Source organism: Amblyraja radiata, chromosome 18, assembly GCF_010909765.2.
Source record: "Amblyraja radiata isolate CabotCenter1 chromosome 18, sAmbRad1.1.pri, whole genome shotgun sequence".
NCBI lineage: Eukaryota > Metazoa > Chordata > Chondrichthyes > Rajiformes > Rajidae > Amblyraja > Amblyraja radiata.
Window position 1 is genome coordinate 40,893,127 of NC_045973.1, and position 143,492 is coordinate 41,036,618.

At 44.9% G+C, this 143,492-nt stretch overlaps 1 protein-coding gene and 1 long non-coding RNA gene across 4 annotated transcripts in view; both read right to left on the minus strand.

The window, feature by feature from the left end:
* Positions 1-30,750: 30,750 nt before the first annotated feature.
* cfap92 (cilia and flagella associated protein 92 (putative)) lies at positions 30,751-121,640 on the minus strand. 3 transcript variants are annotated; one of them, XM_033037214.1, is made up of 11 exons: positions 121,057-121,638; positions 100,904-101,088; positions 82,860-83,806; positions 79,514-79,516; positions 77,828-78,022; positions 74,122-74,395; positions 72,717-72,878; positions 60,728-60,940; positions 38,750-38,894; positions 35,098-35,264; positions 30,751-31,650 (listed from the first exon to the last, which is right to left on the minus strand). In XM_033037214.1, exons 2-11 carry the CDS (start codon positions 101,000-101,002, stop codon positions 31,627-31,629), a joined length of 2,229 nt encoding a protein of 742 aa, XP_032893105.1. In that variant the 5' UTR covers positions 101,003-101,088; positions 121,057-121,638; the 3' UTR covers positions 30,751-31,626. The 3 variants fall into 3 exon arrangements, with proteins under 3 accessions (XP_032893105.1, XP_032893106.1, XP_032893107.1); XM_033037215.1 differs by having other exon boundaries at positions 30,751-31,663; XM_033037216.1 differs by lacking the exons at positions 30,751-31,650; positions 38,750-38,894 and having other exon boundaries at positions 35,148-35,264; positions 121,057-121,640.
* Positions 121,641-136,686: 15,046 nt separating this feature from the next.
* The window catches only part of LOC116983437, a 7,660-nt gene continuing 854 nt past the window's right edge, over positions 136,687-143,492 (minus strand). Inside the window, exons 2-3 of the long non-coding RNA XR_004414689.1 lie at positions 140,148-140,149; positions 136,687-136,697 (exon numbers count right to left, since the gene is read on the minus strand). This is a non-coding gene — a long non-coding RNA (uncharacterized LOC116983437). The remainder of the gene's footprint in view (positions 136,698-140,147; positions 140,150-143,492) is intronic.

The following is a 143,492-nucleotide window of genomic DNA, read 5'->3' on the forward strand; positions in this document are numbered from 1 at the left end:
AGGATAGGTGTAGTTTTGGGCATTTGCCCCATATTGTGAAGGGTATGCACATGAACCCTTCAGCAAATTTAAATTTCTGACTCGACCTCAGCAGCAAATTCTTTTAAAAGTGTAATGTTGCAATGAAGCACAGTCAAGGTGAACTAAAATGTAGTACTTCATTTTCAAATAACATCCATGAAAAGTTAATCAACCATTTGGTTACCGAGTTTCAACTCCGTCTAGTCAAAGCTTACCCCCTAACTTTAAAACAGGTGGAAGAACAGCTGTTATTAATCAGGCATTATCCTTAAACATTAGTGGAACTAGTGTCTCTTAGATGACTGTCATTCATAGGAAATGGAATAATTCAGGGAGTCAGGTAGTAAGTGGAAAGTGCAGTGGTGCTGCAAGTATTGCAAATGTGACACAGCTCCTGTAAACTGAGTTAATTTCTAACCTTCAGTACTGTTTGCATAAAGTTGCAAGTTCTCCCTGTGACCATGTGTGTTTCTCTAGAGTGCATTGATTTCCTCCCACATCCAAAAGATGTGTTGCTTGTTAGTTAACTATTTATTGAAAATTGCCCGTTGTGTAGGTGGGTAGTTGGAGAATCCGAGTGGATATTAATAAAATAATAGTCTACAATGAAATTAGTTGGGCTGTGTAGGGGAGGAATGGTGGGGTGGGGATGGGGGGGGAGAAAAAGAGGAGAGAGAGGGCGCGAGGAGGGGAGAGGGGGGAGAGGAGAGGGGAGGAGAGGGGGGCGAGGAAAGGGGGGAGTGGAGAGGGGGGGAGGAGAGGGGGGGAGGAGAGGAGAAGGGGGAGAGGAGAGGGGGTAGAGGAGAGGGGGGGGAGAGGAGAGGGGGAGGAGAGAGGAAGAGGAGAGGGAGGAAGAGGAGAGGGGAGGAAGAGGAGAGGGGAGGAAGAGGAGGGGGGGGGGAAGAAAGGGGGGGGAGAACCTAAAAAGCATTTTAGAACCAAAAAAGACACATTCTGCAAGCATTGTAGAACCAAAAGAGACAATTTTTGCAAACATTTTAGAACCAATAAACACTTTTTGCAAACATTTTAGAACCAATAGACACATTCTGCAAGCGTTTTAGAACCACTAAGGACACTCACATTTGAGTTGACATGTGTTCAGTGTTATTCACAGCTCAGAGAAACGTGACCCTCTGCCTTCCTCCAGCTTGCAGACACTGATTGAGGCACACCACTTCCTGGGGAGAGGGTGGAGAATCAATTTTAGACATTTTTCATCTTTTTCTGCAGATCACATCAATGAAGGGGGAAAGTCTATCCTGGCCTGGATCTCACAGGGAGCCAATGAAGGGAGGGAGAAAAATACTGGGGTGAGGTTTAACACTTGCAGGGGGCTTATTTACTGATGGGCTGAAGGGACTCCTCCTGGGCTAGTACAGGCCTGATGGGTCGAAGGGACTTTCAAAAAAAAAAAAATCTGTGAAATCTCAGTGAAAGGCACTTTTTCTGGACTTTTCCTGGCCTGCACGGGCCTTTTGGGCCAAATTGCTCCCCCTGTGCTAATACAGGCAGTTTGGGCCAAAGGGACTGGTTTCTCGGCTAATAGGGGCCTTGTGGGCCGAAATTAGTGGTTTCAGGCAGGCCAAACAACTTTTCATTTCCATTTCAATTTCAAGCACAGGGCAGGCCAAACAGCTCATTGCATTTTCATTTCCATTTCCATTGTAGTTTCAAGTCAAGTCAAGTTTATTCATCACATACACATACGAGATGTGCAGTGAAATGAAAAGTGGCAATGCTCGCGGACTTTGTGCAAAAAGACAAACAAACAAACAACCAAACAAACTACAAACAGAATCACATATTCTTTTACATACTAAATATTGTGGGCAGAAGGAAAAAAGTTCAGTAAAGTTAGTCCCTGGTGAGATAGGAGTTTACAGTCCGAATGGCCTCTGGGAAGAAACTCCTTCTCAACCTCTCCATTCTCACAGCATGGCAACGGGGGCGTTTGCCTGACCGTAGCAGCTGGAACAGTCCATTGCAGGGGTGATTTTATTGGGCAGGCCAAACAGCTCATTGCATTTTCATTTAATTTCCATTTCCATTGCAGTTTCAAGCACTGGGCAGGCCAAACAGCTCATTGCATTTTCATTTCATTTCCATTTCATTTCCATTGCCATTGCAGTTTCAAGCACAGGGCAGGCCAAACAGCTCATTGCATTTTCATTTCATTTCTATTGCCATTGCAGTTTCAAGCACAGGGCAAGCCAAACAACTAATTTCATTTTCATTAAGGGCTAACAAATCATTTATTGCAAGTACATTGCAGACTCACAGTTCAGTTGATTCAGCTTAGAATGAGAGTAGTGGCTTCTCCCTCGCGAACTTGCAGAGTGACTGAGTCACATCCAGGCATCCGGGGTTTTATAGTTCCGCCGGAAGGGGCATTACCTTCATCGCGCTGATTGACATGTGAGAGGATCTCAAGGTATTTTAAACACTCATAACTTTTTTATTTTTCATCGATGGGAAAAATTCTCGAAGCCTGCTCAGCGGAGGAGGACAGTGAGTAAGATGGCAAAAAATCATAGCGATATATGGAAGCGTTTTTTCTAAAATCAATATAAAGCGCAGACAGGAAGTGGTCAATATGACACTTTTCATTATATAGATAGATATCATCCAGCGATCATTAGAGCCTGGTCACCAGGGAAAGGAAAAGCAAGTTTGAATTTTCAGCATAAATGTTAAATAATGAATGCTGGTGAACTTGAGAAAGCTGAATAGTTCCTGCAAGAGAATTAAAATCACAAAATTGCTATGTGGCTGACTAGGACTACTAACATTACCTGGCTGATGTTCCAGGATAAATATAAAGTGGGAATTAACATTACTTTCCATACCCCATATTTCATTTACATCTTACTGAGCCTCAGCTTTCAAAATATAACTGACAGTAGCACACATGGTGATACAGTAATATTGAATGGTCCTCCTTTAGGAATTTGAGCACAGAATGTAGGCTGATCGCCTGATCATCCAACATAGAACTAAAGAATTGCTTGACATTGATTCTTTTAGAGAAAATCAATATTCCTCGAGACCTGCTGTGAATTGTACCTTTTAAAATGACTTTCTTCATTTCACTAGAGCGATGTAAAATTTGCGGTTTTGGTTGTAACATTACATTTTGGTATTTGACATTCACACAAATATAAGATTCAATCCTTTATGACCATTTTGATCACAAAATTCTTCATCACCCTCCATCAACCCAACAATATTCCATCTAAAATGTTGAGAATGGTGCCTAATCCAACCACTGGCAACAGGAATTCATTCTTCATGTTTGTCTTGCTTTATAAAGCTTGTCATTAATCTGGGTGGCCAAATATCAGACTCTCTCAATAGAGGGATTTATATGATCTATGGTCACAGGTACACGATAATTTTCAATACCACCCTCAGATTACCCTTTTCTCATGAGAACAGTTCTCACTTTTCATTTGTCTCGTCTTTCACAAGGCAATATCTAAAGTGTGTAATGATTATATTATTGGACGAACATGCAGATATTTGCAATATTATTCCACTGTTTCAAATCCCTCATCGTGGCAGTTTAGGAATTTAATTGGGAAAGGAATTTAGTAATGGCTACCTTGAAACTACAAGCCTATTATTAAAAACCTAGGTGGTTTATTAACATAAAGAAGGAATGCTGTCCTTGCCCTGCCTATGTGGCTGCAGTTCGACCTATGTAGTTTACTTAGTTTTAGAGATACAGCGGGGAAACAAGTCCTTTGGCCCACCGAGTCCACGCTGACCAGCGACACCACATATTAACACTATTCTACACACACTAGGGACAATTTACATTTATAGAAAGCCAATTAACCTACAAACCTGTACGTCTTTGGAGGGAAACCGAAGATCTCGGAGAAAACCCACACGGGGAGAACATACAAACTCTGTACGGACATCATCCGTAGTCGGGATCGAACCTGGGACTCTGGCGCCAAAATCTAACTCCCTCTAATCCAACCACTGGCTACAGGAATTCATTCTTCATGGTTGTCAGGAGCAGGGAGGTTCTACTGCAGTTGTCCAGGGTCTTGGTGAGACCACACCTGGAGTATTGCGTACAGTTTTGGTCTCCTAATCTGAGGAAGGACATTCTTGCCATAGAGGGAGTACAGAGAAGGTTCACCAGACTGATTCCTGGGATGTCAGGATTTTCATATGAAGAAAGACTGGATAGACTCGGCTTGTACTCGCTAGAATTTAGAAGATTGAGGGGGGATCTTATAGAAACTTACAAAATTCTTAAGGGGTTGGACAGGCTAGATGCAGGAAGATTGTTCCCGATGTTGGGGAAGTCCAGAACAAGGGGTCACAGTTTAAGGATAAAGGGGAAATCTTTTAGGACTGAGATGAGAAAAACATTTTTTATACAGAGAGTGGTGAATCTCTGGAATTCTCTGCCACAGAATGTAGTTGAGGCCAGTTCATTGGCTATATTTAAGAGGGAGTTAGATGTGGCCCTTGTGGCTAAAGGGATCAGGGGGTAGGGAGAGAAAGCAGGTACAGGATACTGAGTTGGATGATCAGCCATGATCATATTGAATGGCGGTGCAGGCTCGAAGGGCCGAATGGCCTACTCCTGCACCTATTTTCTATGTTTCTAAAAGCGCTGTAAGGCAGCGACTTTACCGCTGCACCATCATGCCGCCTACTCTTAACTGTGTCCTCAGTTACAATAGTGATCTGTATTATTCCTTCTTTATTTCCTCAGCATCTTTGCTGCAGTGTAGAGCTTCAAACATGAATTCACCACCATCGTACCTTTAATGTTTTCATAAAGTTTAGCTTCCTGTTAGTTTTAAGGAATACTAGTCCAAGTGCAGACCCGTTGGGTCTGTTTCCCCAACGCGCGTTTGCGGGGGGGGGGGGGCTGCGGCATCACACTCACACTAACCACCCCCCAAACTCACAGGTGGTAGGAAGAGTGAGGAGGGGGAGGAGGAAGGGGAAGGAGAGAGGGGAAGGAGGAGGGAGAGGGGGAAGAGTGTGGAGGGAGGGGGAGAGTGGTAGGGGGGCGGGGGAAGAGTGGGATAGGAGGGGGAGAGGGGTAGGGGGAGAGAGGAGGAATAGTGGTGAGGGAGGGGGGAGGATAAGAGCGCGGAAGAGGGGAAGAGGGGTAGGGGGAGTGGTGGAAGAGGCAGAGATGGGTAGGGCAGGAGGGGGAGGAGAGGGAGAAGAGATGGGAGGGGAGGAGAGAGGGGAAGGGGAGGGAGTTGTGGGGGACGGAGGGGAGGAGGGAGATGGGGTAGGGGAGATAGGGGGAAGAGTGTGGAGGGAGGGGGAAGAGTGGGGAGGGAGAAAGGGGATGGGGAGAGAGGGATGGGGTGAGAGGAGGAGGGGATGAGAGGGAGAGGGGTGGGGAGAGTGAGATGGAGAGGGGGAGGAGAGAGGGTGGGGGAGGGTGACAGAGGTGTGGGGGAGGGGGGGGGTGATGGGGTAGGTGAGGGAGGGGAGGAGGGAGATGTGGTAGGGGAGGGAGGGGGAAGAGTGTGGAGGGAGGGGGAGAGGGGTGGGAGAGAGACGGGAAAGAGTGGGGAGAGGGGGAGAGGGGGAGGGGAGAAAAGTGGAAGTGGGGAGGTAGAGGGGTAGAGGGAGTGGTGGAAGAGGGTCAGAGGGGTAGGGGGGTGGGGGGAGAGAGGGGAGGGAGGGGGAAGGGAGGGGGAGAGGGAGGGGTGGGGAGGGAGAGGGGTGGGGTAAGAGGGAAAGAAGTGGAGGAGTGGGGAGGGAGGGGTAGGGGAAGTGGTGGAAGAGGGACAGAGGGGTAGGGAGAACGGGGTGGGGGAAAGGGAAGGGAGTGGGGTAGAGGGAAGGGGGGTGGGAGGAGGAGGGGGAGGAGTGGGAGAGGGGGGAGAGGAGGGAGAGGGAGAGGGAGAGGGAGAGGGGGAGGAGAGAGGGGTGGGGGAGGGGAGGAGAGAGGGGAGGGGGAGAGAGATGTGGGGAAGAGGGGAGGGAGGCGAGGAGGGAGATGGGGTACGGGGTAGAGGGGGAAGAGTGGATGGAGGGTGAAGAGTGGGGAGGAGGAAGACGTGGGGGAGAGAAGGGGGAGAGGGAAGAGGGGTGGGGGGGGAGGGAAAGGGGTGGGAGGAGGAGGGGGAGGCGAGGTAGAGGGGTGAGGAGGGAGATGGAGAAGGGGAGGAGAGAGGGATGGGGGAGAGAGGGGAAATAGTGGGGAGGGAGAGTGGAAGGGGGAGGGGTAGGGACAGTCCATCTGTTCCCCATTCCCTATCACCCCCAATCCTCTTTCTCCATTCCCACACACGTGATGACGCGCTTCGACACAGGCTGCGGGGGTGGGGGGGGGGGGGGGGGGGGAGGAGTTGGGGCTGGGGCTGGTGCAAAGACATATGTAAATGGATCCATTCCGATTGGACATCTGTGAGCATTGATTCAGATTCAGATTCAGATTCAATTTTAATTGTCATTGTCAGTGTACAGTACAGAGACAACAAAATGCATTTAGCATCTCCCTGGAAGAGCGACATAGCAAATGATTTGAATAAATAATAATAAGTGTCCGGGGGGGAGGGGGTGATTGGCAGTCACCGAGGTACGTTGTTGAGTAGAGTGACAGCCGCCGGGAAGAAGCTGTTCCTGGACCTGCTGGTTCAGCAACGGAGAGACCTGTAGCGCCTCCCGGATGGTAGGAGGGTAAACAGTCCATGGTTGGGGTGAGAGCAGTCCTTGGCGATGCTGAGCGCGCTCCGCAGACAACGCTTGCTTTGGACAGACTCAATGGAAGGGAGCGAGGAACCGGTGATGCGTTGGGCAATTTTCACCACCCTCTGCAATGCCTTCCGGTCGGAGACAGAGCAGTTGCCATACCATACTGTGATGCAGTTGGTAAGGATGCTCTCGATGGTGCAGCGGTAGAAGTTCACCAGGATTTGAGGAGACAGATGGACCTTCTTCAGTCTCCTCAGGAAGAAGAGACGCTGGTGAGCCTTCTTGATCAGAGTTGAGGTATTGTGGGTCCAAGAGAGGTCATCGGAGATGTTGACTCCCAGGAACCTGAAGCTAGAAACACGTTCCACCTCCGTCCCGTTAATGTGGATGGGGGTGTGCGTGCCGCCCCTAGACTTCCTGAAGTCTACAATGAGCTCCTTGGTCTTCTTGGAGTTAAGGGCCAGGTTGTTGTCAGCGCACCATACTGCTAAGTGCTGGACCTCCTCCCTGTAGGCCGACTCATCGTTGTTGCTGATGAGGCCAATCACTGTTGTATCATCTGCATACTTGATGATGGTGTTAGTACCATGTACAGGTGTGCAGTCATAGGTGAAGAGGGAGTAGAGGAGGGGGCTCAGCACACAGCCCTGTGGAACGCCGGTGTTCAAGGTGAGGGTTGAAGAGGTGTGCTTGTCTAACCTAACAGACTGGGGTCTGTCGGTTAGAAAGTCCAGTATCCAGTTGCAGAGGGAGGGGTCGATGCCCAGGTTACCGAGTTTGGTGATCAGTTTTGATGGTATGATGGTGTTGAATGCTGAGCTGTAATCGATGAACAGCATTCTTACGTAAGTGTCTGTTGTCGAGGTGGGAGAGGGCGGAGTGAAGTGCCGTTGAGATGGCATCCTCTGTACTCCTGTTCTTGCGGTAGGCAATCTGATAGGGATCCAGTGTGGGGGGTAGGCAGCTTTTGAGGTGTGCCAATTGGGCATTGTGACATCTACATTCTATGGCTGAGGGCTGGTTTTTTTTGAAATTTTTGGGGCGTTGGGTGGAGAAGGATTTTATTAAAAATGTGTACATAAACACAACGAAATTTAATCAGGAGTGGATACTTGGAATGAAAAGTGAAATCTCTACCGAAATGGAAAAAATCTCGGCGATTCTGCGTCTGGTGTTGGCGTAGCAACGAATTATAGGCTGGCAGCCACAAGTCAGGCAAACAAACAAACAAACAAACAAACACACGCACGCACGCACGCACACACGCACACACGCACACACACACACGCACACACACACACACACACACACACACACACACAAGAATGGTGCAATAGAGAGCGGAAGGGGGTGGGGGGAGATGAGGGTGAAGAGGAGTGGGAGAGAGGGTGAGGAGGGAGAGGGGTGGGAGGGAAGGAGGGATAGGGGTGAGGAGAGAGGGAGATGGAGAGAGGGGGAAAGGGGAGGATGAGAGTGGGGTGAGGGAGGGGAGAGAGGGGTGGGGGAAGGGGAGAGAGGGAGGAGGGAGGGGAAGGAGAAGGGGAAGGGGAGAGAGGGGGAAGAGTGTGGAGGGAGGGGGAGAGTGGTAAGGGGCGGGGGAAGAGTGGGATGGGAGGGGAAGAGGGGTAGGGGGAAAGGGGAAATAGTGGTGAGGGTGAGGGGAGGGTAAGAGTGCGGAAGAGGCAGAGATGGGTAGGGGGAGAGGTGGGGGAGAGAGGGGGGAGAGAGGGTTGGGGTGGGAGGGGAGGAGGGAGAGGGGAGAGAGGGGGGAAAGAGAGGATAATTTGATGGGTGAGGGGGAGAGATGTGTGGTGGAGGGGGGGAGGGAGGCGAGGAGGGAGATGGGGTAGAAGAGGGAGGGAGAAGAGTGTGGAGGGAGGGGTAGAGGGGAGAGAGGGGAAATAGTGGGGAGGGAGAGTGGGAGAGGGAGGGGGGAGAGAAGTGGAAGAGTGGGGAGGGAGGGAGGGGGAGGGGTGGGGGGAGTGGTGGAAGAAGGACAGAGGGTTAGGTGAAGGGGTGGGGGAGAGAGGGGTGGGCGAGGGAGAGGGGTGGAGTAAGGGGAGAGTGGTGGAAGAGGGACAGAGGGGTAGGGGGAAGAGGAGAGAGGGAGGGGAGGATGGAGGGGAGGGAGGAGGGAGAGGGGGAAGAGTGTGGAGGGAGGGGGAGAGGGGTAGGTGAGAGAGAGAGGGAAGAGTGTGGAGGGAGGGGTAGAGCGGAGAGGGGGTAGAGTGGGGAGGGAGAGGGAAGGGAGGGGGGAGAGAGAGGGGTGGGGCAAGGGGAGAGAGGGAGGAGGGAAGTGAAGGAGGAGGGAGAGGGGAAGAGTGTGCAGGGAGGGGGAGAGTGGTAGGGGGCGGGGGAATAGTTGGATGGGAGGGGGGGTGGGGGGAGAGAGGGGAAAGAGTGGTGAGGGAGGGAGGGGGAGAGGGGTAGCGGGAGTGGTGGAAGAGGGACAGAGGGGTAGGGAAGGGATGGGGGAGAGAGGGAAGGGAGGGGGAGAGAGGGAAGGGAGGGGGAGAGAGAGAGGTGGGGGAGGGAGAGGGGTGGGGTAAGGGGGAGAGAAGTGGAAGAGTGGCGAGGGAGGAGTAGGGGGAGTGGTGGAAGAGGGACGGGGTAGGGGGAAGGGGGCAAGGGGAGAGAGGGAAGGGGGTGCGATAGAGAGGGAAGGGGGGTGGGGGAGAGAGGGATTGGGTGGGAGGAGGAGGGGGAGGAGAGGGGAAGGGATGAAGAGAGGGAGATGGAGATGGAGAGGGGGAGGAGAGAGGGGTGGGGGAGGGGAGGAGAGAGGGTAGGGGAGGTGTGATAAGGGGTAGAGGGGGAAGAGTGTGGAAGGAGGGGAAGAATGGAGAGAGGGAAGGGGGTGGGGGGAGGGGTGGATGAGAGGGAGAGGGGGAGGAGAGAGGGGTGGGGACAGGAGGAGAGGGATGGGGAGGGGGATAGATGTGTGGGGGAGGGGGGAGGGAAGGGAGGAGGGAGATGGGGTAGGAGAGGGAGGGAAAGAGTGTGGAGGGAGGGGGAGAGGGGTGGGGGAAGGGGGTGGGGGAGAGAGGAATGGGGGTGGGAGGAGGAGAAGGAGAGGGGTGAGGAGGGGAGAGGGGTGAGGAGAGGGATGGGGCAGGGGGAGAGAGGGATGGGGAAGGGGGAGAGAGGTGTGAGGGAGGGGGGAGGGATGGGATAGTGGAGGGAGGGGTAAGAGTGTGGAGGGAGGGGGAGAGAGGGGAAATAGTGGGGAGGGAGAGGGGGAGGGGTAGGGACAGTCCATCTGTTCCCCATTCCCTTTCACCCCCAATCCTCTTACTCTATTCCCACACACGTGATGACGCGCTTCGACACAGGCTCCGGGAGTGGGGGGAGGGGCTGGGGCTGGTGCAAAGGCATATGTAAATTGATCCATTCCGATTGGACATGTGTGAGCATTGGGCATTGTGACATCACGCGATGGAACGTTCACCAACATTCTATGGGTGAGAAGCCGGCTTTCTTTTGAAATTTGGGGGGGGGGGGGGGGGGGTGAAGGATTTTATTTAAAAATGTGTACATAAACACGACGAAATTTAATCAGGAGTGGATACTTGGAATGAAATGTGAAATCTCTACCGAAATGGAAAAAATCTCGGCGATTCTGCATCTGGTGTCGGCGTAGCAACGAATCAAAGGCAGAAAGCCAGCTGGCAGGCAGGCGGCAGCCACAGAGTTTTAAATATAGATAGATAGACTATTATATAAAACTCTGATAGATAGATAGATAGATAGATAGATAGATAGATAGATAGATAGATAGATAGACAGACAGACAGACAGACAGACAGACAGACAGACAGACAGACAGACAGACAGACAGACAGACAGACAGACAGACAGACAGACAGACAGACAGATAGATAGATAGATAGATAGATAGATAGAGATAAGATAGATAGATATGATGAGCTGAAGTGCTGAATGTAATGTCTTGGGAACATATCTGACTGACACTTGGCTCCTTAACCTTAGCTTGCCCAATTCTGTAACAGGTCACTGATTGTCCACTTCTGTGCCAATTTTGATTGACATCAGTCAACAGCCCATCTTCAACATTGGCTTGATAAACACATGGATACTCTGGATCACGTAGCAGAGGAGATTAACTTGGCATCATATTTCACACAGACATTGTGAGCGGATGAGCCGGTTTCTGTGCTGTACTGTTCAAACTGTTCTATGTGCCATGACTTAAGTGTGAAACAAGGTCCATGCAAGACAGTGATTCCCAATGCACATTACTTACCTGTAATGTAGGACTTGGAAATCAATCTAACATTATCTATTTTACTTTCTGCCTCTATTTACAAACGACAGGTACCCATGTGATTTTTGTTAACCAACTACATAGCCCTGTGTTTCTGGATTTCTTTTAGAATTGTACCACCTTGTTTAATTTTCATTTCCTTAATTTGCCTTAGAAATGCTATTCTGCATGAGTGTTACTGGACAAGATCAAGAGGAGAATTGCCAGTTTGAAACCTAATCTAAAATCATAGTAAGTCAGAGAGCTGGTTTAGTTTAAGAATTAATGACAAGGAAGATGAGGATTTCAAAATAATGATTTGATTAAATGCTAATTAACTAAGTTAGAGCGAATAGTCATGAAATATAAGTATAAATATAAGTATAATTAGTTAGTTATGATCAATATAGGAAGAATTTCACCCACCTAAACTATATATTTGATCTGACTTTTAATTTTGTTTTGCATAAGTCTGTCATAGAATAATGTGTAGCTCCCTCTACAGACTATAGTAGAAGAACTGATGGTGAAATATTCTTATTAATTTTTATGCCATGACAGCAGTTATTTCGAGAGCAGGTCGCTCTATCAGCATTGGCCTTCACAATCATGACCATACTACTTTCGAAACACTTCCAGAGACAACAGATTATGTGATAGCTGTTGTTTCAAGAAGCAATTTGTGATATAAACAAATGCTACATTTGAATGACATTTATTCCGGTAATCAACACAGAGAGACGGGGAAAGCATTGCTCAGTGTCACAAGATGCGTCACGTTTCTGAGGGTTGCAACTATGGGGCTGAGTTGGACAATCAAATCAGGGATCAAGTTGTATAAAGTTGCAAATCAAATGACTTAAGATGCAAGTTGTTGGAGAAAGGTGACATGCTAACATTAGAGGAAACATTGAAAATTGCCTGTTCATTTGAAACCATAGAAACCCAGTTTCAGACCATGAGATTGGATGGAGGAAGCCAAGTTGACAAGATGACATTCACTGGCACTCAGGACATGAACATGGTATGGGTCATTCCAAAGCTGAAGATGACTGAATGTTTTAGATGTGGAGATTTTGGGCATTTTGCTGAGGATTCATGTTGCCCTGCCTCATGCAGGACATTTAGGAGTTGTTGGAACTAAACAAAATTTCCGTACAAAGGTATGGTGCACAGGTATGTAAAAAGATGTGGAGCGACATGTGAGGTCATGCCATGGATGTCATATGGTGAGCAGACCCGATCCTCCTGAGCCAATATGAAGCACATTGTTACCGACAGGTCCATGGGAGGAAGTTGCTATAGATTTTCTAGACCCACTTCCATCAGGAGAGTCAATACTAGTTGTAATTGATTACTTAAGCAGATATTATGAGTATAATAATAATAATAATACATTTTATTTATGGGCGCCTTTCAAGAGTCTCAAGGACACCTTACAAAAATTGAGTATGTGATAATGAAGTCTACAACGTCATAGTGATCCGGTGTCGGCCCAACTCGCCCACACCAGCCAACATGTCCCAGCTACACTAGTCCCACTTGCCTGCGCTTGGTTCATATCCCTTCAAACCTGTCCTATACATGTACCTCTCTAATTGTTTCTTAAACAATGGGATAGTCCCAGCCTCAACTACCTCCTCTAGCAACTTGCTCCATACACCCTTCACCCTTTGTTACCACTTGGATTCCTATTACATCTTTTCCCCTTCACCTTGAATCTACAGTGCCCTCCATAATGTTTGGGACAAAGACCCATTGTTTATTTATTTGCCTCTGTACTCCACAATTTGAGATTTGTAATAGAAAAAAATCACATGTGGTCAAAGTGCACATTGTCAGATTTTAATAAAATCCATTTTTATACATTTTGGTTTCACCATGTAGAAATTACAGCAGTGTTTCAACATAGTCCCCCCATTTCAGGGCACCATAATGTTTGGGACACAGCAATGTCATGTACATGAAAGCAGTCATGTTTAGTATTTTGTTGCATATCCTTTGCACGCAATGACTGCTTGAAGTCTTCGATTCATGGACATCACCAGTTGCTGGGTGTCTTCTCTGGATGCTCTGCCAGGCCTGTATTGCAGCCATTTTTAGCTTATGCTTGTTTTGGGGGCTAGTCCCCTTCAGTTTTCTCTTCAGCATATAAAAGGCATGCTCAATTGGGTTCAGATTGGGTGATTGACTTGGCCACTCAATAATTTACCATTTTGTAGCTTTGAAAAACTCTTTTGTTGCTTTCGCAGTATGTTTGGGGTCATTGTTACCATCAGGGGCACCGCACGATTGGCAGCCCCGCCAACAGCCTGTCTACTTTTTCATCTTTTTAAAATTTTTTAGTGAGTGTTAAAAGTCTGTGTAAATATTTTCCGGTTTGTTTTACGTGGGGGGAGGGGGAAGGGGTCGGGGGAAACTTTATTTCCGTCTCTTACCTTGCCGGAGTTGCGATTAATTTTCATATCGCATTCTCTGGTCACTCTGTGACCTACCATCGATGGAGCTGGAGGCCTCCTCGGACTGAACTTGGGCCCCACCACGGGACGTAGACTTCACATCGGGGTCGATCCCTTGCCTGCGATCGCTCCAATCGAGGCCTGCGGACTGTACATCGGGAGCTTGCAGTCTCGAGAGTGGCCGTGGATGTCGGGTGCTCCAATATCGCGGAAGGTTCGACCTGCCCCGACGCGGGGTTCGATCGTCCGGCACAGGGGAGCTGACATCCCCCTGATGAAGGAGCTGATCGCCTTGATGCGGAGGGCCCGCCGCCGTCTACGGGAGTCAAAATCTTCCCGTCAACGGGGGGCTCGAGGCGTCCGACTGCGGGAGAGGAAAGGGAAGAGATTGAACTTTTTTTCGCCTTCCATCACAGTGAGGAATGTAGAGGTGTCACTGTGATGGATGTTTATGTTAAAATGTGTTTTGTGTGTTCCGTTGTTTTTTATTTGTATGACTGACTTGACAAATGAAATTCCTCGTATGTTGCAAAACATACTTGGCTAATAAAGTATTATTGTGATTGTGATTGTTTTGCTGTAGAATGAACTGCCGGCCAATGAGTTTTGAGGCATTTGTTTGAACTTGAGCAGATAGGATGTGTCTATACACTTCAGAATTCATTATGCTACTACCATCAGCAATTGTATCATCAATGAAGATAAGTGAGCCAGTACCTTAAGCAACCATGCATGCCCAGGCCATAACACCCCCACCACTGTGTTTCACAGATGAGGTGGTATGCTTTGTATCATGGGCAGTTCCTTCTCTCCTCCATACTTTGCCCTTGCCATCACTCTGATATAAGTTCATCTTCATCTCATCTGTCCACAAGACCTTTTACAGAACTGTGGTTGCTCTTTTAAGTACTTCTTGGCAAACTGTAACCGGGCTATCTTATTTTTGCAGCTAACCAGTGGTTTGCATCCTGTGCAGCCTCTGTATTTCTGTTCATGAAGTCTTCTGCAGACAGTGGTCATTGACAAATCCACACCTGACTCCTGAAGAGTGTTTCTGATCTGTCGGACAGGTGTTTGGGGAATTTTCTGTATTCTGTATATCTGTGTAGCTCCCTCTACAGGCTATAGTAGAAGAACTGATGGTGAAATATTCTTATTAATTTTTATGCCATGACAGCAGTTATTTCGAGAGCTAGTCGCTCTATCAGCATTGGCCTTCACAATCATGACCATACTACCTAGGCAATTAAAATGACTCCCATTAAATCTGCAGCAAATCTAAATCTAAATTATTTTGCACTACCGAAGTCATGAAACCAAAATACTGTTTTTATTAACGACATTAAATATTTAAAGTAATGATATAGAAGTTTAAATTAACAACTGTGTTCAATGAAAATAACAGAGGCAATAAATTGTAAGTGCTGCTGCAAGAAATTATTCTTTTGCCCAGTAGTTGATAGACAAACCTAATTTACATTGATGATATAATTCACTTTGTCTCCTGTGTGTGTGGTGAAACAAATATGATTAGGAAGGGCGGCGCGACTCACCCGTTGCAGCGGCCCCTACAGCCTGTCTGTCTTTTTTTATTTTTTGTCTAGTTAAATGTAGTGTTGGTGTTTTTTTAATACTAGTTTTAAATGTGTATATGTGGGGGGCGGGGGGGGAAGGGGGAAACCGTTTAAAATCTCTTCCCTGTCCGGGAGACCCGACCTTTTCCCTGTCGGGTCTCCGTTGTCGTTGGGGCCTAGCATCGTGGAGTGGCCTCCAACCTGAACGACCCGGGGGCTCGGGAGACTGCGGAGCTGCGGACTACTCACCATCGTGGGGCTGGCCGGCCTCGGAGCGTGGGGAGCGGTGGTGACTCGCTGCTGCGACTCGACTCCTGGGGCTCAGAGGCTCCAGCGCCGCAGCCGCAGGTCCGGTGGACTGGGACATCGGGAGCTCGCGGGTCCGGGTGGAGAGACCGCTTCCCGGAGCTCCCGCAACGCGACTTCTCCAGCCCGTGTCGCGGGGTTGGAACGACCCGGAGCGGGGTCGTACATCGCCCAGCACGGCTTCATGGCCGTGGGACATTCCAGCGCCCGCCGGGGGCTCCAACTTTGTGACATTTAGACCGGGAGCGGGGCCGTAAATCGCCCGGCATGGCCTAAAATGGCCGTGGGACTTATCAACGCCCGCCTGGGGCTTGGACATCGGGAGAGACATGGTGAACAGGGGAGAGAAAAGACTTTGCCTTCCATCACAGTGGGTCCACTGTGATGGATGTTTGTGTGAATTAAATTGTGTGTATGTCTAGGAAATTGTCTTTGTTTGTATGGCTGTGGAAACAGAATTTCGTTTGAGCCTCACTGAGGCACAAATGACAATAAATTGTATTGTATTGTATTGTATTGTATTATTGCATAGAACAAAAAACAAAAGGCTGGACAACCTCGGCACAGGGTTGTCATAGATGCTGTCTGACCCACTGAGTTCTACCAGCACTTTGACTTGATCAGGACCAGCTCCTGCAGTTTCTTATTGATCCATGATTATTTTCGGTGAGTTTTTGTTCTATGATGTATTTTTTAAGCGGCTTATCTCACAATGTATATATTTCCATACTTCTAATGAAAAGGGAATTGTAATTATTTCTGCCAAAGGTCATGAATCACAAAACACTGAATGGCTATTGAAAGAAAAATTAAATGAACACTAAAATAAAATTGTTAATTATGTTCAGTTTCCTTAAAGCATGTTTATTACATTCAGATCAAGGCGAGGATTTGACATTGACGATGAGGATGAACTAGTAATTGTCTACTTCAACTTTTGAAGCAAATATGGTGTTAAACAAAGCAGCTGAAGTTTGAATTAATTCAACTCGAATGGGGAGGCGTGTGTTGTGAGTGCAAAGGTTGTAGGAGTGGCTAGAGGAATTTGATCGCCACGCAGAGCTTAGGTCTGCTTGGTGAAGGAGCAACACCAGTGCAGCTCACACGACGGAGACTATTGTTATTGTACAGTGCTGGAGCTTCCGTTCGGAAGAATTTCGAAACACTTCCAGAGACAGCAGATTATGTGATAGCTGTTGTTTCAAGAAGCAATTTGTGGTATAAACAAATGCTACATTTGAATGACATTTATTCCGGTAATCAACACAGAGAGACGGGGAAAGCATTGCTCAGTGTCACAAGATGCGTCACGTTTCTGAGGGTTGCAACTATGGGGCTGGGTTGGACAATCAAATCAGGGATCAAGTTGTATAAAGTTGCAAATCAAATGACTTAAGATGCAAGTTGTTGGAGAAAGGTGACATGCTAACATTAGAGGAAACATTGAAATTGCCTGTTCATTTGAAACCATAGAAACCCAGTTTCAGACCATGAGATTGGATGGAGGAAGCCAAGTTGACAAGATGACATTCACTGGCACTCAGGACATGAACATGGTATGGGTCATTCCAAAGCTGAAGATGACTGAATGTTTTAGATGTGGAGATTTTGGGCATTTTGCTGAGGATTCATGTTGCCCTGCCTCATGCAGGACATTTAGGAGTTGTTGGAACTAAACAAAATTTCCGTACAAAGGTATGGTGCACAGGTATGTAAAAAGATGTGGAGCGACATGTGAGGTCATGCCATGGATGTCATATGGTGAGCAGACCCGATCCTCCTGAGCCAATATGAAGCACATTGTTACCGACAGGTCCATGGGAGGAAGTTGCTATAGATTTTCTAGACCCACTTCCATCAGGAGAGTCAATGCTAGTTGTAATTGATTACTTTAGCAGATATTATGAGTATGTGATAATGAAGTCTACAACGTCATAGTGATCCGGTGTCGGCCCAACTCGCCCACACCAGCCAACATGTCCCAGCTACACTAGTCCCACTTGCCTGCGCTTGGTTCATATCCCTTCAAACCTGTCCTATCCATGTACCTGTCTAATTGTTTCTTAAACAATGGGATAGTCCCAGCCTCAACTACCTCCTCTAGCAGCTTGCTCCATACACCCTTCACCCTTTGTTACCACTTGGATTCCTATTACATCTTTTCCCCTTCACCTTGAATCTACAGTGCCCTCCATAATGTTTGGGACAAAGACCCATTGCTTATTTATTTGCATCTGTACTCCACAATTTGAGATTTGTAATAGAAAAAATCACATGTGGTTGAAGTGCACATTGTCAGATTTTAATAAAATCCATTTTTATACATTTTGGTTTCACCATGTAGAAATTACAGCAGTGTTTCAACATAGTCCCCCCATTTCAGGGGAACCATAATGTTTGGGACACAGCAATGTCATGTAAATGAAAGCAGTCATGTTTAGTATTTTGTTGCATATCCTTTGCACGCAATGACTGCTTGAAGTCTGCGATTCATGGACATCACCAGTTGCTGGGTGTCTTCTCTGGATGCTCTGCCAGGCCTGTATTGCAGCCATTTTTAGCTTATGCTTGTTTTGGGGGCCAGTCCCCTTCAGTTTTCTCTTCAGCATATAAAAGGCATGCTCAATTGGGTTCAGATTGGGTGATTGACTTGGCCACTCAAGAATTGACCATTTTGTAGCTTTGAAAAACTCCTTTGTTGCTTTCGCAGTATGTTTGGGGTCATTGTTACCATCAGGGGCACCGCACGATTGGCAGCCCCGCCAACAGCCTGTCTACTTTTTCATCTTTTTTAAAATTTTTAGTGAGTGTTAAAAGTCTGTGTAAATATTTTCCGGTTTGTTTTACGTGGGGGGAGGGGGAAGGGGTCGGGGGAAACTTTATTTCCGTCTCTTACCTTGCCGGAGTTGCGATTAATTTTCGTATCGCATTCTCTGGTCACTCTGTGACCTACCATCGATGGAGCTGGAAGCCTCCTCGGACTGACATTGGGCCCCACCACGGGACGTAGACTTCACATCGGGGTCGATCCCTTGCCTGCGATCGCTCCAATCGAGGCCTGCGGACTGTACATCGGGAGCTTGCAGTCTCGAGGGAGGCCGTGGATGTCGGGTGCTCCAATATCGCGGAAGGTTCGACCTGCCCCGACGCGGGGTTCGATTGTCCGGCGCAGGGGAGCTGACATCCCCCTGATGAAGGAGCTGATCGCCTTGATGCGGAGGGCCCGCTGCCGTCTACGGGAGTCAAAATCTTCCCGTCATGGGAAAGAGGGAAGAGATTGAACTTTTTTTCGCCTTCCATCACAGTGAGGAATGTAGAGGTGTCACTGTGATGGATGTTTATATTAAAATGTGTTTTGTGTGTTTCGTTGTTTTTTATTTGTATGACTGACTTGACAAATGAAATTCCTCGTATGTTGCAAAACATACTTGGCTAATAAAGTATTATTGTGATTGTGATTGTTTTGCTGTAGAATGAACTGCCAGCCAATGAGTTTTGAGGCATTTGTTTGAACTTGAGCAGATAGGATGTGTCTATACACTTCAGAATTCATTATGCTACTACCATCAGCAGTTGTATCATCAATGAAGATAAGTGAGCCAGTACCTTCAGCAACCATGCATGTCCAGGCCATAACACCCCCACCACTGTGTTTCACAGATGAGGTGGTATGCTTTGTATCATGGGCAGTTCCTTCTCTCCTCCATACTTTGCCCTTGCTATCACTCTGATATAAGTTCATCTTCATCTCATCTGTCCACAAGACCTTTTTTCCAGAACTGTGGTTGCTCTTTTAAGTACTTCTTGGCAAACTGTAACCGGGCTATCCTATTTTTGCGGCTAACCAGTGGTTTGCATCTTGCAGTGCAGCCTCTGTATTTCTGTTCATGAAGTCTTCTGCAGACAGTGGTCATTGACAAATCCACACCTGACTCCTGAAGAGTGTTTCTGATCTGTCGGACAGGTGTTTGGGGAATTTTCTGTATTATAGAGAGAATTCTTCTGTCATCAGCTGTGGAGGTCTTCCTTGGCCTGCTAGTCCCTTTGTGATTAGTAGGCTCACCAGTGCTCTCTTTCTTCTTAATGAAGTTGCAAACAGTTGATTTTGATAAGCCTAAGGTTTGGCTGATGTCTCTAACAGTTTTATTCTTGTTTCTCGATCTCATAATGGCTTCTTTGACTTTCTTTGGTCCTCATGTTGGTAAACAGCAATAAAAGGTGATGGAAAGACTGGAGGAAAGACTAGGTGCTGAGAGCTCTCTTATACCTGCATGAAGGAGGCAATTAAACACACCTGAGCAATTACAAACACCTGTGAAGCCATGTGTCCCAAACATTATGAAACCAAAATGTATAAAAATGCCCTTTAATAAAATCTGACAATGTGCACTTTAACCACATGTGATTTTTTTCTATTACAAATCTCAAATTGTGGAGCACAGAGGGAAATGAATAAATGATGTGTCTTTATCCCAAACATTATGGAGGGCACTGTATGTCCTCTGGTCCTCGATTCCCCTACTCTGGGCAAAAGACTGTGCATCCACCCGATCTATTCTTCTCATGATTTTGCACACCTCTATAAGATCTCCCCTCATCCTCCTGCACTCCATGGAATAGAGACCCAGCCTACGCAACTTCTCCCTATAGCTCACACCCTCTAGTCCTGGCAACATCCTCGTAAATCTTTTCTGAACCCTTTCAAGCTTGGCAACATCTTTCCTATAACATGGTGCCCAAAACTAAACGTAATATTCTAAATGCGGCCTCACCAATGTCTTATACAACTGCAACCTGACCTCCCAACTTCTATACTCAATACTCTGACTGATGAAGGCCAAAGTGCGAAAAGCCTTTATGACTACCTTATCTACCTGCGACTCGACCTTCAGGGAACCATGCACCTGCACTCCTAGATCCCTCTGCTCTACAACACTACCCAGAGGGCAACCATTTACAATCACAATCACAATCACAATAATACTTTATTCAACATTTTGCAACATACGAGGAATTTCATTTGCCAAATCAGTCATACAAATAAAAAACAACGGAACACACAAAATACATTTTAAAATAAACATCCACCACAGTGCATCCTCCACATTCCTCACTGTGATGGAAGGCTTAAAAAAAGTTCAAATCCCTTCCCTTCTTTGCTCTCACGTGGTCGTGGACCTCGAGCCCTCCGTTGACGGGACGACCTTGACTCCCGTAGCCAGCGGCGTTTGGACCCTCCACATCGGGGCGATCAACTCCTGCATTGGGGGGATGTCAGCTCCCCTGCGCCGGCGAATGAACCCTGCATCGGGGCTGGTCGAGCCTCTGCATCGTTGGAGCTCCTGACTCGGCCTCTCCCAAGACCACGTGCTCTTGATGGTAAGTCCGCAGGCCGTGGTTGGAGCAATCCCAGCCAAAGGATCAGCTCCGATGTTAAGTCCACGCCCCGCGGAGGGGCTCAAGTCAGTCCGAGGAGGCCTCCAACTCCATCGATGGTAGGCCACAGAGTGACCGGAGATACGATCCGGAAATTAATCACATCTCGGGCAAGGTAAGAAACTGAAAAAAAAGTTTCCCCCGACCCCTCCCCCTCCCCCCACATAAAACAAATAAGAGAACATTTACACAAACTTTTAACACACATTAAAAAATTTAAAACGATGAAAAAACACACTGACTTGGTGGGGCTGCCAATCGTGCGGCTCCCCTGGTGGTTCAGGACTGAGTACGTCCTGCCCTTGTTCGACGTCCGAAATGCAATAAATCGCACTATTCTCTATTAAATTCCATCAACCATTCCTCCGCCCACCTGGCCAATCCATTCAGATCTTGCAAAATCATTCGCAACCATCTTCACTATCTGCAAAACCACTGACTTTTGTATCATCGGAAATGACTGTAGCAGTTTTGATGGAAATCTTCAAGTCACAGTTTACCGGTGACATTATATTCAGACAATGGGCCTCAGTTCATTTCTCAGTTTACTGACTACATGACGAACACAGGTGTGTACCACCACAAAGTTACACCAAAGTGTCCGCAAGCTAATGGAGAAGTGGAACGTCAGAACCAATCTCTAGAGAAGAGGATGAGAATTGCTCAAGCAGAAGGCAAAGATTGGAAGGAGATGCTCTTATCAAATGCTCAGCATATAGAGCTACACCACTCAACACAACAGGTAAGTCTGGCAGAATTGTTGTTTTGAAGGAAATTCTGGACCAAGATACTATGACATGGGAAATGATCAAGAAGTGGGAGATCATGATGCAGAAAAGAAAATGGCATCAAAGCATTATGCAGACAGGAGATGAGATGTCAAACCATCAGGTGTGATGCCAGGAGACGAGGTGCTAGTGAGGAGAGAAATGGACATACACTTCATTTTACAACCATGCACAGTGGTGTCCAGACAAGGAAATAAGGAACGGTCCAATCGACAGAAGGAGTCAAATATGATAGAAACACAACGTATGTGAAAAGTATCACCGTTGTGATAGTCCAGGGACACTGCAACATGAAGTTGAGACTGTGGGGCATCAGACTCAAGGCTATTAAATTGTGGAGCCAAGAATGCACGAGTCTATGCGAAACAAGAATCGAGTTGATGAACTGATGGAACAGGACTAACATCAGAATCCAGTACTAGTGCAGACATAGGCAGTGGTCAGACCAAAACGTCAGAGAAGACCACTAAGGAGATACGAGGACTATGAGATGTATTGACATGTAGAAATGATGCATAATCAATGTAATGAATGCCATATCCGGAATGGTGTTGCAATGTTCAGTTTACAATGTGATGCTGCGGATATCCTTTTTGTTTGAGAAGGAATGTCATGGTAACTGATGTCATATTTAAATGTATCATGTGTTACTATGATTCAGAAAGCTCAGAGGACACATGGAGCCGGGATGGAAAGGAATGGCGGATGAATAAAACAAAACGTTTATGTTCAATGCCCTTGTTTATTACATTCGGATCAAGGCAACAGAAGGCCAAAACATTGAGTATTTTTAAGGTGGAAATTGATAGGTTCATAATTAGTAGGAGCATCAAAGGTTATGGGAGAAGGCAGGAGAATGGAATTGAGAGGGAAATATAGATCAGCCATTAGTGAATGGTGGAGTAGGTATGATGGGTTGAATGGCCAAATTATGCTCCTATATCTTATGGTCACCTGCCTGCAGGAGGTGGAAAACAACTCTAGGCTAGCTATTCTATTTTTCTCTTACCTTGTTAATGTCTCTCCAAATGGGATGATGTAGAGATTACAATAAAGGTACCTCGGTTAGTTGGCTTTTAGGCTTCCCTCCCTTTCGGTTAGTTGGCTTTTCAGCTTAGTTTCCGTTCGGTTATTTGGCTTCCACTTCTTTGCTTCAGCTTCTCGTCCTTCAACGCCACGTCCGCACACGACAATAAAAACAATGCAACAAAATGTCCTCCCTCTCCCAACATAGTTGCATCATTTTGCTTGTGTCGGCCAATAGCTCAAAACCATCAGCTCGGTTTCATATCATTATTTCCAATGTTTTCCTTGCTGCCATATGAGATAGGATTCAAGATCTTCACCATTTTTGGAAGAAATTATTTGTGCCTTCTCTGACATTTATCCCAATGAACAGCAGTAATCCAACAGTTTTTTTTTTTGTGGATTGATTGATTCCTTCACAATACTATATCACTGATTGATCTAGATGGTTTATCTTGTGGGTCGCATAACTAATTTGTCAGAGATTTGTCACAGATAATAGCTCCAGGCTTGTAAACGAGCAGTGGATTGCTTTTCTGAATTCAACTTACAGAAAACAGTTCTACACATCTAAGAGTATACATTTAAATAATCACATGCCACTCGTCTCACTTACAGTTTTAAAAATATTATTCATTTCAAAGCTCGAGGCCAGACAAATTGCTGAATTTCGTATATATGTAGAATTGCGTAACTTAATTACGTTTCTAGAATGATGTCTGCTGAATAGAATAAAATTGCTATCTTCATTAATTATTCAACCCACGCGGTCACAGGGAAAACGTACAAACTCCGTACACACAGCACCCACTGACCTGTTCCATCATAATACATTTTACATCAGCATCATATTTGTAAAGGTCCCATAACCTGACTGCTGTTAGACAAAGCTCCCAGGTTTAATATATTTAGATGAACTGTCTGCAGGCTTCAATTTGGACTTGTGTCATGATTCTAAAACAAACAATGGAAAATCAGTTTGAAGAGAAGCGTAGACCAGGTTCCAGAATGTGAATGGAAGCAAGCAGATGGGGAACTGATCTGTTATACCACAAACCTTGCAGCACCAGCCACCTTTGACGCTAAGGATTCCAAGTGCCTCATGGTCACTTTGTGCCAAAGCCACTAATTTACTACAACATTTCAACATTGGATATTTTCCAAATTGAAATTGTCAGATTTACTCCACAGGTCAATGTTCCTGATCAGTAAACAATGTGCTTGATAGTGCAGGGAACCAGAAAGAGGTGGCCCAGCAACTGCATGTTGAGGGGATGGGACCCAACGGATCCCACTTGGTCTAGTATATTATTTAAAATCTGGATATGAATATTGGAGGTATGATTAATATGTTCACAGATGACATAGAAATTGCTGTGAGGTGAGTAGTCTTTGACTACAGACCAACATTGATAAAATCGGCTGAGTTGTGATAGGTAGAATTTAATTCTTAAAAATGTGATTTGTTGCAATTTGGGGAGGACTATAATAAGGCAAGAAATGGCACAATGAATGATAGGACTGTGGGAAGTATATAGGAACCTTGATGTACGGATCCCTGAAGGTTGCAGAGAAAGTAGCACATGGGATACTTGCCTTCACTAGTTGTGAGAAGAGATGGGAAAGGTTGGGTTTGTTTTGTATGGAGCAAAGAAAGCTGAAAGGGATCTGATCGAGGTATACAAAACTATGAAGGGAATAAATAGGCTAGAGATAAACCATTCCCCTTAGCATGGGTATCGATAACAAGAGAGTATAATAATAATAATAATAAATTTTATTTATGGGCGCCTTTCAAGAGTCTCAAGGTGTAGAGGATGTGAGGAATATTTTTTTTCAACCAAAGAGTTGTCAATATCTATAACACACAGTTGGAGGGGCCTGTGAAGGCAGATACTCCTGGACTGTGAGCCCAGTGTAATGTCTCACAAATAAAAGTGGTGATTATATGCTGCAAGAATCTTTGCTCTGTGACATAGGACGTTGGGTAAAACAGATTTTAACTTAGGATTTAAAGAGCAATTTGGTGGAAATCTGAAATGAAAACAAAATGGTGGAAATATTCAACAGGCAGGCAACATCTGTGGAAATATTTCACGTCAATGACCCTTCATTAAAACTGAAATCATTTATTGACGAAAGGCCACTGACCTCAAAAATTAACCCTGTCTCTCTGCACAAGTGCCACCTGACCTGCTGAGTATGCCAACATTATCCATTTACCAAGCTCACGGAAATGGGTTTCTGTGCATCCCTCTGCAACTGGATGCTCGACTTCCACATCAACAGACCACAATCTGTATAAATTGGTGACAACTCTTCCTCCTTGATAACCATCAGTGCAGGAGCACCATAGAAAAATGTGAAGATTATGTACCGTATATCAAAGAAAACTCTCTTGAACTTCTACAGGTGTACAATGGAGAGCACATTGACTGGTTACATCAAGGCCTGGTTTGGTAACAAAAGAAGATTGTAAAAAGTAGTGAACTCTGCCCACATCCCCACCATCAAAGGAAACTACAGAAGTCGCTGCCAAAAAAAGGGAGCCATCATCGTCAAAGATCCACACCACCCAGGCCACACTCTCATGTGATATAGAAGCATGAAAACTGCAACGTCCAGGTTCAGGAACAGCTTCTTCCCTACAACCATCAGGCTATTAAACACTACAAATAAGCTCCAGCTACATAGAGTTGGGGCATTGTTACTTACTTTGCACTATCATTGTTTGTTTTGTTAATTTTTTTAAATATATTATCTCTTTTGTGGTTTACTGTGGTGTTCACTGGAATTTAGAAGGGTGAGAGGGGATCTTATAGAAACATATAATTCTTAAAGGATGGGGCAGGAAAAATGATCCCGATGTTGGAGGAGTCCACAACCAGGGGTCACAGTTTAAGAATAAGAGGTAGGACTGAGATGAGGAAAAAAAATTTGCGTTGGGGCCATCCCTCAAACTGGAGCCTGAATTGAATATAAAATCCAAGATTCATTTAAAGAAAATGCATTAAATCTGGTGAATTGATGCTAACACAAATTTGAGGTATTAAGCTGTAGAAAAATGATATAATCATAACAGGATTTTACTTGAATTTAAAGATGACAGCATCAGACTATTATGAATGGGACTGGTCTAAATGTCACTTTCTTCAAAAATGATTTAAATGTTTTCAGTAACATTTAAGGAACACAAGGATATAGTTTCAGAATTATTATTAACCTAATTTAAAATGGCTATTTTAATTTTAGTATTTGCATAATTGTGTATTTTTTCCATGTATGAGCATGAGTTAATGCATTTTTCAGGAGCTGAAGAGGAGACAGACAGACTACATCTGTTTCCTCTTTGGTTTGACATGATTTTCTGAACTGTTTCCCAGATGTTCTCTTTCTATCATCAGATTTTACTTGCCAACACCTTTTGCTCTGAGGCCTATTTCCAGAATGATTACCTTTTGATGAAGCTACAGAAAAGTACGAATTTTCAAGAGTAGTAAATGCTACTAAAGGGCCTGTTCCATTTAGGTGATTTTTCAACGGACTTCCAGCGACTATCAAGTTGCCGGCAGTCGCCTGAAAGACCGGCATTTGGAACGGCGACTGCCAGAGTGGAACACACACACACACACACATCGCTTCCTTCACCAGCCCGTTATGCAGGCCGGGGGCAGGGCAAGCAGGGGGAGCACTGTATTAAAAATTCACGCAGTGCAAAGCCAAGGTGAAACAGACACACACTGCGATGAACAGGAAGGTTGGCGCTGTAAAAAGACGGCTACAGCACAGTGTACGGCAAGTCCTTTAAAAGACGGTGGGGAGAGAAGGGTGGAGACAACCTTTAAGAAGCCAGAGGTACACGGCTGTGAAGCTCGGCTAACATTAACATTACCAGTCGGTTATCCTTGGTTCTGAAAACTACTGCTTACCTTTTTTTCCCAATGAGCCAATGAAATTCACCGGTCAGTACCGGCTACAACCTACGAGAACCTCCAAGAACATTCGACCTCCTGGCAACCCACTAGGACCTCCTGGTGACCCACCTACGGCTCGAGACGTCTCGCTACTCTCCATGGCGGCTTCATTCTAGTCGCCGTTAATTTTTGAACATGTTGAAAAATTCACAGCGACCATAATGAGGCCGCGACTAGTTCCCGGAATGCGGGAACTCCTCACGACCATGAAGGCGACTCCCTAGCAACCACCCGCGAACATGTGGCAACTGCATAGTCTCCTGCAGTTGGACAAAAAGTCGCCTAAGTGGGACAGACCCATAAGGAGCGCATAAATCAGATCTTGAACCCCAACCATGGACTGTTTACCCTCCTACCATCCGGGAGGCGCTACAGCAGGTCCAGGAACAGCTTCTTCCCTGCGGCTGTCACACTACTCAACAATGTACCTCGGCGACTGCCAATCACCCCCCCCCCCTGACGCTCCTCCCACAGGAAAAACACTATGTCTGTATACATGTAAATACATTTATTTATTGAAATCATATTCTATGTCGCTCTTCCAGGGAGATGCTAACTGCATTTCGTTGTCTCTGTACTGTACAATGTACTGTACTGTACAATGACAATTAAAGTTGAATCTGAATCTGAATCTGAACGGTTTAGTTGAAATTAAAAATGGTGCTGTCTGTACCAATATACTTTGGAATGGACAGTTTACTAAAGGGCATCTTTTTCATAACAGGATTTTTCTTGAATTCAAAGACGACTGCATCAGACTGTCGTAGAACTGATCTCAATTTAATTTATTTCACTTCCTTCAAAAATGATTCCGATCTTTTCAGTAACATTTAAGGAACATAAGGATATAGTTTCGGAACTATTAATAATCACATCTGAAATGGCTATTGGAGTTAATTTTAATATTTACTAGACTAAGTGGGACCCGTTATGCCCCAGTCACACGGGAGGGGGGGTGTGGGGGAGGTGGGGTTGTGGGGAGGGGGTTGTGGGGGGCGGGGGAGGGGGGGTGTGGGGGAGGGGGCATATGGGGGAGGGGGTGTGGGGGAGGGGTGTGTGTGTGGGGAGGTGGAGGAGGGTGTGGGGGAGAGGGGTGGGGGTAGTGTGGGGGAGGGAGAGTGGTGTGGGAGGGGGGAGAGGGAGGGGTGTGTGGGCGGGAGGTGGTGGCTGTGGGGGGGGGGGGGGGGGTTGTGGTCGCACTCTGCTCACCCCGCACCTTCAGCTTTTGGCCTCACTCAGAGACTCCCGGTCGGCTACGGCTGCACTCCCCGGTTCCACTCAGCGGCTCCCGGCTCGTCGTGCTAATTGCCTCAGAAACAGCACGCTGCTCACTCCGCACAACACACTCTGCGCACTCCGCTCATTCAGCTTTATTCTCCTCGCCACTGGTGGTTGACAGCAGGTGCTGGAAGGGGCGGTTTAAACCTTCATGACTCATTCCCCAACACAATATTCCACCACTAACCTGTTCCCCCAACACAACCCGTTCCCCCAAAGCAATGTTCCACCACTCTGGGGAGGGGGTGTGGGGGAGGGGGGGTGTGGGGGGGATGTGGTGGAGGGGGGTGTGTGGGAGGGGGCTGGTGTGGGGTAGGGGGTGTGGGTTGTGGGGGAGGGGGGTGGTGAGGGTGAAGGTGGGTGGGGGTGTGTGGGGGAGGGGGAACCGTCAATACCTTCATAACTTTTGTACTATTTCACCGATCGGAACAAAACTTATTTGACTTGTAGCAGAGGAGAACGGAGTAAGGTGGCGAAAAATCGTAGCGCTATGGGAGATCATTTTTGCGCAAATTTAATTACAATGCAGTCAGGAAGTGGTCAAGATGAGAGTTTTAGTAATATATAGATATAGATTTAATTGTGTATTTTTTCCATTTATAGTGGCATGAATTAATGCATTTTTCAAGAGGTGAAGATGAGTCAATTCCAAACATGCTCATGCAAAACTGGGTGGCGCCAGCAATGGCTGCCTCGCCAACAATCAGTCTGTCCCTTCTTTTGTTTGTATGTGTTAAATGTGTGTTTTCAGTGTTCTTTAGCTTGTTTTATGTGGAGGGGGGGTTATCGGAAACTTTTTCTAATCTCTTACCTCGACGAAGATGCAATTTCTTTCCATATCGTATCTCCGTCCACACTGTGGCCTAACATCGAGGAATTGCCGGCCTTTGCTGGAGACCAATTTCGAGAGCTCCACTGTGGGTGCCTGCGGGCTTTAACATTGCGGAGCCCATGATCCCTTTCCCAGGGTTCGACCTCTGAGCTCTACCGCGGCAGTCTGCTGGACTTTAACATCACGGAGCCCACTTCAGGAACTCCAAGCCGCAGGAGCTTCGACCGCGCCGACGCTGAGGCTTCAACCGCCGGCTGCGGATGGTTCGACTGCCCCGACAGCGGGAGAATAAAATAGGAAAAAGATTGGACTTTATTGTCTCCCTTCACAGTGAGGAACGTGGGGTACCCGCTGTGGTGGATGTTTGTTAACCTTTATGTAGTTGTGTGTCTTGTTGCTTTTTTCTTGTATGGATGTATGGTAATTCAAATTTCAATGTACCCTAATTGGTACACGTGACAATAAACTGACCTTGAAACCTTGAATTCTCCAAAGTACCACAAATACTGGAAATAAAAATACGGAGCAGGTCAGGCAGTATATGTGGAGAGAGAAACACAATGTTCAGGTCAATGACATAGCGTAAAAACTGCCAATAATTCTGTTCTTTTACCAAACAAAGACTGCATATTTCGAAGGGTTTTTAATCTTGGTTTCCTACCATTTTCAATTACACAGTGAAATATTCAGTGCAATTTTACTGCATGAATAGACAAGAGTTTTTCAGAAATTAACTTGGGAAACAATAGATCTCCATCGTCTTCATTATTTGCGGCATAGCAGCTGGTAAATCCAATAGAACACCATGATGGAGCTCAGAGTAACATGCTTTTTAAGACAGTTACTTTTGAGCCTGATCAAATCCTCAATGATCAGGATGCTGAATTGGAAGAGGATGCTGACATTGATTTATCTATCTTTACAGTGGATTTGCAGGATTTTCAAGGAGTCTTTACCTTAGCGGTGACTTCCAAGATATGCCAAGTGATTTACATCTTCCAGATTGTTGCAATGGATTTTGAACGGTGATGTCATTGAAAGGTTGAGAGAGGACTTTTGTCTTCAAGGTGTTTGGTGTTAGACCAATTCTATCCTATGAAGAAATCAACAATGACTTGATGCTTGGCCAAATGTAACTTCCTCACTTACGTGGGAATCCCTGGTCTGTGACAACTCAAAATAGAGGAACATTGGAAAAGGCATTGAGTGCTTTGAGTCTCTCTGATAGGAGCATATGGAACCAAGTGTAGAAGGAACACACAACCTAGACAACCTATCCACTTTCTCTCTGAAGCACCACCACCTGTGGTAGAATCGTCAGCATTTCATAGTTCAGTCACCTCAACGCCCACCGAACTCAAGTGGAAGCACATCATCTTTAACCACAAGGACCTGCTCAAAAGGAAGAGGATGAGAATCTCATTATTTAATTTGAGTGTGTGGGGTTGGGCGTAGGGAGATCCAGCATTCCAAATCAATAGACAAAGACTAGGCAAAGTCAATCAAAAGTAGGAAAGTATTTTGGGAGGAAATATTCCTTAAGCATTATTCCCAGAGCACAGGAATAATTATTGAATAATTACATTTTGCAACACAGGAGATACGACCTTCATGAAGCCTTTGCCAGCTCCCCAAAAGCATGACCTAATTCTCTCATTTTTCTGTCAATGAGTTAAAAGTAATCGAAAGTCATTAGGTTAAATGGGCATAATTGCCTTGCTGATGAATTTAGCACTCTACTGAGCATTTTGAATTTTTATATGTTTACTTTTAAAACACTGTTTGAGAATGATGTGCACCTTTTGTCAACAAGATGCAAGAAATAAATGCCGACCTAGCAACACTACATTGAAAATCTGTGATCATCCACTGTCATGGCAGAAAGCTTCCTGACAACCTGGGCCCTTGTGTATCAAAAGAAGTGATCAGTGCTAAATTAATGTACTAAGATTAACTTTGATTGGAAGAAGAAAGCTCAAATTTGACACATATGTGTAAAGAGTAAACATGGAATATGTTCCTGGACTTGTTCACAGTGACAAGAAACATGTAAACAATTGTTTTAAACAATTACAAAAAATTAACAGTTTCTGGGGACATAGTCACATCTGTCATTATTTATTTTGCAATCATGATCTTTATCAAATTGACAAATTAGTGAACATGATTCAAAATGTCATCAACATTTTAAGCATAAAGTAGCAATATGATATTTTAATTAATCTTAATTTCAATTTGAAGTTGTACATTTGAATGTAATGTGGACAGTTGGGATTGGAAAAATTGCTATTCATTAAAGACAGTGAAACACTTTTACTTATTCATCCTTTGACTTGTAAGGTATAACAGACGAGGAAGAGTATATGTAAAAAGATTATCCAAAAACTATTTTGCTGTGCACTAGATTATACTGTACTACAATCTTAAATTATCACACTCAACTCTTTAATAATGTATTCTAAAACTAATGATCTACTATTTATTTTTTTCCTAATGCATTGCTTTTTCTTTGTCTTTATTAGATTCCTGGAAACCTAGATGACAACATTAAGAAAATTGCACAACAAGTGTTGGATAAGGGAGAATATGTTTGCTCACATCCACTTGCCCACATGTTTTAGGAAATAGCTATGGCTATTAGTTTTTAAAACTTGTAACTTAATCTGGGCATTACCACTTGGCAATAAAACCAAACTGCTTTATTCCTAATAAAAAGATGATTTACTAAATAATTAATAACTTTGTATTTGTTCATGCAGTTGAATTGATAACGCGGTATAATTCAGTAGTTTTGTTCAATGACAGATTAGCATTGTATTGATGAAAGGAATAACTGAGTGCTTAGCCAATTAACATCGACCACATTAGTTTGAACAACGAAAGTACAAGTTTTGTCAAACAATGAATCAGTTAACTGGGTATCTGTTGGCATAATTTTTTTTAAGTGATAGCTCTTCGACATTTCCTCATTTAGTCGATTAAGCTTTCGGATGTGGAGAATGCTCAGTGCAGTTTCTGCAAAGGAAAAAATACAAAACAGCTTTAATTTGAGATTGAAACTAATTTGTGACATTGTTAACATTTCAGATTTCAGAAGTATTGAAGACTAGAATTATGGGTTAGCCATTTGCAGAATTACACCATGAAGCCTTAATGTAACATATAAAACAGGTATTTGTTAGATACAGCAAGGGTTGGTAGGTAAATGTTAGCTCTGCATCTGGAACCACTATTACAAGTGAACAATTGGTGTCTGATTTCTAATAAATAATGATTTCTCCATTAAGTGCTTAGGGGTCTCCCACCTGAGTCAGTTCTGTCACAGCTTAGAATTTATATATATTTTTCTGCTTAAGTAGGTTTGGTGAAATACTTGGTCAGAACCACTTCCAACAGCAGTGCAACTGTTTGTTGAGGTTGTGTAATAATGGACAATTAAATAAATTGGATTAGTTCACATATTAATAATGAATGAATGAATGAATGAATAAGTTTATTGGCCAAGTATTCACATACAAGGAATTTGCCTTAGTGCTCCGCCCGCAAGTGACAACATGACATACAGTTACAGTTAGGAATGACACATAAAACATTGATAATAAAACATGTTTAAGAAGGAATTGCAGATGCTGGAAAATCAAAGGTACACAAAAATGCTGGAGAAACTCAGCGGGTGAGGCAGCATCTATGGAGCGAAGGAAATAGGCGACGTTTCGGGCCAAAACCCTTCTTCAGACTCAGAATAAAACATTATCGATTAAACATGTGAATTAAATAAAATACCAGAGCAAAAGGAGGCTACAGATTTTTGGTTATTGAGTAGAGCTACTACTCGTGGAAAAAAAGCTGTTTTTATGTCTGGCTTTGACAATCCGGAGTCGCCTTTCAGAGGGAAGTGATTCAAAGAGTTTGTGGCCAAAGAGTGATTCAAAGAGTAAGTAGTTCATTATGGCTGAATCAATAATTCATATGATATCAAATCAATTATGCCAAAGCACCAGTAATCTAGATAAAGAAAATGATTAGGACCATCATGCCTAAGGTCAGCAAACTACTTATGCTCCATGTCGTAGAAGAAGTATGTTAGTAATATTTTCCATTTTTGCTTAACACTGATGCATCTACTGTAATTATTTTGGAAGTAAGAATTTTATCATTCTGTTTTCAGTACATGTGACATTTAAATAGCCTTCACTCTTGAACAGTTTAGTAGCATAACTTTTCCTTCAATTTTGATTCGGTATCAATCTAGCCCAGGCGAGGAGCTCAGATCTGCAACTTGGTTGGGCTGGATTGATGTGGCGAACACCTGCATAGTCCTGTGCTCTGGAGGAAATATGGACCATCTATTTCCTTCCACTATTGCTGCCTGGTCTGTTAAGTCCCCACAGTACAAACAGCCTACCTCGTGCAAATGTTTACATTTCCCTACATTTGTTCAGAGGTCAATTTCAGAAATTCACTTGCTTTTATGAATTGCTAAAGCCACTCAAATGCCACTCAAAGGACACTGTGGGAAGCTGGAGAGGAAATTGCGGGAGCCTTGGCTGAAGTTTTGCCAGTCATCATTAAGCACAGGAGAGGTGTCAGTAGGCTGGAGGGTGGCAAATTTTGTGCCTCTATTCAAGAAGGGCTGCAGTTAACATTTGTAGTCGGAAAGTTACTGGTGAGTATTCTGAGAGTTAGGATATACATGCATTTAGATGGACATGGGCTGATTAGGGATAGTCAGCATGGTTTTGTACAAGGGAGGTCGTATCACAAATCTGATCTAGTTTTTTGAAGATGTGACCAAATAGGTTGATGAGGGCAGAGTTGTAGATGTATATATGGATTTCAGCAAAGTATTCAACAAGGTTCCCCTTGGTGGGCTGCTTTGGATGGTTAGATCACATGGGATCTAAAGCGAGATAGCTGAATGGGTAGAAAATTGGCTTCATGGAAGGAAGCAGAGTGATGGTGGAAGGTTGCTTCTTGGACTGGAGGCGTTTAACTAGTGGTGTGCCTCAGTGTTCGGTGCTGGGCCCCTTACTGTTTGTCACCTATTTCAATGATTTGGTTGAGAATGTACAAGGCAAGATTAGCAAATTTGCAGATGATACAAAAGTGGGTGGTATTGCAGATAGTTAAGTTGGTTGTGAAACACTGCAGCAGGATTTTGATCAGTTGGCCAGGTGGGCTGTGGAATGAATGGTTGATGGAATTTAACAGAAATGTGAGGTGGTGCATTTTGGAAAGTTTTTTTTCATTTAAATTTTTTATTAGAAGTAAGTACAATACAATGCTACCTTTTCATTTTTTTTTTAAAGAGAGAAGTAAGAAAGAAAGAAATAGTAAAGAGTAGAGTAGAGAAAAGTGTAGTGTGTATTAAAAAAAAGGGGAAAGAGATAGTGAGAAAAAGAAATAAGCAAGAAGAAAGAGCAGGAGAGAGATTAACAAATAGGCGCAAGGAGATGAGTTTTTATATTGTTGATCATCTTTCACCCAGACCTGAAACATTTGCTTTTTACGATACAGTTGCACCACATGAATCCAAGAAATTTTGGAAAGTCTAACATAGGCAGGACCTATGGTGAATGGTAGGGCTCTGGGATGTGTAGAGAAGTGGGATCCAGGAGTGCAGGTACATGGTTCCTTGAAGGTGGCATCACGTAGATGGGGTAGTTAAAAAGGCCTGTGGCTCATTGGCCTTCATCAGTCTTGAGTATTGAGTATAGAAGTTGGGAGGTCATGTTGCAGTTATTTATATAAAGCGTTGGTGAGGCTGCATTTAGAGTATTGTGTTCAGTTCTGGGTACCATGTTATAGGAAAGATGTTAAATTGGAAAGGCTGCAGAGAAGATTTATGAGGATGAGGGTCTGAGCTATAGGGAGCTGTTGAGCAGGCTGGTACTCTATTCCTGGAGCGCAGGAGGATGAAGAGTGATCTTATAGCGGTGTGTAAAATCATGAGAGGAATAGATTGGTTGGACGCATAGTCTATTACCCAGAGTGGGGTATTCGAGAACCGGAGGGCTTAGGTTTAAGGTGAAGGGGGAAAGATTTTACAGAAATCTGGGGAGGTAACTTTTTCATACAAATGGTGGTGGGTGTATCGAATGAGCTGCCTGACGAGGTAGTTGAGGCAGGGACTATCGTAACATTTAAGAAGCAGGTACATGGATAGGACAAGTTTAGAGGGATATGGGCCAAACATTTGGACAGGTACATGGATAGGACAAGTTTAGAGGGATATGGGCCAAACACAGGCTAGTGTAGATGGGACATGTTGGTCGGTGTGGGCAACTTGAGCCGAAGGGCCTTTTTCCACACTCTATGACTCTGATCAGAAAGTGAATCACTTATGTAACAAAAAGGTATTGATAACACAGCAGGATGTACAAAGGACAGCACATTGTGAATGTGGACAAATAACCAGAGAAGTTCTTGAAAATACCCAAGGACAGTACCTTTTGAAAAATTGCTGGATTCAAACAGACTGTCATACATCTGTCTAGCTCTGTCTCAGCTTCTAGCTGAGTTGGTGATAACTTAGAGTCTGTGTTATCTCTGTAAGGTTTACGCCATTCAGAATTCTTGTAAATGCTTTCAAGTTCTTCGGCTCTTAAAGTATCATCTAAAATTAAAACAGTTAAGTAATATATAATTATTTTTGAAAAACACTTCACTTACACGAAATGATAAATAGTAAAGACTGGTTTGTTTGGCTCAGTATCCCACACAGTTACCACCTCGACCCAATTTGTCCATGCTGACCACGATGTATTTCTAAGCTAGTCCCATTTGCCCAGGCTTGGCCCATATCCCTCTAAACCTTTCCTATTCACATTCGTGTCTAGATGTCTTTAAATTATTGTCATTCATCCATTCATTCATTCGTATGTGTCTAGATGTCTTAAATATTCTTATTCTACCTCGCTCAACTGCTTTCTCTGGCATCTCGTTTCATATACCCGCCTGAAGAGGTTGCCTCCGGGTCCCTTTAAATTCTTTTCCCTCTTACCTTAAATAAATGTCCTCTAGATTTTCATTTCCCTTCCCTAAGAAAAAGACTGTGCATTCATCGTATCTATGCCCCTTGTGATATTATACAGCTCTGGAAGAAAACCCTTGTATCGTATACATCACAGGATAAATTCTTAGCTTGTTCAACTTCCCTATAGCTCAGTCCCTGGAGTGCCACCCCTCTACACTCGTAAATCTTTATGCTCTTTACAGTTTAATTGCATCTTTCCTATAGTAGTATAACCAATAATATACACAATATTTCCAAGTGTGGCCTAACCAATGTCTTGCACAACTGTGAAGGGGCTGTCCCACTGCGACGACCTAATCTGCGAGTTTAGAAGAGTTTGCCCTCGATTCAGACTCGCAGCATGGTCGACACGTGGTCCTAGGAGGTCCTCTGAGGTCACTGGAACTCTCCTTCATGCTCGAGGGAAGTTCCCGAATACTCGCGGCCTCAGTTTGGTCGAGGAAAAATTTTCAGCATGTTGAAAAATTTTCAGCGAGTAAAAATTGGTCGGCATGGTTCTTTTGAACTCGTAGTGCAGTGGAGTGGGGTCGCTATTTAATTACAGGCAGTCGAGGGCAGCCATAGGCAAACTCCTTCACTGACCGGGCATTTTGATTGGCTCATTGGAGTTTTCAGGACCAAGGAAAACCAACCAGTAAGTTAAATGCCCGCTCAACTTTATTATAAGTTGTCTGGCTTCTTAAAAGTGTCTCCACTTCTTCTCCTTCCCCCCCCCCCCCCTTAACCCCCCCCCCCTTCACCCCCCCCCCCCCCCTTTCTCCACCCTTCTCCCCCCTTTCTCTCCCCTTTTCTCCCCTTCTCTCCCACCACACACCCCCCCCGCGTTCTCTGAAGAACTTACCGTACACTGTGCAGCCGTCTTTTACCTTCCTGTTCATCGCGAGTGTGAATTTTAGACTGCGCTCCCCCGCTTTCCTTGGCCCCCGCCTTTGCGATGTGTTTGTGTGTGTGTGTGTGTGTGTGTGTGTGTGTGTGTGTGTGTGTGTGTGTGTGTGTGTGTGTGTGTGTGTGTGTGTGTGTGTGTGTGTGTGTATGTGTGTGTGTGTGTGTGTGGACGGTCGATCCAGATCGAGGTTTTGCAGGCGAGTGCCCTTGAGCTTGAAGGTCGAAGACAGTTGCTGAAAGGTCACGTCAGTGGGACAGGCCCTTAACAGAACATCCCAGCATCTCAGTGCCCTAACTGAAGGCCAGCGTGCTAGATGCCTTCTTAACCACCCTGTCTACCTGAAACAACAATTTCAGGAAACCATATCCTCCTGTTGTGCTACACTCCCCAGGGCCATACCATTTACAGCGTAAATCCCACACTGCTTTGATTTCTCAAAATGCAACACCGCACATTTGCCATTCTTCAGCCCACTTATTCAGCTAATCAAGATGCTGCTATCATTTTTCTTAGCCATCTTCACTGTCCACGTTATCACTGATTTTAGTGTCATCTACAAACTTACAAACCATGCCTTGTACATTCTCATCCAAATAATTTACATACAGTGCATTCAGAAAGTATTCAGACCACTTCACTTTTTCTACATTTTGTTACGTTACAGCCTTATTTTAAAATGGATTAAATTCATTTTTTTTAATCATCAATCTACACACAATATCCCAGAATGAGGAAGCGAAAACAGGTGTTTAGAAATTTTTGCAAAGTGAATAAAAAGAGATAACTGAAATATCACATTTACATAAGTATTCAGACCCTTTGCTATGACACTCAAAATTGAGCTTAGGTTCATTCTGTTTCCATTGATTATCCTTCAGATGTTTTTACATCTTGATTGGAGTCCACCAGTGGTAAACTAAATTGATTGGACATGATTTGAAAAGGCACACACCTGTCTATATGAGGTCCCACAGTTGACAGTGCATGTCAGAGCAAAAACCAAGTCTTGAAGACGAAGGAATTGTCCGTAGACCTCCGAGACATGTGGAAGTGCATTCGTATGGACATTGGCACACTTGATCTCACCCTGCACTCATCATCGAGTCCAGGGTAACCAATGACTTCTTGAATCAAGGAGATGAATACACCTCTGGCCTCTCAGCATTACACCAGCTGCACTGGGTGTGATCCCTTTTATTTGTTGATATTTTTTGTTTGTTTATTTCACTGTGTATTTATGTCGGTGACATTCCCTAGAGGCTGGATTGGCACTCACTGTCTGACCTGCCGCAAATGGTCACAGAACGGAGGCCTTAAGATGACTATGAGCTGGATGATTAGTGTGCAGAGGTGAGCATGATCAAGCATGGTCCAGTACAAAGTGTAGATTGTTTACAATCAGACTAAAGAGGAGATGAAGGACTACTCTTATTCTCATGGTCAAAGGAAAACACGGTGTTTTAATTGTCAGATAACTGATCTACAATGTAATTTAATGATGGGCAGCACAATGAAAATCAACACCAAAGACTTGCAATTTTATGACCTTCTACCTTACTGAAATGCCTTACTCCAATGAAGTGTGTTTGAGTGGTGCCACAATGTGCCTGTTCAAAATTCTGTTTACAAATTAAGCAAGTGTAACTCATTTTTAATGAATGGATTAGAATCTTTGCCAAATTATAATGTGGTACGTCAGTGGACTCTTCGACATGAAAATATGCCCACACCTACCATCATGTCCCGCTACACTGGTCCCAGTTGCCTGCGTTTGACCCATATCCATCTCAACCTGTCCAAATACTCCTATTCCTGTCCAAATGTTTCTTTACTATTACAATAGTACCTGCCTCAACTACTTCCTCCGTCAGTTCATTCCATACACCCACCGCCCTTTGTGTGAAAAAGCTCCCCTCAGGTCCCTATTAAATCTTTCCCCTTTCACCTTAAACCTATGTCCTCTGGTTCTCGATTCCCCTACACTGGGCAAGAGAATACCCAATCTATTCCTCTCATGATTTTGTTCACCTCTATAAGATCATCCCTCATTCTCCTGTGCTCCAAGGAATAGAGTCCAAGCCTGCTCAACCTCTCCCTATAGCTCAGGCCCTCGACTCCTGTTAAATATTCTCTGAAGTAAAATTCAGTTTATTTTATTATTAATCAGTAAAATGCATACCTGCTCGGAGAATACTGGCTGGCACCGGCTCATAACTCACTTTCTTATACAATTCAAAATCCTTGTGCCTTTCGCTCCATTTCCATCTATCGCGCTGTTTGAGTGACATATTTAGGTTACGATGGAGAATATTTTCCTTCCAAGGCTAGAAGAAAAAATGGAGAGTTTTTACATGCCCAGCAAAGAGAGATCTATGAAAGAGCCTGTGAGGAATGGAGTTGAATAAATCAACTCCATGAGTGGAACACCCATGTCATACATCTGTGAAGTGAGGGACAAACTGGATTTTCTGACAGTTTGGAAGCCACAGGACTATGTTGAACAGCTTAAAAAAACTATGTTGTTGCTTTAGCAGTACGTTTGTGATCATTGTCTTGCTGTAGAATGAACTGCCGGCCAATGAGTTTTGAGGCACTTGTTTGAACTTGAGCAGATAGGATGTGTCTATACACTTCAGAATTAATTATGCTACTACCATCAGCAGTTGTATCATCAATGAAGATAAGTGAGCCAGTAACTTCAGCAGCCATACATGCCCGGGCTATAACACCCCACCACCGTGTTTCACAGATAAGGTGGTATGCTTTGGATCTTGGGCAGTTCCTTCCCTCCTCCATACATTGCTTTTGCCATCACTCTGATATAAGTTAATCTTTGTCTCATTTGTCTCAAGACCTTTTTGCAGAACTTTTGTTGCTCTTTTAAGTACTTCTCGGCAAACTGTAACCCGGCCATCCTATTTTTATGGCTAACCAGTGGTTTGCATCTTGCAGTGTAGCCTCTGTATTTCTGTTCATTAAGTCTTCTGCAGACAGTGGTCATTGACAAATCCACACCAGATTCCTGAAGAGTGTTTCTGATCTGTCATACGGGTGTTTGGGTATTTTTCTTTATTATAGAGAGAATTCTTCTGTCATCAGCTGTGGAGATCTTCCTTGGCCTTTGCGATTAGTAAGCTCACCAGTGCTCTCTTTCTTCTTAATGATGTTCCAAACAGTTGATTTGGGTAAGCCTAAAGTTTGGCTGGCGTCTCTAACAGCTTTATTCTTGTTTCTCAGTCTCTTAATGACTTCTTTGACTTTCATTGGCACAACTTTGGTCATGTTGATAAACAGCAATAAACGTTTCCATAGGTGATGGAATGACTGGAGGAAAGACTAGGTGCTGAGAGCTGTCTTATACCTGCATTAAGCGGGCATTTTAACACGCCTGAGCAATTACAAACACCTGCGAAGCCATGTGTCCCAAACATTATGGTGCCCCAAAATGGCGGCACAATGCATAATCACAGCTGTAATTTCTACATGGGGAAACCAAAACTTAATAAAATCTGACAATGTGCTCTTTAACCACATGTGATTTTTTTTTTCTATTACAAATCTCAAATTGTGGAGTACAGGGTCTTTGTCCCAAACATTATGAAGGGCACTGTAGGTTCAGCCCTCTCTCTGTCCCAACCCTTGCACAGCGAATGGGACTCAAGGATGGATGTATCAGCTTCCAAACTTCTTTCCGCTGATAATTTACTCTTTACTGAGAAGCGCTAAGGATATTGGGATCAGCAAATTGCTGATCCTGAACATTAGTGCATCAGAGTTTTAAAGGTTACAGAGCATGCAAGTTTGTCAGGGTTGTCCAGTGCATCATGGATGCACAAGCACATCAGGGACGTGTTTTCTGTTTTAAAGGTACCCACTGTAGATTGGTTATTTCCTACTAACCAATTGTAGTGCTTGTTAGTAGTTGCTCCGCCCAGTAAGCGATTTATATTACTAGGAGCTTGCTGACATAATTCAGTCTGAGTAGCCGCTAGTCACTGTAATGTCCTGCAGACCAAAGCTGTAAATAAATATGTGTTTTATCTTGATGTGTGTACGACTTGACATTACATGGTGTCAGAAGTGAGTCTTACATACTCCATTCACGTTTATCAGGTTTTGTTTTTTATATTTGTTTTATGTGCCTGTTATCCCTATTATGGCAAACTCGTCTCGCTGTCCTAGTCCTCTGATCTTTGACTCTGACATTGCTGAATGCTGGCGCCTTTTCAAGCTGGCCTACACTCACTACGTTCGCATCGTTCATCGCAGCGATCCTCCAGATGAACGTGCTTCTGTGTTACTCAACCTGGCTGGTCCTGAGGCAATGAAACGTACGGACCGTTTTACATTTGACCCTGCTGTTTCAGACGCAAACGGACAGATCCTAGTGTGCTGAAACGATTGATGACCCTGCTGTCCTACTTGCAAAGTTTAGACAGTCGTGTGATCTCCCCTCGAACTACATTATCGAATGTACCAAATTTTATGCTTGTATGCAACAAGTTGGCGAGCGGATCGAATGTTATATTAGCGATTTGAAACACATGGCTGCACGCTGTCAAATTCAAGATTTATGCGATGACCTGATCCGCGACAAGCTCGTTGGAGGTATGTTTAATGACAAGTTAAGAGATTAATTGCTTCGTAACACTGAACTGACTCTTAATCAAGTCGAACACGCCTGTCGGATTGCTGAGATAACGGCTTCTCACACTGTCTGTGATCTCTGGCCAGCCTTCCCAGTATAGTGTCAACCTGATGGACACCTGCTGTCGTAACAGGCAGTCGGTGCAGAATGGATGGATTGAGGCAGGTGAATTAGTACGTGTTGGTTGGAGTAGGTAAAATTGTGAGTGGAGAGCACGGGGGATGTCAGTGGTGTTGAATGGGGGGGTTCAGTACGGGATGGATGGGGATAGACAAAAGTACTGGAGAAACTCAGCGGGTGAGGCAGCATCTATGGAGCGAAGGAAATAGGCAACTTTTCGGGTCGAGACCCTTCTTTAGACTGTTCCCCAGGATCAGTACAGGATGCATGGGGGGGGGGGGGGGAGATCAGCGCAGGATGAATGGGTGGGGGGGGGGGGTCAGTACAGTGTGGATCGGAGGGTCTGTGCAGGATGAATGGAGATCACTACAGGATGTATGAGGGGAAGGTGCAGGGTAAATGGAGGGTGGGTCAGTACGGGATGAATTCGTGGATTAGTACAGGATGGATGGGGGATCAGTACAGGATGGATGGAGGAGAAGTGCAGGATGGATGGGAAAGGGGTAAGTACAGGGTGAATTGGGGAACCAGTGTAGGATGGATGGGTGGGGGGGATGGCAGGAGAATCCATGCGAGGTGGATAGGGTGATCAGCACAGGATGAATAAATTGGGGAGGGGGGGTAGATGGGGAGGTGAGCACAGGGGATGTCAGTGAGGACTGAATAGAGGCGGGAATGGGGATCAATGCGGGATGGAGAGGAGGGGTCCCATGATAAAGGGGGGGGCGGGGGTGGAGGGGGCGTACGAGAGAGAGATAGAGAGAGTGAGAGAAGGGGGGCGAGGTGGGGAGGAAGGAATGTCAGCGCTCCTCGGACAACATCGCCCCACTGCCTTGGCCATTGGGAACTCCTCGCCACCGCCTCCCTCCTCCGCTAGCCAACAAACAGCAAGGTGCGGGGCCGAGCGGTGCAGCTCAAAGATTCTATAGCTATAGTAACTTTGGTGCAGCTGCTTCAGAAGGGTCGGAGCGAATGACGGGTCCCGCACAGCGGCAGTAGCGGCCGAGATAGCGGCTCCATCACCTCCTCCTCCCTGTTAGCGGCCGCTGCTTGCAAATCCGCTAACGGCGCTTGCAAAACAAACCCTCCCGCACGCCGAGGCCTCCCCCTCCCTCCCTCCTCACCTAATCAGCACCCGTAGTCAGGATCGAACCCGGGTCTCTGGTGCTGTGAGGCAGCAGCTTTACCGCCGTGCCGCTCTAAACATGGTTAATTCTTTCTGACATTGATAGTATTTCCACATACTTTGTATCAAGCATGCAACAATGGGAAGTTTAGTTAAATTACTGTTACAGAATAATACCATTGTTGCTTTGGGAGACCATATGGCCTTTTGGCCCTTCGCTAGATTCTATCCATAGCTATCATTAATATTTGTTGATCAGGTTTTCCTCATTTCTTTGCAAATGCTTTGATTGTCTTGGATATAACAATGACTTGGTATTTTACTTCGGAGTCACGTGAGTGACTACGTGAAGAACCCCGCCAGGACGCATGCGTGTCATATCGCTTTCACGCTTGCGAAACGACAGGCGGGGTGGAGCGTTCCCCCGCAGCGGTAAGTTTGAAACCGCGACCTGCAGGTAAGTGATTTACTCTGCGGTAGTTTTTGTCCCGCGCTGTTTTTACACAGGGGGGGGAAGCTGGACAAAATAGTGTCCACAAGTGCTGCGAGTAAAGCTGGCTGGAGAGGACCGCGAAGTTGCGGGAGCCAGCAGCAGCTGAAGGCACAAGCCCCGTAAGTGGGATCAGCTGTGCCGACTTTTGGTCCCGCGCCGGCCAGAAAACCACGGCCGGGCAGGAGACTATTCAGAATGGGGCCATCGACTTTGACAAGTCGAAAACGGCAGGAGGCGGGGTGGAACGACGTTCCCCCGTAGCGACAATTTAAACCAGGACCTGCAGGTAAGAGTACTCTGCGGTCTTTTTGTGTTTTCCCATGCTGATTACAGGTAGGGAGCATGGAAAAGTCGAAGAAACCAACGAGGGCTGCGACAAAGCTGGTGGGCCAGCAGCGACCAGCGGCACTTGAATCACCTATAATGGGATCAGCTGTGCCCGATGTCGCCTCCACACCGGCCAGATCCACTCCGCGGCCGGGTGGTAAGGCAAAACAAAAAACCATCAAAGTCGTGGACTCAGATGAGTCCGACTTTGAGCAGCCGCGGGCGGCCAGCGGCCGTGAGCGCTGGAGCCGGATGGAGCGGTGTGTGGAGCATTTGCTCCAACGTGACAGGCTCCGGGAGATGGAGTCGAGTCACTATGGGCTCTATGTAAAACCCACAGCAGCACCTCTTGTAGGGCTGCACAGTGCTTCTCCCTCGTCAGAGGGGAGTACTGGGGGTCAGTTCTGGGCTGATCCTGAAGAGGGGTTTGCAGAACAGAAATCAAGTGTGCAGGGGGTGCAGGAACGTGAAAATCTACTGGACATGGTGTCCAACTTCATACAGCCAGACCAGACTGGCCAAAACCTGGAGGACACCTGACACCGGGTAACTGTATATCCCTGAATGTTCCTGTAGTAAATAATTGTATATGGAAACTCCTAAACAGCGGGGATAACAGCTTTCACCCGCACAGTGGATGAGAAGGACATGTCGCAGGACCAACAGGATGCACTGGCACTGCTTTGCAACACACGGCCATAGACAGCACCCTTACGCACCCACCAGTAGAACAAGACCGACTGGTGAAAGCTCGAAGGTCCGGTACACCAAACATGAGTCTTTCTTAGGCCATGGCCCAGACCGGCCTTCTTGGAATATACACAAACCTCCAACATCAACCAAACCACAAACCCAGACACCGACGCCTCAATATCAACGAAGGATTTACAAAAATAAGTAAACCTGCCACTGGTAACTATGGAGGTAGGTGGGTCTTGTTCCCTACAAATTGCAGGGAGCATGGAGGTTGGGGAGGATTACTCTCTTTTCTGGATGCATGGAGTATGTTAACTACCGATACTTATATTTTAAGCAGTATCCAGGGATATACAATAGAATTTATACACAAGTACAGCCCTCCAGTTCAACATAAACCGAACCGAATGTTCGTACTTTCCGGTAAAGAAAAAATCAGAAGCGCATGCTGAATTGGAGCGGCTTTACGCAAAAGGGGTAATTGAAAAATCCCAACACGAACCGCTAGAATTCGTGTCCAATATCTTTACCAAAAACAAAAAAGATGGTGGTTGTCGCATCATCATAGATCTGACCAAATTGAATACATTTGTACAATATATTCATTTTAAAATGGAAACCTTTGTTACTGCTAAACAATTGATTTCCAAAGGTTACTTCATGGCTAGCATCGATTAAAAAATGCTTACTATTCAGTGCCTATACGAGGTGACCACAGATGTTACTTAAAATTCAACTGGATGGGACAGCTCTGACAGTATAGAGCGCTGCCAAATGGCTTAACATCAGCCCCCAGGCTGTTCACTAAAATTTTGAAACCAGCCCTAGCTTTTCTACGGAAACGAAAACACATGGTCATGGCATATCTAGATGACATACTTATTGTGGGCAAAACTTTGGAATTGGCCAAACAAACTGTAACAGCCACAAAACAGTTATTTGAAAAACTGGGGTTTATTATCCATCCAGTTAAATCTAAATTAACGCCTTCCACTGCTATGGACTATTTAGGGTTCACCATTGACTCAGTTCACATGTCGGTGACTTTGCCAAGGGGAAAGGCTATAGACTTAATAGAGGCTTGCAATAACCTCATTGACATCAGTAACCATCCATCAGATTGGTAGCAAAAGTAATTGGCAAAATGGTGGCTGCTTTTCCAGCCACACAATTTGGACCTTTACATTACCAAAATTTACAGAGAGCAAAAATACAAGCACTCAAAATCAATGCTGGTCATTTTGACAGACCAATGAAGCTACCAATCAAAGCTATAAAGGAACTAAAATGGTGGATAGATAACATTTGGCTTTGTTTCAATCCAATCATTATCAGCAACCCTTCTATGGTGCTACAAGCTGATGCCAGTGCACTTGGTTGGGGTGCCACCAATTCCATCTCCAGCTGTGGAGGTAGATGGACTGCTCAGGAGGCATCATTATTACTAACACTGGGCATAAACTACCTGGAAATGTTGGGTGCATTCTATGGCCTAAAGTCATATTGTACTGGGTCATATCACCAGCATGTTAGACTACAGATTGACAATACCACCGTGGTAGCATATATCAACCACTTGGGTGGAAACAAATCGACATCATGTGACAATCTGGCTAATACAATTTGGCAGTGGTGTATCCAGAGAGATATTTGGATATCAGCTACTTACCTACCAGGTAAACTAAATTTAGTGGCAGACACCAGGTCACGCAAATTTAATGAAAACACCGAATGGATGTTGAATAAAAAGTATTTGCTGATATTACAGCACAATATGGAACACCAGATATCGATCTATTCGCATCCAGGCTTAATCACCAGTTATCAAACTATGTTTCGTGGGAAACAGACCCTGGGGCAGCGGCGACAGATGCATTTTCGCTGCATTGGGGGGGAAATTGTTTATTTATGCATTCCCTCCTTTCTGCCTCATCAGTCGGGTATTAAGGAAAATACAGCAAGACTCTGCGTCTGGTATTTTGGTAGTACCCAATTGGCCTACTCAACAACCATGGTTCCCAGTGATACTGAACATGGTATTAGAACCATGTATCACCATCCCGAATAGACCAGACTTATTGGTTCATCCCGTAACAAGGGATAGCCACCCATGCCATAACTATTTGAATTTATTAATTTGTAGAGTTTTAAAAATACCACTACTACAGCTGGGACTGACGGACCGAACAGTGAACATGATTTCGGCGGGCCACAGACAGTCCACCAAAAAACAGTATCTGGTCTATATCAGGAAGTGGGAGATGTATTGTCACAAAAACAGCATCACCTACAGAGATATGAACATCCCGTCTGTTCTGGAATACCTGGCAGGCCTCCATTATGATGAGGGGCTCAGTTATAGTGCCATCAACTGCGCCAGAAGTGCCCTATCAACTTATCTATGGCAAGGAACAGAGCGTCACTCTGTTGGGACTCACCCACTGGTAAAACTTATGAGGGGAATTTTTAATACCAATCCCCCAAGAACCAGGTACTCCCAAATATGGGATGTGAGTATTGTCCTGAAGATGCTCAGGAATTGGTCTCCAGCAATAGCTCTGTCCCTACATAGACTGACATTAAAAAGTCATGCTAATGGCATTGGTCACAGCACAAAGGGTACAGTCATTACATAAATTAAGACTGGACAACATGACTTCTTCATCTGAAAATATTACGTTTCATATTTATGAATTAGTAAAGGCAAGGCAAGGCAAGGCAACTTTATTTATATAGCACATTTCATACACGAGGCAGACTCAAAGTGCTTCACATAAAAACATGTCATACAATAAATGAAATAATAAAATGAAATAAAATAGAAGAACTAAAAGAAAAGAAAAGCAAAATTAAAAATGCATTATAAAAAGTGCAAAAGTTAAAAGTGCAATGTAGTTAAGATTTAGCTGAAAGCTAAAGTAAACATAAAAGTTTTCAGTCTTATTTTAAAAGTGGTCAAAGTTGAGGCAAGTCTTAAATCTTCAGGAAGTTTATTCCAGCTATTTGTTGCATAGTAACTAAATCCTGCTTTCCCATGTTTTGTATTTACTCTGGGAATCACTAGCAGATTGGTTTCAGAAGATCTTAGCGGTCTAGAAGGCTTATATAGTGGAAGCATGTCAGTGATATACTTTGGCCCTAAACCATGTAGTGATTTATAGGTGAGCAGCAGGATTTTAAAATCAATTCTCTGACATACAGGGAGCCAATGTAAGGATTTAAGAATTGGTGTAATATGCTCAAATTTTTTGGTCTTTGTTAGAACTCTAGCAACAGCGTTCTGAACAAGCTGTAGCTGCCTGACAGTTTTTTTTTTTGGAAGACCTGCAAGGAGACCGTTACAATAATCTAGCCTACTATTAATAAAGGCATGTACAAGTTTTTCTAAGTCTTGAGCTGACATGAGTCCTCTTAATCTTGCTATGTTTTTGAGGTGATAGTAGGCCGATTTTGTTACTGATTTGATGTGACTGTCGAAATTTAAATCTGAATCCATAATGACCCCAAGATTTCTGGCTTTGTTTGAAGTTTTCAGGGACAGAGAGTGAAGGTGTTGGGTTACTTTAAGCCTTTCTTTTTTAGCACCAAAAACAATTATCTCCGTTTTGTCCTTATTTAGTTGGAGAAAATTTTGGCACATCCAGTCTTTGACTTGCTCAATGCACTGGCACAACAGATCTATGGGGCGATAGTCATTTGGTGATAGCGCTACATAGATTTGAGTGTCATCGGCATAGCAGTGGTGGTCAATATTATTATTTCGCATGATTTGCCCTAGTGGGAGCATGTAGATGTTGAATAAAGAGGGCCCTAAGATCGAACCTTGCGGTACTCCACACGTCACGTTGGTTGGTTCTGATACAAAGTCGCCAATGGAAACAAAATAGTTCCTATCTTGTAAATATGACCTGAACCAACTTAAGACTGTGCCTGAGAGCCCCACCCATTTTTCCAACCTGTCCAAAAGTATTGAGTGATCAACAGTGTCGAATGCAGCACTGAGGTCTAATAGCATTAATATTGAAACTTTGCCAGAGTCTGTGTTAAGACGGATGTCGTTTACAACTTTAATAAGAGCGTTCTCGGTGCTATGAAGAGGTCGAAATCCTGACTGGAAGTTGTCGTAGCAGCCAGTTGAAGCCAGGAATTGATTAAGTTGCTGGAGGACAACTTTCTCAATGATTTTACTTATGAAAGATAGGTTTGAAATTGGTCTATAGTTGTTAATAATAGAGGCATCTAGGCTCCGCTTTTTTAAAAGAGGTTTAATAACTGCAGTTTTCAAGGCTTTTGGGAAATTGCCTGATTGAAGAGAGCTGTTAACTATTTGCAGTATGTCTATTGCTAGGCAGTCAAAAACATTCTTAAAGAAGTTGGTAGGTAAAGCATCAAGGCAGCAGGTGGATGGCCTTAGTTGTGTCACCGTTTCCACAAGAGTTTTAGAGTCTATGACATTAAAGCATGTCATCATTGCCACGTTACCTTTGCCTAAACAGGGTGGTGATCCAACATTTTTGTTTGAAGCGGTGATATTGATGGCACGTCTGATGCCTTCAATTTTATCTGTATAGAATAATGCAAACTCATTGCATTTCTGCGTGGAATGGAGTTCAGGTGGTAATTGTGTTGGGGGGTTGGTCAGTCTGTCAACAGTTGCAAATAGGGTTTTTGCCTTATTAGTGTTGTTCTTAATGATATTGGAGAAAAATGTTTCTCTAGCACTTTTTAAGTCTAAATTGTAGGCACGGAGGCTCTCTTTATAGATGTCATGGTGAATATGAAGTTTTGTTTTCCGCCAGATGCGCTCAGCTTTCCGGCATTCTCTTTTCTGGGCTGTTACAAAAGCAGCTTTTCTCCAGGGTGCCTTTTGCTTACCAGAAATCGTTTTAACCGTAACAGGTGCAATGACATCTATAACTTTCACAATTTTGGAGTTAAAGTTATCTACAAGATCATCAGCAGAACATGGGTTTAGAGGTGGTAAGAAGGAGATGGCATTTTTAAAGAGTACATTAGAATGTTCATTTATATACCGTTTTTTGACAGTATTTGATTTTGTCTGTATGTCGGGAATAAAAGATATATTAAAGAAAACACAGAAGTGGTCAGACAATGAAGGATCAGTCACGAAAATATCAGAAACAATGAGACCCTTTGTGATAATCAAGTCCAGGGTGTGCCCATTACAATGAGTAGCCTCTTTCACAAGTTGAGACAGGTCAAATGTGTCTAAAATAGTAAAAAATTCTTTTGCACCCTTGTCATTCAAATCATCAGTATGAAAATTAAAATCACCAGTTATAACTAGACAGTCAAAGTCAGTGGAGATGCTAGACAATAATTCTGTAAAGTCATCGAAAAAATTAGCATAATATTTAGGAGGCCTGTAAATAATTAATAGGAGAACTCTGGGGGAACATTTCAATACAGCACAAAGGTATTCGAATGATGGAAAATCACCAAGTGACATCTGTTTCCCCTGAAATACATTTTTAAATATAGCAGCAACCCCTCCACCTCTTTTTCCAGATCTACATACATCAAAAAAGTTATAGTTTGGAGGAGCTGTCTCGATCAGAATGGTTGCACTGTTATTTTGTTCTAGCCATGTTTCAGTTAAAAACATAAAATCCAGTTTAGAGGTGGTAATAAAATCGTTGACTAAAAATGATTTGTTATTAAGAGACCTAACATTAAGCAGACCCATCCTGATGGTATTATTGATAGGCTTCATGGTTGGTTTAGGTTTGGAGGTAATAGGTATTAGGTTTGTTAGGTTAGCAGTGTGTCTAAGTTTCCCTTTGTTTACTCTCTGAGTAGTCACAACAGGAATGCAGAAGGTGCCATAGTTTGACGTAGGCGACCTTGGGTTCAGCTGATTATGCGGAACTTCCTTCGTAATGTGTCTACGGCTGAACCCTTTCTTGTATCAGTAATATTCAGGACTGCTATCAATACAGGAGGGGGGCTGTGGCGCCCTCCGCTTGGTTGTTATCTCCCTGCGGCCGTGACGTGGCAATGGTACTGATATGGGGCGTGGGCTGAGCATCATAGACAGAGATGCAAGTTTAATGCCACCTTTTCCTGTTTCTTCAATTCATATGGAAAATCATAATGGGAGGAAACAGTGGAGCTGGTGTTGTTATGGCTATGGGTGAGATGAGGGTGGAGGTCATCGTCGATGTGCGAGTGCAGAGGAGGGTGGTGGCCGTTCCTCTCCAAGCCAGCATCAGCAGTGGGGGATGGTAGGGAGGGTAAGGGCGCGTCGATGGGGATGGGTGGGTGGGGGGGGGCTGTTGTCTCTCCTCAAGGTCTGTGGTCTGACTGCGGCCTGTGTGTCAGACCGCGGCAGGGTAGATTTGTGGGAGAGCGAGAAGAGAAGATTGTCCCTTAACAGTCTTGAGCCAAACCTGTTTGGGTGTACACCATCTGCTCTGAAAAGATATTTGCGCCCCCACAACAAGTTAAAGTTGTCAATAAAGCTCCTTCCTCTTTCATTGCAGACTCTGGAAAGCCATGTATTCAGTGCAAGTAGCCGACTGAATGTGTTTATTCCCCTGTCAACTGCTGGTATGGGACCACTGATGAATGACTTAATGTCTAATTTGTCCAGTGTATCCAATAGTTCAGTAAAATCCCTCTTTAAAAGTTCTGACTGTTCTTTTCGAATATCATTAAATCCTGCATGCACAATTACCTGTGGGATTTTTGGGTTTTCCAGTATAATTGTGGCTAGTTTCTGGTTGACATCACTAACCGTCACATCTGGGAAGCAGCATGTTTTGATCTTCTTACTGGTTATATCCTTTATGGCTGAATCTCCAACAATCAGAGTGTCTGGTTCATCCGCTTTCTGTGTGATGGGCCCTTGTTGTCTCTGTCTGCGCCGTCTGTCCGGACGCGCCCCGGGGCTTGAGGTGACGGACCCATGTGCAGCTCGCCTCCCTGGCGACGTGTTCATGGTCCGTCTCTGTCCGCGCCGTCTGTCCGGACGCACCTCGGGACTCGCGGCAGCTTGCCTGCCTGGCGACGTGTTCCGTCTCCGTTTCTCATCACGTTTCTGCGGGCTGTCGTCCGTGGACTCTCGTAGTGGCAGGAACCTGTTTTTCAGCGGCAGAGTTAGCTTCGGGGACGGGCTAATCCGGCTGGTACGTGCTACTTTAGCTTTAGGTAGCCTAGCATTTGGCGTCGAGTGAACTTGTTGATTCACTGTGGTTTTCCGTTTGGGCTTAGCGCCGACTTGGTGCCAGTAAGTGGCAGCTGGAACTGTCTCTTTCTTGTCCAGTTTCGGGAAGGATATAATGTAGCTTTCATCGTCATCATTTAGTTGTGTGTTTGTCGGAGCTAGCTCAGCTAACTCACCCATCGGCACTGTATCCTGGAGGACGTGTTCATGGTCCATCTCTGTCGTTGACTCTTGCAGTATTTTTAGTCCTTTGTATTTTTCTAATGCTGCTATCCTCGTTTCAAATAAAGCAGAACAGACAGGGATCAGCAGGCCTCAATATAGAATTTAGGTCTTACCCAACAGATGATCGTCTCTGTATAGTAAGACATTTGTCGTTATACATGGAGAACACGAAAATCATCAGAGGCAATGAGAAGGCACTTTTAGTCAGCCATAAGCAACCACACAAAAGAGTGACGGTCCAGACCATCTCAAGATGGCTGAAACAGGTTCTAATACAGGCTGGGATGGATACTAATATTTTTAAATCTCATTCCACCAGGGCTGCAGCTACATCGGCAGCTATGCAGTTGGATGTACCAATGGACCAAATCCTCAAGGCAGCAGGATGGTCAGGGGAAAAACATTCCAACTATTTTATCATAAACCAGTCATTAAACCTGGAACATTTGCAGAAACAATTTAAGTTCTGTAATTTAATTACCCCATAAATAGGGGCTATAAATTAAGAAATCTATCACTGTTAATGCCAATAGCGAATAACCCTTTATTTAAACCATCTCTTATTGATAAGACATATAACCAATGGGAAAGTCTCGGAATTAGAAGGATCGGGGATATGTACGAAATGGGAAACTTACTATCATTCCAACTACAATTAAAATTTAAATTGAAAAACAACCAATATTTTAAATATCTTCAGATTTGCGATTTCGTGAAAAAATATATACAAGGATATCAAAAAGTAACTCCTGACTTATTGGAAGAAGAAATGAATATTGAAGCTGACTCACAAAAATTAATATCATATTTATATAATAGTATTCTAAATATACAACTACCATCGACAGAGGTACTTAGAGAGGAGTGGGAACGGGAACTAATGATAAAAATTACGAAGGTTAAATGGGAAAAATACCTGATATATATTCACAAATGTTCAATTAATGTAAGACATAATCTAATTCAATTTAAAATTGTACATAGATTATATTATTCAAAAACAAGATTGAACAAATTTTATCCAAATATATCCGCCACTTGTGATAAATGTCTAGCCCAAAAGGCAACTATAACACACTCCTTAGTTTCCTGCATAAAACTTTATAGATTTTGGAATGATATTTTTGAAATATTTACAAAATTATTCAAGACAAGAATGGAACCTAATACTGAAATGATTATATTTGGCGTAATGGAAGATGGGAATAAATTGAACACATCTCAAAATCTATTCCTTAACTATGGTTTAATAATAGCAAAAAAATTAATTCTTAAATTTTGGAAGGGTACATCAATACCAACGCTTAAAATGTGGATTGCAAGTATGTTGGACACCGCTCATCTTGAGGAAATGCGATTCCTCCTAATGGATAAATCAGACCAATTCATAACGAGTTGGTCTCCATTCGTCGTTTTTTTTGGAATCATATGGTGCAACACAATTGTAAAAAATAACTGTTTCAGGACTGGACGAGGGTTGGTCAAGATTATAAATAATGATCTCCTTTTCTTTTTTATTTTATTTTCTTTTCTCTATTCTCTCTCTCAACTTTCTTCATTTACTCGTTTTCTTTTTTCACACACTATATATTTCACATCTTTCTATCCTTTACTATCTAACTTCTTTTTCTTATTCTAATCTTTTTTCAGTGTAACAAAAAAAAAAAAAGAAGTTGTACATAAAATGTATTATGAAAATATATATTAGGCACTTTGGTGCCATATGACTGTACTTACTTCTAATAAAATAAAATATTAAAAAAATAAATAAATAGGGGCTATAATTTGTGTTAATCAATTCATGGATTTCAATGTCGGATTCATGTCTAAAATATGTTGACACAATTCATCCTACAGTCATTAAGGCAGATGTGATGCATGGACTCGTTTCCACGGCATGAAATCACAGAGCTTTGAAATCTTCACGTAGTCACTCACGTGACTCCGAAGTAAAATAGTAAGATTAAACGAGAACTTACCAGTTCGAAGTTTGATCGTTATTTTATGAGGAGTACGTTGAGGGAATACGTGCCCTCCGCTCCCACCCATGATCATATACTCAACTGGTATTTCTTCTCTAATCTTACTATGTTTAAGTCATTACAGTTATCTGTGATTTCACACTGCTGCTTTGAAGAATGACACGCATGCGTCCTGGCGGGGTTCTTCACGTATTCCCTCAACGTACTCCTCATAAAATAACGATCAAACTTCGAACTGGTAAGTTCTCGTTTAATCTTACTATTCTATATTACACATCACTGTATGGATGTTTGCGAAATCCCACCATCTTGTCAATGCTACTGGCACTAATGTTGACTCTACGATCTATTCACAATTAATAATTTTCAAGCAAAAGGAACATTTCCAAGTTTTATCCCATCAAATATGTTCACAATTTTGACTATTCGTAGATCTCTCCAACAAACTTTAGGGTTAAAGGTTATATTTTAGATCATCATAATCAAGTTTTCAATTTAACATCCCTGATGTACTTGTAGACATCATGCTGAATCTTTACCATGGTTTGAACATGATTGGGTACAGATTGGGCACCATTGGTACATAAGGCACTGAGAAAACCATTTACTCTCTTTTTGACCCCCTTTCACCAGAGGCAGAATTTCCAACAAGGAGATCACATAAACTATTCCAATTATGTCAGCTATTTTAATAAGTTGCCCAATTAACCACCTCTGCTCTTTTCATACTGCAGAACTTTCCTTTTAAATTATTTAACCAATTTCCTATTGAAGGCAAAAGAGGTACAAAGTGCTGGAGTTACTCAGTGGATCAGACAACCCCTGAAGAACATTTGATAGGTGATTGACATTTGGGTCGGGACCCTTCGTCAGATTGATTGTGGGGGTTAATAAAGCTGGAAGAGAGAGGCAAGTAATAGATGGATACATGTGAGGGGGGGTTTCACAGGCAGATGGTTGGAAAAAGGCCAGAGATGAAAAGATAGAAAGTGCGAGACAAAAGGATTGAAGCGTTATGAATAGTGAAGCTAGAGGATTGAATATGTGGAAGGGGAGAAATAGGTGAGTTTGTGTTTACCTAAAACTGGATAAATAATTGTTCATACCATTGGGTTGTAATCTACCCAAGCAGAATACAAGATGCTGTTCCTGCAGTTTACATGTGACCTCACTCTGGTAATGGAGGTGGTCCAGGACAGAAAGCTCACTATGGGGAAAGTGAAAAGGAGCTAAATGCTTAGCAACTGGGAGATTCAGTAGGCCTTGGCGAGACGGTCACTGAGTGTAAGCTTGGTCTCGCCAATGTACAGGAGGACATATTGGGAACAGATTGGGATGCAGTAGGTGAGGTTAGAGGAGGTGCACGTGAACCTTCAGCAGGTCATTTGTTATAGGCTGCTCTGAAAGGTTAGATAGTACAGGATCCAGGGAGAGCTAGCCAACTAGATAGAGAGTTGTCTTCATGGGTGATGGTGGAAAGTTGTTTCTCGGGCTGGAGGCCTGTGACCAGTGGTGTGCTTCAGGGATCGATGCTGAACCCATTGCTGTTTGTGGGTTATTTCAACAATTTGAATGAGAATGCAGAACACATGATTAGTAAATTAGACGACACTAAAGTGGATCGTATCATAGGTAGCGAAGATGGTTATCAAACATTTCAGCAGCATAATAAACAATTGGACAAGTGGGCTGAGGAATGATTAATGGAGTTTAATGTAAATAAGTACGAGGTGCTGCATTTTGTGAAGTCAAACCAGGTCAGGACCTTCACAGTGCATGGACATAGTTCCTTGAAAGTGGCATGACAGTTGGATAGGGCTTTTGGCACATTGGCCTTCATCAGTCAGGGTATTGAGCATAGAAGTTGGGATGTTAGGCTATAGTTGTGCAAGACATTGGTGAGATCACATTTGGAGTATTGTGTTCAATTTTAGTAACCCTGCCATAGGTAGGATGGTTTTAAGCTGGAAAAAATGCAGAGATGATTTGCGAGGCTGTTGTCAGGACTTGAGGGCCTGAGCTACAGGTAGAGGTTGGACAGACTAGGACTTTATTCCTTGGAGCACAGGAGGATGAGGGGTGATCTTATGGAGGTATATAGAATCGTGAGGGGATTTCTTTTCAATCTTTTTCCCAGAGAAGGGGAATCAGGAACCAGGAAACAGTTTTGGGGTGAGCAGGGATTGATTTTCCAGGAACCTGAGAGGCAAATTTATCACACAGAGGGTAATCAGAATCAGAATCAGAATCAGGAATCATACTTTACTCGCCAAGTATGTTTTGCAACATACGAGGAATTTCATTGGTCAGGTCAGTCATACAATTAAAAGCAACAGATCACTCAAAAACACATTTTAACATGAACATCCACCACAGTGACTCCTACACATTCCTCACTGTGATGGAAGGCGAAATAAAGTTCAAGTCCCTTCCCTTAGTTCTTCCTCGGTCGTGGGCCTTGCGGTTGACGGGACGATCTTGACTCTCGTAGCCGGCGGCGTTTGGGCCCTCTGCATCGAGGCTATCCGCTCCTGCATCAGGGGGATGTCAGCTCCCCCGCGCTGGACGATCGAACCTCGCGTCGGGGCTGGTTGAACCTTCTGTGACGTTGGAGCTCCCGACTCGGCCTCTCCCGAGATTGCGAGCTCTTGATGGTAAAGTCCGTGGTGGTCACGGTCGGAACGATCCCTGGCAAGGGTTCAGCTCCAATGTTCGCGCCCCGCGGTGGGGCTCATGACAGTCCGTGAAGGCCTCCAGCTCTAGCGATGGAAGGCCGCAGGGCACATCGGAGAATGTGATCCGAAAAATAATCACATCTCCGGCAAGGTAGGAACTTGAAAAAAAAGTTTCCCCCGATCCCCTCCCCCCTCCCCCCTCCCCCACATCAGTTCAGTTCAGTTCAGTTTTTATTTGTCATATGTAGGTTAACACAGGGTCAACGGTACAATGAAATGTTTTTGACAAGACAACGGGTCACCTCAGCAATGATATTACAAGGATAAAATTAAGGTAAAAAAAAAGATAAGATAAAAGTGACATTGGGAGGTAAATGACAATAATAAATAAAATAATCAACATATATGATGAGTTCAGAAACCTGATGGCATGATGGTAAAAACTGTTTCTATGTCTGGTGGTGCGTGCAACCATGCTCTTGTATCGTCTGCCTGACGGTAACAAGGAGAACAGTCTGCGTGCTGGGTGGCTGTGGGCCTTGATGATGCTGTGTGCCTTCCGCAGGCACCACCTGTGAAAAATGTCCTGAATGGCCGGGAGACAGTTGCCAGTGATGTGCTGTGCCGCCTTCACCACTCTCTGTAGTGATTTGTGGCTGTGGGCAGAACAGTTCCCGTACCAGACTGTGATGCAGCCCGTCAGCAGACTCTCGATGGTGCAACTGTAGAAGTTTGTGAGGATGCTGGCGTTCATGCCAAACTTCCTCAATCTTCTCAGGAAAAAGAGCCGTTGGCGGGCTTTCGTAGTTATTGTGTCCGTGTGCAGTGTCCAAGAGAGGTCCTCAGTGATGTGCACACCGAGGAACTTGAAGCTGCTGACCCTTTCAACCTCAGCATCACCGATGTGGATGGGGATGTGTCCACTCCCCTGCTATCTCCTGTAGTCCACGATCATCTCTTTAGTTTTGCTGACATTGAGAGAGAGGTTATTTTCCTGGCACCAGCTGTTTAGTGCCTTTACCTCCTCTCTATAGGCTGTCTCATTATTGTCTGTGATGAGGCCCAGGATGGTCGCGTCATCAGCAAACTTTAAGATGATCTTGGAGCTGTGCTTAGCAGTGCAGTCGTGCATGAACAGGGAGTACAGGAGAGGACTGAGTACACAGCCCTGTGGTGTGCCTGTATTGAGGATCAGTGAGGAAGAGGTGTGGCTGCCATTTCTCACCTCCTGGGGCCTGCCCGTCAGGAAGTCGAATATCCAGCTGCAGATGGAGGTCTCCAGTCCAAGATCTAGGAGCTTGGGGACGTGTTTTGAGGGAATGATAGTGTTGAATGCCAAGCTGTAGTCAATGAAGAGCATTCGCACATATGTATTCCCTGTGTCCAAGTGGGTGAGCGCAGTGTGAGTTGCCACGGCGATGGCATCGTCTGTGGCCGTTTGGTCTATACGCAAACTGAAGAGGGTCCAAGGTGTCAGGGAGAGAGGAATAGATGTGAGTTTTGACTAGTTGCTCGAAGAACTTCATGATGACTGATGTCAGTGCGACAGGATGGTAGTCATTTAAACAGGAGATTAATGGTTTCTATGGAACAGGAACGATGGATGCTTTGAAGGGGGTGAGAACCACAGACTGACTCAGGGAGAGGTTGAAGATGTTGGTGAACACCTCTGCCAGTTGATCAGCGCACGCCCTGGAATACCAACCGGCCCTGGAGCTTGGCGGTCATTGACCTTTTTGAAGGACCGCCTCACATCTGCCGTTTGTAGGGTCAGTGAGGTAGTCCCCCAGCACACTTGTGGACTCATGGTGGGCGCTGTGTTGTCTGCATCGAACCGGGCATAGAAGGTGTTAAGCTCGTCCAGGAGCGAACCGGTAGGCTGGACAGTGCTCCTGTTTTCCCCATTGTAATTTGTGATGCAACGTAATCGACTCCACATGCATCTGGGGTCAGAGCTGGAGTAGTTGGATTCCACTTTGCCCCTGTAGGCTCTCTTGGCTTTCCTGATGGACTTCTGGAGGTCATATCTAGCTGCTTTGTAGGCGTTGGGGTCCCGTGAGTTGAAGGCAGTGGTCCGTGATTTGAGTTTGGCATGAATTTCCCCTCTGACCCAGGGTTTCTGATTTGGGTAAGTGCAGATGGTGGCTTTTGGAACAACATCATCGATGTACTTACTTATGTAGCCTAAGACAGAGACTGTGTATTATTTTGATGCTGCCTTCTGCTGCATCGTCAAACATCTGCCAGTCAGTTTTGTCAAAGCAATCCTGCAAGGCCTCATCAGCCTCATTGTTCCATTTGTAAATGTCCCTAGAAACCGTTTTTTCCTGTTTTAGTTTCTGCCTGTATGCAGGCAGCAGTAGGATGGAACAGTGGTCTGCCTTCCCAAAAGCAGGGTGGGGGATGGGCTTGTAGCAGTCTCTGAATGGGGTGTAACAATGGTCTAGGGTCTGCTCTCCCCCAGTTTTAAAACAAACTGAAGAACATTCAAACAAACTTTTAAATCACTAAAAAATAACAAAAAGAATGGAAAAACGAACAGACTTCCAGCAGGGCAGCCATCGCCCCGGTGCCCCTGGATGAGTATATGGAACAAGATGCTAGATGAGGCAGTTGAGGCAGGAACTAGGGCAACATTTAAAAGGCATGTTCATAGATAGGAAATATTTAGAGGGCGATATGGGCCAAATGCGGGCAGGTTGGACTAGTGTAGATGGGCCACCTTGATCAGCATGGCAAGATAGGCCGAAGGGCCTGTTACAGTGCTGTATGACTCTTTCTCACCTAGAAGGACTGCTGGTGTCCCAGGATGGCGGTGAGAGAGGAGGTATACGGACAGGTGTTACATCTCCTGCTGTTGCAGGGGAAAGTACCTGTGGAGGAGGTGGTTTGGATGGGAAGAGATGAGTGAACCAGGGAGTTGTGGAGGGAACAGCTCCCCTCTCCTTCCCCCACCCCCTCGCTCCCCTGTGCTCCACCTGGTCTCTCAACTATTTCTCCCCTCCTCGCCCCTTTCCATCTACATTCATGTAGCTTCACAATTCGCATCTCTTCAATCCTTTTGTCTGGCATTTGTCAAAACAAACATCTATCAAAACCCTCCCTCACGCGTATCCATCTATTATTTTCCAGGCTTTGTCCTGCACCTACTTTCTACCAGTTTACTTCCCTCCGCCCACTACAATGAATCTGAAGGGTCCTACCCCAAAGCATGATGTATTCATGTTCTCTGCAGAACCACTGTGTTACTCAAGCAGTTTGTGTCTTTCTTTTGAAAACTAGCATTTGCCTTCCCGTTTCTTCCTGTTGAAGGCAGTTGGTGCACATGGAGCCCTGCTCTGAAAATTCTTTATATCTATAGTATTTCTTAAATTCAATGAGAAAAAGCCCCAAAATGTTTTATTCTCTGATCTTTTCTCCCCATTGCATTGTTTATTCATCGTTCAAAACATTTAGCAGTTAAAGATGTGCGATATAATTAAATTTCATAAAGAGTGAAAATGGAATTAATACAAGGCTGTGTTTTCTCATCAATTCAATTAAACTGGATTTTGCAAGCAGTTTGGACCAGACATTAGCTGCATGTAATAGATTTCTGCTGCATCTTTACTTATCTCTCTAATCTTTCATGTGCCAAGAGATCCTCTTACATTTTGTACAGTTTCCATTTGGCCTTAAGTTTGATATTATTGTTGCATTTTAATCATGCAAATTATTTTTGTATAGTTGTACAATTCCAGCATGAACCAATATAACGCATTACCAAAAATCAAGTGCTAGAGGAACTCAGCATGTCAGGCAGCATCTGTGGAGGGCACAGACAGACAACATTTCAAGGCAGGATCCTTCTTCAGACTCATTATCTATCTCTTGCCTGGCCTACTGAGTTTCTCTAGCTTTGTTTTTTGCTCAAGATTCCAGCATCAACAGTTTCTTGTCTCTGCAATATAATACCAACTTCCTTTTCCCACACTAGTTAATACAAAATCACTACTATTCTCTACAAAATAACTTTCACATTAAAATGCCATGTTCTGGCTAGATGCTGATCTAGATGCTAGATGTAACCACAATTATTACATTAATCCCTTTTAAGAATTAATTTGGAAATTACTGCTAACCTGATAAGATTCAAATGTTAACTTTCCAGTACACGGAACATTGACACTTGTTCATTTTAGTTTAGTTTAGAGATACAGCACAGAAACAGGCCCTTCGGCCCACCAAGTCCACACCGACCAGCAATCCCCGCACACTTACACTATCCTACATGCACTAAGGACAATTTACAAATGTACCCAGCCAATTAACTTACAAACTTGTGCGTCTTTGGAGTGTGGGAGGAAACTGGAGCTCCCGGGGAAAACCCTCGCAGGTCACGGGGAGAATGTACAAACTCCATAAAGACAGTACCCATAGTCAGGATGGAACCCGGGTCTCTGGCGCTGTAAGGCAGCAATTCTACCGCTGTGCCACCCGAGTGAAAATTAAATTGGTTAATGGATTATTTTGTTCTGTATGCACTATGTAGGTAATAATCAATCATCAATTTTGATATTAATGATGATGTATTCCTTATAATATCTATGATAGATGTTATAGATATATAATATCTTTGTGCGCAACAAATTACTCAAGTTTTGAAAAGCAACACTGAAATATTCAAGCAATGATGATACCTTTTTAAGTTCATCTATTCGTGCTTCATCAGGTTTGTGTAGATGCTCATTTGCCTCCAAGCTGCTTTTGTATCCCGGAAATCGGAATCCATCAAAGGTTAAACAAGCTTTCTTTGATCTTTTCTTTGCCTTCTTTTCCTCTTTGATAATGTCCACGGGAGCCACTGTTCCCCACAAGAACGTTTGACTGTACGTGAACCTCTGCCTTGGCGTCTGTCAGGAAGCAGCAAATAAAAATGAGCATTTATTGCTTTGTCATTTGCACCAATATAAAGTTCAGTTCCGTTTCGTTTATTTTCACATGTAACGATGTACAGTAAAAAGCTTCTCGTTGCGTGCTATCCAGTCAGCAGAAAGACAATGCATGATTACAATTGAGCCATTTACAATGCATAGATGCATACTTATACATGTTCTAAAATTGTCTGGAAGTCTTAAATCCAACATTGGGATTGGAGCGCAAACAGTCAAAAATAAGTGGTGCTCAAAATTTGCACCATGGGCCCCGGGTGGCATGTCCGGGTAAATTCTTATATAAATTACACCTCCCACCCTCCACTCATTGAAAAGTGGGGCAGTACAGAGAGAAAAATCATCTCATTAGTTGCTTTTGATCCTATGAGTTTTACTTTTGTCAACATCATTTGAAACATTGTTTCTGTTTACTATAAATTGACTGGAGCATAATTATGAAAGATGACGTGTAGACTGGAAAAATTATATCTTTTGTAAAATCTTCATATACGGAACCTGTTTTTTCCTGGCTGATTTTAGTGTGTGCATGGTGGAAACATGGAAATCCTGAGGTTGTTGTCAACTCATTCACAATCTTTGCACAGTGCACCCTGCTGGAATCTAGGGAAATTAGTACAATTGTTAACATTTTAAAATGTTGTGCATTATTGCTTTAGTTCTCCTTGGGACGGCATGGGTTTGCTCCTGGCACTCCAGTTTCCCCCCACAACCCAAAGACAGGTGGGTTGGTGGGCTTATTATCCTCTGTAAATTGCCTCTAGTGTGTGGGGCGTGGATGAGAAATGGAATAATATCGAACTTGTGTGAATGGGCGATCGATAGTCGGCTTGGGCTCAAGGAGGCCGAAGGGCTCTTTTCCATGCTGTATCTCTAAACTAAACTAAACTAAACATACTGGTTCAGGTCTAAATGAGTTTTTATTAATATAATACCAATATTTAGCCTTAAAAAATAAACTTTATGTTTGCAAGTTTAATTTTCCCACGTTTGAAATCTGCTGTTTGATATATCAACTTTATTTATTTCGGTTTTTGTAAAATGTTTATACTATTAACATTAATTCAAAGGGAAAAAAAGCGCTCTGTCCTTGCTGGCTTGTTGTCACTGTAAATACATTAATGAGATGGGGTGCTTGATCATACATAATGGGACTGTCATATGCTGAGCGAATGGAGTGGCTGGGATTGTATACTCTGGAATTTAGAAGGATGAGAGGGCATCTTATTGAAACATATAAGATTATAAAGGGTTTGGACAGGCTAGAGGCAGGAAACATGTACCCGATGTGGGGGGAGTCCAGAACCAGGGGCCACAGTTTATGAATAAAGTAGGTATGTTACAAAACTTACCTTGGGTTTTTCGAAATTTCGTTCAGACCGTAAGGTCTGAATGACAATAAAGGGATTCAATTCAATTCAATCCAATTCAATTCAATTCAATTCAATTCAATCAATTCAATTCAGCGGCGCTGCAGTTCTGCCACTGGCCGTATGCGCGGCTTTGGCGCCTTCGAGGGGAGGGGTGGGATTAAAATGTGGTTTTTCTCCTGCCTGTCCTGGATATATTTTCTCGGGCTGCTAGCTAATGCTGAAGAATTGTTCCGACTGTCGTTCTGTGAATTTATTTTTTTTAAATCGCAGGACAATTTCAGCGCTGGAATAAAATAAAAATCTGCTTCTAATGCGGTCAACGCCGATAACCGGGACGGATTTCACGTACGGGACAGCAAAAGGTAAACCGTTTATATTACATACTAGACTAAGTGGGACCCGTTGGATCCCAGCATCACACGGGAGGGCTGGTCACCAACGCAATATTCCCCTCTCCACCAATTCCAATACTGCTCGCCAGTGGGGGGGGCTGTCTGTTGCGCTAGTATGGGTGTTGCGGGCTGAAGGTACTGGTTTTGGTATAGACATTGTGGGCCGTATGGATGCTTGGGCAGGCATCCAACTGTTGCAACGATTTTAAAAGCCAAGCCAAGGCAAACAATTGGGCCGCAGCTACCCGACAACCAAAATTCATTTTATGAACACAAACTTGTTAAAAAAAGGCGAGGCAAACAATTGGGCTGCAGACACCCGACAACCAAAATTCATTTTGTGAGCACAAACTTGTTAAAAAAAGGCGAGGCAAACAATTGGGCTGCATACACCCGACAATCAAAATTCATTTTGTGAACACAAACTTGTTAAAAAAAAGGCGAGGCAAACAATTGGGCTGCAGACACCCGACAACCAAAATTCATCTTGTGAACACAAACATGTTAAAAAGGGCTGCAGCCACTTTACACCGCTTCGAGGGGACTCACCGTGGAATTGACGTGCGTTCAGTGTTATTTGCAGCTCAGAGAGCCGTGACCTTCTCGCTTCCTGGTCTGGCAGAGACTGAATGAGGCATGACACTTCCTGGTTTTATAGTCCCTCCCCCTGCCGCCAGCGGGGGCAGCAGAGAGAATGGGGAATTTTGTAAAAACATTAATAACTCTCATTTTTCATCGACGGAAAAAATCCTCCGCACTCATACAGCAGAGGGGGGCTCTGAGCGAGGTGGCCAAAAATGACAGCCGTAGGTGGCGGCGTTCTCTCGGAAATCGCAGCACAGTCGGCCAAAAGCGGTGAAGATCAGAGATTTAGTAATATAATAAACATGCTTCTTAGGATTACCTTAATCCACATTTTACGTTGCGAAAAGGTGATTTAGGCCCCATACGAACTGGCAGTGTTTTTCCTGCCAATATAGGGTTTAAATTCACCGCAACTGCAACGTTCCAATCGATCACGTTCCACAATCGAATTAGGTGTCAAATTACACTTATTTTTATGCTTTATCTGATGGGATAAATTGCAGACTTGATTTTTTTAATCTCAAAATTTTGTGACATTGCTAAATAAAGGGTAGGCCATTTTGAACGGAGTGGAGGAAACACTTTCTCATGCAGAGTGTTGTAAGTCTGTGGAATTCTCTGTCTCCGAGTGCGGTGGAGGCAGGTTCTCTGGATACTTTCAAGAGGGAGCTAGATAGGTCTCTTAAAGATAGTAGAGTCGGGGGATATGGGGAGAAGGCAGGAATGGGGTACTGATTGGGAATGATCAGCCATGATCACATTGAATGGCGGTGCTGGCTCGAAGGGCCGAATGGCCTACTCCTGCACCTATTGTCTATTGCCTATTGTCATGAAAGGTCAGGCCATTTTGTGTTAGAATTTTAATCTTCAGGGTCAGAAGATGAGGAATTTTTACTTAAATTCATTCATTCACATACAGTATGTGGATGACACTGGCAGTGCTGACATTTATTATCTTGCGTGACTGCTCCAGAACTGAAGAGCTCGTGAAGAATGAACTACACTTGTAGGAAGGAACAGCAGAAGATAGACACTAAATCTGCTCGACCCAAAACGTCACCCATTCCTTCGCTCCAGGGATGCTGCCTGTCCCAAAGAGTAACAGTACTCCAGCATTTTGTGTCTATCTTCAATGAAATATACTGTTGAGTCCCGAACTTTCTACAGATAAGATTAGGTAAGGGTGATAGATTTTCTTCCATACAAGACAGTAAACTGCATGGGAGTCTACAACAAAAAGTGGTTTCAAGGCTAAATGTGTAGAGAAGATTGACATAATATGCTGGAGTAACTTCTCTCCAGAAATGCTGCCTGTCCCGCTGAGTTATTCCAGCATTTTGTGTCTATCTTTGGTGTAAACCAGCATCTGAAGTTCTTTCCTATATGTTTATAAAATTACAGGCATACTTATTCATTTACTAGAATTGCAATTTTCCACCTGACATAATGCGATTCTAATTCATGGTCCAGATCTCTGGCTGCGACTCCACTTACTTAATCACCATTATACCCTACACATTGTCCACCGACTACAAAGCTAGACCACCTCAACTACTCTACATTAGTTAAGTACTTTAAGTACTTTAACTGCTCTACATCGGTGAGACCAAGCGCAGGCTTGGTGATCGCTTCGCCCAACACCCCCGGTCAGTTTGCATTAACCAACATGATCTCCCAGTGGCTCAGCACTTCAACTCCCCCTCCCATTCCGAATCTGACCTTTCTGTCCTGGGCCTCCTCCATGGCCAGAGTGAGTCCCACCACAAATTGGAGCAGCATCTCATATTTCGCTTGGGCAGTTTACACCCTAAGGGTATGAACATTGATGTAACATTGGCTATAGCATGTTAGCCAATTAGAATGCTTAGTAATTATAAGCCCGCCTAATTGTAACATTCATAGTGTAAGATCCTGCCCACTGCTTGCCAGTCTGAGTACCAGTGTGAACGTGTGATGACCTGCTGTGTAGTTAATGACCTGAACAATACAGATGCTTGTGTTTCAACCCATGTGAGTTTGATTTCTTTACATGGTGTCAGATCGGGTCTGCCCCGTTCTGTTGATCACGATTTATTTTGTTTACCAGTTTTTACTTGCGTGTTTTTTTGTGATTCAGAAATATGGCTAGCTCTTGTCGAAAGCCTAGCCCGCTTGTGTTTGATTCTGACATCGCCGAGCGATGGAGAATGTTTGGGAGGATTACTCTCATTATATACGCATCGTTCGTCGCAACGATCCCGACGATTTGAAGGCTTCGCTACTGTTGAATTTAGCGGGTCCGGAGGCTATGATCCGTGCTGACTCGTTTGAATTTGCACCTGCCCAACTGGATGTGAATGGACAGGTATTGGTGCCAGCAGAATCTATAGACAACTCGATGGTATTGCTGAGAAAGTTCAGAGAACTGTGTGACCTACCGTCTAACAGAATCCTTGAGAGGACAAGATTTTTTGCCCAAGTGCAACAGCCTGATGAACCTGTGGAACGATTCATCAGCGACCTGAGACACATCAGTTTTCAATGCAGATTTGGTGCGATAACAAATGAGCTTGTTAGAGATAAAATTTTGGGAGGAATGAGCGACCGAAAGCTGCGAACTGTATTCTTATGAAATGCAGATCAGGCTATTCATGCTTGTCAGATGGCTGAGACTGTGGCACCACTGGCTGATTATGATAGCGCAAATGCTAATCAACAACTAAATGTGAATATGGCTAGTTGCTCTTCACAAAGATTTCTCAATGCATCCAGCAAGGTTCAGAACATGCCTAACATGAAGTGCACAAACTGTAACTATTTCCACCCCAGGGAGCGCCAATTTTGCAGAGCCCATTGGAAAGTATGTCATAATTGCAAAAAACCCAACCACTTTGTTGTCGATCTAGTGGGAGTACAGCTTCAAGGACAAAGCTGCACCTGATTCAACAAGACCCGTCGGATTCAGATTCCCATGAACAAGACGAATCTTCCCACGGGAATGACTCTGATAGCTCAGGCACTGAGCCTGCTGTACTTTCCCTAAACCTGTCATTGTCGACCATGCAGTCACCCCATTCGTACGTGCCCCTCACCGTGTCCCGCATGGTACGCGTGAGCAAATACACGATGAACTTAAATGTATGGTCTCCATTGGGGTCCTTGCCGAAGTCAGCGAGCCCTCTGATTGGGTTTTCACCATGGTTGTCACCACAAAGAAAGATTAGAAGGAGTTACGCATCTGCATCAATCCCAAAGATTTGAATACAGCAATCAAACAGCAACACTACCCCATGAGGACCATTGAAGACGTCACAGCCCAAATCGGTAACGCAACGGTTTTCTTGATTTTGGATGCCAAAAACTTATTCTGGCAAATCCCGTTAGACCGCGTCTCGTTGGCATTAACAACAGTCGCCACCCCGTTCGGACATTACGGGTTCCTAAGAATGCCTTTTGGCATCAACTCTGCCAGCGAAGTCTTCCAGCGTGCAATGGAACAACTGTTTGCAGAATTTCCCTGTGTTATCATAGTTGACGACATTCTGGTTTATGGCCCCGATGCCACCGAGCACGATGCAAACCTATATAAAGTACTGGACCGTGCCAGAGACATCAACTTAAAGCTGAACCCACTTAAATGCAAGTTCAGGTTTCCCGAAGTCACTTACATAGGTCACGTGTCCACTAGCAATGGACTAAAACCAGACCCACTGAAGACTGCAGCAATCAACGAGCTGCCAGTACCAACTGACGTCACCAGCCTACAACAATTTCTAATCATGGTCAACTACCTGGGGAAGTTCATCCCCAATCTCAGCGAACAATCAGCCCCCCTACGTCAACTAACCCATAAGGACAATACCTGGTCCTGGTACCCAAACCACCAGCGAGCTTTTGAGACTTTAAAACTACAGCTCGCTAGTTCACTGACTCAGTCTTACTTTACTTTAAGTCTTACTTTAACCTCAACCTCCAGTTACAATCACCTGCGACACATCCCAGTATGAACTAGGCGCTGCATGCCTGCAGACCTCTTTCAACGGCGATGTTTTGCCGATATCCTATGCTTCCAGAACCTTAACAGATATTGAACAGCGCTATGCCCAGATAGAAAAAGAGCTGCTTGCCATGGTTTTTGCCTGCTCCAAATTCAAAGACTTAATTTTTGGCAAAACCTTCACAGTAGAAACTGATCAACCTCTGGTTACAATCCTGAGCAAGCCTATCCACGCTGCCCCAGCAAGGCTTCTATGCATGATGATGCAGCTCCAACGGTTCGACTTCCGCATTGTCTACAAAAAAGGTAAAAACATGCACATCACAGACACTCTATCCCGGGCACCACACACCACCAGTGAACAACATCCTTACGAACCTGAGGAATTCTCCGTTTTAAAGGTTTCCTTCGTTCCAACTGACCGCCTGCGCTGCCTTGCCGAACACACTGCCATGGATAAAACCTCCCACCGAATTAAGACCCTACTTTCTGGTACCTGACGAGCTTGTGCCACAGGACGGAGTGATTGTAAAGGGCCATAAGACGCTTATCCCCCCCCCCCCCCCCCCCCCCTGTACGTAAGGAGTACTACGAGGAGATCCACGGTGGCCACCCAGGCATTGAGGCCACGCAACAAAGTGCCAAATAAATTATTTACAGGCCCGGAATGACCAAGTACATTTGGGAAAAAACGGAGTCGTACGCGATCTGCAACAGGCAGGTGCCACACCGGCTAAAACAGCCGCTGCTGTCCCAACCGGCTCCACCCCTACCATGGTCGTCCGTGGCCGCCGATATTTTCGACTGGCACGGGAAACGCTATCTCGTGTTGGTGGATTCGTACTCGAGTTGGTTCAAAATTGATTTTCTACCAACCATCTCCTCTGAATTGGTCATCCTGAAACTTCGTCAGCACTTCTTTGTACATGGCATTCCAGCCCACCTTCAGACTGACAACGGGACACAATTCTCCAGTCAAATGTTCAAAGACTTTGCCAAACGCTGGAACTTTAAACATGTCACCAACAGCCCAGAGTACCTACAGTCCAATGGACTTGCCGAACGCGCTGTTTGCAGCGCTAAACAAGTTATGGAACGGTCCTTCCTGGCTAAATCTGATGTTTACCTAGGTGAATCCTGGTGGAATCTATCACAGGTTATTGAGAGAGGCAAGAGAGAAGATTGTAGGGACCGCGAAGAAGATCTTTCTATCTTTAGCCAGAGGCGAGATCCCGGAGAATGAGAGCAGCCGATGTTGTTCAGGAAGGGTCTCGAAACGAAACATCACCCTTTCCTTCCCTCCCGGGATGCAGCCTGTCCCACTGTGTTACTCAAGCATTTTGTGTACCTTTGTTTAAGAAAGGAAGTATAATCCAAAAATTACAGACCAGTGAGCCTCTAATGGAGAGGATTCTTTGGGATGAGATTTACTCTCATTTGGAAGAAAATGTGCCAACTCGGCCTCGGCTTGGTTTTATGCCTGGCAAATCACATCTTAAGAACTTGAAAGGGTTCATGAGTTTATGTGATGAGGAGAATTAGGCCATTCGGCCCATGAAGTCTACTCCGCCATTCAATCATGGCTGATCCATCATCCCCTCTTAACCCCATTCTCCTGCCTTCTCCCCATAATCCCTGACACCCGTAGTAATCAAGAATCTATCTATCTCTGCCTTAAAAACATCCATTGTCTTGGCCTCCACAGCCTTCTGTGGCAAAGAATTCCACAGATTCACCACCCTCTGAGTAAAGAAATTCTTCCTCATCTCCTTCCTAAAGGAACGTCCTTTAATTCTGAGGCTATGACCTCTGGTCCTAGACTCTCCCACGAGTGGAAACATCCTCTCCACATCCACTCTATCCAGTTTTTTTGAGGTGATGAAGGTGATCAATGGAGGCGGGGCAGTGGATATTGTCCACATGGATTTTACTAAGGCGTTTGATAAAGTATTTCAAGGGAGGATGATCCAGAAAATTGAGATGAACGGAATTTCCCGATGACTTGGTTGCTTGGATTCAGAACTGGCTTACTGACAGAAGAAGGGGGTTGTGGTGGAAGGGTGTTATTCTGGCTGGAGATCCAGAGGAGTTCCACAGAGATCGTCTGCAAACTTACTAACCAACCCATCTACATATTTGTTGTGGCATCAGGAATGACACCAGGTGCAGCAGTGACTACACTGACACTCAGTTGTGCAATGTTATATTTACAGTGGTGAGAAAGTCCAGGACCAGAGGGGAGCATTGTCCCTCACCATGAGGGCGTACAGTATGTGCGATAGCGATTGCTATCTCAGGCTCATCTTGGCAGCTCAGTCCTGGTCTCGAAGGAGGAGGCAGGTTGATCTCAGGCTTCTCCCTACAGTTCACCCTTGCCTCCAGAGGAGGCTCTGGCAGTCTCTGGTTTATATTGAGTTAACTGAGCATGCAGGGTGATTCTGGAGGCTCAGTCATTGCCTCTGTGTGTGGACAGCAAGAGCCACTTAGTCTTAGCCTCAGTGGAAGAGCTGGCAGTCCAGAGCTGATTTCGGGCAGCCCAGTTTTGACCACAGAGTGGTGCTAGTGGTCTCCTGTCAGTCACAGTGGCTCAGTCTTCCTCGAACCAGCGACAGGGGAACACAACTAGCAGCGAGGCTCCCCACTTTCTCCCCCTTCCTCTCTCCCTCATTCTTCCTCTGCTGCTTCTTCTCTCAACCTCACTCTTTCCCTCCCATATTATATATAGATAAATAAACATACTGTACATATACACAAAAACACATACAAATATATATGCACACATACATTCATACATACACACACTAGACCAAGTGCAGACCCGTTGGGTCTGTTCCCCCAAACCGTGGGGGGGGGGGGGGGCAGGGCGGCATGCGGCGTCACACATACTAACCACCCCCACACACACACTAACTAACCCCCTTGATATATTAATATTATTAATTTGCTCCTTTTACCCCATAACCCTATCCACTGACGCATAGCCCCCAACTCGCAGGCGCATCTAGAGAGGGAGGAGGGGGGTAGAGAGTGAGGGCAGAGAGAGAATGGGGAGAGACAGAGACAGAGGGAGAGGGGGAGTGGAGGGGAGGAGGAGAGGGAGGGTGGGTGAGAGGGGAAGGGAAGGGGGTGGGAAGGGAGGGGGAGAGGGGATGGAGGGAAGGGGTAGGGGAGGGTGTGGAGGGGAGGGGGAAGGGGGTTTAGGGGAAGGAGGATGGGCGAGGGCAGGGGTGGTGGGTAAGAGGAAGGGGAAGAGAGAGAGGGAGGGGGAGAGGGAGAGGGGAGAGAGAGAGGGAGGGGGAGAGAGGGGGGAGAGAGAAGGGGGGGAGAGAGAGAGGGAGAGGGGAGAGAGAGAGGAGGGGGAGGGAGAGAGGGAGGAGGGGGAGGGAGAGAGAGAGGAGGGGGAGGAAGAGAGAGAGAGGAGGGGGAGTGATAGAGAGAGGGGGAGAGAGGGAGGGGGAGAGAGAGAGAGAGAGAGGGGAGGAGCGAGAGTGAGAGGGGCGGGGCGGCAGCTCGCGAGGGCCCGATCTGATGGTGAAAAGCAGTGGGGGGGACCAGCAGACCGTGGCTTCCGCTAAGGGAAGCGCACCCACCAGCGTGACAGAGCCGGGCCGGAGGTGGGGGGGGGGGTACAGACGATCTGGCCTCGTCCCTTGTGACGGGTAGAGAGGAGAGGGTAGAGAGGAGAGGAGAGAGAGGGAGGAAGGAGAGGGGAGGAGGTGGTGGAGGGGAGCCGGGCGAGTGAGTGGGCTGCGAAATGCGGAGACCGAAGCGGCTTCTGACTCTCTGGAAACCCACAGCTGGAATGAGCGCGCATGTGGGCGGAGAGGGGCGGGGCTTCACGAGCTGCACGGGCAGCGCGGAGTAGTTTCAGCGCGTGAGGCTCCGCTGACCCCGAGGTCTGCAGAACAAAGATCCTATAGCGGAGCTGAGCTGTAGAAACTTTGTTCTGCAGAACTTTCTCGATCTTTCTGCGCCTTTTGAAGAACGTAGGTGGGCGAACGTATTTCGTGGAAAACTGCGCATGCACGTTGACAGCAGCTGCATTAACCTACAGCGGCGGGGGGGGGGGGGGGGGGGGGGCCAGGAGGCAGGTGGGCCTCGATTGATGGGCAAGTGGGAATTGTGATGTCAGCAGCTGGCAAACGCCGATTATTTTTTAAAAAGTGAGTTTTGTGAACAACTTTATTCATAATCTGGGAAAATAATTTAGAGAGGAGTGGATTTCTGATATCATAAATTAAATCCCTACCGAAATATGTAAAAATCTCCGTGTTTTTGCATCTGGTTTTCGAGGAGATATGTTTCAAAGGCTAAATGACAGACACACACACACACACTCACACAGGGGGGAGAGGGAGGGGAGAGAGAGAGAGAGGGAGAGAGAGAGAGGGGAAGAGAGAGAGATGAGGAGAGAGGAGGGGAGAGAGAGGGAGGGGTGGGAGAGGGAGGGGAGGGGGTGTCACAAGGTTTTTTTCAAAGGAAATGCGAGCGGCGCGACTGGCAGTGCGTTTGGTTTGCAACGGGAGGCAGGTATCCCAGAGGGAGTAATGGCCGCGAGGGCCGCCTTCTCATCGCGTACCCCACAGGAGGTTAACGGCCGCCGCCGCCAAGTTCTACCATCGGCCGGGGGAGGCGGAGAGGATTCAGAAGCCGGTGGCCTCCGGTGACCGGCTGTGACCTCCCAATCTGCAGAACACTCGTTCTTTCTGCGCATTTTGAAGAACGGGGGGGGGGGGGGAGCCGGGCGAGTGAGTGGTCTGCTTGCTATGGGATCTTTGCTATGAACAACGGAGAGAAACAGCACCGGCTTGATCTTTAGCTGAGTGGGTGGGCAGGGCTTCATGAGCTGCGCCGACTATGAGGAGAACCTCCTTCAGCACGTGAGCGATCTGCAGAACAAAGATCCTGTAGCTGAGCTGTAGAATCTTTGCTGCAGAACGTTCTCGATCTTTCTTCGCCTTTTGAAGAACGGGGGGAGGGGTGCATGGAGTAACGTACCTCGTGGAAAACTGCGCATGCGCGATGACAGCAGCTGCATTAATCCACAGCGGCGGGGGGCGGGGGGGCGGGGCCAGGAGGTAGGTGGGCCTCGATTGGTGGGCATATGGGCATTGTGACATCAGCAGCTGTCAAGCGGCGATTATTTTTTTTAAAGTGAGGTTTGTGAACAACTTTAATCAAAATCTGGGGGAATAATTGAACAAATTTAGAGAGGAGTGGATTTCTGAAATCAGAAGTTAAATCGCTACCAAAATATATAAAAATCTCCGCATTTTTGCATCTGGTTTTCGAGGAGATACGTTTCAAAGGCAAATTAACATACACACACACACACACACACACACACAGTTTTAAAAGTATATAGATAGATATGTACACACATGCTGTTTTATATATATATCAATCCATACCAGAGCCATTTCCTCCCGCAACAATTGCTTTGCCTTCTCCGAGGAGCTGAAGGTCTGAATGGAATAGTTGTGTACCTTTCTCCCTTCAGGTGGCACATACACTATTGACCTTGGTTTGATTTCAGTCAACTTGCTGGCTTCATAAACTGCATCGATGTTATTCTGAAAAGAGAAAATGTTTGGTGTTCAAATAATTTAGTTACTATAAAAAGATGTCAGATGGACATTTTCATTTCAAAGTATTTTATTTTTTTCTATTAAACCTATTATCAACCCAAGAATGGTTCTGGATTGAACTCTCAGACTTTTGCAGCCCAAAATATTTAGAATCCATCAGCGTTTACTGAAAAATTGTAGCATTCGATACATTGGTATAAGTTCAATGTCATTTCTTGAACACAAACAACTATCTCTTTACAAATTAATGGAAAATGTATTTTTTTGAATTTAAGTTTTTTTCATTTTTTGTTTGTCTTTAATACAGATAGTTCTGCTATAACATACATTTGCATTACATGTATTGTATATAATGCGAGTAATGAATTAGGAAACACTGTTTGCAATATGTGGGCTGGTGTGGAATAACACAATTTCAATTGGGAACAAGAGAACCACTTAAAAGTGAATTCAGAAATTGACATGCAGAGAAAAAGCTGTCTTTGATTTAAACAGTGTGTGTGGGGGGGGGGGGGGGTAGGGGGGTAGAATGTTTCCACGTAATCTCCCCACAGTATTCAGACACATTGTATCTCAAGAACACAGCTGCTACTTTAACTGTGAGTGGCTATTGAAAATGACAAACAATCATTTCCATTCACACTTGTATCCTATCAAACAATGTAATATACAACCTTACGTATTTTATAACAACAAAAATATACTGCAGAAAAAATAATGTTGTTACTACGATTCTGAAACTCTCTAGAGCCCCTAACCTCCTTTATACCTTTCGTACAATTGTCCTTATATTGTGATTTTCTATAATGAACTCTCCTAGAAACACAACTATCACATAAAAGAAAGACATGCATCCACATATCACCAGTAGTGGACAACATTAGATTGGTGCATTATTTGCAAACAATAGTGCTCGAACAGTTGATGGTAGAAATCCATTATACCTTTGTAGCCGTATTGTAACAATTCATATTCAATGATTCATATCACAGTAACACTCATATTATGTACATAACTCAGTGTACATAAGTTATGTACACTGAGTTATAACGTATGTACATAAGTACATAACTCAGATTGAACCCCAGGAATAATGTCATAGAACAGAAAAAAAATCTAATATCATTTTATATATCACAATAATAACATATCAAGTAGGGAAATATTTTTAAACCTTTAGAATAACCATTTTTAGCCACTATGTAAATGTTTGTTATCAAACTATTACCTGAATGTGATTTGTGAGGATTATTTGATTCTGTTTGGTCTGTACATATCTCATATTGTAAATGTCCAGTGGAGTACGGTAAGCCTTTTTTGATGGTGCAATTTCAGAAATGAGTAATGATGGGATGGCTGGCAAGCCGCTGAGGATATGTGGATCAGTTTCAGAGGCTGGGATGCCAAACTCCCGGCTCAGAACTGTTATCATTGCTGCTGTTGGGAAGAGGTCACCCTGTACCACTTCTCTCAGCTTCTTAGCCAAGCAAAGGTATTGAAGTCTGAGAAACAAAAAATAATCTAAGTTATAATTTAACTGGAGAAATAAATGATTCATGTTCCCTAAAGATTCTGGAATACAAATTTCAATTTAAAAATAACAGTCAAGCTTAAAAAAAAGACACATCATCACTGAAATATCAAAGAACGACAGGGTTTTAGTAGTACCTAATTTTGGGGAAAATTAAATGTTATGTTTTTTATTGTCATATTATCCCAACCAAGCTCATCTCCAAACTCATGGAACTTGGACTCAAGTACGTCATTCTGCAACTAGATCCTTGACAGCCTGACTAACAGACAACAAACAGTGAGGATAGATGACAAATTATCCTCTGTGATAATCCTCACCACTGGTGCCCTGCAAGGAAACGGTCTCACCCCCATATTATACTCCGTATGCACTACTGATTGTGCAGCTAAATACCAATCCAACTCAATTTACAAGTTCACAGGTGCCAGCACCATAGTGGGCAAGATTAAAAAATAATAATGAGATGGAGTACAGGAAGGAGATTGAGAACCTCATAGCCTGGTGCCAAGACAACAACCTCTCCCTCAATGTCAACAAGGCAAAGGAGATTATGATTGACTTCAGGAAGTGAAGTGGCATTGAACAAGATGATCAGAAGCTTCAAATTCTGAGGAATAAATATCACCATCAATTTGTCCTGGACCAGCCACATTGAAGCTCTGGCCAAGAAAGCACCCCGACACCTCTACTTGTTTAAAAGGCTTAGATGTTCAGCATGTCCCCAACAACCCTTGCCAACTTCTACAGATGTGCCATAGAAAGCATTTTATTAGGATACATCACAGCATGGTTTGGGAACAGCTACATCCAAGACCGCAGCATCTCCGGAGAACATAGATACGTGATGTTTCGTGTTGAGACTCTTCTTCAGACTTATTGAATGGGATGGGAATTTGAAATGATTAGTAACCGAGAGGTCCAGCAGTCCTCGGCAGATATACAGGAAGCCACATCGGGAACATCCAACGCACTAGATCAGTTTAGAGCGGGGGGCTAGTGAACCTGTCTAATTTGGAAGGACTGCTGGGGTCCCTGGATGGAGTCAAGGGATGAGGTATAGCGACAGGTGTTACATCTCCTGCAGTTGCAGGGGAAAATACTTGGGGAGGGAGTGGTTTGGGTGGGAAGGGATAGCTGAACTAAGGAGTTGTGAAGGATTTTATCTTCTCCCCAAAATCCACACAGAACTGTCCTGGCAGACCAGTTGTTTCTGCTTGTTCATGTCCCACCAAATTAATTTCCACATATCTCGACTCCATCCTATCCCCCTGGTCCCATCCCTCCCTACCTATGTCCAAGACACCTCACACGCTCTTTGTCTCTTCAACGACTTCTGTTTTCCAAGCCCCCACTCCCTCATCTTTATCATGGATGTCCAGTCACTCTACACCATCCCCCACCTGGAAGGTCTTAAACCCCTTAGGTTCTTCCTCGCCCTCAGAACCAGCCAATTTCCGTCTACCAATACTCTTCTCCGCCTAGCAAAGCTGGTCCTTACCCTCAACAACTTCTCCTTCAACTACTCCCACTTCCTCCAAATCCTAGGCGTACCTATGGGCACTCACATGGGCCCCAGCTACGCCTGCCTCTTTGTATGGCACGTCAAACAATCACTGATCCAGGCATACACTGGCCCTATCCCTGAATTCTACCTCCGCTACATTGATGACTGCATCTGTGCTGCCTCCTGCACTCATGCAGAACTCACTGACTTCATCAATTTCCATCCTGCACTCAAATTCACTTGGACCAGCTCGGACACCGTTCCTGGATCTCACCGTCTCCATCGCAGGAGACAAACTATTAACCAATATCTACTACAAACCTACTGACTCCCATAGCTATCTTGACTACACTTCTTTCCACCCTGCTTCCTGTAAAGACTCTATCCCCTACTCCCGATTCCTCCATCTATACAGCATCTGCACCCAGGATGAGGTTTTCCATACTAGATCATCAATGTCCTCATTCTTTAGGAAATGGGGGTTCCCCTCTTCCATTATAGATGAGGCTTTCACTAGGGTCTCCTCAATATCCCGCAGCTCCGCTCTTGTTCCCCCTACCCCCATTCGTAACATGGACAGAGTCCCCCTTGTCCTTACCTTCCACCCCATCAGCCATCGCATACAGCATATAATCCACCAACATTTTCGCCATCTCCAACAGGATCCCACTACTGGCCACATCTTCCCATCTCCACCCCTTTCTGCTTTCCGCAGAGACCGTTCCCTCCGCAACTGCCTGGTCAACTCGCCCCTTCCCACCCAAACCACCCCCTCCCCAGATACTGTCCCCTGCACCCGCAGGAGATGGAACACCTGTCCCTATACCTCCCCCTCGACTCCCCCCAACAGTCTTTTCAGCTGAACCAGAGGTTCACTTGCACCTCCGCCAACCTCATCCACTGTATCCGCAGTTCCAGGTGTCAACTTCTGTACATCGGCGAGACCAAGCGCAGGCTTGGTGATCGTTTCACTGAACACCTCCGCTCAGTCCACCTTACCTACCTGATCTCCCGGTTTCTCAGCACTTTAACTCCCCCTTTCATTCCCAATCTTACCTTTCTGTCCTGGGCCTCCTCCATTGTCAGAATCAGGCAAAGTGCAAATTGGAGGAACAGCACCTCATATTTCGCTTGGGCAGCTTACATCCCAGCGGTATGAACATTGACTGCTCTAACTTCAAATAGCCCTTGCTTTCCCTCTCTCTGCATCCCCTCTCCCTACCCAGTTCTCCCACTAGTCTTACTTTCTCCGACTACATTCTATCTCTGTCCCACCCACTCCCCTGTCATCAGTCTTATGCTGCCTGACCCACTGAGTTACTCCAGCATTTTGTGTATATCTTGGAGTTGCAGAGGGAGCGGTCTCTGCGGAAGGCGGATAGGGGTGGAGATGGGAGGATGTGACTAGTGTTGGGATCACATTGGAGGTGACGGAAATGTCAGATGTCATACTCTCAATACAGTCAGACACATTTGTGATCGATGATATAAACAGCTGTCAAATATTGCCAAATATTATGATTGTATTCTTGAAATAATTCTGATACCAGATTTTTTAACAGTTCAGTACTATTCTTCATACGTTCATGAGTTCTCGGAGCAGAATGAGGCCATTCGGCCCATCAAGTTTACTTCGCCATTAAATCATGGCTGATCGATGTTTCCCTCTCAACTTCACTCTCCCCATAACCCCTGACACCCTTAACTAAACAAATATTCTTCAATTCTATATTTAACCAAATATCAATCACAACCTTTAATTTGAATATATGGATATGGATATCGGAGAGCTGACTTAGTTCACCGTTATTGTCTTTTGAATAAGTAATATGCATAAAATACAATATTCCATCAAACATCTCATTAATTCATTGTACCTGTAACAGAAGGTCTCACCTGTACAATGCCTGTACACAGTCCTGAGGTGCCATATCCCTGACATATAACAAAGGTTGCTTTATAATTGCACTTAAAGGCTCATGGAGGTGCATGTGATAAAATCTATCTCCTAAATTTGTATATAACCGCTGATCAAAACTGAAGTCAGAATTGTACAGAACTTTAACCTTCTCTTCTCCTTCAGCTATGGATCTGGAAAATATAAGTAAAAGAAGAAAGATTAATATTTAACAATTGAAATTTCCCTCAAGAGAGTCATGACATACAGTAGGAGTTGGACAAGGCCATTCGGCCCTGCTCTGCCGTCTAACAAGATCGTGAATGATATCCTACACCATTTTCCCATACTATCAATTCCTTTAACATCCATAAAAAAATCTGTCAATCTGTTTCGAATGTGATCAATGATTGAGCATTATCAGAGAATTACAAAGATTCTTCACTTGCCGAGGGGAGAGATTTATCTTCACTTTGGTTGTGAATGACCATCTCGGGTGTCAGAGGTTATGGGGAGAAGGCAGGAGAATGGGGTTAGGAGGAAGAGATAGATCATCCATGATTGAGTGGCAGATTTGATGAGCCGAATGGCCTAATTCTACTCCTATCACATGATCTTATGATCCGTTTATTTTGATATTCCCATACCCAGTTCCAGCCTCCTCAGTCAGGGCAAACATTCTCCCTACGTCTACCTTCACAAACCCTTGAAGAAATGTTCATTTTAAATGAAGTCACATACCATTCTTTGAAACTCTGGTGAAACAGAAGTCTAGCCTAATTAATCTCTTCTCAAGATAGATCTGTAATCCCAGGAAACAGTCCAGGAATACGTAGAAACAAGGAAACTGCAGGTGCAGGTTTATTGAAAAAGTGCTCAGATAACTCAGCAAGTCACGCAGCATCTCTAAAGAACATGGATAGGGGATGTTTGGGTCGGGACCCTTCTTCAGACTGATTGTGTTGTGGGAGGGGAAAAAGAGAGAAGGGTCAGGACAAAAGCTGGCAAGATACAGGTGATTTGGATGGGGGGGGGGGTGATTGCAGATGGTTGAATAAAGGCCAGAGATGAGAAGGTCAAAAGGTGTGAGATAAAGATGGAAGAGTTGTGAATTGCAAAGCCAGAGGAATAGATTTGCCGAACATTTGCTCTTGGTTCACCAAAGCCTACCAGATCTCCCAGTTGCTAATCATTTTAAAAGCCCTGTCCCACTATACGAGTTTACCCAAGAGCTCTCCCGAGTTAAAAAAAAAATCAAACTCGTGGTAAGCACGTAGAATGAACGTAGCGGGTACGTCGGAGCTCGAGGACGTCTCTTAGCGCTAACGGCAGGTACTCAGGAAACGCGGTAACCTCGGGAAGACTCGTGAAGAATTTTCAACGTTGAAAAATGTCCACGAGAGCCCCGAATACCTACGAGCAGCCATTACCGTAAATCTTCGAGTTTGAATCAGGGCAAAACTCGGGAGAACTCTAGAATGAACTCGTACAGTGGGACAGGGCCCACTCATTGCCCCATTCCTACACTGACCTTTCTGTCCTTGGCCTTCTCCATTGCCAGAGTGAGGGCACACGCAAACTGGAGGAACAGCATGTGATATTCCGCTTGGGCATCTTACAATGTTATGAATATTGAATTCTCCAATTTTGGATAACTAACCAAACACACCACCTTCTTTCCCCACCCGCTTCCCCCTCCCATCCCCCTCCCATCCCAGTGCCCCACCTGGACACACCCATTTCCCCCTTCCTTCCTCTGGTTATATTCGCTACCTTCTAATTGGTACGAATCCTTCCAGAACCTATTAAAAAATTAGAAAATCATAACCAGAGCTTCCACTATCCCCACTGCCATCTCTTTAAAAACTCTAGGATGTAGATCATTATGTCAATGGGATATAGACACAAAGAGCTGGATTAACTCAGCGGGCCAGACAGCAACTCTGGAGAAAAGGAATAGGTGATGTTTCAAGTTGAGAACCTTTTTCAAACCTTCAGCCTGAAGATGGGTCTTGACCTGAAACGTCACCCATTCATTTTCTCCAGAGATGCTGTCTGACCCACTGAGTTACTCCAGCTGTTTGTGTCTACCTTCGCTTTAAACCAGCATCTACAGTTCCTTCCTACACATGCCAATGGGATATATCAGTTCCCAGGCTCACTAAGTTTGAGTGGTATCTTTTCATTAACATGAATCTCCGGTATTTCATTTGCATTGGCTTCTTGCTTAGTTAGTGTACTGGGAGGATTTTTGTATTTTCTACTTAAGGGGCTGTCCCACTTGGGTGACCTAATTGGCGAGTTTAGAAGAGTTTGAATATATGACATGTTGAAGACCTCCTTCGACTTCCTTCGACTATGTTGAAGACCAGCTTCGACTAGGTACGAATAGCTGCGACTAACTTCTGGAAAATTGGACACCGAATAGTGGAGAGTGAAGACGACCTCCTTCGATCTCTTTCAACCTCCCTTCGACTATGATGAAGACTATCTACGACTACCTTCGACTACCCTCGATTACCTACGACTAACATGCCGACCTACTACGACTAAACCTACGAGTAAAAAAATATCGATTTTTTCCAAGGCCACCTTTTTTTACTCGCGGGCATTTTTTAACATATTGAAAAAAACGCCACGACCTAGATGAGGCCTCGAGTACACGGGGACAACTATCGAGCATGAAGGAGAGTTACGAAGACCTTCTACGACCTTGTGTCGACCATGCTGCGAGTATGAGTCGAGGGCAAACTCGCCAGAACTCACAGATTAGGTCACCCCAGTGGGACAGGCCCTTTAGTCTAACTCATCTGTCATACCTCTCATTCCCCATTTAAACTAATCCCACCTCTATATGCAAGGGATCAACATTTCCCCTTGCCAGTCTTTTTCTTATTTACACACCTCTAGAAGCTCTTGCCATCTATTTTAATGGTTCTTGATAGCTTATTCTTTCTATTTTAATTTATTCATTTCTTAGCCACCATTTGCTGAATTCTAAAACACTGCCAAACCTCAGGCTATCTGCTTTTTCTGGTAACTACACAAGGTTTTCCCTTAATTTCTCCTGTAATCCTTGGTTGGACTACCATCCCTGCTGTGCTTTTAGTACTCTAAAAATAAATATATATTTGTTGCAAATCACATGTTTTTCTGTACATGCTAAATGCTGCCCACATCCGGTCCACTGTCATAGCCTTTAATGCAGCTTCCATACCCACCATAGGCAACCTGCCCCTCATATCTTTATAGATTCAGTTTTTCAACTTGAAAACCATCACTTCACATTAAATTCACAAGTGGCGATGTTAGATTCTCTCATATCATGGTCACTTTATTCTTGTGATTCCTTTAGAACAACAGGGTTAATAATTAACCCATTCTCCCTGCAAACAACCTGTTCCTTGTGTCCTTTCATGTCCTAATCCCTAATCTATGAATGGGATAATAGGAATGGAACTGAACTTGGTGGGGTGGAAGATTGCAACCTTCACGTGGTCCGCCCTGTTTCGACTAATGCAATCAACTCGACGTGCACAAACGGAAGATCAAATAGAACAAGTTGTCCAACAACTTTAGGCCGTGCACACCACACGAAAGAAGAAGAACTGAACTTGGTGAAACACCATGCTCAAATCAACATCCTGTTTTACATGACATCCAAGGTTTCATCAAGCAAGCACGTATGGTGACAAATTATTTCTAATTCAACAAGAGTCTTGTGGTTTTGTTCAAGAATGATCGTATTGCCTATTATCCAGTAAACTAATATTCGTAAAATCAGTGTTTATGTAAACTACTCACATGCTGTTCTTGCTCATGCTGACTGTTAAAGATGTTTCTCATCATAGGGAGGACCTTGCCAAGTTTGTTTCTTTATGTATCAGATTTATTTCCTGACTGGAAAAACTCAATGGATTCTTCAAATTAAAGACTACACAGCTCTACTTGTGCGATTGCCAGCATGAGACTTGGAACAAAAATATCATATGGGACTGACTTTTCACTTTCCCTCTATAGTACATATTTCCTTCCCCAGCAGCCTTTTCCTCAGACCTCTAGTCAGCTGTTAAGCAGGTTGCCTTGACCTGCAGAAAACGACACACTAACCCTGCTGACTATTCTAAATCCACAAACAATGAATAAAAGAATTAGGGAATATTTTGCTGGACAGGATGCATCACACCCGATCCTCCTGGATTCCATATATTAGACAATAGACAATAGGTGCAAGAGTAGGCCATTCAGCCCTTCGAGCCAGCACCGCCATTCAATGTGATCATGGCTGATAATTCCCAATCAGGACCCCGTTCCTGCCTTTTCCCCATATCCCCTGACTCCGCTATTTTTAAGAGCCCTATCTAGCTCTTTCTTGAAAGCATCCAGAGAACCTGCCTCCACCACCCTCTGAGGCAGAGAATTCCACAGACTCACCAGTCTCTGTGAGAAAAAGTGTTTCCTCGTCTCCGTTCTAATTGGCTTACTCCTTATTCTTAAAAGATCTTTGGCGAAACTTCACTTATTGAAAGGCTACTTTAAAAGCAGCATTTTTCACAGTTTCTCTTATTTAGTTACCAATTGTCAATTATCCTTTGGCATTTTGCATATGTACTTCAATGTGATTTTTTTTTTAGAGTATTTTTTCTTTATAAATCCACAACACACTGGTCAACCTGAGGAGCACCTTCAGCAACAGACTGGTTCCTCCAACTTGCAGCACGGAATTGCACAGGAGATCCTTTTTTCTCTGTGGCTATGACTGTTTAACACCTCCCCCTTCTGTCAAGGGGTAGATGAGATGGACTCCCCTCTGCCCGCCCCCCCACCCCCCCCCCCCCCCCCCCCCCCCCCCTCTCCACCCTCCCCAATGTTTGTACATCCCCAATCCTTTCCATTCGTCACTTCAATGTCATGTTTCAGGTATCTTGTTATGTTTTATGACAGTTGCCAGACCAATTATCCACCTGGGATAAATAAAGTTATATGGTATTGTATCGTATACAGTTTATGTTTTGCAATGGATCATCTCACCCAAGGTTCTCCCACAATGTCTTGAGTCCTTTGTTCTTCAGACCCTCCAAAACAAAGAGGTGAAATACTCCATCCATTACGTGAAAACCTGTCACAATATCCTGATCAGAACTTGAATCAATGTCCATAAAAGAACCTGAAATACTATTCCTTTGGGAATTGCCTTTCAGTTCAGAATCTGGTTTCAGTTCGGCCTCCACTATTCCGTTTTCACTTGACTGTGAATCCGCACAAAGAGTTAGAGAATTAATTGCATTAATTTGACCTAGTAGACTATGAAGAAAGGTTCTGTTTTTATAATCAAAAATGTATATAATCCGACCATATTGGCACTCCTCTAGTCCAATTGGGATATATTCCTTCCTTTTTGATAATGGATAAGCCAGTTGAACTCTCACATTGAGGACAGTGTTTGAGTCTAGATAATGACCTTTTGGTAATGGCTTTCCCACTGGTCCATCAACAGCTCCTGCAACACCTGCAATATGTCCATTCAATCCATGGGGTTGATAACCTAATGGATCTGGCAAGTCACAGTTCTGAATGGAGACGGCAACATTCAAGCACGTTTCACCATAAACCAGTTCTGAGAAACTCAGCTTTGCAACGCCATAAGGATCCCAAGATTTATTTGTTTCCATGAAGGGGTCGTGAATAGTGCGTTTATTGCTAACAAGGCCAACGTTGCTCAGTTTGGTATCTTCAGGTTCAGTGCCAAACAATGCTGGTGGCTGGGATTGTGGTTTCATCTTCCTGTCACGGTCGTGGACTTCTATCGCCAGTGGTGGACCCTGGAAATACTCTTTGAGTTTGGCTGGATTGATGATCCCTGTTAGAATCACATTGATATCCTTGAAGGTAATCTCTGTTCCATGTTCAGTTCCTTTAGTTTGATGACAAGGCAGGTTATAAAATTGATACTGACAGTACACAGGGTCACATTTTTCCTGGAATGGAAACAATAATAGGACATAATTATCATTCATTGCATTTCTCAAAATTCAGATAATTAAATCTTCTCGACATATATATTTGTAGTGAGTGTAAAACTGGAGGAGGTACAGATTGTATAACCACGTGTGTAAACAGATTGAAAAATAGTTTACTTTGATGTTAGAATTTTCCATTTACCTTATTTTCCCCATATGCTAAATATTTTGTCTATAAAAGCTTTGTTTGGTGATAAAAAGCAAATCACAATTAAAAAACAATGTTATTTTGATGCATTGTTTAGTCCACAACAATTTTAACTGAAAGATCTTTAACTTGAACAATAACTCTATTTCTTTCTTTCTTTCTGATATTATCTGACCTGCTGAGAATTTCCAGCATTTTCTGTTTTATTTCAATCTCCAGCCTCTGCAATATTTAACTAATTCAATTTTTGCCCGTTCACGGGAAAAAAACATATGATCAATTGCAATTACGTATTGTGTTTCTGCTGACTGGTTAGCATGCAACAAAAAGCTTTCCATTGTACCTCGGTACACGTGACGATACACTAAATTGAAACTGAAACCAAATTAAACGATTTCTAATTCTGTTCAACAATGACATTAAAATGTATTCCACTTATGAAGTTAGATTATAAATATTAATTTATGATTATTCCACTGGTGCTAACGGGAATAGAATAATTGGCTAGTATCATAGAATACAATAATCACACTGTTGAATAATGTAATTAGTCCAATATACATGCTTGATTCGTGGTAAATTCAATCCAGTCAGTCCCATTTCCCAGCTCTTTCCCATGTACCCTGTTATTTTTCTTCCTCAATTACTGTTCAAATTTTCCTTTGAAAGCCACGTTTGAATCTATGGTGAATTCCAGATTGTGAATATTAACAATTGAAAATTAAGTTTTCACTTTGACTCCCCGTGGCTCTTAGCTAATAACTTTTAAAATAATCTCTATTTCAATCAGGGACCTCTTTTCTCTTTTACATTAAAGATGATGCCAGAGTTTCATTAAGAATTTTTTTTCTGGTGACTTGCCATTTCTTCTGGGAGTCGGGATGTTAAGTCCCATTTTGTCCAATTATATTATAAACCCCTTGCCTCTCTGCAACTATTTCCGGAGCTAAATGTTTTTATTGCTATGGAACCTCTTGCACAAAACAAACCATCTGACTAATTCCCAATACAAGAAACATTTACATGAGCTGCAAGAATTTAACCCTTTCCATTCCTGGGCCTCAGCAGGGTGACAGGGCAGTATTAAAGAACGCAATATGAAAAGGGTCCTGTCACAAAACGTCTTCCATCCTCTTTCTCCCGAGATGCCGCCTGACCCACTGAGTTACTCCAGTCCAGCACAATATGTCTATTGAAGAACAAAAATGTCAAACCTGACCATTCTAAGAAAGTAAAATAAATTTGAATAGGGAAGATCATTTAATTTAACAGTAGGATCCTATCAGAATATCTATTTTTTTCACAAACCAGAATTGGATTTTTGATCACTGATCCAATTGTAATTTCTTCCATGTGTTGAAAGGTCACTTTCCGTGCAAGTTAAGCTTGCTTTACGATGTTTCCACCACCAGTAAACTTGGTGCAGGATATTAGAAGAAAATCGGGACCATATATTGACCGTAACAAGTTGTTAGTATGGTACCCGACACCCTGACACACTTGAGCACACCATGCCTGGAGCTGGCACCTTCACAAGTGATTCCTTTCAGTAGATTCTTAGATGCTGCCTATTTCGATTGTTGTTAAGACCATAAAAGATCAATATTTCAACCACATGTGCATCTCAAATATTTAATATTCTTGTAGGTGAAGCTCCCAAACAAAAGGTGAATCACTGCCATTCACAGTCCTTCTTTCAAAAATAAAAATTAAACAAATATAGACCAAATAAAGCAAAACAACTAACAGTTCGGACATAAGATATTACCTTGTGCCCAGAAACATTGAAAACTGGAAACCTCCCTGGATCTGCTGCTGGTAAACTGGAGCTAAATAGGATTATCAGTGCATCTCCATCACTGAGTGGGAACAGCCCCTCACCACTCTTTCCCCAGTGCACAAACATTTCTCCCACCACCCCAGTCACACTGTTCCCTCCCACTGACTCATAAACTCACCTTCCATCCCTGAGTTCCACAGCGCACTTTCACCCATTTACCTGCCTCTGGCTTTACATGTAAACCCTCCTCCTCTTTCCTAATCTGGCATCCTTTTGTCTCCTTTTCACCTCATGCTGTTGTTACTTACTCCACCATCTGATAATCCACCCCGCCCCCTCCACCCCCATACCCACCTGTATCTACATATCACTTGCCAGGCTTTGTCCCACCCTCATCTTTCTTTTACAGCTTTCTCCCCAATACTCCAATTAGTTTGAAGGGTCATCTGTCCATTTCCCTCCACAGATGTTGCCTGACTCGCTAAGTTCCCCCGGCATTTTGTTTGTTTGCACGAGAATCTGATGGGCTTCAGTGGGTAGGATGGTAAGCATAGGATGAGATGGTTAACTCTACAGTGCATTGTTCTTTATTTAATGTGGTGATGATCTCATAAACCATGACATAAGACACACAATCAACAAAATATTTATTAAAATGCTCAAATGTACATTTTCCAGTGCAAATGGTGGTGGAGCAGGAAAGCAAAGACTGCTGGAACATCTACTTCCTTGGGGCAAAGTTAAACTTTTCTACCAGGCTACTTCAACAGGCAAAAAGTGATCTTCCTGAAATGGTGACACTGACATGTTTAAATGTTTTATTACGCCTTATGCATTTTTCATCTGTTTCACACCTAATTGCATTTGCACCAGAAGAAATCCCTCTGAAAGCTCTTAAATGGCAGAAGGCCAATAGCTAAATTTCTCACTGCACAGTAACTTTTCAGTCATTGTAATCTTATGGAATTTCCTTAAAGCAATGATTTCAGAATCACAATTTTCCCAATTTTTTGGTTTAGTTTAGTTTCAAGATACGGTGGAGACGGGAAGGTGGGGCCTTTCTCCCACACAAGCCATAGGTGACTGGGCAATCTAAACCCAAGCACCAAGTTGTAAGCGGCCGAAGAAGCGCATCCCTCGGGACAGCCCCACTCTCCCACTGCCATGGCCGCCCTCCGCCTTCTCTCCCCCGTGCAGCCGCACAGTGATGGGCTGTGGGTCGGGTGGAGCGGAGGTGTAGGACAATGTTCACCCCTCCACCATGATGTGATGGACGCGGGTGTCTGGACCAATCGCTGACAAGTCCCGCTCCCCGGCAACGTCATGTCCGTTATTTGACTTTTCTGTTGAGCGGCATTCGGATCGTTGGCTTGTAGGTGATGCCGCCTTTCGGGTAGATGGCGTTTCAGGAACGGCCATTCAGTAAGTTTGCTTTTAGGCGACGCAGTCTTTCGGTTAGTTGGCGTTTCGACCGTACGCTTTTGGTTATTTGGCGTTTCAGCCTTATTTCCATTCGGTTATTTGGCTTCCACTTCTTTGCTTTGGCTTCTCGTCTGTCGGCGCCACGTCCAGGTACCGTAAACTATACCTCTGTACTGTAAATCTCAGGATCCATTATGCACTTTTAACAGGCTTTTCTATGGTGAGCCAACTTCAAAGATTAATCTACTGCTTTCCCCAAATCCTCCTGTCCTTTCCACCCATGAAAATGTGCTATTTGGGTTATACTGAAGTGACGAACTAAACTATATGGTTGAAAAAATTAATGTAACCATACTACAAGAGAAAAAAAAAAAGATACCATTACATCAATCTGCATTGATATGGTATGTTTAATGTCTCAAGGTACTTCTCTGTGAATTAGTATATTAAAAGGTAATAAAAAGGAAAATTAGGGAAAGTGACCAGGAGGATTGTCATGATATAGATTTTGAAGTGGTTGGATACCATATATATTCTAGTAGTTTCATTATGGGTAATGTTTGAATTAATGTATAATTATCCAATATTGGTCACTACATAACCCCCCCAGAAATGTCTGACCTTTGGAGAAATCGACCTGTAGACAGATCTCATAAACTGAATAGTTACAATGTCCTCCATAATGTTTGGGACAAAAACCCATCATTTATTTATTTGCCACAATATGAGATTTGAAATAGAAAAAATCACATGTGAACTAGGTGCATCTGTACTTTCATATTTTTCCATGATACAAATATAAATGTGCAAAACGGATCAGATTTGACCTCTCTCAGACCTCTGCAAAAGTGTGTTTATCTTCTAAGTTTGTGATATTTGGAACTAGACTGGAAGTTTTTGATTTGGATACTATTATCCAGAACTATGTAAATCACATGGGAAATCTGTGAAGCATTTCTCTGATCTCTCATCTGGACTGCTGCTTACAGTATCACTTTTTGATTTCAGCTTATAGATTTAATGTTTTTTGTCAATCACTGAACCTGGAGGATAGTAGATGGGAGTAAAGAGAGATTTTGATCATATAAGTCAATATATCAATAACCATTCCGATTATTTTAAAAAGCATACACTGCTATGGGCAGTGTGAAGAAGATTGCTGGGCCAAATGTTATCTGTTTATTTCCTACACAGATGCCCTCTGACCTGCTGAGTGCAACCAGCAGATTGTGTTTTGCTCAAAACTCCAGTATCTGTAGTCTCTTGTGTCACCATACTCTGCTGTGTGTTTTAACTTCAACCTTAGCTTTGGCTGACATCTATAAACTTGATCAAGCTCATGGATTAAATTTTCTGAGATCTTGGAAAAGTCATCAGGGATAGAGGGAGAGATTAATTTGAGATCAGAACAGCAAAACAAAAAGAAAAATCACAGGCTGGTCTAATTTGACACATGCCCCGAGCATCCGCAAAAGATGGATCATGAGTCAGTCTGTGAGGGCAGAATATTGTGAAGAAATGACATCAAAGCATATCTGAGAATTGTTTAAAATGTGTTTCAAATCAAATGACTTGAGATGCAAATTGTTGGTGAAAGGTGACAAAGCTAACATTAGGAGGAACACTGGAAATTGCCTGTTCATTTGAAGCCGTAGAAACACAGTTTCTGACCATGCGATTGGATGGAGGAAGCCAAATTAACAAGATGATATCTACTGGCACTCGGGACATGGACATGGTCATTCCAAAGCTGAAGATGACTGTGAGTGTTTTAGATGTGGGGATTTTGGATAATTTGCCAAAGATTCATGTTGCTGGGATGTAAAGGAATGGCGGGAGAATAAATCAAAGCATTTATGTTCAGTGTTCTTGAAGTGTGTTTATTACATTCGGACCCAGGCGAGGATCTGACATTGACCAACTAATAATATATCACAATTACTATCACACTGGTACCCCGCTCAGAGGTAATACATAGAACACTGATGTGCTATTGTGTTTTCAGCCGTAGAAACAGGCCCTTTGGCCCTACTTGCCAACACCGAGCAACATGTCCAGGGCCGGATTTACGTATAAGTTTGACAAGCTTAAGCTTAGGGCCTCGAGATCTAGGGGGGCCTCACAGAGCCGGATTTACCACTGGGCTTCATAGGCTGAAGCCTAGGGCCTCGAAATCTAGGCGGCCTCCGGCCAAGGCAGGACACCTGCTGTTCAACTCGGGGCCGCCCCCCTCTCTCTATCTCTCAATTGGGAGATCTGGCCTCCATTGCTGTCCGGTCGCCACCTCGCCGCGACCGCTGAAAACCAACGCAGAATCGCTCCCTGACCCTGGATCTGGAGTAACTCCCTGGAGTTACTCTTGCTTCTGGTTTCCTGGTCCTCCATAAATATTCTAAATGGAATGTAAAATGGAGGTGGTGGACGGCTGAACAATAACAGCCTATTGCATTTTATCTGTTTATTTATTGTGTATATATATGGTCTATGGTATATAAACACACTGAACTTTTATCTCCTGTTCTGTATTATGTTTACATATTCTGTTGTGCTGCAGCAAGCAAGAATTTCATTGTCCTATCTGGGACACATGACAATAAAACTCTCTTGACTCTTGACTTGCACTTAAGCAAAAAAGGGTTCTTGGGGAAAAAACAGGTACATTAAATTTAGTTGCATCTGGTTGGGTAACTATGGTAGGGTGAAGACTATTCCATGCTTTAACTGTGCGGGGGAACTCCATGGAGCAGCCAGCAACTCTGGATAGAAGAAATTGGGTGACGTTTCGGGTAGAGACCCTTCTTTAGACTCCCTCTGGTTTTAGTGTTTTTAGTTTAATTTAAAGATACAGCGTGGAAACAGGCCCTTCGGCCCACCGAGTCAACGCCGACCACCGATCACCCGTACCACTAGTTCTATCCCACACATTAGCGGAGTGAGTCAAGAGTCAAGAGTATTTTATTCTCTCACGTCCCAGTTAGAACAATGAAATCCTTACTTGCAGCAGCACAACAGAATATGTAAATGTAGTATGTAAACAATGTTATAAACGAGAAAACAAAACGGTGTATCTATATTACTAAAAGTCTGATCTTGACCGCTTTTGGCCCACTGTGGTGCAATTTCCGAGAGAACGCCGCCACCTATGGCCATCATTTTTGGCCACCTCGCTCAGAGCCCCCCTCTGCCTTCCGGGACCAGAGGAATTTTCCTATCGATGAAAAATCAGAAATATATTAATGTTTTTAAAAATTCCCCATTCACTCTGCTGCCCCCGCTGGTGGCAGGGGGGAGGGACTATAAAACCCAGAAGTGTCGTGCCTCACTCAGTCTCTGCCAGGCCCAGGAAGCGAGAGGGTCTCGGCTCTCTGAGCTGTGAATAACACTGAACGCACATCTACTCCATGGTGAGTCCCCTCAATGTGGCTGCTGCCAAATTGTTTACCTTTTTATTTTTTGTTTGTGTTCACAAAATGATTTTTTGATGTCAGATGGCTGCTGCCCAATTGTTTGCCTCGCCTTTTTTTAAAAGTTTGTGTTCACAAAATGAATTTTGGTTGTCAGGTAGCTGCTGCCCAATTGTTTGCCTCGCCTTTTTTAAAAAGTTAGTGTTCACAAAATGAATTTTGGTTGTCGGGTGGCTGCTGCCCAATTGTTTGCCTCGCCTTTTCAAAAAAGTTTGTGTTCACAAAATGAATTTTGGTTGTCGGGTAGCTGCTGTCCAATTGTTTGCCTCGCCTTTTAAAAAAAGTTTGTGTTCACAAAATGAATTTTGGTTGTCGGGTGGCTGCAGCTAAATTGTTTGCCTTGGCTTGGCTTTTAAAATCATTGCAACAGTTGGCTGCCAGCCCAAGAATCCATTCGACCCAAAATGTCTATGTATGTAGTCAACTGCCAGCCCACCAGCTGTGAGTGAGCTGCCACCCCAAGAACCCATACCAGCACTCCAGAAAGCCCCCCCACTGGCGAGCAATATTGGAATTGGTGGAGAGGTGGAATATTGCGTTGGTGACCAGCCCTCCCGTGTGATGCTGGGACCCAACAGGTCGCACTTAGTCTAGTATTTATATATTAACTAGACTAAGTGGGACCCGTTGGGTCCCATATTCACATGGGAGGGCTGGTCCCCCGACGCAATATTCCACCTCTCCACCAATTCCAATATTGGTGGCCAGTGGGGGGGCTTTCTGGAGTGCTGGTATGGGTTCTTGGGGTGGCAGCTCAGTCCCTCAAGCCTGATCTGCTGGCAGCTCATTCACAGCTGGTGGGCTGACAGTTGACTCATGACTATTCCTTGAAATTCCATTTCAAGCAGGGTGCAAGTCCACCAAATACAAATCCATGTTCCTACCATTTCAAGCAGGGTGCAAGTCCACCAAATTCAAATCCATGTTCCTACCATTTCAAGCTGGGTGCAAGGCCACCAAATTCAAGTGCAGTTTCCAACCACTTCAAGCGGGGTGCAAGGCCACCGAATTCAAGTGCAGTTTCATACCACTTCAAGCTGGATCCAAGGCTGCTGTCCTTTTATCGATGCTCCATAGAGAGCATCCTAACATACTGTGTATGCGTGTGGTACACCAGCTGCACAGCGGCTAAGAGGAAAGCGCTCCAGATGGCTATTGACAATGCACAGAAGATTGTCGGCTGCCCTCTCCTCACCTTGGAGGACCTACACAGTTCTCACTGTCTCAAGAAATCCCAGAACATTATAAAGGACATTTCCCACCCCGGACACTCCCTGTTTGAACTGTTGCCGTCAGGCAGACGGTACAGATCAATGAGGACAAGGACAAACAGACTCAAAAACAGTTTTTATCCCACAGCAATAACTACACTTAATATAGCCACCAAATGAGCGCAGGTGAATGTATGGTTGAGTGTTTATGCTTTTTTTTCATGTTATTTATTTTAGTTGTTTATTTTAGATATTTCTCTTTTACGTATCGTTAGCTTTTAGATAATGTGTGAATGGTGCACTGACTGGTTGGCATTTTTAATTTTGTTGTACATGTTTACATGTTATAATGACAATAAAGAACCTATCTATCTATCAAATACAAGTGCAGTTTTATACCACTTTCAGCAGGGTGCAAGGCCACCAAATTCAGTGCAGTTTTATTCCACTTCAAGCAGGGTCCAAGGTCACCAAATTTAAATGCAGCTTCATACCATTCCATGCAGGGTGAAACCACCATAAAACCACACAAAACACCAAACTCACAGTAGACATTCAGTGTGTTCAGTTGATTCACAGCTCAGACAGAGTCATGATCTCTCCCTCCCCCATCATGCAGAAACTGAGCCACACCCACACTTCCGGGTTTTATAACCCCTCCCCCTCCCAGCGGAAAAGGTGTGGCTTTCAGGGCGTGATCGACAGGAGAGAGATTCTCAACATTTTTTTAAACACTAATAACACTTTTATTTTTCATTGATGGGAAGAATTCTCTGCACCTGCTCAGCGGAGGGAGGACTGAGTAAGATGGCCAAAAATCAGCGTTTTATCTAAAATCAATATACAGTGCAAACAGGAAGTGCATTTGCAGTAGTGCCTTTTAACTTCAAGCCAAAGCACCCAAGCCGCCATTTGCAGTAAGTAGTGCCTTTCAACTTCAAGCAAAGCACCTGCCACCATTTGCAGTAAGTAGTGACTTTCAACTTCAAGCCAAAGCACCCAAGCCACCATTTGCAGTAAGTAGTGCCTTTCAACTTCAAGCCAAAGCACCCAAGCCACCATTTGCAATAATGCCTTTCAACTTCAAGCCAAAGCATCCAAGCCACCATTTGTAGTAAGTAGTGCCTTCCAACATCAAGCCAAAGCACCCAAGCCACCATTTGCAGCAAGTAGTGCCTTTCAACTTCAAGCCAAAGCACCTAAGCCACCATGTGCAGTAAGTAGTGCCTTTCAACTTCAAGCAAAACACCCAAGCCACCATTTGCAGTAAGAAGTGCCTTTCAACTTCAAGCCAAATCACCCACCACCATTTGCAGTAAGTAGTGCCTTTCAACTTCAAGCCAAAGCACCCAAGCCACCATTTGCAGTAAGTAGTGCCTTTCAACTTCAAGCCAAAGCTCTCAAGCCAAAGCTCCCAAGCCACCATTTGCAGTAAGTAGTGCCTTTCAACCTCAAGCCAAAGCACCCAAGCCACCATTTGCAGTAAGTAGTGCCTTTCAACTTCAAGCCAAAGCACCCGCCACCATTTGCAGTAAGTAATGCCTTTCAACTTCAAGCCAAAGCATCCTAGCCACCATTTGCAGCAAGTAGTGCCTTTCAACTTCAAGCCAAAGCACCCAAGCCACCATGTGCAGTAAGTAGTGCCTTTCAACTTCAAGCAATACACCCAAGCCACCATTTGCAGTAAGTAGTGCCTTTCAACTTCAAGCCAAAGCTCCCAAGCCAGCATTTGCGGTAAGTAGTGCCTTTCAACTTCAAGCCAAAGCATCCAAACAACCATTTGCAGGCAGTGCCTTTTTACTTCAAACAAACCATATTTTCATTTTCAAACCACATTAAGGGTACTCACAGTTGTGTAGACATTTGTTCAGTGTCATTCAGAGCTCAGAGAGACGTGACCCTTGGCTTCATCCATCTTGCAGAGAGCGAGTGAGGCACACCACTTCCTGGTTTTATAGTCCCTCCCCCTCCCTCCAGCAGGTGCAGCAGAGAGAATGCTGATTTTTTTAACCTTCAAGCCAAAGCTCCCAAGCCACCATTTGCAGTAAGTAGTGCATTTTGAACTTTAAACCAAAGCTCCCAAGCCACCATTTGCAGTAAATAGTGCATTTCAACCAAGCCAAAGCACCCAAGCCACCATTTGCAGTAAGTAGTGCCTTTCAACTACATGCCACCATTTTCAGTAAGTAGTGCCTTTCAACTTCAAGCCAAAGCATCCAAACAACCATTTGCATGCAGTGCCTTTTTACTTCAAACAAACCATATTTTCATTTTCAAACCACATTAAGGGTACTCAGTTGTGTAAACATTTGTTCAGTGTTATTCAGAGCTCAGAGAGACGTGACCCTTGGCTTCATCCATCTTGCAGAGAGTGTGTGAGGCACACCACTTCCTGGTTTTATAGTCCCTCCCCCTCCCTCCAGCAGGGGCAGCAAAAAAAATATTAATATCTCTCTGATTTGTCATCAATGGGAAAAATACTCCACACCCGTAAGGCGGAGGGGGGCTCTGGGCGAGGTGGCCAAAAATGACGGCCGTAGGTGACGGCGTTCTGTCGGAAATCGCAGCACAGTAGGCCAAAAGCGGTCAAGATCAGAGATTTAGTAATATAGATATATAACTATATAAATATATGTGTGTGTGTGTGTGTGTGTGTGTGTGTGTGTGTGTGTGTGTGTGTGTGTGTGTGTGTGTGTGTAATATATATACCCACACATACACACACACACAATTTCCCTCCTGGGATTAATAAAGTTCTATCATATAGTATCGTGTGTGTAGGAAGGAACTGCAGATGCTGGTTTAAACTGAAGATAGACACAAAAAGCTGGAGTAACTCAACAAGTCAGACAGAATCTCTGGACAAAAGGAAAATATTACATTTTGGGTTGGGTCTGAAATAGGTTCCTGCACACCTTTGGAATGTGGAAGGAAACAAGAGCACCCGGAGAAAACTCATGCGATCAAAGGGAAAAGGAGCAAACTCTATACTGACAGCACCCATATTCAGGATCAATTCCGGGTCTCTGGCACTTTTAGGCAGCAGCATTATGGCCAATGTACTGCCCCACAGTCTTGAACTTAATTAAAACATACAGTAGCTGTAAAGGGGGACATAGCGTCACTTGGACATTTGAAACTGAAAATGGATATTTTCATTTTTTTAGTAACCAAAGTTATCAACGTTTAATTTTTTGTGTGTTGGAAAACAAAATATAGTGGCACAGCTGGTAGATCTGCTGCCTCGCACGCCAGAGATCTGTGTTTGAATCTGTCCTCGGGCACTGTCTATGTTGAATTTGCACATTCTCCCTGCAAGCGTGTGGGTTTCCTCCCACATCCCAAAGACGCAATGGCTTTGGATCGAACCCAGGTCTCTGGCACTGTAAGGCAGCAGCTCTACCAGCTACGCTACTGTGAAATAATGTTCCAGATTAATTGAGATCTGAGTGCAGTTTAATTGCAATGGTTGCCCCACAGTAAGTGATTCAAATCCAGTGGTTTAATTGCTAGTTGAGCTAACACCAAATTTGAACTTCACTGTCTTTACTTCTTTAAGGATAAATAGACCATAATCACTGGGCAAGAAGCAACATCCTGATTTTCCAAGGAAATCACGTCAAATAACCTCTGAAACTCATCCAACAGGCTACGATTGAATCAATTAATTGACACCAAAGGAAAAAGTGTGGTTTTCTTAAGCAGAAAAAGCTTGTCATTATTTTGGGGGAATAGTACATCCCTCATATTGGAAAAAGGGAAGGATTGTGCAGAGAAAATTAAGCCAAGGTAAATATGGAAGGAAACCATATCTGGAGGGACCTTCAATGGAAACCTGAGCAACATAGCTCATTTGGCAGTCAAAACAACGACATAATGCCAATGACATAAAGAACACATGTGGATCAGACAGCCTCCCCCATGCCTCTTCTGGTCACTCCACTTTAGAAACAGGAGGAGCAGGTGAACCAAAGCAAAGACCAGCCAAGTTGTAACACTGGAGCAGGGTCGAACTCAAAGTTATCCATGCCTACATGGTTGCAAATCCAGACATGATTTATTTTATGGGTCTTCTTAGTAGACCCTGAATATCCCTCACAAAACCATAGCTAATTGTTTCTTCAGGCTCAGTTGGATAACATAAATATGAAACAAATTTTCATTAAAATGAATGAAAGAAAACATTTAACATCAATAAACTAAATTACCGGTTCATCAACAGGAAAGAAAAATTTCTCCCAGTCTGTAGGGAGTGGATGAAAAAGTGGGATAACATAGAATAAGTGTGAACAAGTGACCGATGGCCGGCATGGAGTCATTGGGCCGAAGGGCCTGTTTCCCTGCTGTATCTTTCAATCAATCATCGGATGCCTTTTTACCCTTAACTTTGAGGAGGAGGCCTGTGGCTGTTTACTCTAGACAACCCTCACCCTACACCAGCAAGCTATTAGAAATTTGGGTCTGCCATTGACCCAGTAGCACTAGGCTTTACCTAATGTGCTGACACTGTCTCGATAACAGCAAGAAGTTCTATTTTTATAGCATAGAAATAAATGAATCAGGGGCAGAGGAAGACCAAAAATAGACACAAAAAGCTGGAGTAACCCAGCGGGTCAGGCAGCATCTTTGGAGAAAAGGAATACGTGACGTTTTGGGTCGAGATCCTTCTTCGGCCCCTGGGTCCCCTTGTTTGAGTAGACTAACTCTGCCGAACAATAAATGTGTGATCCTCCATCTCCATCTTAAATAGGCTGCTCCTTATTTTTAAATAGTGACCTCTAGTTCAAGAACTAGAATTTAGGTGACATAATGTCCCCTAGAATATAGTAGTATCAATCAAAAATTGGCAGAGTTAAAAAGTAAATATTAAGATACTGTAGATAGCAAAAATATGCCCAAGGATGTAGGTTTTAAGGAATGTCGATGGTGAAGGGATTTAGGAAATGAATTTCAAAGCTTAATGTCTTAGCAATTGAAAGCATGGTTGTCAATGGAGGAATAATTAAGACCATAAGACATGGGAGCAGAATTAGGCCATACAAACCATCAAGTCAACTCATCCATTCTATCATGGCTGATCTATTTTTCCCTCTCAATCCCATTCTCTTGCCTTCTCCCCATAACCTTTGACACCCTTCCTAATCAAGAACGTATCAATCTTCACTTTAAAGATACCCAATGTCGTGGCCTCATCTGGCATTGAATTCTACAAATTCACCACGCTCTGGCAAAATAAATTCCTCCTTATTTCCATTCTAAAGGTACGTCCTATTCTGAGGCTTTGCCCTCAGTAGGTATTGGTCCTCTACTGGCCCTCCAGTAGGTTTCAATGGGATCATCCTTCTAAACTCCAGCGTGTACAGGCCCAGAGCTATCAAACGCTCCTCATACATTAATCAAATTATACCCGGGATCACTGCCATAAACCTCCTCCAGACCCTCTCCAAAACCAGTACACCCTTCCTCAGATATGTGACCCTGATCTACTCACAATATTCCAAATGGGGCCTCACAGTACCATATAGAGCCTCAGCATTACATCCCTGCTTTTATATTCTAGTTCCCTCGAAACGATTGCTGGCATCGCATTTGCCTTCCTTACCGCCAGCTCAACCTGCAGAGTAACCTTTTGGATATCCTGTACCAGCACTCCAAATTCCCTTTACACCTCTGATTTCTGAATCCGCTCTCCATTTAGAAAGTAGTCTACGCCAACTATTCCAACTACCTTCTCCTCAGTAATAGCGACTGCACTCACTTCTGCCTCCTGACTCCTTGAATTTCTGGCACAGTGCTGGTGTCTTGACTGTGAATACGTATCAAAACACGTATTCAATTGATCCACCATTTCCTTGTTCCACATTACTCCCACCTCAGCATCATTTTCCAGTGATCCAATTTTGCCCCTATTTTACTCTTTATATATCTGTAAAAACATTTGGTATCCTCTTTTAGCTAGCCTACCTTCATATTATATATTTTCTCCCCTTATAGTTTTTTAGTTGCCTTCTGTTGGTTTTTAAAAGTTACCCAATCTTCTAGCTCTGCCGTGTTATAAGCCTTTGTTTTGTTTATCTGTTATCTTTGACTTCCATTGTCAGCCACGGAGGCCTCATTCTCTCCTTGGTTTGTTTCTTCCTCTTTGGGATGAAAATATCCTGTCCAAGTTCAAGGATGACCAATAATATAGAATTGGAAGAATTGGACTGCAGGAAATGACAAGAACTGGAAGGGAATGAAGCGATGGTGGGTTTTGAAAACAAGAACAAGAATTTTAATATCTAACTGTTGTTAATTCAGGGGCTAATGTTTGTCAAGAAACCACAGGGAAACGACAAATGGACTTTGGCATTCATTAGCAAAGTAGTGAATGACCTCAAGTTCATTGAAGATAGAGCAAGGGATACCAGCCAAGAATTATTTGGATTAGTCAAGTTCAAAGATAACATAATCAGATGTTGCATCAACAGCTGAGCCAAGGCAGGAGCAGCATTGACCAAAATTACAGACGTGGAAATAAGCACAGATTGATGGTGGAAAGTTTATCTCAGGTTCATTGCAACAACAGAATTGGAACAGACTGCTTCAACAGTTTCAAATAAGTGTCACGGGAAGAGATGGCATCAAAGGCCAAGAATTAAATATGTCACGTGCAGTGACAATTATGTTTCGGCTGGATCCAATACTTAGCTATCGGCAATTTCTGTCTTTCCGATATGGTAGATCAGATAAGCATTCTGACAATTTAGAAACTGCAGAGGGTTTGAAAGGGGTAGCAATGAGGTAGAATTTGTGTTATCCGCATATAGGTGGAAAATGAACCTGTGGTTTCAGTTGACTGCCAATGACAAACAGGAAAAGGCCAAGGTTACATTCTTGAAAGTCATAAGATAAATGCATGACATGCAAAGAGAAATCAGTATCATCAATTTCTTGCTCTTGGTGGATTGAAAAGAATAGAACCAGTGAGTGGAATTACTTCCCATCAACTGAATAATACCAAATGCAAGATAGATGCAAAAAGAAGGAGTATCTCAGCAGGTCTCTGGAGAAAAGGAATAGTGATGCTTTGGGTTGAGACCCTTCTTCAGACTGAGAGTCAAGAGAAAGGGAAACAAGGGATTGCAGCAAGAGAGATTGTTGCAGAACCCTCGTCGGAGAGAGGAGCAGAACATCTTCAAAGTCGGGATATCTTCAGGAGATTTCACAGTGGAGCAGAAAAAATGTGTAGGGAGGAACGATAGATACTGGTTTAAACTGAAGGTAGACACAAAAAGCTAGAGTAACTCAGCCAGGATAGGCAGCATCTCTGGATCTGGATCAGCATATCTTTGGTTTAATCCAGCATCTGCAGTTCCTTCCTACGCTTAACACCAAATGCATTTGAGGAGTGGACAATCACATCAAGAACTGATGATGGGTTTGTGAAGCTGGTTCACAATACAGATTGGCAAAATCTGCTCCTGCTATTCCACTTCTCAATTCTGAAATTCTCCTGCTAATTTTCACTAAGCAAAGTCAAATCCCATCAACCAACAATGGAAACCATCACTCTGGATCTCAAATGGGACGTCATTTCATGAAAAGTATTTTTGTCTATTGAAATGCCCAAAACAATTTCCTTGCCTGAAGCACACAGCTTCAAGCACCATATCCACCAACATGACCGACAGATAGGAGGCACAGTGGCACAGCGGTAGAGTAAGAGTGCCAGAGCCCAGGTTCGAACTTAACTACAGGTGCTGTCAATGCGGAGTTTGTACATTCTCTCACATGGGTTTTCTTTGCATAATCCAATTTCCTCCCATATTCCAAAGACGTGCAAGTTTGTAAGTTAATTGGCTTCTGTAAATTACCCCTAGTTTGTAGGATGCAAAAGTGGGATAACATAGAACTAGTGTATGATATCTAGTGCATAGACTTGGTCGGCTGAAGCGCCTGTTTCCACACTGTATCACTAAACAAAAATAACAAATATAGAAATCCTTTTGAATCTATGAAATTCAGGCTGGAAGAATATAGGGTTATATTTAACAATAGCACGTTTATGCACAGATTGCATTGCCTCTAAATGGCAACACAGTCAGCAAACAGCAAAGTCATTGGTAAGTCTTGCAAGAACACTGTCATCAGCATTCATCTGAAGGGGCAAAATGGGGTTCAAATAGTTCCTTCCCTGGAGAGGATGTGGGTAGGGGTGTTAGTGGGGGGGCGATCTATCTAGTACTTTCCTCAGTTTCCTTGCTCTATTTTCCTTCCATTAATATTGTCTGAAGATATATGGATTCTTGCAGGTAAATACAATTATATTTTGCACAGCTTAAACAAATGTTAAACACATTATATTTATAAAGTTCTCCCCACCAGAAATTATCTTTCAGGAAAGGTTTACTTTCATAGCTTCTTCGGGGAAAATATTTTCACAATTATCTCGCCCCGACAGACCCAACATCAGACCTGGCCTGCCCGCTGTGGAACAGGGAACTTGCCCAGAGAGGGAATCTGGCCCCTGCTCCCTTGTGGACTGGGGAGATGGGAGTCAGTGTTGGACGGTGGGCCGGTAAGCAGACTGGCTGTGGGAGGGAGTGCATGGCCTCGATGGGGGAGTGGGCCACTGGAGGCCCTGCAACAGCCTGGGGCTTGGCTGGACTGGGCGCCGCTCCAAGAGGCCGAGTGCATGGACCAGATGTGGCCTGCGGCAGCACCGAGCAGTGGAGCAATGGTGGAGGATGCCAATGGTCACGCTTGGCCAGGCCAAGCCTGCAACGCCACCAGGATAATGGACCTTCTTGGTCAGGTTAAGAACTCTACAGGTCTAACAGGGATGAGAAAATGGGCAAATCTGGCGACTCTGTATACTGTTTCAGTGTACTACTAATATACACTTGTACTGTGTCTGAGATGCTCAATAAGATGTATCTAAGTGCTTATACAGAGTGATACTTGTACTGAACTGTATACAAATAAATTTATTTCACTGTACCTCAGTACATGTGATGAATAAAGTACCACTGAATATACCAAGCTTACCTGCAGCACATGTAATGGTACGGGTGTTGTTGGCATTGAGCTGGCTGAAAAAATACGGATGACCATTGGGTTCAATTCCCTCTCCACCTCCTCTGACATTAGTGATTTATCCACTGATACAGTGAAAAGAGCATCCAATAATCCATGGATTAATTTTTCTGATGTATTTGTGACTGATTTATCACCTGAAGATGAAGTGAAAAGAATCATTAATCAAAATAATTAAGAGTTATGAAAAGATGACACAAAATGCTGGAGTGAGTCGAAACCCTTCTTCAGGTGATCCCACCACTTGCCACATCTTCCCATCTCCTCCCCTCTGCTTTCCGCAGAGACCGCTCCCTCAGTAACTCGCTGGTCAATTCGTCCCTTCCCACCCGTACCACCCCCTCTCCGGGCACTTTCCCTTGCAACCGCAAGAAATGCTACACTTGTCGCTTTACCTCCCCCCCTGACTCCATTCAAGGTCCCAAAAATTGAAGAAGGTCAGGCAGCATCTCTGGAGAGAAGGAATGGGTGATGTTTCGGGTTGAGACCCTTCTTCGAGTTATCATGAAAGGATAACCTCTAAAGTATAAAAAATGCAATGTGACGCCAGCATCTAGCCCTTTTTTTGTTCCCAATAACTCTTCCACATTCAGGTACGCACATCCAGCTGGTGCACTGATAGCTCTCTATATTCACTTAACACGCAGAGGAAACCTGTTGTTCTATCTTTCTGTTTGTCATTTATACAAAAGTTGTTGCTATATCTCCTGTATCACTGACATTGAAAAGCTAAAGGACCAGGCGCACAAATACTGTGGCTACAAGACCAGTCAAAAAGTGGGTTCCTAGGGCAGGTGAAAGATTAAAATTGCAATTGCCATTAAGCACAAGAAGTAGTTTGCTTCTGGATTTAGAGATAATAATAATTAACCAATTACTTAACTTAAGTACAGTAAAAAATCAACTGGCCCTTTTCAAATGCTGTGCTTCTATAATTGATGTGTAATTATAACACGAACGATTGCATTTTCCACATTAAAGCTACTGTATTTCTGGAAAGGCACAAGAACAATCAGCTAAACATGCCCAAGGTACTATTTTAGAAGTAAAGTTTGTTTAACATACAAGCCGTCACATGTTATACTGTACAATATTTTTAATAGCCAAATACATGAATGTCAGCTGAATGTCTGAACCTGTACCTGCACTTTGAAAAAGCCATCAATAATTGCCCTTGGCCATAAGTTGCGCAGACACCAACTACCTAAATATTCTGTGATAGACACAAAAAGCTGGAGTAACTCAGCGGGTCAGACAGCATCTCTGGAGAAAAAGAATAGGTGACGTTTCGGGTCGAGATCTTTCTTCAGACTGAGAGTCAGGGCAAAGGGAAACGAGAGATATAGACAGTGATGTAGAGAGATATAAAACAATTGAATGAAAGATATGCAAAAAATAACGATGATAAAAGAAACAGGCCATTGTTAGCTGTGGGTTAGGTGAAAACGTGTTACAGACTATGAGTTGTTCTGTGTACTTGCAATCAAATAAATATATTTTCTTCTGCAGGAATTCATGGGTCTGACTATGTTTTGTCTGGAGAATTAAATGATTTAACTATCAAATGATACCGGTTTCTTCCGTCCAATTTCCCTTTGAATAGTTATTCAAATGGCCTGGGGCAAAGTCGAGGTTATGCAAGATGCTGGGCTTTGGCAGGGGTTAGGATACTGGAGCTTCAGAAGTTTGTATATGCTTGGTGGTGAGCTTTACGAGCAGTCTGCAGCTTTGCAAATTTCCTTTTGTATACAGCAGGAAGCATCCGCAAAAGATGCTGAGGGAATGGAAGATGAAAGGAATCAATCAATTGAGATGTAGTGGCAAACACTGACGGAGGAGAATTCCAGTGATGGGGAGGCACCATTTATGGTTAAACAAGAACATTAAACAAGAATATCAAACGTAAAGAATAATACATAAAATAAGCAAAGAGATGTAGCAGATCAGGAGATTGTACAGGATATATAAACTACAGTAAGAAAGGCTAAAAGTGGAATACAGAAAGAAAACTAGCGTATAATAGCGATTGTAATTTATTGGAACTAGAGTACAAAATAAAGTTTGCCAGAAATATAATAACAAATCATAAAAGTTTCTATTGATCCTATATGAAGAATTCACAAAGTTCTATAGAAAATTAGTTGTGGAGGAATTAATGAAAAACAAGGCGATGGCAGATAAATAAACACATTCACTGTAGAGTACACAGGTAATGTCACAGTATTGGCTGTACATCAGGAAACTGGAGGGAAATGGGACCTTTGGGGAAAATTGCTATCATCAGGGAGCTGTGGGGTGACATTTCCTGGGTACTGTTGGATATTAATCTTTTGGATTTCATTGCATCTTCATAGAAGCAACCAGTGAGATAGTTAAGATGTTAATTTAAAATCTCTAATGCACCCTAGATTTAGGTAAGTTTTTATTAGGTTGTAAAATAACCTCCTTATTCAAAAAGGGAAGGAGACAGGGCACAAAAGTTCCCCGCTGTTAGCTCAACATGTACCATTGTGATAATGCTTCTTGTTATTATTCCATGTAATCAGGGACCCACCCGGATGCTCGTCAGTCAGTGGGCTCATCGGTCGAAGGCTCGTCAGATGGCGTAACTGCGAGTGAGCAGTAGACGTCGGGCATTAGGAGTGGGCCGGTGGAAGGGTGAGCGGGGGTTACGCCTCCAATGCTTTAAGGTCAGCTGGAGGAGACGTCCCCTGGACACAAAGATGGCTAGATGAGGAGAGGGGAGGGGCGTCAGTTGGCGGGAACTGCTCCAGTACATCGAGTGCGTGGACTTTGAATAATTGTGGCGCCCCCATGTGTAGTAGATGCAACATGAATTTTACTGCGCCGTTGCATATGTGACAAATAAAGCTAAATTGAACTGAAATAACAAGAAAAATATTAGAATGCGAGAAGATGTTAGGCTCAGGTTAATAATAATAATAAATTTAATTTTTATAGCGCTTTTCTAAGACTCAAAGTCGCTTTACAATAGTAACAGACAATAGCAAACGGAGATGCGGCAAACAAACAGCACCAGCGTCCTCTCCATGCAGCACATAAAGAAAGAATAAAGACATTTCAACATAAAAACATCCCCCCACAATGATTCCCATTATGAGGGAAGGCACAAAGTCCAGTCCCCATCCCCAGTTCACCCATAGTCGGGCCTATTGAGGCCTCCACAGTTGCCTCCACGGAGGCCCGATGTTCCAGGCCGTTCTCGCCGGGTGATGGTGCTCCGGCGTCGGGAGAATCCTGGGAACCCTGGAACGGCCGCTTCCGTACTGGAGACCGCGGCTTCCGAAGCCAACAAGGCCGCGCCGGATGGAGCTCCACAACTGGTGATCTCGTCGAGAGATCCCAGGCTCCCGATGTAAAGTCAGTGCCGCCGCCCGCAGCTGGCCGCTCCTCAGACCCGTAGCTCCGCGATGTTTTTTATCGCCGGTCCCAGCATACCGGAGTTCCAGCGCGGCGACCCGGGCAAGGCATCGCCAGCTCCGCGATAGCGCTCCAGCGCTGTGCCACCGCCGAAGCCGTGGTACTGGGCGGTCCCCGACAGGAAACGCCGCTCCAGGTCCGCTTGTAGGCCGCGAGGACGGGTCGAAACTGCAGCCCGGAGAAAAGCTGCCTCTCCAACCAGGTAGGGACCCTGAAGGATAATTTCCCCCCCCCCCCCCCCCCCCACCCCACCCCCCACATAAAAAAGTTTAGACCTCCAAACAAAATACTTTAACTAACTAAAAAAAAAAAAAAAAGATGAAGAGACAGACAGCTGCTGGCTGGGCAGCCATGCACAGGACAGCGCCCCCAACCAAATGTTTATTTAATCAGGCAAAGTCAACATGACTGGACGAAAGGAAATTACGTTTGAATAACTTCTTGAAGTTTTTTTAAAGAAGTAAAATGCACTGTGAATAAAGAGGAAGTTATTTCCATCTACCACTTTGCCACCCAAATTTTCAATTGAGTTTTTTTCCTGCTGCATTGTTTAACAATCTTCCTTGATATTCACAATGCCACCGTTTTTCCTGTCATCTGCAAACTTACTAATCAGAGCACCTGCTTTTCCATCCAAATTATTCACGTATATCACAACAAACAGAGGTCCCCGTACTGACCTTTTGGACCACAACTGGCCACGGATGTCCATTCAGAAAAATACTATTCTATCACTGTCCTCTGTCATTTTCTATAATGCAACCAATTTTGAATGTAATTTAGCAACGCACTGTGGATCAATAAAGTCAGATGCTTTACTGAAATCCATATAGATAACACCCACTGTCATACTTTCAATAATCATCTTTGTCACTTTAAAAAAAAAACAAAATCATATTTGGATCTCCCGCATACAAACTCACGCTGACTATCTTTAAGCCTCTGCTTTTCCAAATGCAAATAAATGCTGCCCTTTGAATCTTCTCCACTAATTTCCCTATTACTGTATACGGCTCATTGGCCTATAATTTCTTGGTTTATCCATGTTGTTCTCCTGGCTATTCTCCAGGATACAAAGATCTCTGTCAAGGTCCCAGTAATCTCCTCCCTTGCATCCCACATTATCCTGGGATAGATCCCATCGGGACTTGGGAATTTATTCATATTCATGCTTTCTAGAAACCCAACACCACCTCCTTCTAAAATGGATTTGCCCAAGAATATCAACATACCCCTCCCTAATTCACCTTTACCCATGTCTACTTTAGTCAGAGGGTGGTGAATTCTTTGCCACAGATGGTTGTGGAGGCAAAGTCAGTGGATATATTTAAGGCAGAGATAGATAGATTCCTGGTCAGAGGTTTTGGGGAGAAGGCAGGACAATGGGGATAGATCTGCCATGATTGAATGGCAGAGTAGACTTGATGGGCCAAATTGCCTAATCCTACTCCTATCATTATGATCTTGTGATGCCCTTTTTCTTAGTAAATACAAATGCAAAGAATTCATTAAGGACATCATTCACTCCCTCTGGCTTCGTGCTTAAATTTCCTCCTTTATCCTTGAGTGGACTGACCCTTTCTCCACCTACCCTCTTTCCCCTAATATATGTATAAAATACCTCACAATTCTCCTGAATCGTTCTTGCCAAAGACATTTCATGGGTCCTTTCAGACCAACTAATTTCTTGTCTAAGTTTGTTCCTGCTTCAAGCTTTCGCCATCGGAACAATTTGTATCTAGTTGCAGGGCAACGGTACTGATAACAGGATATGGTGATGCCACAAAACAACCTCCTCTCCTCCACCCCAATGTATCATCCTCAAGCTTATAAAACATGATATCCCAAAACACAGCAGCCCTGGAGTGAACAAGATCACACAAAACTACAATTATTTAATTCCACCTTCCCTTGTTCCTGGAATTCACAGCATCACAGTTAAAAGAGGTAGCTTCTGCCATTTCTAGCAGTTCTTCCCATGATTTGACAAGCAAAGGCAGAGCCTGAATCAGAAAAGACCAAGCCTTCAATCGAGAGAAGCCATGCACTGATCAACTTACCCAGCATTGGCAACACATAAGATTCTTGCATTGAGATTCAGATTAAGAGAAACAACAGCATTTGAAGCACCCAGCACAAATGGGAAGGAATGAATGAAGGAAACACCAGGTGTTCATTTTGACCTATGTAGATAAACATAGAAGCATAGAACATAGAAAAATAGGTGCAGGAGTAGGCCATTTGGCCCTTCGAGCTAGCACCAACAATCAATGGCTGATCATCTAAAATCAGTATCCCATTCCTGCTTTTCCCCCATATCCCTTGATTCCGTTAGCCCCAAGAGCTAAATCTAACTCTCTCTTGAAAACATCCAGTGAATTGGCCTTCACTGCCTTCTGTGGCAGAGAATTCCATAGGTTCACAACTCACTGGGTGACATTTTTTTCCTCATCTCGGTCCTAAATGGCGTACCCCTTATTCTAAACTGTGACTCCTGGTTCTGGACTCCCCCAACATCGCCAATATTTTTCCAGCATCTAGCCTGTCTAATCCTTTAAAAATGTTATACGTTTCTATAAGATCCCCTCTTATTCTTCTAAATTCCAGTGAATACGAGCCCAGTCGACCAATTATTTCATTATAGGTCAGTTATTTTCTTTCACCTTTTCCCACTGAGATGCTGGTTATTTCACCTCCAGAACTAGCAAGCAGAGTGCTAATAATGCACACCATGTTAAAATCAATGAAGAAGCGGCACGGTGGTGCAGCGGTAGATTTGCTGCCTTACAGCGCTTTCAGCGCCAGAGACTCGGGTTCGATCCCGACTATGGGTGCAGTCTGCATTGAGTTTGTACGTTCTCCCCGTGATCGCGTTGTTTTTCCCTGAGATCTTCGATTTCCTCCCACACTCCCTAGATATACAGGTTTGTAGGCTAATGGGCTTGGCATAAATGTAAATTGTCCCTAGTGTGTGTAGGATATTGTTAATGTGCGGGGATCGCTGGGCCTGTTTCTCTAAACTAAAACTAAAACTAACGCGTGCATTCTCCATTTCTGATGGGCACACTGCTTGCTTTGTGAATTCCTATCATGGAATAGGAATTGTGCCCACTGAGGTATATGTATATATATATATATATTTGATCAGCCATTCCTTATAATTATTGTATGCCCGTTAAATAGCTACCATATTTAGATTGGTCTGGTTCCTTTTAGTCTTGTAGCATTGCTCTCACAATTCTTCCCAAGATTATCCACTCTGGCAATAACTGAAAGTTCACATCAAAAGAAAGCTGTCAAGCAGACAGGCTAGGTCTGCTACCAGTCTACAGGCAGTTATTAAAATGTTCCACCCCTACCTCCTGGAGAACACTTCAAAGTCACGCCGTAGACACAACTACAAAATAAGCATCGTTAAATCTTTAAAGAGTTTGCTGAAGAGTTTAGGAAGTGCTGCATGTGTTACTCATTTATCACAGGATGTGGGAGAATGCACATGTACTCTCTTTAAACTCTATTTCATTCCAGTTCAACATTAAAAAAAACTAGTTTTGACATCAATATCTGAAAATAATGACAGTAAACAAAAATACCTCCCTTCCCATTTATGTGGATGTTTAACCGTCCACTTTGTACTGTATAATTTTTTGTTAGATTTTCTAAGCATTGCCAAAACAATTAAAATGCACCAACACCAGGTGAATAAATGCAATCCACCCATGAAAAAATAATTATAGATATTGTAAAGTAATGAATTGGTAAATTTGTAACTGTGTAGTATTAGCCGGGGAACAATTTCACTGTCTACAGTTCAGATTGCTGGATACATTTATTAGCATCTGTCAGGTGCTATTCTGTAACAGTGAAGTACATATTGGAACATATTTAGATATGTCCTGATTCCAATGTAATGTTTCTGATTTCAAATGAATGCAGTGCATTTCACAGTGTATGATAGAACTATGGGGAGTGTTGAAGGGCAGACGGATCTTGGAATACAAATACATAGTTCTCCGAAAGTGGCATCACAGGTGTTTAAGAAGGAACTGCAGATGCTGGAAAAATCGAAGGTCAAGAAAAATGCTGGAGAAACTCAGCGGGTGAGGCAGCATCTATGGAGCGAAGGAATAGTTGACGTTTCAGGTTAAGACCCTTCTTCAGACTGATGGGGGGGGGGGGAAGAAGAAAGTAAGAGGCAGAGACAGTGGGCTGTGGGAGAGCTGGGAAGGGAAGGGGAAAGAGGGAGAAAGCAAGGACTACCTGAAATTGGAGAAGTCAATGTTTATACCGCTGGGGTAAAACTACCCAAGCAAAATATGAGGTGCTGCTCCTCCAATTTGTGGTGGGACTCACTCTGGCCAAGGAGAAGGCCCAGGACAGAAAGGTCGGATTTGGAATGGGAGGAGGAATTGAAGTGCTGAGCCACCGGGAGATAACGTTGGTTATTGCGAACTGAGCGGGAGAGTCTGGACCAACCACTGACCCTAGAGGAGCTGACTGGCTCCATCCGTTCCTTTGACTCGAGTAAAACTCCCGGAAGCGATGGCTTACCGGCCGAGTTGTATTCGGCTCTGTGGGACTGGGTGGGCTCGGACCTGCTGGAAGTGTACAATGACATGCTTCTAGCCAGTAGCATGTCAGACTCCATGAGGAAGGGCAGCATCACCCTAATCTACAAGCAGAAGGGGGAGATGAAGGATATAAAGAATTGGAGACCCATCATATTGTTGAATGTAGATTACAAGATCCTGTCTAAGGCCATCGCCAACCGGGTCAAGTCTGCTCTGGGACAGGTGATCCACCCGGACCAAACCTGTGCTGTACCTGGCAGGAAAATCTCAGACAGCCTAGCGCTGCTGAGTAATACCATCGCCTATGTGCAGGACAGATGGGTGGATGCCTGCCTAGTCAGCTTGGACCAGGAGAAGGCCTTCGACAGGATATCGCACACGTACATGAGGGACATGCTCTCCAAAATGGGTTTTGGGGAGGGAATCCGCAATTGGATCCAACTGCTCTACACCGATATCTGTAGTGCAGTCCAAATCAATGGGTGGGAATCAGACAGTTTCCCTGTAAGGTCTGGAGTCAGGCAGGGTTGCCCTCTCTCTCCTGTCTTGAACCATTTGCAGAGTCCATCAGGAAGGATGCGAGCATCAGAGGAGTGACATTGCCAGGCAGTGGGGGCACTCAGGTCAAAACCTCCCTGTACATGGACGATGTCGCTGTCTTCTGCTCGGATCCAAGGTCGGTCCGCAGATTGATCAGCATCTGCGACCAGTTTGAGTCGGCCACGGGAGCCAGGGTGAACCGCAGGAAGAGCGAGGCCATGCTCTTTGGCAACTGGCCCGACCGATCTTCCGTCCCCTTCACCATCAAGCCTGACTTCTTGAAGGTACTGGGGATCTGGTTCGGGGGGGCTGAGGCGAGTAACAAGAATTGGCTGGAGTGGATAGCCAAGGTGGGGAAGAAGCTGGAGCTGTGGAGGCAACGCTCCCTCTCCATAACCGGAAAAAATTTGGTCATCAGTTGTGAAGTGCTCTCGGTGCTGCTGTACTTGGCGAATGTACAGCAGCAAGTATAGATTGGGTGAATCAAATTGGCTGGGGTGCTGAGGAAGAGGATTTCTTGGAATGTATGCGGGATAGTTTTCTAAACCAACATGTAGAGGAACCAACAAGAGAGCCGGCTATTCTAGACTGGGTATTGAGTAATGAGGAAGGGTTAGTTAGCAGGTACACAAAATTGCTGGGGAAACTCAGTGGGTGCAGCAGCATCTATGGAGCGAAGGAAATAGGCGACGTTTTGGGCCAAAACCCTTCCTTCGCTCCATAGATGCTGCTGCACCCGTTGAGTTTCCCCAGCAATTTTGTGTACCTTCGATATTCCAGCATCTGCAGTTCCTTTTTGAACAGGGTTAGTTAGCAGTCTTGTTGTGCGTGGCCCCTTGGGCAAGAGTGACCATAATATGGTTGAGTTCTTCATTAGGATGGAGAGTGACATGGTTAATTCAGAAACAATGGTTCTGAACTTCCGGTGGGCGGCGCGACTTTCGTCAGCAGCGGCCTCTGCAGTCCGTCTGCGTTTTTATTATTTTATGTCTATGTTTTTATGTAGTTTTTGTTATTTTTTGTTGGGGTATGTGTGTGGGGGGGGGTGGGGGTGGTGTGGGGGGGAGGGGGTAACTTTTAAATCTCTCCCTGCATGGGAGACCCGACCTTTTCTTTGTCGGGTCTCCGTTGTCGTTGGGGCTGCAACGAGGAGCGGCCTCCAACAGGAAGACCGGGGGCTGTGGTGCCGACTACTCACCTCACCGTCGCGGAGCTGGCCGAGTCCAGAGCGGGTGGAGCGGTGGTGGACGCTGCTGCGGCCCGACCCCCGGAGATTCGGTGGCTGCAACTGCGGGTTTGGCGGTCGGTGACACCGGGAGCCCGCGGGTCCCTGGAGGGAGACCGCTTTTCGGGGCTTCCGCAACGGCGACTTCTCCCGCCCGAGTTGCGGGGTTGAAGAGCTCCTGGAGCGGGGCCTTACATCATCGCCCCGCGCGGCTGGGAATGGCCGCGGGACTGCGAGCGCACGCCGGGGGCTCTAACACCAAGACCCGGTGCGCGGCCTTGCATCACCCGGCGTGGCTTTAATGGCCATGGGACAATTCGCCATCGCCCGCCGGGGGCTTTGACTTTGACTCTGACATCGGGGGGGGGGGGGGGAGTGCAGTGGAGAGATAAGTTTTTTTGGCCTTCCATCACAGCAATGTGATGGATGTTTATGTAAATTATGTTGTGTCTTGGGTCTATTTGTTTGTAATGTATGGCTGCAGAAACGGCATTTCGTTTGGACCTCAAGGGGTCCAAATGACAATAAATTGAATTGTATTGTATTGTATTGTATTGAAAGGTAACTTTAAGGGCATGAGACGTGAATTGGCCAAGATTGACTGGCAATTAATTTTTAAAGGGTTGACGGTGGATATGCAATAGAAGGCATTTAGAGACTGCATGGATGAACTACAACAATTGTTCATCCCAGTTTGGCAAAAGAATAAATCAGGGAAGGTGGTGCATCCATGGATAACAAGGGAAATCAGGGATAGTATCAAAGCAAAAGATGAAGCGTACAAATTAGCCAGAAAAAGCAGCCTACCAGAGGACTGGGAGAAATTCAGAGACCAGCAGAAGAGGACAAAGGGCTTAATTAGGAAAGGGAAAATAGATTATGAAAAAAAACTGGCAGGGAACATAAAAACTGACTGCGAAAGTTTGTATAGATATGTGAAGAGAAAGAGATTAGTTAAAACAAATGTAGGTCCCTTGCAGTCAGAAACAGGTGAATTGATCATGGGGAACAAGGACATGGTGGACCAATTGAATAACTACTTTGGTTCCGTCTTCACTAAGGAAGACATAAATAATCTGCCGGAAATAGCAGGGGACCTCGGATGAAATGAGATGGAGGAACTGAGTGAAATCCAGGTTAGCCGGGAAGTGGTGTTAGGTAAATTGAATGGATTAAAGGCCGATAAATCCCCAGGGCCAGATAGGCTGCATCCCAGAGTACTTAAGGAAGTAGCTCCAGAAATAGTGGATGCATTAGTGATAATTTTTCAAAACTCTTTAGATTCTGGAGTAGTTCCTGAGGATTGGAGGGTAGCTAATGAAACCCCACTTTTTAAAAAGGGAGGGAGAGAGAAAACGGGGAATTACAGACCAGTTAGTCTAACATCGGTAGTGGGGAAACTGCTAGAGTCAGTTATTAAAGATGGGTTAGCAGCACATTTGGAAAGTGGTGAAATCATTGGACAGTCAGCATGGATTTACAAAAGGTAAACCATGTCTGACGAATCTTATAGAATTTTTTGAGCATGTAACTAGTAGAGTGGATAAGGGAGAACCAGTGGATGTGTTATATCAGGACTTTCAGAAGGCTTTCGACAAGGTCCCACATAAGAGATTAGTATACAAACTTAAAGCACACGGTATTGGGGGTTCAGTATTGATGTGGATAGAGAACTGGGTGGCAAACAGGAAGCAAAGAGTAGGAGTAAACGGGTCCTTTTCAGAATGGCAGGCAGTGACTAGTGGGGTACCGCAAGGCTCAGTGCTGGGACCCCAGCTATTTATAATATATATTAATGATTTGGACGAGGGAATTGAATACAACATCTCCAAGTTTGCGGATTACACAAAGCTGGGGGGCAGTGTTAGCTGTGAGGAAGATGCTAGGAGGCTGCAAGGTAACTTGGATAGGTTGGGTGAGTGGGCAAATGCATGACAGATGCAGTATAATGTGGAAAAATGTGAGGTTATCCACTTTGGTGGCATAAACAGGAAAGTAGACTGTTATCTAAATGGTGGTCGATTAGGAAAAGGGGAGATGAAACGAGACCTGGGTGTCATGGTACACCAGTCATTGAAAGTAGGCATGCAGGTGCAGCAGGCAGTGAAAAAAGCGAATGGTATGTTAGCATTCATAGCAAAAGGATTTGAGTATAGGAGCAGGGAGGTTCTACTGCAGTTGTACAGGGTCTTGGTGAGGCCACACCTGGAGTATTGCGTACAGTTTTGGTCTCCAAATCTGAGGAAGGACATTATTGCCATAGAGCGAGTGCAGAGAAAGTTCACCAGGCTGATTCCTGGGATGTCAGGACTTTCATATAAGGAAAGATTGGATAGACTCGGCTTGAACTCGCTAGAATTTAGGAGATTGAGGGGGGATCTTATAGAAACTTACAAAATTCTTAAGGGGTTGGACAGGCTAGATGCAGGCAGATTGTTCCCGATGTTGGGGAAGTCCTGGACAAGGGGTCACAGATTAAGGATAGAGGGGAAATCCTTTAGGACCAAGATGAGAAAAAAAAAATTCACACAGAGAGTGGTGAATCTCTGGAACTCTCTGCCACAGAAGGTAGTTGAGGCCAGTTCATTGGCTATATTTAAGAGGGAGTTAGATGTGGCCCTTGTGGCTAAAGGGATCAGGGGGTATGGAGAGAATGCAGGTACGGGATACTGAGTTGGATGATCAGCCATGATCATATTACATAGAAACATAGAAAATAGGTGCAGGAGTAAGCCATTCGGCCCTTCGAGCCTGCACTGCCATTCAATATGATCATGGCTGATCATCCAACTCAGTATCCCAGTATTGAATGGCAGTGCAGGCTCGAAGGGCTGAATGGCCTACTCCTGCACCTATGTTCTATGTTTCTATGTTAAGTGTGGCCTGTCCCTCCCTCCTACGCCACAGGGATCACCCGGGCCGTCTTCCAGTTCATCTGGGGGTCAAGGATAGACCGGGTGCGATGGGCCACAATGTACAAGTCAGCAGACAACGGGGGTAAAAGCGTGCCCAACGTTGCCCTCACCCTGATGGCCACTTTTGTGTGTGGCTGCATCAGGCGGAGCGTAGAACCAAGGCACGTGGGCACCAAGTGTCACTACCTGCTGAGTTCCTACCTGTCCCCGGTGTTGCGAAGGATGGGCCTGGCGCAGATGCCACGCAATGTGCCAGTCAGCTGGACATTGCCGCCCCATCTGTCATCTGTGGAAAGGTTCTTCTGGACCAACACCTTTGACCACATGTCCTTTGGGCAGTGGTCAGCACAGAATGTCCTGCAACACTCAAGGGAAAGGATGGATCCTGTGGCGTGGTTCCCAGAGCAGACTGCCCAGCTTGTCTGGCAAAATGCCTCATCGCCAGAACTCACCAACAAGCACCAAGACCTGGCTTGGCTGGTGGTGAGGGGAGCCCTCCCAGTCAGATCCTTCCTGCACCGTCGGAACCTCACTGCCAGCGCACGCTGCCCTCGGGATGGCTGCTACGGAGAGGAGACGGTTGCCCACCTTTTTGCACAGTGTGGATTTGCAAAAAGAGTCTGGAGAAGTATGAAAGGGTCCCTGGAACGCTTTATCCCGAACAGCTCCGTCACAGAGAACTCTGTGATTTACGGACTGTTCCCAGGGACACATTCAGAGACTGACATCGAGTGTTGCTGGAGGGTCATCAACTCGGTGAAAGACGCTCTTTGGTCTGCCCGAGCTTTGTTCACCACCCAGCAGAGCGAGATGTCCGTCAGGGAATGTTGCCGACTGGCCCGCTGCAGACTGCAGGAGTACGTGCTGAGGGACACACTGAAGCGGTGCAGCCAACGCCAAGGCTCTGTGGGGGAGGACCACTGACTAGGGTTCTTCCGCTGCTGGACATGGGGGACACGGTATGGTGGAGACGCCCTTCAAAATAAGGGAAGGCATCCCACGCCAGGGGGCCACATGAGTGGCACGGGTGGGGGACAGATTTGAGAAATGTATAGACTGTATTGAACTATTTGTATAACCTCCGAAAATGTTGGATGAATTTTTCGCACGGTTCACGTATTGTATATATTTATTACTTGAATAAAGTCTATTTTGAAATTTAAAAAAAAAAAATTGCAAACTGAGCGGAGGTGTTGAAGCGATCGCCAAGCCACCGTTTGGTCTCACTGATGTAGAGCAGCTGACACCTCGAGCAGCGGATGCAATATATGAGGTTGGGGGAGGTGCAGGTGAACCTCTAACACACCTAAAAGACTGCTTAGGTCCTTGGATGGAGTCAAGGGGGGAGGTAAAGCAACAAGTGTAGCATTTCCTGTGGTTGCAAGGGAAAGTATCAGGTGAGGGAGTGGTTTGGGTGGAAAGGGACGAATGGACCAGGGAGTTACAGAGGGAGCGGTCTCTGTGGGTAGCCAAAGGGGGAGGAGATGGGAAGATGTGGCCAGTGGTGGGATCCTGTTGGAGGTGGCGAAAATCATCAACAGATAATCCTCCCACATTTTCGTCACCTCCAACGGAATACCACCACTGGTAATTTCTAATTAGAGGGGGGAGGGGGGATGGGGGGTAGAGGGGGGGATGGGGATAGAGGGGTGTGGGGGGAGAGAGAGGAGGGGGTGGGAGAGACGGGGGGAGAGAGGTGGGAGGGAGAAGGGGGAGAGAGGGGGAGAGAGAGGTGGAGGGGGGAGATAGTGGGGGAGATGGGGGGGAGAGAGGGGGGTAGAGAAGGCGGGAGAGAGGGGGGAGGGGGCAGGGGGGAGAGAGGAGGGGCAGAGAGGGGGGAGAGAGGGGGAGAGATGGGCAGAGAGGGGTAGAGCGGGGAGAGTGGAGGGGGGAGAGAGGGGGGAGAGGGGAATGGAGGGAGAGAGAGGAGGGGGGAGAGAGGGGGAGGGGGGTGAGAGAGAGGAGGGGAGAGAGATGGGAGTAGGGGGGGAGGGGATAGGGAGGGGGAGAGAGGAGTGGGGAGAGAGGGGGTGGGGATAGGGGGAGGGTGGAGGGAGGGGGTAGAGGGGAGGGAGGGGGAGGGGGGAAGGGGAGGGGGGAAAGAGGAGTGGGTAGAGGGGGGTAGGGGAGGGGGAGAGGGAAGGAAGCAGGGTGGAAGAGGAGGGGGAGAGAGAGGAGTGGGGAGAGAGGGGTGTACAGAGGGGGTGGGGATGGGGAGAGGGGGGAGGGGAGGTTGAGGGGGAAGGGGAGAGGGGAGGGAGGGGGAGGGGGAAGGGGAGGGGGGGAGAGAGGAGTGGGGAGAGGGGAGGGGGAGGGAAAGGGGGGTAGAGGGGGTTAGGGGAGGGGGTGGGAGGGGGGGAAGAGGGTGGGAGAGAGTAGGGGCGAGAATGTAGGGGGAGAGGGGAGGTGGGGAACAGAGGAGGGGGAGAGGAGGGGAGGGGGAGAGGGTGAAACAGGGGAGAGGGGGGGGGAGAGGAGGAGGGGAGCTGTGCGAGCGAAGTCACTCGCAGTGCGCGAACACAGCATGCAGCCATTGTGACATCATGTCATCAGCCAAAGCCAGACGGTTTTATTTTCTTAGCTATTTCAGATTTTTCAACATTTTGATTAATAACTCGAGAAATAAAGCATGAAATCAGATAAGGCGATTTCGGGCTCTAGGGGGTAAATCACTAACCGAATATGTAAAAATGTTACCATTAGCCTGTCATTTTTTCGAGAAGATGTGACAACACACAAACAAATAAATACACACACACATCCACATACAAGATCAGAGTTTTAATAGTTACTAAACCTAGTGGGACCCATTGGGTCCAGTTACGCGGGGGGGGGGGGAGGCGGCTTTGCGGCCTCACACACACACTAACTACCCCCCCCCCCCCCACACACACACACACTAACCACCCCCCTTGATATTATATTAATATTATTCATTCGCTCCTTTTAGCCCATCCCCACCCTATCCACACGCATAGCTCCCAACTCGCAGGCGCATCCAGAGAGGGAGCGGGAGGGGGTAGAGAGAAAAGGCACAGAGAGAGGGGAGGGCAGAGACACAGAGAGAGAGGGGGCAGAGACAAAGAGAGTGGGGCAGAGACAGAGAGAGACAGGCAGAGACAGAGGTAGAGAGGCAGAGACAGACAGAGAGGGGCAGAGACAGAGAGAGGGGCAGGGTGGGGAGGGGAGAGATGGGGAGGGGAGAGATGGGGGGAGAGATGGGAGAGAGGAGAGATACCGGGGGAGGTGAGGGGGAGAGGAGGGGGAAGAGAGGGAGAAGAGAGGGGGGAGCGAGGGGGGGAGAGAGGGAGGGGAGAGGGGGAGAGAGTGGGGGAGGGGGGGAGAGAGTGGGGAAGAGGGGGGGGGAGAGAGGGGAAGGGGGAGCAAGGGGGGCAGAGAGGAGAGAGGCCGGGGAGGGGAGAGGAGGGAGGGGTGGGGGGAGAGAGGAGGGAGGGGGGGAGAGAGGAGGGGGGAGAGGAGGAGAGGCCGGGGAGGGGAGAGGAGGGAGGGGTGGGGGGAGAGAGGAGGGAGGGGAGGGGAGGGGGGAGAGAGGAGGGGGGAGAGGAGGAGGAGGGGGGAGAGGGACCCGACCGAGAAGTTTCTGACCCGAGACGGACCTGATCAGAGACGGACACGAGAGCTCTAGTACAGGGCCCAACTTGCTCATTCTTTAAAACATGGGGGGAAGAGAGAGCCCGGCGGCGGGCGGCGAGCAGCGAGTGAGTGGGTTTATCTCCGGCAATATCTGGAACGAGGGAGCAGGAAGCAGGGAGCGGTGAGCGGCTTCAGCTCCGGTAGCATCTTTTGCATAACGGGGGGCAGGAGGGAGTGGTGGGGGGAGAGAGTGGGGGGTAGAGGGGGGGGGGGGGGAAGGGGGTGATAGAGAGGGGAGGAGAGAGAGAGAGGGGGGGAGGCCCGGGGCGGGCTGAGGACCGGATCCGTGCCGAGCCGAGGTACGAGCGTGCATGCGTGCATCAACCAAAGGAGCGCGGGTTGGGCCGCCGCAGTCTTCAGCTATGATCTTTGGTCTTCAGTCGACGGCCCAACTTTGGAATAATGGGGGCGGGGAGGAGGGAGAGGTGAGGGGTGACGTCACTCGCAGCAGCCGGTTTATTTTCTAAGTTTTAACGGATTTGTGAACATTTTCATAAATAACTCGAGAAATAAAGGACGACATTTTCAGGTAAGGCGATTTCGGACTACAGGGGATAAATCTCTATCGGAATATGTGAAAATGGGGGAGGGCAGGGGATGTGGGTGAGAGGAGGGGGAAAAGAGAGAGGGAGGGGGGAGAGACAGAGAGGAGAGAGAGGGGGAGAAAGGGGAGAAAGAGAGGGGGGGAGAGGAGAGAGAGAGCGGGGAGAGGAGAGAGCGAGGGGGGAGAGGAGAGAGAGAGGGGGGAGAGAAGGAGGGGGAGGGGGGGGGAGGGAGAGGGAGAGAGAGAGGGAAGGGGAGAGGGAGAGAGAGGGGGGAGGGGAGGGAGGGAGAGTGAGATGGAGAGAGCGAGAGAGGGAGAGAGAGGGAGAGAGTGAGGGAGTGAGAGAGGGAGAGGGAGAGGGAGAGGGAGAGGGAGAGGGAGAGGGAGAGGGAGAGGGAGAGGGAGAGGGAGACAGGGCGGCAGCTCGCGGGGACCCGATCTGAGGATGGTGACAGCAGCGGGGGGACCAACCGATCGTGGCTTCCGCTAAGGGAAGCGCACCCACCAGCGTGACAGAGCCGGGCCGGAGGGGACAGATGATCGGGCCTCCCCGGAGAGGAGGTTGTCCCCTGTGATGGGTAGAGAGGAGAGGGGAGAGAGGGAGGGAGGAGAGGGGTGGAGGTGGGCTGCGAAATGCGGAGACAGTGAGGCCTCTGACTCTCTGGAAACCCACAGCTGGAATGAGCGTGCAGGGGTTGGGAGGGGCTTCACGAGCTGCGCCGACAGTGAGGAGAGGAGGGGGAGAGACAGAGCATGCAAATGAAGCTTCCGCGTCTCATGCGCGAAAGCTGTCGGCAGCTCTATGGAATTCAGGGGAGGACACACAACACACACACACACACACACACACACACACACACACACACACACACACACACACACACACACACACACACACACACACACACACACACACACACACAGTTTTAATAGATACTAGACTAAGTGCAGACCCATTGGGTCTGTTTCCCCAATGCGCGTGTGCAGGGGGGGGGGGGGCTGCGGCATCACACTCACACTAATCACCCCCCAAACACACAGGCGGGGGGAGAGGGAGACAGGGTGGGAGAGGGGAGGGAGGGGAGAGCGGGAGGAGGAAAGGAGAGAGATTGGGGAGGGAGTGGAGAGCGGGGTAGGGGGAGAGAGGGGCGTGGGAGGAGAGCGGGGAGGGCAGGAAGGGGGGAGAGGGGTAAGGGGTAGCGGGGAGTGGTGCAAGAGAGAGGGGAAGGAGGAGGGAGATGGGGGTGAAGAGGGGTGGGGGAGGGGGGAGGGGGGAGAGAGGGGGTGGGAGGGGAGAAGGGAGAGGGGTGAGGAGAGAGGGAGATGGAGAGGGGGGTGAGGGGGGGAAGGGGAGGAGGAGAGGGAGGTGGGGGAGGGGGTGAGAGCAGAGGGTGGGGAAGGGGGAGAGGCGTGGGGGAAGGGGAGAGAGGGAGGAGGGGGGAGGAGGGAGGGGAAGGAGGAGGGAGAGTGGGAAGGGGAGCGAGGGGGAAGAGTGTGGAGGGAGGGGGAGAGCGGAGAGAGGGGGAAGATTGGGGAGGGAGAGGGAAGGGGTGGGGGAGGGAGATGGGGAGGGGTAGGGGATGGGGGGTGGGGGGAGATAAGTGGAAGAATGGGGAGGGGGGGTGTAGGGGTGAGTGGTGGAAGTGGGATAGAGGGAGGGGAGGGGTGTAGGGGGGAGTGGTGGAAGAGGGGGAGAGGGGTAGTGGAAGGGTGTGGTGGGAGAGAGGGAGGGATGGGAGAGAGAGGGTGGGGATGGAGGGAGAGGGGTGGGGGAAGGGGGAGAGAAGTGGAAGAGAGGGGAGGGAGGGGGAAGGGAGGGGGGGAGAGAGGGGTTGGGGAGGGAGAGGGGTGGGGTTAGGGGGAGAGAAGTGGTACAGTGGGGAGAGAGGGGGAGAGGGGTAGGGGGAGTGGTGGAAGAGGGACAAAGGGGTAGGGGGCAGGGGGAGAGAGGGAAGAGGGGTGGGGGAGAGGGAAGGGGGTGGGGGAGAGAGGGATGGGGTGGGAGGATGAGGGGGAGGTGAGGCAGGGGTGAGGAGAGGGAGATGGAGAGGGGGAGGAGAGAGGGATGGGGAGGGGAGGGGAGGAGAGAGGGGAGGGGGAGAGAGGTGTGAGGGAGGGGGAGGGGGGATGGAGGGGAGGAGGGAGATGGCGTAGGGGAGACAGGGGGAAGAGTGTGGAGGGAGGGGAAAGAGTGGGGATGGGGAAGGGGTGGGGGAGAGAGGAAAGGGCGTGGGGGAGATGGAAGGGGGTGGGGGGAGAGGGAAGGGGGTGGGGGGAGAGGGTAGGGGGGTGGGGGAGAGGGATGGGGGTGGGAGGAGAGGGAGAGGGGTGAGGAGAGGGAGATGGAGAGGGGGAGGAGAGAGGAGTGGGGGAGGGGGTGGAGAGAGGGATGGGGGAGGGGGAGAGAGGTGTGGGGGAGGGAGGGCGTGTTGGGGTAGGGGAGGGAGGGGGAAGAGTGTGGAGGGAGGGGGAAGAGTGTGGAGGGAGGGGGAGAGGGGTGGGGGGAGAGAGGGTAAAGTGGGGAGGGAGAGTGGAAGGGGGAGGGGTAGGGGCAGTCCATCTGTTCCCCATTCCCTATCACCCCAATCCTCTTTCTCTATTCCCACACACGTGATCACGTGCTTCGACACACACTGCGGGGGTGGGAGGGGGGGTGGCTGGGTTTGTGGCTGGTGCAAAGGCATATGTAAATGAGATCCATTCCGATTGGACATCTGTGAGGGATGGCATTGTGTTCTTTTTAACATTTTGACATTTTTTGGGGGGGGGGGGGAAGGATTTTATTAAAAATGTGTACTTAAACACGACGAAATTTAATGAGGAGTGGATTTGAGAATGTAAAAGTGAAATCTCTACCGAAATGGAAAAATACTCGGCGTTTCAGCGTGTGGTTTTGGCGGACCAAGGAATCAAAGGCCAAAAATCTAATCTGAAAATGGAATCTGACATACACACACACACACACACACACACACACACACACACACACACACACACACACACACACACACACACACACACACACACACACACACACACACACACACACACACACACACACACACAAACACACACACACACACACACACACACCACACACAGTTTTAATATATAGATATGATATGATATGATAAGGATATGGATATGATAACTGCTGAATCTTTTCTTTGTTCCCCACCTTTCAGAATAACTTATTTCTCCTGCCATCTACTCACCAGCAAGGAGAGGTTTAATGTCCAGGTTGATCAAAGTTGGGGCTGGTTTCTCTTTGACTTTCTTTTTCTTAGGTGGAATTTTTTGAGGGATGATTTTGTCTTTGCTTTGATTCTTTGTTGTTACTGCAAGAAAATCTGGACGTGTTTAGATACAGTTTGGGGCACGGTGCTAGATTTCACATTGAAATAACATTTTACGTAACATTTCCCATGACAGTATTTCATCTAGCAACATTTTTCACAATAGTATTTCATCCTGAAGGTGCATAATCTTTAATTATTGTTGCCAACAAATGGCATGGTGGCATGCAGTAACACAAAGCAGAAGGAATAATAAAAAATGCTGCATTTCAATACAATAAATTCCTCTGTTGAATACTGAGAAAGCTACTTAATATGGAAGAAGCGTTGATCTCCAGCCCTTTTGGATTGGGTCGTAATATGAATTTCCCTTAGGATATCTTCACATCTGCTTTCCAACCACCCACACAACCAAATACTTGTCATGCAAGCAATCCAGCTGGGCCAAGCAGCCCCTAAAGCAGCTTATGTGCAGCAGTCTGCAGCCAGAAGCTCAATCTCCAGTAAATCACCATCTATGTGCAACTCAAAGGATCTCCTGAGTACCAGCCGCTCTGTCAAAAGTACCATGGCAACACCTTGTCGGAAAAATAGCAAAAGAAAGCAGTTCAGAGTTGATTAGTTGGGTGTGATAATTCATCAAATTATTGCAAATCGAATCAATATCAACAGCTTTATTACATTTACAACTTGATCTATTGCTCTCTCACCGCTTCGAATTGAATGTCAGAAATATTTGCCATTAAATGGCTGCCTGTTAAGTGCCGAACTAATGTAGTAATCAAAGGAAAGTGATGGAGTGAGAAGTTACTAGTCGTTTGCCAGCCAGGGAGAATGAAGACATCTCCAATGCCCAGCTTCCTGGGGATCTTCCTTGCCTCTAAGCATTTTTTTCCTCAACTGGTGCTGCCTCCCCTGATTGCTGATTTACCTGCTCAGGACGTAGTTTTCCTTAAACTTCCAGGCTATGCAAAATAAAGCAAATTGCAACATTTCAGCCTGTTTTATCAGAAACACATTGTAAGGAGCTCCCAGAATGTGTGTTTCAAAATGCATTCAGTTCCTGTTGGTCCAAATTCTCTCACTGTATCTGTGTTTCTGCATGAAAGAGAGGTTTGTAGAGAGTATCCCCTGTATTCCAGCAGAATTTCCTAATGCTCTTGAAAAGTTAAAAAGTATATGGATGGACAAGTGTAACAACAATAGGGGTGTAAAGGCGCTGCCCGTTAAAATGGGTGTCAATGTGCATTACCCTTTCCTGACATTTATGCACCAGTAAAACAAAGTTAAAAAAGGATTTTATTTCGAAGACTCGTGACGCATTCGAAAATGCTGTCAGGTAAGGTGTTTTTTTTTCAGGAACGGGCCGAAAAAGATGCAGCGGGCTCGGAGAGGCTGACAGGCGCGACCTGTACAGCTACCACCGTTAAAGCTCCGGAAGGGAGCAGTTTGGCAAGCGTGGGGCCGAAGATGTGAACAGGCACGGCCTGCAAAAGGAACTGCGCTGAAGCTTCGATAAGGAGGTCGACCTGGGCTCGGAGACGCTGGCAGGTAAGATCTGTATACTAACCTCCGCGAAAGCTCCGAAATGGAGCAGCTTGTCGACCCGGGTTCGGTAGACACTGGCAGCATAGTCTGGCTAGTATCCTCCGCTGGCTCTGAAAAAGAGCAGGTTGGCGACCCGGGCTCAGAGATGCTGGCTGGGTGGCCTGCACAGCAACCTCTGTGAAAGCTTCCAGAAGGAGCAGCTTGTCTATCCTGGTTCAAGGTAGACCATCTCGAAAATGGCTGTCCAAATGTATCATATTGGCCAGGGAAGCACTGCCTCAACATCTATGATTGAGGTTGTCAGGCTGCCCACAAGAGTGAGGCAGGTGCATTTCATTGATAGAGGCAGTTAAACTCAGATATTTGAGGATATCCCCTGCTCAGATGCAGGGATTTTGAGGATTCCCTAAATATGCAAAATTCTTTCAGCTCACGGCTAAAAAGAGCTGCCAGCATGCTGGAACATAATTTGCCATCCTCTCGGGGATAGGTAAACCAGTAAAGACTGAACTGGCATGTAGCATTATCACCCGACTTGCAGGTTCGTGATGTAAAAAGTAAATAAATAAATAATAATAAAAGAAAAAGCTCCGAGTTCAGGGAAGGCCAAAGCCAAAATGGCAAAATGCCCAAAAGGACAATATTGGGCAGGAAGGTACTGCCTCAACATCCATTGAGGATATCATCTGTAGGCTCTCAATACTGGAAAACCTGATTGAGAGGCTGGTCGAAGGGAATGTGTTTCGCACCCTGGCGACCGAGACAGGTAGTTCCAGTCAGATGTCTGCGGTAGCAATACCTGGTTCAGGGTTGCATTATGATATCTCCCACTCTGAGGAGAGGTGTTTTGAGGATTATTCGTGGAGACTCTGACTGTGGGGTAGTTGACAGTGAACTCGAATTCCCACAACAAGTGGATGATATGCTTCAACTCAAGTCTAATAAGGATCTGCTGAAACTTGTGAGTAAATTTGCCCTCCCTTCAGGGATAGGAGAACCGTTAGAGGAAGAACTGGCAAGTAGCATTGGTTACTTGTCTTCTCATCAGTTGATTCAGAAGAACATGCAGGACCCTGCTGGAAAGTATGCTGGTCCTGATTTCTGCCGGACACTGGAGGTTCCGTAGGTTAATCCCACCATTTGGGGCTATCTGAAGGGTAAAACAAAGTCAAAAGACTTTAAACTCCAACTAGTTTTCTGAGATTTCTCAAAGAGGGTTTACGGCCTTTGCAAGGTCAGTGGAGGGATCTCAGTTGTCTGAATTGCAGTAGACGCCTTAGCACTTCTGTGTAATGCACAGTTTGAGCTCAAATGTGTGAGGATGGTATAGGCCTGAGATCAACCCAATATATGCTAATTTTGTGCAAGGCTAGTATGTGCAGTCTGCAAGTATCTCTTTGGAGGAGACTTGGGTAAGCAAGTAAAAGACTTGCAAGAGGAATTCAAGGCTGCGGTGGGTGTGGTAAAGACAACCTTTGTGGGTAAGACTCCCGTTTACCTGCATGATAATCATCCCTACCAAGCTAGCGGCAGATACTGCTACACTGAGGCTGGTTGGAGCACCAGGCCAACACAATTAAAACCAAGCCAGAGGTCTTTTTATTCGCAGGTTTGCAGCACTCGCCATAGAGGCAGCGCACTCCACATACTCAGTATCGTTCCCCAGCTGGCCACGATGCCAGATCCAAGGGGACAGAGCAAAGTCTAGGGTCAGTTGACTCTATTGATCAACTGCCTAAGGCCATTTTTGGTGGTGTCAGTCTCAGGGGTTGCTGGATCTTGGTGGCTGGGGGTGATAATCATCTTTTGTCTATTATTTTATTGGCAGCCTTGGTGGGTTTTATAGCAAGTGTTTTCTTAGAAACTGCCTTGATCACATCTACAGCCACCGTCTGTCTCGTCATGGACAGCAAAACAACAATGAGGTGGAGGCCGTTGAGGTATGCGAATATTATTCCATCAGTCGCATGAGATGTGCTGACGATATTCAAGTCGGAGATAGGTTGAGTGTTCAAAAACAGGTGGGGACGGATAACCTCTGATACAATACAATACAATTTATTTGTCATTTGGACCCCTTGAGGTCCAAACGAAATGACGTTTCTGCAGCCATACATTACAAAACAAAAAGACCCGAGACACAACACAATTTACACAAACATCCATCACATCGCTGTGATGGAAGGCAAAAAAACTTATCTCTCCACTGCACTCCCCCCCCCCCCCCCGATGTCAGTCAAAGTCAAAGCCCCCGGCTGGCGATGGCGATTGTCCCGCGGCCATTAAAGCCACGTCGGGTGATGCAAGGTCGCACACCGGGTCTTGTTGTTAGAGCCCCCGGCGTGCGCTCGCAGAGTCCCGCGGCCATTCCAAGCCGCGCGGGGCGGTGCAGTAAGGCCCCGCTCCAGGTGCTCTTCAACCCCGCAACTCGGGCGGGAGAAGTCGCCGTTGCGGAAGCCCCGAAAAGCGGTCTCCCAGCAGGGACCCGCGGGCTCCCGGTGCCGCCGTCCGCCAAACCCGCAATTGCAGCCTCCGAATCTCCGGGGGTTGGGTGGCAGCAGCATCCACCACCGCTCCACCTGCTCCGGACTCGGCCAGCTCCGCGACGGTGAGGTGAGTAGTCGGCAGCTCCACAACTGGAGCCCCAGGTCATTCCTGTTGGAGGCCGCTCCACATTGCAGCCCCAACGACAACGGAGACCCGACAAAGAAAAGGTAGGGTCTCCCGTGCAGGGAAAGATTTTAAAGTTACCCCCTCCCCCCCACCCCCCCACACACATGCCCCAACAAAAAAAAATAACAAAAACTACATAAAAATGAGACAAAAAATAAAAAAAATAAAAAACACAGACGGACTGCAGAGGCCGCTGCTGACAAGAGCCGCGCCACCCATCCTTCCATTTTACAAATCATAAACGGTTCTAAGATTCAGTTTCTGGCTGATCAATTTCCTCCGCAGCAAGAGAAGACAAGACTTCCGTACGTATGATCTAAAGAGGAAACTATGGCTATCCAAGTTGAAACAGAGAAATTTCACAAAAGGATGAGCGGTCTGCACATGAACAGGAGGGGTATATTTCTAATATCTTCTCAAGGTTGAAGAAAAGTGGAGGATGTCAAATCATTCTAGGATTTGGCTAGTCTGAACATGTGCTTGGAATATAACCATTTTAAGATGGATATTTTTCATTCAGCAAAATAGCCGATTACAGAGGATTGCTTTAGGGCCTCAATCAATCTCGAAGATGCATACTATTCCATATCAATACATGAGAGTCACAGGATGTATCTGAAGTTTAACTGGCAAGGTCAGTTGTGGCAATTTTAGGTTCTACCTAAGGGGTTGAGTTCAGCCTAGGCTATTTACAAAGATTCTAAAGTCAATGTTGCCCTACTCAGATCTAAAGGGCATTTTGTCATGGAGTTTATAAAGGACATGCTTATTGTAGGGAAGAGATCAGGTGTCACAGTTAGCTGTTTCAGCAACCAAGCAATAAGAATATCTAGGGTTTGTTATTCATCCAGGAAAATCCATACTGGAGCCGGCATTATCTATTACATATTTAAGTTGAGTTAGTGGCGGCGCCTAACGGCAGCGGCTCGACTACAATCGTCTGTCTTTTATTAATTTTTGTCTTGTTAAATGTATGTCTTGAGCTAGTTTTTATTAATTTTTTTTAGCTGTGTATATGTGAGGGGTGGTGGGGGGGCTGTGGGGGAAACCGTTTAATCTCTTCCCTGTGCGGGGACACGACTATTCCCTGTCGGGTCTCGGATGTCGTTGGGCCTAACATCGAGGAGCCGGCGGTGGCCTCCGGCTGGGACTAGCCTGAGGGCTCCAGTCACGGAGCCTGCGGAACTGGCCGTCTTCGGAGCGGGAAGAGCTGTGGTGGCGCACGGCTGCAACCCGACTTTGGAGTTCGGAGGCTCCGGCCGCAAGCCCGGTGGGCAGTAACATCAGAGCTCGCAGGTCCCTGGTGGGAGACCGCTTTTCCGAGCTCTGCAACGGCAACTTCTCCCGCTGGAACCGCGGGGTTTAAAGGACATGGAGCCGGTGCCTAACATCGCCCGGCGTAGCTTAAACGGCCACAGGACTTACCATCGCCCGCCGGGGGCTTTAACATCGGAGCCCCAGTTCGCCTCGATGCTGCAGTTGGACTGCTGGACCGCGGGAGAAGAACAAAGGGAAGAGATAAAGACATTGCCTTCCATCACAGTGAGGAGGTGTTGGAGATTAACTGTGATGGATGTTTATGTAAACTGTGTTAAGTGTTGGTCTTGGGATTTTTTGTAATGTAAAAAACTGTAGAAATGAAATTTCGTTCAAACCTAGGTTTGAATGACAATAAATAGCATTCCATTCCATTCCATTTAGGTTTTGTCATAAACTCTGCCTCTGACCCTACCCACAGATAAGACTCAGGGTATTTATCAGAAGATGCCTCCAAAGATAATTCAAGACGAGGCAACATGTATTATAGTAGTGCCAAATCGGCCTATTCAACAATGGCTTCCATTGTAAATAAGTCCGCTGAAAGAAGCTCCTATATTTGCTCACAGACACGAGCAGTGGCTGGTTCAACCTATCACTCGTGCACCTATCACTGCATGGTTGTATGGAAAGTTTTATGAAGAGACACATGTCAGCTACTTTTAAACAGAAGTAGCAGAGGTTTGTGGGTTTCTTTCAGTTTGGGTTTATGAGAAGCGACTATGTTATAGCGCAATTAACACTGCTCGTACTGCTTTGTCATCGTATCTAGTACTAGCAGTGGGACAGTAAACGATTGCCTCTCACCCACTGGTGACTAAGGTTATGGAAGGTGTCTTTTATATGAACACTCTAAAGCCTAGATACAAAGGAGTGTGGAATGTGTAATCAGTATAATTTTTTTATGCAGATTAACATCAGCTATACACCCCTAATGTTGGAGCAGTTACTCTTAAGTTAGTCATGCTTATGACACTGATTTCAGCACGAAGAGCGCAGTCTTTACACAATCTCTGTCTGGATCACTCGGTCATATCTGACAAGAGGGTAGCATTTTATGTGAATGAACTCATAAAGCAGAGCAGGCACAGTTGGGTACAAGTTGGAGTTGACAGCATACCCACAAAATCAGAGATTGTGGGTATTTATTATGTGAAAAGGTACATTGAGGTTACTACGAACCTATGAGATGAAGGAAAAGTTTCTTCATAGTTATATAATAGTTTCACAAGAGATTGTTGGTGCAGACTATTTCAAGATGGATAGAGTGTAAGCAGCTGAAAGCGGGAGTGAATACAAATAATTTCAAGTCTCACTCTACCAGGGCTGCTGGCACGTCAGCAGCCAATAGAATGGATATTCCCCTTTGATCACTTTCTTGCAACAGCAGGAGGCTCAGATGAACGCACTTTCGTTAGTTATAAAATATCGTTGAACATGTCTGGACGTTTGCAGATAGAATTCTGGAGAGTGCTACATGAGCTATTGTCTAACTCTAAGACAATTGGGACTGTGGTCCAATTAAGGCCGATGTACATGTATGTAAGTTAGCATCATGTTGTTAATGGCCCATATCTTTTCTACCATTTATGGTTTATCTGTGTAGTGTGTTCACAAACAGATTGGTTTACTGCATGAAACCACCGAGCTTCGAAGGCTTCACGTAGTCTCCTCACGAGACTTCGAACTAAAATAGAAAGATTAAACGAGAACTTACCGTTTGAAGTTTGATCTTTATTTTATTTTATGAGAAGTTGGAGTGAGAGACTACGTGCCCTCCACTCCCAACCCTGAATCTCATAAAGATCATTCGGCAAGTCAAGGGTTATTAATCTTTCTATAGTTTAATTTGGTGCAAGTGGTCTGTGGTTTCATACAGTTGCTTTGAAGATTGACGGGCTGGTGGTTTGAAGCATGTGGGCTGGTGGGTTCTTCACGTAGTCTCTCACTCCAACTTCTCATAAAATAAAGATCAAACTTCAAACGGTAAGTTCTCGTTTAATCTTTCTATTTTGGCACATTGCCCTTCATCAGTGAGAGTATTGAGTATAGAAGTTGGGAGGTCATGTTGCAGTTGTACAAGTTGGTGAGATTTAGAATATTGTGTTCAGTTCTGAACACTATGTTATAGGAAAGATATTGTTAAGGTTGAAAGGGTTCAGAAAAGATTTACGAGGATGTTGCCAGCACTAGAGGGTGTAAGCTATAGGGAGAGGTTGAGTGGGCTGGGTCTCTTTTCCTTGGAGAGCAGGAGGATGAGAGGGATTCTTGTAGAGGTGTATAAAATCAGAGAGGAATAGATTTGGTAGATGCACAGTCTCTTGTCCAGAATAGGGGAATCGAGGACCAGAGGACATAGGTTCAAGGTGAAGGGGAAAATAATTAATAGGAATCTGAGGGGTAACGTTTTCACACCAGGGGTGGTTTGTGTATGGAACAAGCTTCCAGATAAGGTAGTTGAGGCTGAGACTATATCATCATTTAAGAAGCAATTAGGCAGGTACATGGCTAGGACAGGTTTGGAGGGATATAGACCAAGCGCAGGCAGGTGGGATTAGTGTAGCTGGGACATGTTGGTCAGTGTGGGCAAGTTAGGCCGAAGGACCTGTTTCCACACTGTATCCTATGATTCTATGACTAAGTGGAAGTCTCGCTGGTTACATAAACTCTTGGATAACTACACAGTACATTGTGCTCTGCTCACAGGAAGCTGGCCATTCCTTAACTGTAAAGAAGTGTTATCAACACACTGTGACTTTACTTCTTTTATTCATACTGTGGCATTACAGAGAGCACTAGCTGTACGTGGTCTGTCACGGAAACTAGAGAGCGATATGTGGGTGGGGAGGTTGTAATTATACTTGTGATATGGGGAGTGGTTAGTAGTGATGAGGTAACTATATTAAGGGTCACATGCATATATCATCTACATTAACCAAGCACAGATTTCCTATTTGTTTAGTTTAGTTTATAGTGCGGAAACAGGCTCTTTGGCCCACTGAATCTGCGCCGACCAGCGAACCCTGCACCTTAACACAATCCTACACACATTAGGGCCAATTTACAATTATACCATGCCAATTAACCTACAAACCTGTATGTCTTTGAAGTGTGGGAGAAAACCGGAGCAACCGGAGAAAGTCCACTGTCGGTCATGGGGAGAACGAACAAACTCCGTACAGCCAGCACCCATGACCATGATCGAACCCCGGGTCTCTGGCGCTGTAAGGCAGCAACTCTACTACTGCGCCACTGTGCCGCTGGCCACTGGCACCCATTTGATGTAACTATTGGCCATAAACTAACATATTCAAATGATAAACTCAGATTCAGATGAAAAGTCAAGTGTAGAGAACGTGTCAAACGCATGTGAAAAATTTGATCCAATAGTTCATTCAGTTCACCTGCTACAGCTCAATCTATGTTTTTTTGCAATTCTCCTCAATAAATCTCCAAGAAAGTTTGAAGAAGTGTCTCGACCCGAAAAGTCACCCATTCCTTCTCTCCACAGATGCTGCCTGTCCCGCCGAGTTACTCCAGCTTTTTGTGTCTATCTTCGGTATAGACCAGCATCTGCAGTTCCTTCTCACGCACCAACAAAGTTGCTCCTGGTCTGCCTTAAGACCTTTACTCAATATTTAACATTTTGCTTCTCTGCTTTCAACTGTTCATCCATCCAAAGGATGGACTAAAGAATGGAATCACAATAAGGAGTGATGCGTAGTTACGGTACGAAGGCATAAAGTCCAGGAGTAAAAAAAGATTATGAAAAGCACTACCTTCAATGATACATACATTCTAATCATGCTGGAACCTGCAGAGGCATTTGTACCCTAAATGCATCTTCACGTCAAAAAGTGAACACAGAAAGTTTCACTTAAGGGTCCAAATGAAGTTATTGAAACATGAAGTTAAGAAGAACCTTCATTTTCCAGTATATGAGTTTTTGAATTAGCTTGGGGATGTTATCTAATACTTACAATTTTAAACTATGTATCCATCTATTTCTTGCTGCACACTGTATATCAGGTGAAAATTAAGACTAATGTTCTTATTCATTTTTATTTGCAATTTTCTATCCCCCTTAAAGGCCTGTCCCACTTAGGCAATTTTTTAGGCAACTGTGGCAACAGTCACTGTCGCGGCGTGATGCCGGAAATGCACCCACCCCAGGATAATGTCCACGACAAGTTACCACCTAGTCGACGTCAAGCTATGACAAGCTACGGCAAACGGCGACACAATTCCTCGCGACTCAGGAAGTCCACCTACGACCACACCTACGACAACCTATGACAACCTTCGACCACACAGGCGACAACCTACAACACCCGAAGTCAACCTACCTCCACCTGCGACAACCTACCTCCACCTGCGACAACCTACCTCCACCTACGACCCTGTCGGCGACAAATGAAGACAACTCAAGACTTCTCTTGACGCTGGAACTGTCGCCGGTTGACGTAGGTTGTCGCCAATGGAATTCACCGAGGTCATGACCCAGCGACAACCAGCGTCATTCTGGCGACAACCTATGACAACCTACAACAGCACCTACGACAGGAGAAGACAGGCAACGTCAAGCCCACTGTCGCCGAGAGGTTTTAAACATTTCAAAATTCAGCGGCGACAAGAAATAAGTAACGACACTTAAGGAGACCGACCGCTCACGACAATATAGGCATCACCCCGCGTCATGCCGCAACCATGTGGCGACAGCCTATTTTTCGGCTGTTGCCAAAAAAATCGCCTGAGTGGGACAGGCCCTTTAAGGATTGATGTATTTCATTGTGAATTAATGTATCTAATTATTTAGGTAGCCTATTTCTCATGCTATAATTCTATGACTTTAAGCATGCTTTCCAAGTCAGAGTTAATTCATTAATCTCCAGATTGTTCAAGTAGAATTGAAATTATATTTGTAACACGTCTATCTTTATGCAGTTTTATTTCATACTTTTAATCATCCTTGCCCACAAACATGATGGGCTAAATGGCCTCCTTCTGAGCTGTTAACTTTTGATTCTATTAAATATTAAAAGGCTATCAGGTGGAGACTGCTGGAAACTAAAAAGGGTATAGAGACACAAAGCAGCCATGCGTGCATGATACAAAAACTCATGAAATAGCTACTGCCTGAACTAATTAAGATAATTATTCTAACATCTGTTAGTTTTCACTTAATCACCGGTGGTATTTGAAATGCAGTATTTGATAAACAGTTGCTTGTCACATCTCGGCTTAATTTGTCAGAGAAGGTTGTTTATTTTTTGAGAACTTGGTGAGGCCAGTCTTAGCTAAATGTGCCACACATGCAAATACAATAATAATTTTGAACAACATTTAGAACAACAGAATGGCCAGAGACCTGGGTTCGATACTGGCTACGGATGTTATTTGTATGGAGTTTGTACGTTCTCCCCGTGACCTACGTGGGTTTTCTCCAAAATCTCTGGTTTGCTCCCACACTCCAAAGACGTACAGGTTTGTAGGTTAATTGGCTTGGTATCAATGTAAAAATTGTCCCTAGTGTGTAGGATGGTGTTAATGTGCAGGGATCGCTGGTTGGTGCGGACTCGGTGGGCCGGAGGGCCTGTTTCCGCGCTGTAAATCTAAACTAAACTAAAACATCTTGCTGAGAATTGGAAAAGCTGTGAGCAACATCTCTCACTGGGTTGCAGTCAGTTTGTCTGCATTTGTCCATGACTACCTGTTTTCTATTGAAATACTGCCTTGTGGAGATTAACCAAGCATTAGCAACAACTGCTGTTCTCCTTTGAACAGAATATTTCAATTGTCCTGTGGCTTGTTTAACATTAAATAAAGGATGTGTTACTGTAAAACAGCACAACACATTTAGTACTGCCAGCCAGTATCCAAACTTCAGGGAATTATTTATCACAAATGTACAGCTTTTCATCTGCCTATAATTAAAGGTATTTTAATTATAAGGTAATTAAAGGTGTTTTCTGCTGGTAAATTTCATTATGTTATTTTACATATTTATTACATAAAACGTGAATTTAACATTTTTAGTTGATCAGTTAATATTTTCCCAGCAATGTAGAAGTTCCATAAAATCATTCTTTGGAAGTCATCATTCTATTAGTTCTTCCAAATATATTTCAAGCAGCTTTTACTGTAGAAGTCCAATTAATCCAGACCAAATTGTATGATGTTATTTATTCTTGCTTTTAAAATAAGTGAACTTCACAGAAAAACTGAGTGGGCTAAATTTGCACTGCAAGCTCCTTTAATGAAATACCCAGACTCTTGTAGTACAACATTACATGTGTATCTTGGCAGGAGCCGGCAAAAGTGTCAATGCTGTGAGGTAAAACCAAAAATACTGCAAACACTCAGCATTTGTGGAAAATGACACAGGGTATATTAATGTGTGATGTTAAAGACATTGTCAGACCTGTACGTTTCCTGCATTTTCTGGGTTTATTTCTAGCATCTTCACAATGCTGTGAGGATTTCAGTGAATATTTTAGTTTGAATGCATTTACAAATTTTTTGAGAAACCTACCTAGAACATAGAACAGTACAGCACGATAACAGGCCCTTCGGCCCACAATGTCTGTTCGGAACCAAGACCATCTCTTACAATCCATATCCCTCCATTCCCTGCATATCCATATGCCTGTCCAATACCCTCAAATGCCACTATTCTATCTGCCTTCACCACCAACCCTAGCAGCCCTTTCCATGCACTCACGACAATGTGTAAAAGAGTTGCCCCGCATATCACCCTTAAACCTCTGCCCTCTAGTAATTGATTTGTCTGAAGTCTGAAGAAGGGTTTCTCCAGCACTTTTGTCTACCATTGATTTTTCCCTCCTGGGAAAAAGGTTCTGACTGTCCACCATATCTATGTCTCTCATAATTTTATATACTTCTATCAGATCTGCCCGCAATCTCTGACATTCCAGAGAAAACAATCCAAGACTGTCCATCCTCTCCCTGTGGCAATATCTCACAACCCAGATAACATTCTGGTAAACCTCCTCTTCACCCTTTCTAAGGCCGCCAAATCCTTCCTGTAATGGGGCGACCAGAACGGCATGCAGTATTCTAAATGTGGTCTAACCAAACTGCTATAAAGCTGCATCATGACATCCTGACCCTTGTAATCAATGCCCCAACCCATGAAGGTAAGTATAGCATATGCATTCTTTACCAGTCTATTCTCTCTTGTTGCCACTTTCAGGGAGCTATGGACCAGGACCCCAAGATTAATGCTGTTGAGGGTCATGACAAAAATCGTTTATTTTCCCCTTACATTTGATCTCCAAAAGTGCAACACCTCGCACTTGCTTGGATTTAACCCCATCTGCTATTTCTCTGTCCATTTCTGATCAATATCCTACTGATTACCTTGACAGACTTCCTTACAGTCTGCGACCCCAGCAATATTGTTGTCATCTGTAATCTTACTAATCGACCCGTCTACGTTTATGTCCAAGTAATTTACATTTTACATATCAAATCCCTTACTAAGATCCATATAGACAACATCCACCATCCTACCCTCATCCATCACCTTTGTCACCTCCTCAAAAAGCTTGACCAAGTTAACAAGACAAGACCTGCCGTGTACAAAGCCATTCTGACTGTCCTTAAATAACCCATTCTCTTCCAAATGGGAGTAAATCTTATCCCAAATTATCCTCTCTAAAAGCTTCGCTACCACTGGCACGAGGCTCACCGGCTTATAATTCCCTGGATTCTCTCAACTTGCCTTCTTAAATAAAAGAACAACATTGGCCACTCTCCATCATCCGAGACCTCGTCTGTGGCTAACAAGAAGCAAAGATCTTCGTTAAATCTTCTGCAATCTCCTAACTTGCCTCAATCAATAACCTGGGCTAAATCCCATCAGGTCCTGGGGATTTATCCACCTTAATGCTGTTCAGGAGTTCTAACCCCTCCTCCTTCTTCATCTCGAACTACCCCTGTATATTAGTGTTCTCCACACTTATCTCACTGTCCTCCATTTCCTTCTCATTGGGGAAAACAGATGCAAAATATTTATTACCTCTCCTCTATCCCAGACTCCAAGCACAACTTCCCTTCATGGTCCTTGATCAGTCCTACTTTCTCCCTGGTTATAAACTTTTTTCTAATGTAAAGACTAGGATTTTTTTTGATCTGACTCACCAATCCATTTTGGGGCACCTTCTGGCCCTCCTAATCACTTGCTTGAGTTTTTTCCTCCTTTCTTTATATTCCACAAAGCCTCTGTCTGATTCGAACCTCTTGCATCTTGCATGCGGTCCTTTTTTATTTTTGACAAAATTTACGACGTCTTCGGACATCCAAAGTTCCCTTCCTTGCCATCCTTATCCTTCCTCCTCACTGAAACCTGCCAGTTCTGAACTTCAATCAAGTGGTCTTTCAATGACTCCCACGTGTCAGATGTAGACTAACCTGATAATAACGCTCCTCGTGTATCCTCCTGGGCTCCTGTCTAATAAAGTTGTACTTTGCCTTACTACAATTTAGTACTTTCCCGCAAGGCCCAAACGTCTCCCTATTCAAAACAGTCTTAAAATTTATGGAGTTATGGTCACTATCCTCAAAATACTCCAACCTCTGCCCACCACCTTCTTGTGACGAGCAGCCCAGATTGCAACCACTCTCCAAGTGAAAATCTTCTTCCACAGTGTCTTACTTTTATGCCTATCTCCACCTCTATACCCTAACACTGCCTCACAATTTTATATACCACTGTCAGGTTACCCTCCTCCATCTCCATTGCTTCCAGGAAAACACATTTGGCCTATTCAGTCTCTCCTCATAACTGAACATTCCATTCCATGTACCATCCTGGTGCACCTCCTCTGCACCCTCTCCCAATGCAACCACTCCCTCCCTGCTTTACAACCACAACTACACACAATATCCCAGCAGTGCTTCATAAGACTGTTAAAAGATATTTGTCTCTTCTATTCCGTGCCTTAGCTAATGAAGTGAGTATCCCATATGCCTTGTTCATCACTCTATCCACCAGTGTGGCCACCATTAGGAATCTTTAAACCTGCACCAACTTTGTTCTTTAATACTCCCATTTACAGTGTTTGCCCTTCACATATTTGACCTCACCAAAATACATCACTTCATACTTTTCAGGGTTAAATTCCATCTGCTCTTGCTCTGCCTAATTCACCGGTTGGTTAATATCACGCCATTGCTCAAACTATCTTCTTCACTGCCAACACCACTCATTTTGTGTCATCTCATCAGGTCATACGTGATAGGAGTAGAATTAGGCCATTCAGCCCATCGTCTACTCCACCATTCAAGCATGGCTGATCTATCACCCTCCTAAACCCACTCTCCTGCCTTCTCCCATAACCTCTGACACCTGTACTAATCAAGAATCTATCTATCTCTGCCATAAATATCTACCGACTTGGCCTCCACAGCCTTCTGTGGCAAAGAATTCCACAGATTCACCACCCTCTGACTAAATAAAAATTTCCCTCATCCCTTCCTAAAAGAAAGTCCTTTAATTCTGAGCTGTGACCTCTAGTCCTAGACTCTCCCAATAGTGGAAACATCCTCTCCACATCCACTCTATCCAAGCCTTTCACTATCCTGTATGTTTCAATGAGGTCTCCCCCTCATTCTTCTAAATTCCAGCTGAGTACAGGCCCAGTGCCGACAAACGCTCATCATTGTTAACCTACTATTCCTGGGATCATTCTTGTAAACCTCCTCTGGACCCTCTCCGGAGCCAGCACATCCTTCCTCAGATATGGTGCCCAGAATCGCTCACAATATTCCAAATGCGCCTTACCAGCGCCTTATAGAGCCTCAACATTACATCCCTGTTGTTGTATACAAGCCCTCTTGAAATAAATGCTAGCATGAGTTTGCTTTCTTTACTACCGATTCGACTTGCAGATTAACCTTTTGGGAATCCTGCACCAGCCACTCCAAAGTCCCTTGTACCTCCGATTTCTGTATTCTCTCCCCATTTAGAAATAGTCTGTGCCTCTATTCCTACTACCAAACTGCATGACTCCACACTTTGCTACACTATATTCCATCTGCCACTTCTCTTCCCACATCTCCAACCTGTCCAAGTCCTTCTGCAGAGTGCTTGCTTTCTCCTACACTACCTGCCCTTCTACCTATTTTTGTATCATCCGCAAACTTGGCCACAAAGCCTTCAATCCCCTCGTCCAAATCATTAATATACAACGTGAAGAATAGCGGCCCCAGCACCGACCCCTTCGGGACTCATCTGTAAACTTATTCATCCTGCATTGAGATCAAACTAAGTCATTAATCTACATAAGAAACAGTAGGGTCACAATTTCCATGGTTGACTATTGGTCACAGACCTCTGATCACAAGAGCATCCCTCACCTATCACCCTTATTGTATTCACTAGAGCCTTTTAAATAGAATCAATGTGTCTAGAATTATGTGATGGAAAGATGGAAAGATGTACTTCTGAGGAGCATTTCCAATAAAATTAAATGATTCCATGTATTTATTTCCAATTTGAGATTCCATGAGATTTCATGTTGCCTGTAAACATTTTTTTCCCAACCAACTGAAGCTTTAGCCTTGTTTTTTTAGTTTTGACACACAAAGCCACAAGAGTGATGGTGATTCTTCTATAATACCCATGGCATGTATAACTGGTGAGCAACATGACAATTGTCACTGTCAAATGCATTGATAAATAGCATGTTCCTGAAAATTATTTGTGAAAGTTGACAGTGTATGTCTGTCTTCCAAGATGTCCTGTCCTTTGATCTCATGAATAAAGAGGGAAAAAAAATGAATTTGTAATTGAAGAACTAGTTTTAGATCCATACTGCCTATTAATTTTGAAGGAGAGTACTTGCCAAAGAGAACAAGTTCCCTCATATATACTTCACCTTCATCAAAATAATTATTTATCGTCTGTCAATCTATGCAAGGACATTGAAACATATACGATTGTTAAGGGCTTGGACACGCTAGAGGCAGGAACTGTTCCTGATGTTGGGGGAGTCCAGATCCAGGGGCCACTGTTTAAGAATAAGGAGTAAGCCATTTAGAACGGAGACGAGGGAAACTCTTTTTCTCACAGAGAGTGGTGAGTCTGTGGAATTCTCTGCCTCAGAGGGCGGTGGGAGGCAGGTTTCTGGATGCTTTCAAGAGAGAGCTATATAGGGCTCTTAAAAATAGCGGAGTCAGGGGATATGGGGAGAAAGCAGTAACGGGGTACTGATTGGGGATGATCAGCCATGATCACATTGAATGCTGGCTTGAAGGGCCGAATGGCCTACTCCTGCACCTATTGTCTGTTGTCTATTGTCTATTGACAGATCTATTATGCCTTTTGGTCGTAGATGTTGGATTTTGCTTGGACTATAAACAAATAATGGACTCAGTAAGAACATATTTATTAATCCGGGAACAGCATTGCCAGTGCTAAATATTAATTTGTGAGCATAGTGCGCGATTGGTTCTGTAAAATATAATAGACTGTATTCTGATAAATATGCCGTAAGTAGTGTTACAGCTACTTGAAAAGTGCGTATACATAGTGCTACGAGGTAGGTTGGGAAATCAAGCATTCATGTGCATGTTAGAGGACCATCCAAGAGTAGGACAGCAGCAGCACACAAGCTGATGTATAGGAAGGAACTGCAGATGCTGGTTTAAATCAAAGATAGACACAAAAAACTGGAATAACTCAGAGGGTCAGACAGCATCTCTGGAGAAAGGAATAGGTGACGTTTCAGGTCGAGACCTAAAGAAGGATCCTATTCCGTTTCTCCAGAAATGCAGTCTGACCCACTGAGTTACTCCACATTTTTGTGTCTATTATCAGCACATCTTGAGTCTGGTGATATATGCTTTCAAACATTAGTATCTTCGGCAGGGGAGCAGAGAGTAATGACTGGATGCAAGTGGTGTTTAGTTATGTGTAGGAAAGAACTGCAGATGCTGGTTTAAATCGAAGGTAGACCCAAAATGCTGGAGTAACTCAGCAGGACCAGCAGCATCTATGGAGATGAAGATCAGAGAGTGCTGCCTGTCTCGCTGAGTTACTCCAGCATTTTGTGGCTGTCTTTGGTCTTTAGTTAGGATGGTTACTTTCCCAAGGTTACCAAACTTGTACCAATGGGTGCGCTCCACCACTGCGCCACTCCTACAGATAGGGGTGAGTACTCCACCCTACTTCTGAAGTCATGACCAGCTCCTTTGTTTACTGATACATTGGGAGATGTTGTGTCCTCACATATCCCACTATCATTTTATCTCCTTTCTGCACTCGTCTCATCACCTTTCCTTGCAGATATAAACACTGCATTTTTCTCAGTTACTTCTCCACTTGGGCATATTTGCAATGACTTCATGTGTCATCCACACCATGGTGTTCAGAGGATTTTAGAGAGGACGTATGGGTATAAGGGAATGGGAGGCAAATGATTCATGTGCAGGCAGATGAGATACTTGATCTTGGCATCAGGTTCGGGCCACAGACATTGTGGGCTGTAGGGCTTGTTCCAGTGCTTTACTTTTCTATGGAACTGCAGATGCTGGTTTAAAGCAAGGATAGACACAAAATGCTGGTGTAACTCAGCGGGACAAGCACCATTTCTGGAGAGAAGGAAGAGGTGATGTTTCGGGTCAAGACCCCTTCTTGATACTCGACTCGAAACAATCACCCCTTCCTTCTCTCCAGAGATGCTGCCTGTCCCACTGAGTTACTCCAGCAATTTATGTCTATATTTTTCTATGTTCTATGGTAATCTGGCTCATAGATGTTGAAAACCATATCATAGTACATATTAACACAACTTCTTATACAAGAAGCTGATACACAACAAATGGAATTCAAGAATCCTTGCACTCAATTACTGATAGTGAACATAAACTTCCATTATCTAAACACTTGACAGTCATCCCAATTTCCATGCACCCGTTAAAATCTCTCACCACAATTCCCTCCAATTTAGCTGTTTTCCTCTGCTCATGTGCAATTTAGATTGAGAGCAGGTTTCTGCTAGATAGACACAAAATGCAGGAGGTAACTCAGCGGGACTGGCACCATATCTTGAGAAAAGGAATGGGTGACATTTCGGGTCAAGACCCTTCTTCAGACTAGTTAGGGAAAACAGGAATGAGCATTATAGACAATTGATGTAGAGAATTAAAGCACAATGAATGAAAGATATGCAAACAAGTAATGATGATATAGGAACAGGCCAACTGTTTGTGGGTGAAAACGAGAAAGTTGGTGCAACTTGGTTGGGGGAGGGATAAAGAGAGAGGGAATGTCAGGGTTACTTGAAGTTATAGAAATCAATATTCATACCACTGGGCAGTAAGCTGGGAAGGAGAATTAAAGTGTCCAGCAACCGGGAGATCAGGTAGATTTAGGCAGGACTGAGCAAAGGTGTTCAGCGAACGATTGCCCAGTCTACATTTGGTCTCGCCGATGTCTAAGAGTCCACATCTTGAACAATAGATATTAGTAGATGAGGTTGGAGGAGGTGCAAGTGAACCTCTGCCTAACCTGAAAGGACTGTCAGGTGGTGCATCTCGTGTGGTTGCAGGGGAAGGTACTTGGGGAGGGGGTGGTTTGGATGGGAAGGGATGGAGTTAGCCAGGGAGTCTGCGGAAGGCAGAAAGAGGTGGGAGATGGGAAGATGTGACTAGTGTTGGGATCCCGTTTGAGGTGATGAAAATGTCAGAGGATTATGTGTGTATGCGATGGCTGATGCGGTTGAAAGATAAGGACTAGGGGTCTCTGTCTCTGTTATGATGAGGGGGAAGGGGAGGGGGAGGGCCAATCTATGATGGGGGAGGGCATCCCTGTTCCTAAGAATGAGGCCATATGCTAGGCCAGTTTAATTACATGCCATGAAGTGTATTAGGTTTTTGCAGCAGCGACTATGCATGTAATTCATTGCCACACGGGAATTATATAATGCAGAAAAAAGACACAAAGTACAGGAGTAACTCAGCAGGTCAGGCAGCATCTCTGGAGAACATGGATATGTGAAGTTTCGGATGAGGACCCTTCAGTCTAAAGAAGGGGCTCGATCTGAAAGGTCAGGATCCTACCCATGTTCCCCACATATGCTGGCAGACCCGCTGGGTTACTTAGCACTTTGTGTCTTTCTTCCTGAACTATATAAATATATCTTTCCCAGGGCAGGAGAATTCCCAAGCAACAATACACAGCAAGTGCTAAATATGCTTGCAAACGAGCTAATTTAAAGTCAAAGTTGGAATGTATTGGTTCTGCATATTTTTTATGGTTCCTAAACTTGCGAATAGAATTTAAAGTTTACTTTCATATCAAGCTTGAAGCAATTATTTGACTTGACTAAAGACATGCAATGGTTGCCCACCCATTCATTCCAAAGGCAAAACAAGTTGGCTCTCTGCACAATCTTAACCTCAAAGAGAACAAACATTTTTGATTAATATCTTCATTACGAGAAACATCCCAAATTTTTATTTTAAATGAGCCAAAAAATAATTCACCATTAATTAAAGGCTAAAATATTTGGAAAATATGGTTTCTTATTTCTTACTTCTGTGCATAATCTAACCATTTGTAATTATTGAAAAATATTAAAATGCAAGAATGTTCAAAAATATTTTCAAAATGTTATACATGTATACAGATTGCACGATAATATTTGTACTATTCTGCTATTTGGCATTCATTGCTTTATTTATTGTTATATATAGGATATATCGGGAGTATGCTTGGGGTACAGGAACAGGAAGAGCTGCTGGGAGTGTGTGAACCGCTACATGGCAACACCACGAGCGGGACGGCCGTTACAAGCCTAAGCTGGCGGCCAGCATTGACTACCTGTCCTTTAAACCACTGCAAGAACAGGTAGTCAAATGCAGGCGTGGACTTCTACACGCCTCCTGAAAACTGCATTTCGCTCAATGTGCCTGCGTCAATAGTTCAAAATCTAGGATTACATTGGGCAGGGTATCAGATACCCAAGAATTGACAACTGCAGCGAATATTGAAGCTCCTGACGTTGGGCTATCACCTCCTATGCTCGTTCCGTGGACGGGGTAGACATGACAACTAACCAACAAGATACACTGGCTCTACTGTGCAACACACAGTACAAGATTAACAACCTCCGTAAGGAAGCATATAAGACCTGCCCTCAATCCGAAATTTGCAGGACTGTGCAGAACACCGGCCTCAGAACCAAAGATCCTGCTATTTGGCAAGGACTTGCCCAAACAAGTCAAAGACCTGGATGAGGAATCCAAAAGCATTTGGCCTCATGAGGGCAGGACCCGGAACGAGCAGAACCACTCAACTCAGACGGCAAACCCCATCGAATCCACCAGTCGACGTCAACTCATGGGACTGGTGAAAGCTCGGGGCCGTACCGCACCGCACACCATCCCAGGAAGCATTTTTTAGGCCAGGGCCCAGAGCGGGGCCCCATGGAAAATGCGCCACCCCCACACAGCACCAACCCCGACAGTACAAGGAACCAGAAAACAGAAGAAATGAATACACCAATAACAATAAGGGTAGGTGGGTCTGGTTCTACCAGTACATACAAGGTGGGGGAATTGTGCTAACAGGGGGGAGACTACACCTGTTCATGGAAGCATGGAGGACTATCACACTTGATAGTTATATACTTAACAGTATTCGAGGATACAAAATTGAATTTATTCAAGAAAACATGCCACCAGTTCAGCATGCACCCCAAAGGGGTTTTACACTCTCACTAAAAGAAAAAACTGGAGGGACAAGCAGAACCGGTGAGGTTACTTACAAAGGGTATTATTGAGAAATCTGAACATGAACCTTTGGAATTTCAAATATATTTACCAAAACCAAAAAAGATGGTGGATGTTGCATCATCATTGACTTAACTACATTGAATACTTTTGTTAAGTATATACACTTTAAAATGGAAACATTGGTAACTGCCAAACAACTGATTTCCAAAGGATACTTTATGGCAAGCATCGATTTAAAAGATGCCTACTATTCAGTACCTATTCATAAGAATCATCGTAGATACCTAAAATTTACCTAATGGGGCAACAATGGCAGTTCAAATCGTTGCCTGATGGTCTAACATCAGCTCCAAGACTGTTTACCAAGATATTAAAACCAGCCTTAGCAATATTAAGAAAACAAAAACATATTGTCATGGCATATCTTGATGATATTTAGATATTTAGCTGTCTTAGCTACTAGACATTTATTTGAAACCTTGGGTTTTGTCATACATCCAGATAAATCTAAGTTGACGCCATCCACAACTATGGACTATCTGGGATTCACAATTAACTCAGTCCACATGTCTGTAACGTTGCCAAAAGAGAAATCAGCAGAATTAGCACAAACGTGTAACAAATTAATGGTTAACAATCGACCAACATCCGACAAGTGGCAAGAGTAATTGGGCAAAATAGTATGCAGCCTTCCAGCTACCCAGTTTGGACCTTTGCACTATCAAAACTTACAAAGAGCAAAGGTGCAAGCGTTAAAACGAATGCAGGTCATTTTGACCGAAACATGAAATTGCCCATTGAAGCAATAATCTGAGTTACAATGGTGGGATAGAGAACAGTTGGCATAGTTCCAGTCCTATCATCATCAATAACCAATGCTTAACTATCACAACAGATGCCAGTGCTCAAGGCTGGGGAGCAACTAATACCATTATCCAGTCACAGGTGGTAGATGGACTCATCTAGAATCATCACTACTACAGACACTGGGCATAAACTATTTGGAAATGTTGGGTGCGTTCTATGGTTTAAAAGCATATTGTACAAATATGCTC

Excerpts from the sequence above, each read along its gene's own strand:
- cfap92 (XM_033037214.1), bottom strand. The coding sequence starts at position 101,002 with ATGTCAGAGGAGGTGGAGAGGGAATTGAACCCAATGGTCATCCGTATT. Across the intron at positions 83,807-100,903 it reads TACCATTACATGTGCTGCAG|GAAAAATGTGACCCTGTGTA; the intron begins GTAAGCTTGGTA and ends TTTCCATTCCAG. Across the intron at positions 60,941-72,716 it reads TGCGGGAGGAAATGGCTCTG|ACGCCAAGGCAGAGGTTCAC; the intron begins GTATGGATTGAT and ends GCTTCCTGACAG.